The sequence below is a fragment of the Ranitomeya imitator genome, chromosome 6 (genome assembly GCF_032444005.1).
Source record: "Ranitomeya imitator isolate aRanImi1 chromosome 6, aRanImi1.pri, whole genome shotgun sequence".
Taxonomy (NCBI): Eukaryota; Metazoa; Chordata; class Amphibia; order Anura; family Dendrobatidae; genus Ranitomeya; species Ranitomeya imitator.
In genome coordinates, this window is record NC_091287.1 from 290,860,430 (window position 1) to 291,004,608 (window position 144,179).

At 44.2% G+C, this 144,179-nt stretch overlaps 2 protein-coding genes across 3 annotated transcripts; both read right to left on the reverse strand.

Moving 5' to 3' along the window:
• Nucleotides 1–4,421: 4,421 nt before the first annotated feature.
• KDSR (3-ketodihydrosphingosine reductase) lies at nt 4,422–59,439 on the reverse strand. 2 transcript variants are annotated; one of them, XM_069730649.1, is made up of 10 exons: nt 59,134–59,439; nt 57,978–58,067; nt 50,332–50,388; nt 48,865–48,930; nt 47,123–47,218; nt 34,742–34,933; nt 25,867–25,950; nt 23,629–23,712; nt 12,835–12,936; nt 4,422–4,802 (listed from the first exon to the last, which is right to left on the reverse strand). In XM_069730649.1, the coding sequence occupies exons 1-10, from the start codon at nt 59,239–59,241 to the stop codon at nt 4,683–4,685; spliced, it is 999 nt and encodes a 332-aa protein (XP_069586750.1). In that variant the 5' UTR covers nt 59,242–59,439; the 3' UTR covers nt 4,422–4,682. The 2 variants fall into 2 exon arrangements, with proteins under 2 accessions (XP_069586750.1, XP_069586751.1); XM_069730650.1 differs by lacking the exon at nt 34,742–34,933 and having other exon boundaries at nt 59,134–59,436.
• A 31,351-nt stretch (nt 59,440–90,790) lies between these two features.
• On the reverse strand, nt 90,791–121,041 carry VPS4B (vacuolar protein sorting 4 homolog B). The gene is made up of 11 exons (XM_069730651.1): nt 120,684–121,041; nt 109,868–109,979; nt 106,131–106,284; nt 103,555–103,619; nt 101,565–101,684; nt 100,139–100,295; nt 99,019–99,167; nt 98,844–98,925; nt 96,016–96,235; nt 94,502–94,642; nt 90,791–92,337 (listed from the first exon to the last, which is right to left on the reverse strand). Exons 1-11 carry the CDS (start codon nt 120,705–120,707, stop codon nt 92,236–92,238), a joined length of 1,326 nt encoding a protein of 441 aa, XP_069586752.1. The 5' UTR covers nt 120,708–121,041; the 3' UTR covers nt 90,791–92,235.
• Between the last annotated feature and the right edge of the window lie 23,138 nt (nt 121,042–144,179).

Sequence of the window (144,179 nt, forward strand, 5' to 3'; positions counted from 1 at the left end):
TCAACCCTACTGACAATATAAGGAGCACACACACAACAGCTATTAATGCAGTCAGATAACCCCAATAGATCACCCAAGATTAATGTCAAATAAGACTATATGCTAAGGCTTGGCTCACATATAACATATGTCTGGGTTTATGTTACCTATTGTGCCGTAATGGCTGTTTTTAAGCCCATAATAGGCTAGGGCTACACTCACTTGTTTTACACTGCGGTTTAGCAACACCTAGCAAGCTTTTGCAGAGAGACGTGTGTTGCAGCGAAGGTTGCTTTGTAGCCCTAGCCTAGCCTGTTACAAATGTGATCTTTTTTATGGCTGTGTATGTCGTCTATTTGGCTTTCCATAAGCAGGTGTGAAACTCATGTTAAAGTCCTGCCATCCCTGTCTATTTTGAGGCCTGATGAGGTGAGGTGTGATGCAAAGGTCAGGGACCAGTCTGATAGGATAAACCTTATCTCGGTGATGTGGCCTTCACGCTCTTTTGAACAAAAGTGTCAAAAAGTACCCCGTTATTTACATGTACTACTACTAGCCATTTACTTACTGCAGGGCATTTACTCATTGCTTTTACCCTAGGTTTTGGTTAAATTTGAAAAATGTATAGCATGTCTAGTATCTGCAGCAAATTACTTGCATCATTTGAAAATTATTCTGGTTAAAATCGCCTTACCTTCCATTGGACTGTAGTTTGCTGATAATACTTAGGCCACGCACTAATCAAAATAAGCAGCCAATTTTTCTCTTATGTGAGTAAAACAGCCCATCTGAGTCGAGCTTAATTTGGAATACCTAGCAAACCAATTCATCATAGCCACCAGTATAAATGTCGCAATGAGTAAAAATGGGGAAATTTTAATACAGATAGCAGAATCTCCAACAAAGCATGCGCTCTTAGCATTCCTTAACAACTTCAGATTTTAGACAGTATGAAATGTCCCTGAATAAAGTCAATATGCAAATATTGTGCAGAAGCAGAATTCATCAATATACTATAAATTCCAAGACAACTACAAAAAAAAACCCTTCATTTCAACCAAGCAATGTTCTCTTTTAGGTAATTACAAACTTTTTAAAAAGGCATTTGCGCTTTGTTATTGCACTTCACGAGACATATCAGTAAGGAAAACTGTCAAACACTAGTCATGTATTATGCAATACTATCAAAAATTTAAAATACTGATTGTAGTTGAAATTTCCTGAATTATCCAACATCTATGAATCGTTAAAAACAAATAACATTTAAAACGTACTCTATAGTCATCAATGTTGTCTGACAGTCCTGGGGTACCACTTTGGTATTTGGATGGTGCATAGAGGTAGAAAGCTATCTAAGGGTATGTTCAAACTGCATCTCGTTCTGTCATTTTTTTGAGGGGGCGCATGCTGAAAAAAACCCCAAAAAAACAAAAACAACAAATGGGATAAACGTTAACAAAAAGATTAAAAAAAAAAAAATAATGGTTATATTAATTTTTATATAGGAAAGCCATTTGCTGTTCATGAGTTTAGGCTTTCAAAACATCTTTTAAATGCTTCAGACTTTCAAAGACGTCCAGTGTTTAAAATAAAGCAACACGCACATTATTCTGGAATTTTACGTTACGACGTTCAATTGTTCCGTTACAGAAGTCAATGGTAAGGCTAAAAAGACACCGGGACGTTTTGTCAGGAATCTTTAAAAGTTATATTTTTTTCATTGATTAATGGATTTAAAAAAAAAAAAAAGCATTAAAAAAAAAGTCAGTAAGACGAGCAAAAAGAAAAGAAAAAAAAAAGCTGCAATTTCTGCATGGTCTTCAACTTGAAAAAAAAAAAATGGCATTTTTGACTACTGGAGGAAAAAAAAAAATTACCTGAAAAAAAAAAAAAGGTAGTGTAAACATACCCTAATAGATTAATACTATTGCATAATAATGAAATACGTGAAAGTCTGTAAGAGAGAAAGCCTTGTCTAAAACATTTCAACTACAGAAAATTGGACTAATTAGTCAACCCCTTCTCAATTGCTATAGGTTTCCCAGCCTAAAACCACTCCTGTCCGGTGCCAAAGCCATTCCAGCAATGTCAGCACCTGTGTTCTAGGGTGCGCAGGATATTATGACACGTGAGCCTTGCAACCAATCAGTAGCCGCTTCACTCACACCTTTTAGGCAAGGGATGTGGAACCTCAGGCCCCAGGGCCATTTACGGCCCTCAATGACCTTTTATCAGGCCCCCCAAGCAGATTCTCAGGGACAGCATTCTCGGGCAAGGAGCTGTATTTTGATTGCCGCAAGCTCATTAACCCCCGGAGCTTTTTTTTTTTTTTTTTTTTATTTCCCTCTCCCCTTCTTTCCAGAGCCATAACTTTTATTTTTCTGTCAATATGGCCATGTGAGGGCTTATTTATTGCGGGACGAGTTGGAATTTTTTGCATCTCCTGTAACAGAAAAAGGGAAAAAAATTCCAAGTCCGATGAAATTGCAAAAAGAGTGCAATCCCACACTGATTTTGTTTGGATTTTTTGCTAGGTTTCCTAAATGCTAAAACTGACCTGCCATTATGATTTTCAAGGTCATTATGAGGTCATAGACACCAAACATGTCTAGGTTCTCTTTTATTCAAGAGGTAAAAAAAAAAATCCAAACAATTGCTAAAAAAACCAAAACAAAAAATTGCGCAGCTTTCTGATACCCGTAGTGTCTCCATTTTTCGTGATCTCGGGTTGGTGCAGGCTAATCTTTTGCGTGCTGAGCTGATGTTTTTAATTATACCACTTTTGTGCAGAAACATTCTTTTGATTGCATTAAAATGCAATGACGGTCAATGTCGTGGTGACCAAATAAACGTAATTTTGGCGTTTTGATTCTTTCTTCTAGTTACGCCATTTAGCGAACAGGTAATCTTTTTTTATTGATCGGGCAACTCTGAAAGCGGCGATACCAAATATGTGTAGGTTTGAATTTTTTTAATGGTTTTATTTTGATTTAGGCGAAGGGGAGGGGGGGGTGATTTTAACTTTTATTTTTCTATATGTTTAAACACTTAATTTTGGCATGCTTCAATAGTCTCCTTAGGAGGTTAGAAGCATGCACTACTCGATAGCCTCTGCTACATAGAGGTGATGCACAGATCACCTCTAAGCAGCAGAATTACAGGCTTGCTATGAGCGCCGACCACAGGGTGGCGCTCATAGCAATCTGCCATCAACAACCATAGAGGTCTTGAGACCTCTGGTTGTAATGGAAATGCACCGTTGACCACCGATCATGTGACAGGGGGTCAGCGGTGCGCGTACTCGCTTGGCATTTAACTAGTTAATGGGCGTGGGCGGATCATGATTCCACTCGCGCCCATGTCAGCTGTTGAAAACAGCTGACATGTCGCGGCTTTGAGGTGGGCTCACCGCATCCAAAGTGGTGGATACTGTCAGCTGATGTACTATCCCATCAGCTGTCAGAAAGGGGTTAATTTCTTCTTGCTCTGTTAGCATACACACGCAGCGTTCACTACTGAACACTAAAGGGCATGCAATAAAAGATTACGTCCTGAAACCAGTGCCAGAGTCAGGATGTACTTTGTGGGCGGAGTTTATAAATATCCAAACGGCCCTTCGCTGAGAGGAAAAAAAAAAAAAAAAAAAAGATTCCCCACCCTTGTTTTAGGCAAAATGGACACCCGGAAGTAGTAAGCGCTGTGGCTGCTCTTTGACTTCCTGTCTAGGTTACTTACATTCGAAGAAGGTGAGAGTGCAGCAACCGCTGAATGGTTGCAGTACTCGTGCAGCATAACATCATGCGAACCTTGGGATATCAGGCTCCGACATCACTGGAACGGAGCCGGTACCTGAGGAGAATACAGGCCTTTTTTTAAACAAGTGAAATATAGCAATTTAGAAGGGGACGTCCTAAAAGTTAATGACCCCTTTAAGAACTTCAAATACACCAATTCTTCAATCATATAAAACTAAGAATTTATGTAGAGTCAATGTTAAATTTTTTTTTTAAATTAGACCATTTTCCACATGAAAGACCTTGCCCGCGACATACATAGATAACAGATTCTAGAAATATCTTTGTGAGGCACGAGAGGGTAGACAAGCCATAGCATCATTTACAGTTAGGTCCATATATACTTAAGGAGCTGAAACTCCTAAACCCTTCATCCCATTTTAATGTGGATATCCTCAAGTAAAAGCTGAAAGTCTGAACTTCAACTGCATCTGAATTGTTTTGTTTAAAATTCATTGTGGTAATTTCTATAACCAAAATTCGAAAAATGTTGTCTCTGTCCAAATATATATGGACCTAACTGTATATTTTTAACACCAGAAATGTGTCTGGTCTACAAGATGCCAATCTGGCTACTACAGAAAAGCTAGCCGTTTACAGGAAAAAAAAAAAATAGTGCATCAAATAGAGTGGAGGGATGCAAACATATTAAATAAGTAGCATAGTATGCACCATCTCCAGTTTATTCATTTTTCTTTTGAGACAAAAAAGTCATTCGAAGTGTAAAGGACTTTCAAGGCAGTTTGCATAGTATCATGCTGGTTGCCAGCAAACATTATCAATATGCACGTTCATGATCTTTGTACATATAAGTGTCACGCTGGAAAGTTGATGAAGTGAAAGGGTAGGATTTTCATCAGGTCATGTGCTCTTTAGCAGCAAGCATATGCAGTTCTTGGCATGTAATGGTCAGTCCGTTTTCTCTTCTTTCTTACAGCACTCCCTTTGCATCATGCAGCGGCGGACAATGCTGTCAAAACTTCCAAGGTAAAACAACGCAATTGTTCGAAAGAGTCCCATTGTGACAACCTGTAAGGATGAGGCAGTTTATTAGTAATTAGGTCTGGGCAAATTACAAGTTTACTTGCATTCAAACGCTCTTGTATATTATATTCAATATTGGCATGTGGTGTTCCACTGCCCATACAGGATCACACTAGTCTAGACCAATGAAAACATATCTGTGCTGGAGTCCAATAAAGGACTAACTACCTTCTGCTCCATACTTTCACAATGCAGTGATTGTCCGGTACAAGAACCGTGCCTGCTGCGTTGTAGAGAAGATATTGTGCTTCTCCAGCTGGTAGATTCTACAGATCATAGCCTCAACACCCAATGAGTATGACAGAGGGAGAGGACTCCACCTGTCAGCCCATCAGTACTTATGTGTTACCATGGTCTGGTATTCAATATCATCTATAAAAAAGGTCAAACAAACAATCAACACTTAACGAACAGCGCAGTATTTATATCGGACAGCTGCCACACTTAAGCCACGTCCTCTGAGAAAGCGACATCGACGCAAAACGCGTGTTGGGGAACGGTAGCTGAAGTTCAGGCAGGCCTGACCGATACAATGGGTAAATACTCCTCATACTTGTCACACTTTAAATATGTATATCGTTCAACTCAAATTCGCTGGCACTTCTCCATAGATAGTGGACTATTGCCGCATTATTGGACCTTTGTCCCACCATTACTTAACAGAGTACTAACTCAATTTAGGAGCACCAGTTGATATACATGTCTCATGAATTTCCAATATTAGATAAAATTTCTTAGGTGTGCGCATTTGTTATTATGTCCTGACCCATTCTACAGCTCCTTTTTTTCACCCAATGATCGTATCACATTGTACTCCTAAATCTTATATTATGTATTTTTGATTGTAACTTAATAAAAACGTTCATAGTTTTAGCATATTTTGACTAAGATTCTCCTTGCTTAGTATATTATGATGGGTTGCTAACTATATGGGTACACTAGTATTAGTAATACTAATCCTTTCTGTGTTTTTCCACAGCAACTAAATCCAGTCTTAATATGGACTACAAAGCCCGCAAACAGACGTGGACGACAATTAAAAGATTTTTTTTGTGATGATCCCACGGCATCACTGACTGAAGGTGGCAGAGATACTCAGCTTTTTAGAAAGCTAAAAGAAATGCTAAACAAACGCACAAGAACCTGGTGGAATCGAGCCTTTTTAAACAAATATTTAGAAAGGGGCTTAATAGCGACTTAGGATCCAGGTCTTCACCTCTTTCGAGATTGATGATCAACTCTTGAGAAAAATGGGAAGACATGGCAAACAATTGTTCCAGGGGATTCATGGAGCTATTGGCACAGATGAATCTATCAACACTAGATGAAAGACAAAGAAATAGAGGAAGTTCAAACTAAGCTAAAAAAAAGACCTATCCAGTAAAGCCAAAAAAATTCAGCATGACATAGGGGGATCAATAATCAATTTCCACTTACGAGGTGCGATCCAAAAGTAATGATAATCGGTTATTTCTATTGCACACAGAAATTAAAATAAAATATGTTTTCTTCTCTCTTAGGTACCCACTAGTCCAGGAAAAAAAAAATTACTTAAATAGACCACGATTCCCGGGAGCTACATTCATTTGAATATGAACTGCCGAGGAGTGAACATCAAAATGGAAAAAAACGAGCTCAGAGCTGTCATCAAATACCACTGCTTGAAAAAAATGACTACCAAAGACACACAGCGACTTGGTGGAAACATTGGGGGACTCTTCTCCTCCATATTCCACAGTTGCACGCTGGGCCAAGGAATTTAAGCTGGGAAGAACATCGACGGAAAATTAACATCGTGAAGGACGCCCATCCACGTCCCTCAATGGAGATAACGTGAAAAAAGTTGAAGAAGTTGTATTGGCAGATCGAAGAGTGACTATCAGGCATGTAGCTGAGGTCACAGGGATCTCAAATGGCAGTATTCAAAGAATCCTTGCAAAAGAATTGCATATGAGAAAGGTCTCCGCGCGTTGGGTGCCAAAAATGTTAACCGACGAACAAAAGAAGAAACGAGTTGACATTTCAATAGCAAATCTCGAAAAGTTCCAAGCAGACAAGGAAAATTTTTTGTCACGTTTTTTGACCATGGACGAGACCTGGATCCAACACTTTGATCCCGAAACTAAACAACAATCGATGACATGGAAACGAGCTGACGAACCGACGCCGAAGAAATTCAAAGTGTCAAGCTCAGCAGGGAAGGTTATGGCGTCTGTTTTTTGGGACGCTGAAGGAATTATTATGGTGGACTATTTGGGGAAGGGAGCCACTATTACGGGCTCCTACTACGCAGAACAAATAAGAAGATTGCGGGAGGCTATCAAGGAGAAAAGGTGCGGCAAACTGCGGGCTGGAGTGTTGTTTCACCAAGATAACGCGCCGGCTCACAAAGCTGCTGTTGCCATGGCTACCATTCAAGAAGCGGGCTTTGAACTGGTGGAACACCCCCCCTATTCACCAGATCTAGCCCCCCAGTGACTTTTCTCTTTCCTCGGCTCAAGGAACACCTCCGGGGCAAGAAATTTGACGACAATAGCGACGTGATAACCGCTGTTGGGGATTTTTTTTTGAGGGTCAAGATCAAGAATTTTTTTCGAAGGGAATTCTAAGTTTAGAAAAGAGATGGACTAAATGTATAGACTTGTTAGGAGACTATGTAGAAAAATAAATTTATTTTTTTGACTATATTCATTGTGTTTAGTATTGGTTATCATTACTTTTGGATCGCCCCTCGTATAGTTCTTACTTCAAAGGGCACCAGTCAGTCAACTTGTGCTGCCCAGACCACAGGCAGCCTGAATCAGGGACTGGCTGCACAAGTGCACCCAGGAATGATTTTCTCTGAAACGCTTGAGAGTTTACACTACACTAGTCCGGTGTCTGGCAGACTTCTCCAAGCGTAACTCTAGTTGATTGACTGGATTCTCATAAGTGTGTAAGAGACCTGTCAATCACCTGGAGCGATTATGGAAGAAGATGGCTGAGGAAAACTCCTGACAAACTCCACCTAGGACATCAAATTTAACCCCTTTGTGCCGCAGCCCATTTTCATTTTTGTGCTGGTTTTTGGCGCCCCTTCTTCCAAGAGCCATAACTTTATTTTCCAGTCAATATGGCTTTGTGAGGTATTGTTTTTTTGCGGGACAAGTTGTACTTTTGATCGACACCATTGGTTTTACCATATCATGCACTCAAAAACGGGAAAAAAAAATTCCAAATGCTAAAACTGACCTGCCATTATGATTCTCCAGGTCATTATGAGTTCATAGACACCAAACATGCCTAGATTCTTTTTTATTTAAGTGGTGAATTTTGTGTTTGTTAAAAAAAAAAAAAAAAAAATTGCATAATTTTCCGAGACCCGTAGAGACTGCATTTTTCATTATCTCTGGTTGTGAGGGCTTATTTTTTGCGTGCCAAGCTGATGATTTTTTGATCGCCCGTTATTGCATTTTAACCCCTTCATGACCCAGCCTATTTTGACCTTAAAGACCTTGCCGTTTTTTGCAATTCTGACCAGTGTCCCTTTATGAGGTAATAACTCAGGAACGCTTCAATGGATCCTAGCGGTTCTGAGATTGTTTTTTCGTGACAAATTGGGCTTCATGTTAGTGGTAAATTTAGGCCAATAAATTCTGTGTTTATTTGTGATAAAAACGGAAATTTGGCGAAAATTTTGCAATTTTCACATTTTGAATTTTTATTCTGTTAAACCAGAGAGTTATGTGACACAAAATAGTTAATAAATAACATTTCCCACACATCTACTTTACATCAGCACAATTTTGGAAACAACATTTTTTTTTGCTAGGAAGTTATAAGGGTTAAAATTTGACCAGCGATTTCTCATTTTTACAACGAAATTTACAAAACCATTTTTTTAGGGACCACCTCACATTTGAAGTCAGTTTGAGGGGTCTATATGGCTGAAAATACCCAAAAGTGACACCATTCTAAAAACTGCACCCCTCAAGGTGCACAAAACCACATTCAAGAAGTTTATTAACCCTTCAGGTGCTTCACAGCAGCAGAAGCAACATGGAAGGAAAAAAATGAACATTTAACTTTTTAGTCACAAAAATGATTTTTCAGCAACAATTTTTTTATTTTCCCAATGGTAAAAGGAGAAACTGAACAACGAAAGTTGTTGTCCAATTTGTCCTGAGTACGCCGATACCTCATATGTGGGGGTAAACCACTGTTTGGGCGCACGGCAAGGCTTGGAAGGGAAGGAGCGCCATTTGACTTTTTGAATACAAGATTGGCTGGAATCAATGGTGGCGCCATGTTGCGTTTGGAGACCCCCTGATGTGCCTAAACAGTGGAAACCCCTCAATTCTGATGCCAACACACCCCTAACCCTTATCCCAACTGTAGCCGTAACCCTAATCACAACCCTAACCCCAACACACCCCTAACCACAACCCTAACCCCAACACACCCCTAACCCTAACCCTAATTCCAACCCAACCCTAAGGCTATGTGCCAACGTTGCGGATTTGTGTGAGATATTTCCGCACCATTTTTGAAAAATCCGCGGGTAAAAGGCACTGCGTTTTACCTGCGGATGTACCGCAGATTGCCAGTGTTTTTTGTGCGGATTTCACCTGTGGATTCCTATTGAGGAACAGGTGTAAAACGCTGCGGAATCCGCACAAAGAATTGACATGCTGCGGAAAATACAACGCAGCGTTTCCGCATGGTATTTTCCGCACCATGGGCACAGCGTATTTGGTTTTCCATATGTTTACATGGTACTGTAAACCTGATGGAACACTGCTGCGGATCCGCAGCCAAACCCGCACCATGTGCACATAGCCTAATTCTAAAGGTATGTGCACACGCTGCGGAAAACGCTGCGCATCCGCAGCAGTTTCCCATGAGTTTACAGTTCAATGTAAACCTATGGGAAACAAAAATCGCTGTACACATGCTGCAGAAAAACTGCACGGAAACGCAGCGGTTTACATTCCGCAGCATGTCTCTTCTTTCTGCGGATTCCGCAGCGGTTTTACAACTGCTCCAATAGAAAATCGCAGTTGTAAAACCGCAGTGAAATGCGCAGAAAAACCGCGGTAAATCCACAGCGGTTTAGCACTGCGGATTTATCAAATCCTCTGCGGAAAAATCCGCAGAGGACCAGAATACGTGTGCACATCCCGAACACTAACCCTACCCCTATCCCCTACTACTTACCCGAACCTTAGTGGAAAAAAAAAAAAAAAATCTTTATTTTTTTTATTGTCCCTACCTATGGGGGTGACAAAGGGGGGGGGGGGGGGGCGCATTTACTATTTTTTTTATTTTGATCACTGAGATATAACCTATCAGTGATCAAAATTCACTCTGGAACGAATCTGCCAGTCGGCAGATTCGGCGGGCGCACTGCACATGCGCCCGCCATTTTGGAAGATGGCGGCGCCCAGGAAAGAAGACGGACAAACCCCGGGAGGCTCGGTAAGTATTGGGGGGGGGTCTAAGATCAGGGCACGGGGGGAGCGTCGGAGCAAGGGGGGGTGGATCGAAACACGGGGGGTGGATCGGAGCACGGGGGGGGGGGGGGGATCGGAGTGCGGGGGGTGTGATTGGAGCGGACAGGAGGACGGGGGAGCGGAGCACAGGACGGAGGGGGGCGGAGCACAGATCGGAGGGCTGGAGGGGGGGGGGGGTGTTGGGGGCGATCGGTGGGGTGGGGGCACAAGTGTTTCCAGCCATGGCCGATGATATTGCAGCATCGGCCATGGCTGGATTGTAATATTTCACCAGTTTTTTAGGTGAAATATTACAAATCGCTCTGATTGGTTGTTGAAAGTGAAACTGCCAATCAGAGCGGTCAGAACTACCACTCCCCCTGTCCCTGCAGATCGGGTGAGATGGGAGTTAAACCTTTCACCCGATCTGCAGGGACGCGATCATTCTGTGACACAGCATATGCGTCACAGGTCGGATTGGCACGACTTTCATGACGCATACGCTGTGTCACAGGTCAGGAAGGGGTTAATGAAATGTTGCGGCAACCAAAAAAAAAAAAAACCCGTAATTCTGGCGTTTTGACTTTTTTTTTCTTGTTATGCTGTTTGGCAATCGGTTAATTTTTTTTTTTTCCTTTGCTTTTTTTTTTTTTTTTTTAAAACTTTTGGCATGCTTCAATAGCCTCCAGGGGAGACTAGAAGCTGCCATAACCTGATCGCCTCTGCTACACACAGGCAATGATCACATCGCCTGTATGTAGCAGAATTGCCGACTTGCTATGAGTACCGACCATCAGGCGGTGCTCATAGCAATCCGGCATTGACAGCCATAGAGATCTGCAGAAGACCTCTGGTTGTCATGCCAACCCCTCGGTCACGTGATGGGGGTCACCGATGGATGGATTTCCGGCGCCATTTCAGGAACTGCATGTTAAATGCAGCTGTCAATGTTCCATGCACATGTCCGCTGTTCAAAACAGCGGACAAGTGCTGGGAAAGATGTGGGCTCGCCGCAAGAGCCCACATCAAAGGGGGAGACATGATGTGCACAGTACATGTATGGCGCATGTCGTGAAGGCGTTAAATATAGACTCCTCAGCAGTTCTAAAGCATATTATCAAATCTAAATCTGTAAAAAAAATATCAACAGCATAAAGAAACATTGTTGCCCCAGCACATTGGGGACAAAAGTGAGCCAAAAGTGAGCCAATTTAAAAGAAATGGGGAGTGGCTGTATGTATGCAGAATAAATGGGGAAGCCTGGAAAAAATATGGGACTCTCCATGAGTTTTATCCCTGAATGTGAGACAAAGATCTCAATTATTCCTGATTCGCAGGGTGTAGAGAACCCCACAAGTACTATGGAAATGGCTTGAGAACAGATGCAAAGTGCACTGAAGATAAGCAGATCTAAATGAAGGTTATGGTCTTGTGGGGCATTGCAATACCTCAGGAGAGAGGCAACAGGATTAATTTATAGAACATAAGGAGCCATGAAATCCTGAAGTGGGGTTGTTGGGCTATGTTTTGGAATTAACAGGTACAGCTTCAGAACAACTGGCTACTGTGAAAACACTTTCTCAAACCAGGAAAATAATTACGAAACATTGGTCACAGGAAGAGCCACCTAGATTAGTGAAAATAAATTCACTAAACATGAATATACAGCCTGAAAGGAAGATCTATATGAAGAGAGAAGCCTGTAGCAAGTTTGAAAATTAGTGGAAGACATGACTAAAATGTCCTGTCAGTGTTTCACAGAATCTGACAAGACCAAAAAGGCTGTAAAGGGGAAATTAATATATACCGGTGGATGGAGGGGAAAAAAAAAAATGTATAGAAAATGGCTGTGCTACTATAAGTGTGGTGTGAAGCAAGAAAAGAGTGTAAAGCTCAACCCACGGGTGTTGATCAGTTGCTATGACAGCCGGTAGTCTGTTGAAGTCCAGTTCAGAAAAGTTCGATCAAAATATAAAATGAATCCAATCAGCAGACATCGGAAAAAAATAAATAAAAAAAGGATGTTCGAAGATCAAAATTTCAAACCTATCAATGTCACTAATAAAAGTGTTGTCTAATCATGTAATAAGCCCTCAAACAGCTCCACCGGCTGAGAAATGAAAACGCTATGGGTTTTGAAAAAAGCCAAGTTTTTTTTTATTCACTACTAAAACTATTAAAACTCCCTTTCCCCACAAAAAAAAACCAACATTACACAAGTTTTGTTACTGCTGTAATCTTACTGATGAGGAGGATCATACTGCCAGGTAATGTTTACAACAAATGTACCCTGTGAAAAAAAAATGTAAAAAATAAAAAAAAAAAAAAATCAATAAAAAATTATGGCTCTTGGAAAAAGGGAAGGAAAAAAAAACAACCCAAACGCTGAAACTGTCCATGTTGGAAAGGGGGTTGAACAACTCAAAATGGGGGGGGGGGGGGGGTCGCTACTGATTGTTTTTCCACTATCAGTTATCAGTATAGCAATTTTATTTTATTATGCAGATTGCCTAGCTAACTAGAAAAACAACCACATGGTGTCTTACTTGCTGCAGGCCCTCTGTTATGGTGGTGACAGGTGACATGCCACATGTCAGCGATGACAGCATATAACCATCTGAACCAACAGAACTGTTGAAGTTACCTTGCTGCAGATAGATTCACAAAAAGGAAAAAAAAAAAAAAATGTTAGTCGTCAGTTCACACCTCAGGTACTTTATGTACATAAATTGAAAACAAACCAAAATAAAAATGCAGCTGTACAATTTCTTATGGTAGTTTGTGTAATTATTATTATTTATTGTTATAGCGCCATTTATTCCATGGCGCTTTACATGTGAGGAGGGGTATACATAATGAAAACAAGTTCAATAATCTTAAACAATACAAGTCATAACTGGTACAGGGGGAGTGAGGACCCTGCCCGCGAGGACTCAATCTACAAGGGATGGGTGAGAATACAGTAGGTGAGGATAGAGCTGGTCATGCAGCGGTTTGGTCGATCGGTGGTTACTGCAGGTTGTAGGCTTGTCGGAAGAGGTGGGTCTTCAGGTTCTTTTTGAAGGTTTCAATGGTAGGCGAGAGTCTGATGTGTTGTGGTAGAGGGTTCCAGAGTAGGGGTGATAAGCGAGAGAAATCTTGTATACGATTGTGGGAAGAGGAGATAAGAGGAGAGTAGAGAAGGAGATCTTGTGAGGATCGGAGGTTGCGTGTAGGTAAGTACCGGGAGACGAGGTCACAGATGTATGGAGGAGACAGGTTGTGGATGGCTTTGTACGTCATGGTTAGGGTTTTGTACTGGAGTCTTTGGGCAATGGGGAGCCATTGAAGGGATTGACAGAGGGGAGAGGCCGGGGAATAGCGGGTGGACAGGTGGATTAGTCGGGCAGCAGAGTTTAGAATAAATTGGAGGTGTGCGAGAGTGTTAGAGGGGAGGCCACAGAGCAGGAGGTTGCAGTAGTCAAGGCGAGAGATGAGGGCATGGACTAGGGTTTTTGCAGATTCTTGGTTGAGGAATGAACGGATTCGTGAAATATTTTTGAGTTGAAGTCGGCAGGAAGTGGAAAGGGCTTGGATATGTGGTTTGAAGGAGCGATCAGCGTCAAGGATTACAAAGGCAGCGAGCTTGTGGGACTGGGGAGAGTGGGCAGCCATTTACTGTAATGGATAGGTTCGTTGGGGGGGTGGGTGGGGGGGGGGGGGGAGGTCGCGTGAGATGGGGGAAAGATGATGAATTCTGTTTTGTCCATGTTAAGTTTGAGAAATCTAGCGGAGAAGAAGGATGAAATAGTGGACAGACATTGAGGGATTCTGGTTCGTAGGGGGGTGATATCTGGTCCAGAGATGTAGATCTGTGTGTCATCAGCATAGATACTGAAAGCCATGAGATTCTATGAGCTGTCCCAGGCCAAAGGTGTAAATGGAGAAGAGCAGGGGCCCAAGGACTGAACCTTGTGGAACTCCGACAGCTAGGGGGCGAGGTGAGGAGGTGGTGTGTGAGTGGGAGACGCTGAATGTTCGGTCTGTTAGGTATGAAGAGATCCAGGATAGGGCCAAGTCTGTGATGCCAAGGGATGAGAGGGTCTGTAATAATAGGGAATGGTCCACTGTGTCAAAGGCAGCCGACAGGTCGAGGAGGAGGAGGAGGACAGAGTAGCTTGCTCTTGGCGGTTAAGAGATCATTGGTGACCTTAGTTAGGTCACACCACAATCTGGTGTGACCGGAAGCCAGATTGTAAGCGGTCAAAGAGGGAGCAAGAAGAGAGATGGGAGGACAGTTCAAGGTAAACGTGTTGTTCCAGTAGTTTGGAGGCATAAGGGAGAAGTGATATAGGGCGATAGCTAGATACAGAGGATGGGTCAAGAGAGGGGTTTTGAGGACAGGTGTGATGGAGGCATGTTTAAAGCTTGAGGGGAAAACACCAGTTGTTAGTGATAGGTTGAAGAGATGGGTTAGGGTTGGGATGAAGACTGTGGTGAGGTTTGGGATGAGGTGGGATGGGAGCGGGTCAAGTGCACAGGTGGTGAGATGCGATATTGAGAGTAGAGTGGAGAGTTGATCTTCTGTAATGGTGGAGAAGTTGGTTTTGGAGGTGGAGGGCTGGGAATTTGGGAGGAAGGGCTCTGGGGGTTGTTGACCAAAACGGTCTCTGATACTATCAATCTTCTGCTTGAAAAATGAGGCAAAGTCTTCAGCGGAGATAAGTGGGGAGGGAGGAGGTGCTCAGGGACGGAGGAGAGAATTGAAGATGTTTAATAACTGTTTAGGGTTGTGAGAGAGGAATTGAGAGATGAGAAGTAGGTTTGTTTAGCTGTGGCAAGTGTGGTCTTGAAAGTAGTGAGGGACTGTTTGAATGCGATAAAGTGCTAGTTGGAGTGGGATCTTTTCCATCTGCGCTCAGCAGCCCTGGAAACTCGCCTCAGTTCTTTTGTCAGGCTGGTGTGCCAGGGCTGTCTGTTGATTTTGCGAGCTTTGGTATGTGTAAGAGGGGCAGCAGATTCCAAAGCTATTGTGGTGTTATATAGAGCGTCAGCGTCATCTGCATTGTGTATGGAACTTATGTATGTGAGAGGGAGGAGGGATTCAGAGAATGAGTGTAGGTCAAGGTGTTTAAGATTTCTGCGAGGGTGTGAAAGTTTGTGGGGTGGGGATTGTAGACATGGAGTGGAGAGAGATGAGAATGTGAGAAGGTTGTGGTCAGAGAGTGGAAGAGGTGAGTTAGAAAGGTTAGATAGGGAGCAGAGGCGGGTGAAGATGAGGTCCAGTGTGTGACCATCTTTGTGAGTGGCTACAGAAGACCATTGAGTGAGGCCGAAGGAGGAAGTGAGAGCTAGAAATTTAGTGGCAGTTGAGAGGGAAGTGTCAATGGGGATGTTGAAGTCGCCCATGATGATAGTGGGGATGTCCGCAGAAAGGAAATGAAGTAGCCAGTTGGTGAAGTGGTCAAAAAAGGTGGTGGCTGTCTCTGGGGGATGGTAAATGACAGTCAGTTGGAGGTTGGAGGGGGAGTAGATGCGCACAGAGTGCACCTCAAAGGAAGGGAGGGTAACAGAGGGTGGCAGTGGGATTGGGGTGAAGAAGCAGTTATCTGACAGGAGAAAACCAACTCATCCGCCATGCTTGCTGCTGGAGCAGGGTGTGTGAGAAAGGTGGAAGCCACCGTAAGAGTGCAGCAGGGGAGGCTGTGTCAGAAGGGGTGAGCCAGGTTTCGGTGATGGCGAGGAAGGCAAGTTTGGTAGTAACAAAAAGATCATGGATGTAGGAAAGGTTGTTGCAGACAGAGCGAGCGTTCCACAGAGCTCCTGTTAGTGGGACTGGGGAAGTGGGGGCCGGGGGAATAGGTATAAGGTTAGAGAGGTTACGGAAGGTTGTGATTGAGCGTGGATGGGAGGTAGAAATGACTGTGGGAATATGGTGAAGAGGACCAGGATTTGGAGAGATATCACCAGCAGTGAGAAGGAGCAGAGAAAGTGTTAGCAGGTGGGAGCAGGAGAGGGCATGAGGGGGCTGCCTGTGCTTTGAGACAGAGGATTGTATGTTAAAGAACTGTTCTGCGGAGGAGGTGAGATGGATGGGGATGATTGAAGAGGAGATGAACAGTTCTTTACTTGCTGTGGGGATTGGGGGAGGTAGCAGAAAGTGAAGGATTATAGGGGTGAAAGTGAAAACAAACAGAGACATTGTTTACGGTGACTGTGTCCAGTTACCTTCAGGTTCAATTCAGGTTTTAATTCTACTGTAATCCACACTTTTAGGACACACTTCTAGGAATCACAGCAGACTAAAGTCATTGCAGACTTTGGCTATATAATATATGGAAAACTAAGTGCGTTCAGGTGTGAAGCAGAGAGGAGTTGTCTCTGCTCATCTTGGTCAGAGAATTAAGAGTGGACCAGATGCATACAATCAAGCCTGAGTAAACAAGGTCAAATATCACAGGGTAAGCTGGGGTTAGCTGAAAGGCATACCATGAGAATGCTAGAAGCAGAGGGAAGTCTATGTGCAAAGCTGGGTGATGTACTATGTGCACTTCATAGACAGACAGCACCAGAGCTGGGTTGATGAACATACCTGTTGGAATCCTACAGTAAGGCAATAAGACTGAATTAGTCCCTGCAGCCTTCACTGCCAAGAGTATACTGAACACTATAATAAAAGCCTTGTGCCCCTTTACACTGTACGGCCACTAAGGTGTCCAGTGTTTGCAGCAGTCCTTCCCACATTGAGCCCTGTAGCTTATGAAGTGACAGGTCTGCTGTATGGTCTTGCCATGCTCTGAAGGCTACAGGCTTCTGCTATGGTCTAGTAGGTAACATCAGGTTGTCTGAAACTGCACTATAGGTAAGCAAAATTTAGCAGATTTAAAGTTACACGATAGCCAACAGCACCTGAATGTAAGAGCCCTTTCGAAGCAACATGTATCAGATTAAAAAAAAAAAAACTAAAATAAAAAAGATGAGACTAATAAAAGCACCATAAACAAAAAGGTATATTTCAACTGCAATCCACTTCTCCTGCGTAGCACTGTCAGACGTTTTGCAGGGTCTGAAACGACAGGCTGCCTTTAATTTGTAACACCACACACACAAATTGTGTTTTAGTGGGAAGTTTATTGGATGTGTTGAAATAAGGATCCAAGGGGTAACTTGCGTAGAGTGACATGTCAAACCTGACATGCAACGTTGGGGAGACTTAAGCCTTACACAATGCCCCTCGGGAATATGAAAATTCTCTCTTCAGAGAGGAATTTTAAGTGGCACTAGAGTTTATTTATTAAACATTGCTTATATAGCGCTATCATATTCTTCAGTGCTTTACAGACATAATAATAATTTTTATTTATATAGCGCCAACATATTCCGCAGCGCTTTACAGTTTAACAGCTTCACACACAACAGTCATAAGTAACAATGTTAACAATACAATAATTAAAGCAAAATAAGACGACCCTGCTCATGAGAGCTTACAATCTACAATGAGGTGGGGAGATACAAAGTCCAGGTGTGTATTTACAATGATGGTCCAGCCATCTTCAGGGAGTGGGGGGGATAGATGGAAGTAGTGAATGGGCTACACACAAACAAAATAACTGATTAGGGAACATGATAGGCCGCTCTGAACAAATGTATTTTGAGGAAGCGCCTAAAACTATGCAAATTGTGGATGGTCCTAATTTCTTGGGGTAGAGGATTCTAGAGGATTGGCGCAGCACTGGAGAAGTCTTGTAGTCGGGAGTGGGAGGTACAGATTAGTGCAGAGGTTAGTCGAAAGTCATTTGCAGAGCGAAGAGGTCGGTTAGGCAGATAGGCAGAAATGAGGGAGGAGATGTAAGCGGGTGCTGCACTGTGGAGAGCTTTGTGGGTGAGAACAAGTACATTGAATTGTATCCTGTAATGAATGGGCAGCCAGTGTAATGACTGGCGAACAGCGGACACGTTTGAGTAACGATTAGGTAGATAGACGACCCTGGCTGCTGCATTAAGGATAGACTGGAGAGGGGAAAGTCGAGTGAGGGGGAGGCCAATTAATAGAGCGTTGCAGTAGTCCAGGCGGGAGTGGATCAGGGCGACCGTGAGGGTTTTTGTTGTTTCTATGGTGAGAAAAGGGTGGATTCTAGAGATGTTCTTTAGGTGTAAGCAGCATGAGCGGGCAAGAGATTGTATACGGGATGTGAAGGAGAGATCGGAGTCAAACATAACACCCAGACAGCGCGCCTGCTGCCGGGGTGTTATTATGGTGCCACCCACGGAGAGGGAAACGTCAGGTTTAGGGAGGTTAGTAGATGGTGGGAGCAGAAGAAGTTCAGTTTTGGAGAGGTTGAGTTTCAGATAGAGAGCGGACATGATGTCAGAGACTGCGGACAGAGTCTGTGGTGTTCTGTAGTACAGCAGGAGTAAGGCCAGGGGATGACGTATATAGTTGTGTGTCGTCGGCATAAAGATGGTACTGAAAGCCAAATCTGCTAATGGTCTGTCCAATTGGGGCCATGTAGAGGGAGAAGAGAAGGGGGCCAAGGACTGAGCCCTGGGGTAACCGGACAGTGAGAGGAGATGAAGTGGAGCCAGAGAACAGAACACCGAAGGAGCGGTCAGAAAGATAGGAGGAGAACCAGGAGAGAGCAGTGTCCTTAATGCCAAGTGACTGGAGCCTAGAGAGTAAGAGGGTGGTCAACAGTGTCGAAAGCTGCAGAAAGATCGAGAAGAATGAGCAGAGTGGTCACCGTTACATTTTGCTGTCAGAAGGTCCTTGGTCACTTTGATGAGTGCAGTTTCTGTCGAGTGCAGGGGGCGGAAGCCGGACTGTGAAGGGTCTAGGAGGGAGTGAATGGAGAGGTAACGGGTAAGGCGGGAGTAGACTAGGCGCTCCAAGAGTTTAGAGATGAAGGGGAGATTTGAGACCGGTCTGTAGTTTGTGCAGGATGAGTCGAGGGTGGGTTTCTTTAGTAATGGAGTAATGATAGAGTGTTTGAAGGAGGAGAGGAAAATGCCAGAGGAGAGGGAGAGATTAAAGATTGTAGTTTGGCGAGTTGTGACGGCTGGAGAGAGAGACTGGATGAGATGAGAGGGAATGGGGTCGGTAGAGCATGTAGTCGGACGAGAAGAAGAGAGGAGCCTGGAGACTTCTTCCGTGTTGGGATCAAATGCAGAGAGTGAGCCAGGGGAGATGCAGGGAGGGATGGGAGTCACTGAACTTTGTGTCTGGGAGCGGATTTCCTGACGGATATTGTCTATTTTCTCTATAAAGTGGGAGGCCAGGTCATTAGCACAAATGCCTGTGATAGAGGCTTGAGCTTTTGGCCTGAGGAGGGAGTGAGAAGGTGTCAAAAAGTTTCTTGGGGTTGTTGGATAGGTCTGTTTGGCAATGTGAAGGGCAGAGTTATAGGTTTTTAACATAAATTTGAAATGTATGAAGTCTTCTGGTGTGCGAATTTTCCTCCATAAGCGTTCAGCACTCCTAGAGCATCGCTGGAGAAATCAGGTTTGTGATGTGAGCCAGGGCTGTTTTACTCTGTGTTTGGAGGTTGAGGGTGAGGGGAGCTACTTTGTCTAGGGTGCTTCTAAGAGTGTCATTGTAGTGATGTACCACCAGATCAGGACAGGAAAAAGAGGAGATTGGGGACAGTGATGAGTGTAAGGAGTCTGAAAGTGTATGAGGGTTAATGGCTTGTAGATTTCTGACTGAATGGTAGGTAGGAGGGTGCTGGGGCGAGCGAGGATTTGTGAGCATGAAGGAGAGAATGTTGTGGTCAGAGGGGAAGCGGTGAGTTATTTAGGTAGGAGATTGAACACAGCCGGACAAAGACCAGGTCAAGGGTGTTACCGTCCTTGTGTGTCTCAGAGGTTGAGAGCGGTGAGAGGCCAAGCGAAGTGGTTAGTGATAGAAGCTGGGATGCAGATGTAGAAGTGGGGTTGTTTATGGGGATGTTGAAGTCTCCTAGGATAAAGTTTGAGAGTTCTGAGGACATGAAGTGCGGCAGCCAGGCAGAGAAATGGTCCAGGAAGTGGGTGGGTGAGCCTGGGGGGCCAGTATATGACCGCTATTCTGAGGGAGAGGGGACAGAAGAGCCTGATGGTGTGGACCTCAAAAGAAGGGAATGAGAGTGATGGAGTTGGTGGGATGACCTGGAAGGTGCATTGTGGGGAGAGGAGTATGCCAACTCCACCACCAGGTCTGTTTGTGGGTCTCGAGGAATGGGAGAATTGAAGGCCACCATGGAAAATGGCAGCAGGGGAGACCGTGTCAAAATCCTGGATCCAGGTTTCAGTGAGGGCCAATAGATTTAGAGAGTTGTTCAGAAAGTAGTTGTGCAGGAAAGGAAGCTTGTTACATACAGACCGTGGATTCCAAAGGGCACAATTAAAAGGAGGAGATGAGGGAGTGAGTAATATTAAGGTTAGAATGGTTTTGATGTGAGGTAGGGTAGCAGTTGAGGTTGTGGGATGGTGGACCAGGGTTGGGGGAGATGTCTCCTGAAATCAGTAGGAGTAGGAAGATAAAAAGCAAGAATTTTTTGGAATTTTAAGAAGTTTTTTTGTGCAGTGTGTTTTGGCAAGATGGACTGAGGTTTTTCAGGAAAGATTATCATCGCTGTCCCCAATGGGGCTCACAATCTAGATTCCCTATCAGTATGTCTTTGGAGTGTGAGAGGAAACAGGACAACCAAAGAAATACTGATAGGGAGTTTAGATTGTGAGCCCCAACGGGGGCAGCGATGATAATGTGTGCAACTTGTAAAGCGCTGCAGCATATGTTAGCGCTATATAAAAATAAAGATTATTATTATTAACCCAGAGGAAACCCACACAAACACGGGGAGAACATACAAGTGCTTCTCAATAAATTAGAATATCAAAAAGTTAATTTCAGTTCTTCAATGAGACCTTATGGGGTTAAGGTCAGGCGAGTTTGCTGGCCAAACAAGTACAGTGATACGGTTGTTTTTAAACCAGGTATTGGTACTTTTGGCAGTGTGAACAGGTTCCAAGTCCTGCAGGAGAATGACATTTCCATCTCCAAAAAGCGTGTCGGTAGAGGGAAGCATGAAGTGCTCTAAAACTTCATGGTAGACAGCTGTGCTGACTTTGGTCTTAATAAAACACAGAGGACCTACACCAGCAGATGACATGGCTCCCAAAACCATCACTGATTGTGGAAACTTCACACTAGACCTCAAGCAGCGTGGATTGTGTGCCTCTCCACTCTTCCTCCAGACTCTGGGACCTTGGTTTTCAAATGAAATGCAAAATTTACTTTCATCTGAAAACACCTTGGACTACTGAGCAACAGTCCAGTTCTTTTTCTCCTTGGCCCAGGTAAGACGCTTCTGACATTATCTATTGGTCATGACTGGCTTGACACAAGGGATGCAACACTTGTAGCTCATGTCCTGGATATGTCTGTGGTGGTTCTTGAAGCAATGACTCCAGCAGCAGTCCACGGCTTGTGAATCTCCCCCAAATTTTTGAATGGTCTTTTCTTAATCCTTTCAAGGCTACGGTTATCCAGTTGCTTGTGCACCTTTGTCAACCACACTTTTTCCTTCCACTCAACTTTCTATTAACCCCTTCATGACCTTGGGATTTTCCACTTTTCCGTGTTTGTTTTTTGCTCCCCTCCTTTCCAGAGCCATAACTTTTTTATTTTCCCATCAATATGGCCATGTGAGGGCTTATTTTTTGTGGGATGAGTTTTACTTTTGAATGACATCATTGGTTTTACCATGTCATGTACTAGAAAACGGGAAAAAATTCCAAGTGCGGTGAAATTGCAAAAAAAGTGCAATCCCACACTTGTTGTTTGTTTGGCTATTTTGCTAGGTTCACTAAATGCTAAAACTGAGCAGCCATTATCATTCTTCAGGTCATTACGAGTTCATAGACACCAAACATGTCTAGGTTCTTAAGTGGTGAAAAAAAACTCCAATATTTGCAAAAAAAAAAAAAAAAAGGCGCCATTTTCCGATACCTGTAGCGTCTCCATTTTTCATGATCTGGGGTTGGGTGAGGGCTTATTTTTTGCGTGCCGAGTTGATGTTTTCAATGATACCATTTTGGTGCAGATACATTCTTTTGATCGCCTGTTCTTACATTTTAATGCAATGTCGTGGCGACCAAAAAACGTAATTCAGGCGTTTCTAATTTTTTTTCTCGCTACGCTGTTTAGCGATCAGGCTATTTTTTTTTATTGATAGTTCGGCGATTCTGAACGCACCAATACCAAGTATGTGTATATTTGTTTTTTTATTTTATTTTCAATGGGGCGATTTAAACTTTTATATATATTTTTTTTATTTTTTTTTTATTTTTCTTTACTGTTGCCATGCTGCAATAGCCTCCATGGGAGGCTAGAAGCTGGCATAGCCTGATCGACTCTGCTACATAGCAGCGATCATCAGATCGCTCCTATGTAGCTTAATTACAGGCTTGCTATGAGCGCCGACCACAGGGTGGAGCTCACAGCAAGCCGGCATCAACAACCATAAAGATCTCAAGGAGACCTCAGGTTGTCATGCCGACGCATCGCTGACCCCTGATCATGTGACGGGAGTCGGCGATGTGCTCATTTCCGGCCCGAAGCGGTAGTTAAATGCCGCTGTCAGCGTTCAGCTAGTTAATAGCGGTGGGTGGATCGCGATTCCACCAGTCGCTATTGCGGGCACATGTCAGCTGTTCAAAACAGCTGACATGTCCCGGCTTTGATGCTGACTCACTGCGGAAGCCCACATCAAAGCAGGGGATCTGACCTTAGACGTACTATCCCGTCCAAGGTCAGAAAGGGGTTAATATGCTTGAATACAGCACTCTGTTAACAGCCAGCTTCTTTAGCAATGAACTTTTGTGGCTTACCCTCCCTGTGGAGTGTGTCAATGATTGCCTTCTGGACATCTCTCAATTCAGAAGTCTTCCCCATGATTGTGGAGCCTACTGACAAAGACTTAGGGACCTTTTTAAACACTTAGGAAACCTTTGCAGGTGGTTTTATTAATTACTCTAAATTTACGGAGATAATGACTTTTGGGTTTTCATTGGCTGTAAGCCATAATCATCAACAAAGAAAAATAAACACTTGAAATACATCACTGTTCGTAATAACTATATAATATGAGTAACTTTTTGTATTGAAGAACTGAAAAATTAACTTTTTGATGATGTTCTAATTTAGTGAGAAGAACTTGTAAAAACTACTTGCAGATGTTTTCCTTGGTGGGACATGAACCCAGGACCCCAGTGCTGCAAGGCTACAGTGCTAACCACTGAGCCACCATGCTGAGTTCTAGTCCTCTTCCTCTCTGATATGAGGATAGTTTCTTTCTATGAGCACATATACAACACATACTTACTACAGCATCCTTAACGATTACTTTGGCAACTTGATCAGCTTGGCAAAGGCTTGAAGTCTCCGAAATCAGTTTAGTTTCCAAGGGCTAAAGGAAGGAAAAGACACCGTAAACTTAATAAAAAAAAAAAAAAACAAACAAAACAAACCACCCCAAATAAAAAAAAAAAAATATAATATAATATATATGGACCTAACTGTATATTATATTTGGACAGAGACAACATTTTTCTAATTTTGGTTATAGACATTACCACAATGAATTTTAAACAAAACAATTCAGATGCAGTTGAAGTTCAGACTTTCAGCTTTCATTTCAGGGTATCCACATTAAAATTGGATGAAGGGTTTAGGAGTTTCAGCTCCTTAACATGTGTCACCCTGTTTTTAAAGGGACCAAAAGTAATTGGACAATTGACTCTAAGGCTATTTCATGGACAGGTGTGGGCAATCCCTTCGTTATGTCCTTCTTAATTAAGCAGATAAAAGGCCTGGAGTTGATTTGAGGTGTGGTGCTTGCATTTGAAAGGTTTTGCTGTGCAGTAAACATGCGGTCAAAGGAGCTCTCCATGCAGGTGACACATGCCATCCTAAAGCTGCGAAAAACAGAAAAAGCCCATCCGAGAAATTGCTACAATATTAGGAGTGGCAAAATCTACAGTTTGGTCCATCCTGAGAAAGAAAGAAAGCACTGGTGAACTCATCAATGCAAAAAGACCTGGGCGCCCACGGAAGAGAACAGTGGTGGATGATCGCAGAATAATCTCTATGGTGAAGAGAAACCCCTTCACAACAGCCAACCAAGTGACCAACACTCTCCTGGAGGTCGGCGTATCAATATCCAAATCTACCATAATGAGAAGACTGCATGAAAGTAAATACAGAGGGTTCACTGCACGGTGCAAGCCACTCATAAGCATCAAGAATAAAAAGGCTAGACTGGACTTTCTTAAAAAAAATCTAAAAAAGCCAGCACAGTTCTGGAAGAACATTCTTTGGACAGATGAAACCAAGATCAACCTCTACCAGAATGATGGAAAGAGAAAAGTATGGCTAAGGCATGGTACAGCTCATCATCCAAAGCATACCTCATCATCTGTAAAACACGGCGGAGGCATGTGGTGGCTTGGGCATGCATGGCTGCCAGTGGCACTGGGTCACTAGTGTTTATTGATGATGTGACACAGGACAGAAGCAGCCAAATGAATTCTGAGGTATTCAGAGCCATACTATGTGCTCAGATCCAGCCAAGTGCAGCCAAACTGATTGGTTGTCGTTTCATACTACAGATGGGCAATGACCCAAAACAAAGCCAAAGCAACCCAGGGGTTTATTAAAGCAAAGAAGTGGAATATTCTTGAATGGCCAAGTTAGCCAACTAATCTCAACCCAATTGAGCATGCATTTCACTTGTTAAAGACTAAACTTCAGACAGAAAGGCCCACAAACAAACAGCAACTGAAAACCACGGCAGTGAAGGCCTGGCAGAGCATAAAAAAGGAGGAAACACAGCGTCTGGTGATGTCCATGAGTTCAAGACTTCAGGCAGTCATTGCCAGGAAAGGGTTTTCAACCAAGTACTAGAAATGAACATTTTATTTAAAATTATTTAATCTGTCCAATTACTTTTGGTCCCTTTAAAAACAGGGTGGCACATGTTAAGGAGCTGAAACTCCTAAACCCTTCATCCAATTTTAATGTGGATACCCTCAAATGAAAGCTGAAAATCTGAACTTCAACTGAATCTGAATTGTTTTGTTTAAAATTCATTGTGGTAAGGTCTATAACCAAAATTAGAAAAATGTTGTCTCTGTCCAAATATATATGGACCTAACTGTATATTATTATTTTTAGACTAAAGAAAAATAGTTTACATGAGACTATATGCAAATAGAGATTGCTAAAGGGCTCAGGACAGGTATGGTACATTTACTAAACCAGGATTGGTTTCAAACTTGTATGCAATTGGTGTTTTTTTTTTTTTTTTGGGGGGATACAAATATTTTTTCTTTTAGGATTCTCAAATAATAATTGCTGGTTTTATTTTCGGACGGTGAGTGCCTCCCTCCTTTCTTTTTTTTGGACCTGCCTGTTAGTGCCTAAGCACATTTTTTCTAAAGTTCCAGATATCCTCTTTAACTAGCTTACACTGCTATAGGCAGCGTAGACACTGAGCTTCTGCTTTATGGAACATTTAAACAAAACGTTTACTGCAATAAATGTACATACACGAACAGCTTACCTTAGATTTATTTTCTTCTGCAAACCCAGGCGTATCAGTATCCGGAGGATAAGCAACAGTCACATAAACATTATATGGTTTGACCTGGAAATAAATATTACAGTTATTTAACTCCTTAAGGACCAAGCTTGTTTGCATGAACAACCTCACCAGTTTTTTGTAAATCTGGCATGTGTAAATATTTCAGAGAATAACGCCAGAGATCTTTTGCACATGTAAGCAAATATATATATTTTTTTTAGGCTATGTGCACACGTTTAGGATTTCTCGCAGAAAATTCCTGAGAAAAACCGGACATTTTCAGCAAGAAATCCGCAAAAAAAAAAATTGCATGCGTTTTTGCCGCGTTTTTTTCCAGACACTTCCCAATGCATTTTGTAGTGGGAAATCCGCAAAAAACCCCGCAAAATTAATGAACATGCTGCGGTTTTTACCGCGATGGGTTTTTTCACGGAAAAAAACGCATCATGAGCACAAAACATGCAGAATTCATTCTAATTGATGGGATGCTTATTGTATGCATTTTTTTTGTGCGGTTTTATAGCGTTTTTATTGGGAAAAACCGCAAAAAAAAAAGCAACGTGTGCACACAGCCTTAAAGTAATTTTTTGGGTGTCAAAATAAACTTAACATGTTTTGGTATTGTGAAAAGCTTAAAAATTGTTTCTTCCTACTTTTATTTACTGAATGTTAGATTATATTTGTGTACACACTAAGCTGATTTTACGCATATCAATTTTTACATTATTTTACAAAGTTTCACATTTTAGGCATATCTCAAGACTTATGAATGTAACAGTTACTACAAAAGTTTAAAATTACTATTTTTATTCTCATGTTTTATGCTAAACTTACATAAGCTAAGCAGTAGTAGAATATTCAAAACTGCAGTTAAATGTCACTGTTAGGACAGATTTGAGGGATCAAAAAGTAAAATAAGGAAACGTACCCCAAGTTTAATTGCAGCATTTATTCTGTGTTCAGAAATACTCCCAATGTGGCCCTGATCTGTTTACTCGACACACGGCAGGGCCGTGAGTGAAGGGAGCAAAACTTGACTTTCAGGCCACAATGAAATGAATTCAAGGCCCTTCTAAACCCTTCAGATATTTATCCCGTGATATAAAGGAGAAGTTCAAGAGAACCTGCCAGCTAAATACAACCTCTAAATTTACATGCAGTGATAATGGTGATAAAACTACTGCAGGTAAATCGAGTTTTAAACATGACTGGCTGTCTTAACTGAAAGAAGACACAATGAAAATGACTGTATATTTTGCCTGCAGTTGCTCACTTCTAGTTATAGAGCAAAGGAAAAAAAAATGGAAAAACAAATAGCCCAATAAGGTTTATCAAAGTAGCAATGAGGGACATAAAATGCGATTTTTATGCTCACCTGGGGGAGTTGCGAGAGTCGCAACCCCAATGTAGAACTTAGAAAATGCTGCTGCAGATCCACAATGTGCAGAAACGTAGGAAGCTGGAAATAAGTGGGTAAAAATCTGCGCTCCAGTGGTCCAGAGATGAGGAGACCGGATTACTTGAAATGCATTTTCTTAGTCAACGTGTTTCAAAGCGAACACGTGTCTTCATCAAGAAGACGTGATTTGAAGAAAAAAAAAAAAAAAAGTGTTCACTTCGAAATGCATTGACTAATAGAAGTAGATGACATGCGGTTTATAAGTCAACGCGTTTCAAAGTGAACACATTTTTTTGATCAGGACAAGCTAAAAAGATCTTTGTCATTTGGCCCGATGAAGACGTGTGTTCTCTTCTAAACAAATTGACAAACTGCATTTCAACTATTCTGGTGTCCCGCTCACATGGACCACTGGCAGCGCCCATTTCTACCCACTTATTTCCAGCTTCTTGGGCTTCTAGTACCGAGGGGGTAGTGATTAGTGATGAGCAAATATACTCGTTACTCGAGCTTTCCCGAGCACGGTCGGGGGTTCTCCAAGTATTTTTTTAGTGCTCGGAGATTTAGTTTTCATCGCCGCAGCTGAATGATTTACATCTGTTAGCCAGCTTGATTACATGTGGGGATTCCCTAGCAACCAGGCAACCCCCACATGTACTTATGCTGGCTATCAGATGTAAATCATTCAGCTGCGGCAATAAAAACTAAATCTCCGAGCACTAAAAAAATACTCTGGAGGACCCCCGAGCATGCTCGAGAAATCACGAGTAACGAGTATATTCGCTCATCACTAGTCAAAAGCCATCAGTATAAATACCTAAGCAGAGCACCAAATGAAGACCCCCTACCCCACAGGCTGCCACTGAAGCATAAAAATCTAATTACCGTAACTCAAAATTGAAAATAAAGATTACACAACAATCACAAGATGGATTTCACCAGGTATCATTTTAATCAGTATAACGGCGCCAACCTGACACTGTCTGTAGGTTGCTGTGCACAATCCTGCTGACCGGATCACTTCAAAGAATTAAAATTTAAGAAGTGCCAAAACATAAGTACACAAAAGAATTCAATATTCTAGGTACGCATTGTATAATCAAAAGCATTCATACAGACCCAGCCCTGGCTTGTTGAGGCCCTGATGACCTGTATCTTTTTTTATGCTGTTATTTTACCATACATAAAATCTCTTTAGGCGCATTTAGCAGTTCGGGATGTTTGAGAGGGAAAATGTTAGCCTGGGATAATTCGTGTCCCCACCCGTGTCGCCACAAATTCTCTTTTTTCCCCCCATGTCCAGCTCCTGGTAGTCCAGGTACCATGCCTCTCTGTGTAGTATAAAAGTATTAGAATGCCATTTGGACCAAATCACTTGCCAGCTTTTTGCATCAGACTGCTATAACTGATGATGCCTCCCATTTTTTTATTATATGCAGCGCTGCTTGGATATGGTGGTGTTTGTTCCACCTCTTTTTTGTCCTCGTAATTAACCACCAATGTATTGTTTAAAAGAGCTCTACTCAATAGCCTTTACAAGGGGTTGTCCACTACTCAGACAACCCCCTCTTAATTGCTATATACCCCCCTTATAAAATATCAAAAGCCCATAATCACCTCCAGTGCAGATCCAGTGATGACGACATTGGCTTGGGACTCTCGTGACAATCAGCTGCCGCTTCACTCACTTCCTTCAGAAAAAAAGGACACTGAGAAAACGTGAGAGCTGCTGCTCTGACTTCCTACGAAAGTCAGTTACGTCCAAAGTAAGAGAGTGAAACGGCACTGATGGAGAGAGTACAGCTGTTATTTTAATGAGAAAAAGGAGTAGTCCGAGTAGTAGACAACCCCTTTAAGAATTTATGTAGCATCATCAGTTTTAAAAGTTTTCACTTTTTTGCTTTTCAAATTAAACCATTTTCCACATGAAAGAACTTTCCTGTGGCATACACAGATGATAACGTCTGCAAACATCTTTGTGATGCATGAGAGGGAGGACATATATATTTTGCACACCAGCAATTAGTGTGGTCTACAAGACAAAAAGCTTGGCTCCTGAATCAGAATAGGTAGCGGCTTACAAGAAAAAAGGATTTCCACTGTGCAAAGCACTTAAAGAGGGGTACACTTGAAAACTGACTTCACACACACACACACACACACACACACACACACACACACACACACACAATCCCTTTTCTACTAGTGGATAAATCAAGGTTCCATGATATGCCACCACCAATTTTAACCACTTACTGAGATGATGTATTGGTGCATCACATGCCGGCTCCTTGACTTTGATGTGGTCTTGCATGATAAGTCTACATCTTTCCCAGAAGATGATGCGCCTTTAAGGCTAGGTTCACATTGCGTCAATGGGTTAACGCTAGCGGACTCCGTTACATGGCAAAATTGTCACAATTAACGCCATGCAACGGATCCGTTAGCGCACCCATTGACGGCAATGTGCTAACGGATTTCTAGCGCATGCCATTTTCGGCACACGCTAGCGATGTCCCGTTAGTTTCGGACGGACCGCGTCCGAGGTCCGTCCCTCGCTAGCGCAGATCGGGTATCTGCGCTAGCAGGATCGCCAAACGCGATCCCTTTTGGGACATTGCGTTAGCGCAGTCCGTAGTGCTATGCGCTAAACGGACTGCCCTAACACAATGTGAACCTAGCCTAACAGCTACCAGTGGAGTGGAACTCTGCCTGTGACTGTTAACATGTTAAAGGATGTTTTCAATCTTTGACATTGGCACTTAACATGCTCCGGCATTGGGTCAGGAGAGTCATTCCTTGTGCACATCGGCACACATGACGTCATCGCGGGGTGCGAATGGGTTGTCCTGACAGCCATGGGCAGGGCCGGACTGGGAGTAAAATTCAGCCCTGGCATTTGAAGTTACACAGGCCCACTTGTCGCATGGTGACTGTATAATATCTTTGTACACTTGTAGGTTACAAGAAGTGAGGGGAATAACACGACTATATAACACATAATCACAGTTGTATCCAGCATTACAGCTCAGCCCCCATAGAATGTAATACAGCACAGCCCCCATAGAATGTAATGCAGCACAGCCCCCATAGAATGTATGCGTGGGGTGGGAGTGTGCCGACAGCGCGCGGGGGGGGGGGGGGTTGGGGGGGGGGGGCGGCACACTCGAGCGGCCCACTACCGCCACCGGCCCTTCTGGCTTTTGCCAGAACTGCCCGATGGCCAGTCCGGCCCTGGGTCTGCAAAAGACCCCCTCCCCGAGACAGTCATCATGATCTTCCTGTGAAAGGCAGTGTTCCAAAGTTCACAGAAGACTGTGTGCTGATGTATGTACTGTATATGTATAGCACAAAAGTGGTATCATTAAAAACGTCAGCTCGGCCCGCAAAAAATAAGCCCTCACCCAACATCATGAAAAATGGAGACGCTACGGGTATCGGAAAATGGCGCAATTTTTATTATTTTTTTTTAGCAAAGTTTGGATTTTTTTTTTCACCACTTAGATAAACAATAACCTAGACATGTTTGGTGTCTATGAGCTCGTACTGACCTGGAGAATCACAATGGCAGCTCAGTTTTAGCATTTAGTGAACCTAGCAAAAAATCCAAACAAAAAACAAGTGTGGGATTGCACTTTTTTTTGCAATTTCACCACACTTGGAATTTTTTTTTCCGTTTTCTAGTACAAGACATGGTAAAACCAATGGGGTCGTTCAAAAGTACAACTTGTCCGGCAAAAAATAAGCCCTCACATGGCCATATTGACGGATAAATAAAAAAAAAAGTTATGGCTCTGGGAAGGAGGGGAGCAAAAAACGAAAACGCAAAAGGGCTGTGTCTTGAAAGGGTTAAGCACGGGTGGGTTTGCATTGTGGAAGGTTAATTTGGACATCTTTATCCACATATCCCAAGATTTATGATTTATTTTAAACCTTCATGCCATACCTGCTTAGAACACACCTGGGCAAATGATGGTCCATAGGCCATGTCAAGCCAGCGGATCATGGCCGCTCTCCCACCTCTGCCCCAGTATCCTTTGCAAGCAGATACTGGTGAATGTAATTGTCTAACAACATGGCTTGTGAACACAGCCTTAGGCCAGTCTCACACGTCTAGATAATTCCGGTACCGGAAAAATCGGTACCGAAATTATCCGTGTCCGTGTGCCAGTGCGTTTCTGTGGCACATCAGTGTGGCACACGTGTGCCGCCCGTGTGCCCACTGGGTACCACAAGCACCGTGCCAGAGACAGCGCTAAAGTTTAGCACTGTCCCCTGCATCTGATGCTGAAGCCCCATTCATATCTTCCCTGCAGCAGCGTTTGCTGTAGAGAATATATGAATAATGGCCCCTTTCCATTTGTGAGGAAAACGGACGAGTGCAATCCGATAAAAAAAAATCGGATTGCACTCGGACCAATGTTAATCAATATGTGACACTCCATTTGCGATTTTTTTCCCAGCCGAAATCGGACTGAGAAAAATCTGTGTCGGCTGAGAAAAAAAATCGCAGCATGCTGCGTATTGCTGAGATTCTCGGACGAGACTCGCCAATGCAAGTCAATGGGTGCGAGAAAAAAAACGCACAGCACTCGCACCATGCGAGTGCTGTCCGATTTTTACGCACCCGTGTCCTTAGAAAAGCAGGCAATTCAGCGCAGAGTACAGTAAAATCACACTGACAGGTTAGATGAGAGTAGATATATACACATAGAATAGGTATATATATATATATATATATATATATATATATATATATATATATATATATATATATATATATATATATATGTCAGGGAGACACCTATATATATATATATATATATATATTTATATTTAATGCAGCGTGAGATAGCTTTAAAGCTGGTAATTCAATTACCGGCTTTTGCTTTCTCCTTCACAAACCCGACATGATATGAGACCTGGTTTACATACAGTAAACCATCTCATATCACCATTTTTTTTGCATATTCCACACTACTAATGTTAGTAGTGTGTATATGCAAAATTTGGGCGTTCTAGCTATTATATTTAAGGGTTAAATGGCGGAAAAAATTGGCGTGGGCTCCCGCACAATTTTCTCCGCCAGAGTAGTAAAGCCAGTGACTGAGGGCAGATATTAATAGCCTGGAGAGGGTCCATGGTTATTGGCCCCCCCCTGGCTAAAAATATCTGCCCCCAGCCACCCCAGAAAAGGCACATCTGGAATTATGACACCTATCCATTATTAATCCAATTGAATGAAATGGTTAAATAAAACACAAACACATTATTTAAAATTATTTTAATGAAATAAAAACAATGGTTGTTGGAGTATTTTATTCTACGCCCAATCCAATCACTGAAGACCCTCGTTCTGTGAAAGAAAAAACATAATAAACCAACAATATACTTACCCTCCGCAGATCTGTAACGTCCAACGATGTAAATCCTTCTGAAGGGGTTAAATCATTTTGCAGCAAGGAGGTTTGCTAATGCAGGCTGCTCCTCGCTGCAAAACCCCGGGGAATGAGTCTAAATATAGATCAATGAGCTATATTTAGCTTCATTTGCGGTGAGGCGCCCTCTGCTGGCTGTTTATAGATCGTGGGAACTTGCCTAGAAAGCCTGGGAGCTTTCTAGGAAATTTCCCACGATCTATGAACAGCCAGCAGAGGGCGCCTCACCGCAAATGAAGCTAAATATAGCTCATTGATCTATATTTAGACTCATTCCCAGGGGTTTTGCAGCGAGGAGCAGCCTGCATTAGCAAAGCTCCTGGCTGCAAAATGTTTTAACCCCTTCAGAAGGATTTACATCGTTGGACTTTACAGATCTGTGGAAGGTAAGTATATTGTTGGTTTATTTTTATTTTTTTGTCACAGAACGAGGGTCTTCACTGAGTGGATTTGGTGTTAAATAAAAAATTACAACAACCTTTGTTTTTATTTCATTAAAATAATTTTTAATAATGTGTGTGTGTGTATTTTTTTAACCCTTTCTTTCAATTGGATTAATAATGGATAGGTGTCATAATTGACGCCTCTCCATTATTAATTAGGCTTAATGTCACCTTACAATTGCAAGGTGGCATTAACCCTTCATTACCCCATATCCCACCGCTACACGGGAATGGGAAGAGAGTGGCCAAGTGCCAGAATAGGCGCATCTTCCAGATGTGCCTTTTCTGGGGTGGCTGGGGGCAGATATTTTTAGCCAGGGGGGGGCCCAATAACCATGGACCCTCTCCAGGCTATTAATATCTGCCCTCAGTCACTGGCTTTACTACTCTGGCGGAGAAAATTGTGCGGGAGCCCACGCCATTTTTTTCCGCCATTTAACCCTTAAATATAATAGCTAGAACGCCCAAATTTTGCATATACACACTACTAACATTAGTAGTGTGGAATATGCAAAAAAAATGGTGATATGAGATGGTTTACTGTATGTAAACCAGGTCTCATATGTCGGGTTTGTGAAGGAGAAAGCAAAAGCCGGTAATTGTATATATACCTATTCTATGTGTATATATCTACTCTAATCTAACCTGTCACTGTGATTTTACTGTACTCTGCGCTGAATTACCGGCTTTTCAAAGGAGACCCGTGCGTAAAAATCGGACAGCAATACGGATGTCATACGGATGTTGCGATAAAAAAAAAAAAAAAAAAAAAAAAAAAAAAAAAAAAAATCGCATGACACTCGCAGACGTTACATCAGTTTTTTCGGTCCGTAAATCGGACCGTTTTTTTCTCACACAAGTGGAAAGGGGCCCTAATTGTGTGTAAAATCAAGATCCAGGTCATCACCCCCCTCCCACCCCCTGTGTGCCCCCCCGCTGTGATTAAAATACTCACCCGGCTCCCTCGCTGGCTGGTGCTGCTTCCTGTCCTGGCCGCACCTTCTACTGTATGAGCGGTCACGTGGGGCCGCCGATTACAGTCATGAATATGCGGCTCCACCTCCCATAGGGGTGGAGCCGCATATTCATTACTGTAAATGAGGCACACAGGGGGTTGGAGGGGGCTGATGACCTGGATCTTGATTTTACACACAATTATTCATATCTTCTCTACAGCAAACGCTGCTGCAGGGAAGATATGAATCGCGGCTTCAGCACCAGTGGGGGGGGGGGGGGGGTACCGTGTGCGGTACGTGTTTTACACGGACCCATTGACTTTAAGGGGTCCGTCGTGCACTCCCATGAACACTGACATGTCTCTGTGTTTGGCACACGGAGACACTGTCTGCAAAAAAAAAAAATCAATGACATCTGCACAGATGCATTGATTTTAATGTGTCTACATGTCTCAGTGGCTCCGGTACGTGAGGAAACTGTCACCTCACGTACCGGAGCCACTGACGTGTGAAACCGACCTTATACAGCTGTCCAATCTCTGGTATTTGTTTTTGCCAGCTTCTGTCTAATATAATCACTACTGTAGTGGTCGAAGTGCTTAGCTGTATGTAACATACCTCCATTTGTAGTGCTTCTGCAAGGCCTCTGAGTGCAAACTTTGTTGGAGAGTAAGCAGTGTATCCAAATAGCCCCAGCTGTCCGGCTTGTGACGAAACAAATACAATTCTTCCCATTCGCCTCTCCTTCATAGTAGAGATCACTGCACGACTGGGGTACACACTGCCCAAATAATTCACTTCCATCAGCCTCTAAATTAAGATGGGAGAAGGATTTAAAAAAAAAAAAAAAAAAAAAAATCAAAAAAAAAAAATCACTGCAGTAAAAGGTTTTTCACGGTGTACAGTAAAGATATTTCACAATGCAAAATATAGAGATTTAATCTGATAACCAGCAAACACTGTACATGTATGGATCTTGATACTGGGCAAATATTTGGCAGGCCTCTGATCTAAAATAACCACTTCATCACATGGATGTCACAAAAACAGTGGGAAAAAAAAAAAAAAAGATAAGCAATAAAGATTTTTTATTTTTTTAAATCGCTATCCAATTTTTTTTTCCAATCATGTTGCTGCTTGGAACTTTTGTTTTATACGTTACAAATTGTGTTTTGTTTTCTGTTCTGACGTCATTGGGCTTTTAATATTTTGGAAGATGATGTATACATAAATCGCCACCGAAGACATCACAAATGATCGGCCTGAAACATATTAACATTACTGTGCGTGTCTAAGATGTCTGCCGGAAACCAAGTGGATGGGAGATGTGCATCACAGAGGTGGCTGTCCTCTGATGTAAACGTGGAGTAATGCTCTATTGGACATAGTACCAAGAGAGGTTAACACCTTAAGGACTGCCACTTTGTTGCTTAATGACCGGGCTTCATTTTTTTTTTTTCCTTCAAATCTGACCGTTGTCACTTTATGAGGCAATAACTCTGGAGCACTTCAAAAGGATCCCACTGATTCTGAGATTCTTTTTTGTGAACTTGTTCAATGTGGGTTGCGCTTATTTGTGAAAATATCGTAAATTTGTCAACAATTTCTCAAATTTCAAACTTTGAATTCTTATGCCCTTAAACCAGAGAGTTACGTCACACAAAATAGTTAATAAATAACATTTCCTACATGTGAACTTTACAGCACAAGTTTTGAAACTTAATTTTTTTTTGTTAGGAAGTTAGAAGGCTTAAAAGTTGAACAGCCATTTCACATTTTTCCAACAGAATCCACAAAACCTTTTTTTTTCTTCTTTAGGGACATCACCACTTAAAGTGACTTTACAGGTCCTATATGACAAAGTATCCAAAAGTGACACCATTCTAAAAACTGCACCCCCTCAAAATCCTCAATAGCATATTTAAAACGTTTATTAACCACTAGATGGTGGCCCGATTCTAATGCATCGGGTATTCTAGAATATGCATGTCCATGTAGTATATTGCCCAGCCACGTAGTACACAGCACAGAGCCACGTAGTATATTGCCCAGCCACGTAGTACACAGCACAGAGCCACATAGTATATTGCCCAGTCACGTAGTATACTGCACAGCGACGTAGTATACAGCACAGAGCCACGTAGTAAATTGCCCAGTCACGTACTATATTGCCCAGCCACGTAGTATACAGCACAGACACGTAGTTTATTGCCCAGCTACGTAGTATATAGCCCAGACACGTATGTAACAGGTTAAAAAATAAAAAAGAAAACATATACTCACCTTCCGAAGAGCCAGTTGTAGTTCCGGCGCTTGTGTGCGGTGCACCTGGCAGCTTCCGGTCCCAGGATTGGTATGAGCACAGGACCTGTGAGGACGTCGCGGTCACATGACCGTGACGTCATGGAAGGTTCTTCTCCCATAGCATCTTTGGAAGCGGAACCTGCCGCTTGCAGTGCCGAGGACAGGACAGATGGCAGAGGGTGAGTATAACTTTTTTTATTATTATTTTTAACATTAGATTTTAACATTAGATTAGAGCTGCATACGCAGCATCAATAGTAAAAAGTTGGTCACACAGGGTTAATAGCTGTGTAACCGGAGTGCGTTACACCGCGCTCCAGTAACGCTGGCATTAAACCTGTGTGAGGGCTGACTGGAGGGGAGTATGGAGCGGGCACTGACTGACTGCGGGGAGGAAAGAGCGGCCATATTGCCGCCGGACTGCGGGTGTCGCTGATTGGTCGTGGCAATGGTCGTGAGCGTTTTGCCATGACCAATCAGCGACTTGGATTCCATGACAGACAGGGCCGCGACCAATGAATATCTGACAGAAAGACGGAAGTGACCCTTAGACAATTATATAGTAGATTCAGGTGCTTCACAGGAATTAAAGGAATGAGGAAGGAAAAAAAAAAATGAACATTTTACTTTACTTTTACAAAAATGTTACTTTAACCTTATTTTTTTTTTTAAAAAAAGTTCACAAGGGTAACAGTAGAATTTGAACCTCAAAATTTGTTGTGCAATTTCTCCTTAGCATGCCAGTACCGCATGTCCAGGGGAAAACTTCTGTTTGGGGGCACAACAGGGCTCGGAAGGGAAGGAGAATTTTTTAACACACAAATGGCTAGAATTGAGACGTGTCACGTATGGAAAGCCCCTGATGTGCCTAAAAAGTGGAATCCCCCTCACAAGTGACCCCATTTTGGAAACTAAAATCCACTCAAGAAATGTATCTAGATGTGTGGTGGGCACCTTGAACCCCCAGGTGCTTCACATAAGTTTAGAATGTAGAAACGTGGGGGGAAAAAAAAACAAAAAAAAAACTCACCTTTTCCCCATAAAAATATTCTTTTAGACCCAAATTTTTAATTTTTATAAGGGCTAATAGGATAAAAATGGACTTCAGTTTGTTGTGCAATTTCTCCTAATTGTGCCAATACCCTCCCTACACGTAAAATCGAGAACTACTTTTCAGGCACAGTGTAAAGCTCAGAAGGGAATAAGTGCCATATTATAATGCAGATTTTACTGTTATGTTTGCGGGTGCTATGGACCCCGAAATTGGTTGTGAAATTTCTCCTGAGCATGCAGAAACCCCATATGTGGGGGAAAACCACTGATTGGGGACACAGCAGGGCTCAGAAGAGAAGGAATGCAATTTGACTCAGTGGCATGTGCGGACACGGTGTCCTCCGCTGGTCCTGTCCAGCGGTGGACACAGTGTCCGCACATGCCACTGAGGCACGTCGCACTTAACCCTATATGTTCACAGGTCTGACAACCCTTGCCCCACTTTTTCATGTCACGGAATGTTTAATGATCTAGTGATCTCCAACCAAGATTATTGGTCCACCTGATCTAATAAACTTACTTTGTCCTGTAACGGATGAAGGTCTGATGCAAGACCGAAACGTTTTACTTACTACTAGTGTGGAAAACATTAAATTATCTGATCACTTAAGTTGATTGCCGAGTCTCTTAATATATGTTAATGGTGTGGGAACCTACTTTGGCACCAACAAAAGCTGCGCACATGCCTATCTATTCAAACATGTGGACTAGGCACACTGGGGCTCAGAAGTAAGGGAGCATTTGGATTTGAGATCACAGAATTTGCTGAATTTCCTTTGGGGGCTGAGGAGCCATTTCACTTTTCCAGAGCCTTTGTGCTACAGTAACGTGGAAACCCCTTATATTTCCATTAATAGATGACAGACCTGAGTGGGGACTTGCTTTTTTTGTGGATAGAGTTGAAGCTTTTATTGGGAACATTTTACATAACATTTAAGATCACATATATCCTGCTGAGCACTCATTTCAGGAATTCCCTTTAAATCTTCGAGTGACGCAATTCAGATGAAATACCCGAGGGATCTATTCACTTATGAGGCAGCAGAGTTGCTCTGGACTCCATATGGCCTCTGTTCAGGGGTGAACTTTTTTTCCCCAGAGATGTACAAATCTGCGTCCGACAGCACTTTTATGAACTTCTAATAAAAATACGGACACCGCCAGATCACAGGTCAGACAACGTCCAGTGTCCATCTGCCTCATTATAGGGAATCTTCTGCCAGGGGTTCCGTCTGAATCACGCATTTCAGAGCATTACACGGAAACCCCAATGCAAGCACTCTGCGCAGGATAAATGTGGGCAGAGCCTTACTGTGATCTGTGGGAGGCAGAATGGAGAGAAAAAAAACAAAAAAAAAAAAAAGCCTCAACAGCAGCTGAAGAATTGGCTTTATTTTTTATGCAGTTTCTCGTGAAGTCTAAGTGATTACATGACTTTATTATTCAGGTTGGTGCAATTACAGCGATATCAGGTTTATATCTGATCTTTATGTTTGGCTGCTTGTCACACACTAAAGCTTTTTTGTTTAAAAAAAAAAAATAGGGATTTTTGTGTACTCACCGTAAAATCCTTTACTCCGAGCCACTCATTGGGGGAGACAGGACCGTGGGTGTATGCTGCTGCCGCCACTAGGAGGCTGACACTAAGTAAATACAAAAAGGGTTAGCTCCTCATCTGCAGTATACGCAATCCACTGGCTCCAGATAATACCAGCTTGTAGCAAAGCAGTAGGAGATTAACAAGATTTAACCGTAGCAACAACATGTCAGAGACTAAAACACTCATCATAGGCAATAAGCCAAAACAGGGGTGGGTGCTGTGTCCCCCAATGAGTGGCTCGGAGAAAAGGATTTTATGGTGAGCACACAAAAATCCCTATTTCTCCATCGCCACATTGGGGGGATAGGACCGTGGGACGTCCAAAAGCAGTCCCTGGGCAGGAAATAACCCAACAGTGTAAACTTATGGCACCTGCTGTCTACTGGTGCGCTACCTCTGCCTGCAGAACACGCCTACCCAGGCTTGCATCTGAAGATGCCCGAGTATGGACATTGTAATGCTTTGAGAAGGTGTGCAGGCTAGACCAGGCCGCAACTTTGCAAACTTGCTCTGCAGACGCATGATTCCGAATGGCCCAGGAAGTACCCACCGACCGAGTGGAGCGTGCCCTGAGGCCCGCAGGGATAGGCTTGCCTCTGACGCGGTAAGCCTCTTGAATAGTCGACCAAATCCATCAGGCGATTGTCGACTTAGAAGCGGCCAGTCCCTTCTGGTGTCCCGCCAGGAGCACGAACAGAGCACCCGTCTGTTGAAAAGGTGCCGTCCTAGACACGTACTTCCTGAGAGCTCTGACAAGATCCAGGGAGTGAAGAGCCTTCTCCACACGGTGCATTGGAGCAGGACAAAATGACAGAAGTATGATATCCTCGTAGAGGTGGAAGGAAGACACCACCTTTGGGAGGAAAGTAGGGGACGGTCTGAGGACCACTTTGTCCCGGTGGAACGTAAGGAACGGCGCCCGACAGGAAAGAGCAGCCAACTCAGACTCGTCTGATCGAGGTAATAGCGATGAGAAAGGCCACCTTCCATGAAAGGAGAGGTAGAGAGATGTCCTGCAACGGCTCTAAGGGAGATTCCTGCAGGTCACCTGGGACAAGATTAAGGTCCTAAGCCTCGAGAGGCGATTTGTAGGGAGGCAGCACGTGAGAGACTCCCTGAAAGAATGTTCTGACCAGAGGTTTGGAAGCAATTTTTCGTTGAAAAAGGACTGACAAGGCCAAGACCTACCCTTTAAGGGAACTCTGCGAAAGCCCCGAGTCCAGACCGGATTGGAGGAAATCCAGGATGGTAGGGATGTTAAACCATCAGAGGGCGACCTCTGCTTCTGCACCAATCAAAGAAGACTCTCCAGGTCTGATGGTAGATGCGCAATGACAACGCTTTCAGGAATTGATCAAGGTGGAAACTACCTCACGGGAAAAAGCTGCTTGACTCAGAACCCAGGATTCAACGGCCAAGCCGTCAAACACAGGGCCCCTGAGTTCTGGTGGTAGATCGGGCCCTGAGAAAGTAGATCTGGACGATCTGGTAGGCGCCAAGGAACGTCTGCGATGAGTTGGACCAGCTCTGCATACCACACCGGGCGAGGTCAATCCGGGGAGATGAGAATTACAGAAACAGGTAAGGAAGGTGAAACTGACTCCAAGGAAGGACTAGTGCGTCCGCCCTGATTTATCGGGTCACGAGACCGGGCCACAAACTGAAGTACCTTGGCATTGAACCAGGAAGCCATCAAGCCTACGTCCGGAGTACCCCAACAAAGGCAGATTTGTTGGAAAATGTCCTGATGGAGAGACCACTCTCCTGAGGCAAGACCTTGCCGGCTGAGGAAATCCACGGCCCAATTCTCCACTCCTGGAATGTGAATGGCCGATATGACAGAGTGGTTGTTTTCGGCCCAGCAAAGGATGTCCTCTACCTCACGCATTGCAGCTCTGCTGCGGGTGCCCCCCCTGATTTATGATTTATATAAGCCACAGCCATGGAATTGTCTAACTGGATACGGATGGGGCAGCCTGCTAAGAGATGATGGAACCGCTTTAGGGACAGCCAAATGGCACGTATCTCCAGGATCTTGTTTGGAAGGCGAGACTCGTGAGGAGTCCAGGTTCCCTGTGCATTGTGATGGCGAAAGACCGCTCCCCAGCCGAGGAGGCTGGCATCGGTAGTGACTACCAGCCAATGGACTGGAAGGAAGGACCTCCCTTGGAGAAGAGAGGTTCGGAGCATCCACCATTGGAGTGTCTGCTTGACCCGAGGAGAGAGAGGACACAGTCGGTCGAGGGAAAAAAATGGACTCCTGTCCCATGCGTCCAGCAGAGCGTGCTGGAGGGGACGGAGGTGTAGTTGCGTAAATGGAATCGCCTCCATTGCAGCCACCATCTTCCCGAGAATCCTCATGCCGAAACGGATGGAACAGGGGGACAGCTGGAGAAGCTTCCAGACCCCCTGTTGAAGAGCCAGGACCTTGTCCAGAGGAAGAAGCACCAACCTTAGGAAGGTGTCCAGAGTCATGCCCAGAAAGGAGATCCGTTGAGCCGGAACCGGAGATGACTTTTTTAAATTGATCAACCAGCCCAGCCGAGAAAGAGTATCTAATGAAATGCAGACGCACTCCTCGCAGGCTCGGAAAGATGGGCCTTTGACCAGTAAGTCGCCTAGATAGGGAATCACGACTACACCACGAGAATGCAGAATTGCCTTGACTGCCGCCATGACCTTTGTGAAAACTCTGGGGGCGGTGGCGAGACCGAAAGGCAAGTCCGTGAACTGAAAATGTTCCTGTCCGACGGCGAAGCGAAGAAACCTTTGGTGAGGTGGGAAGATTGGGATGTGGAGGTACGCATCCCGGATGTCAATGGATGCTAAGAATTCGCCTTGTTCCATCGAGGCAATGACGGAACGGAGGGATTCCATCCTGAAATGACGGACTTTGACAAATCTGTTCAAGAGCTTTAGGTCCAGGATGGGCCTGACTGTTCCATCCTTTTTGGTGACCATAAACAGATTTGAATACAAACAGCGGAACCTTTCGTCCTCTGGGACAGGGACAATCACTCCGTCTTGGCGGAGCGACACGATGGCCTGGGAAAAAGCCCGAGTGCGCATTCCCGCTTCGGGAGGGCGGGAAGTGAAAAAACGGGTTGGAGGGGGGGGGGGGGGGGGGGGGGGGGGAAGGAAAAATCAATTTTTTAACCAGAGGACACCAGATCCCTGACCCAATCGTCGTGAATGACTGCGAGCCAGGCAAGACGAAACAAAGAAGGCGTCCGCCTACTTTGCCGATGTCGTCCAGACGAGGTTGCGAGTCATTTAGAAGAAGATGGTTGGGGTCTGGATCCCCTGGACCTAGACTGTGTGGAGTGGCCCCTCCAGGAATAGTTGGACCTGTATGAAGCCTGAGGGCTTTTGTCTCTGCCGGCTCGGCGCCCCGAACCAGGGGATGTGGCCGAGGAATGTCATGCGTAAGTTCCACGAAAGGGCAGAAAACGAGCCTGCGGCTGTCGTCAGAACGGTTGTCTGAATCTCTGCTGGGGGAGGGAAGAACTTTTTCCCCCTGTAGCGTCTGAAATCAGCTTGTCCAGCTTTTCACTAAATAGATGGCCACTGAGATATGGCAGGGACGTGAGGGACTTTTTAGATGCGGAGTCCGCTCACCAGTTCCTCAAGCATAGCGCTCTCCTAATCGCCACAGCGCTTGAAGCCGTAAGTGCAGAGCAGTTCACCGCGTCCAGGGAAGCGTTTACTAAGTAATCGCCAGCCAAGGAAACTTTATTTTCTAGCTCCGCTATATCAGAAGGAAGATCACTGTTCTGTAAGGCCTTATGCAGAGAGTCTGCCCAACAAGTCACGGCTTTGGCTACCCAGGTAGCAGCGAAGGAGGGAAAGAGTGCCGAGCCTGAAGCCTCAAAAGCTGAACCTCCGTGCAGGGCTGATGTGAGGCACTTGTGCAGCTAATAAAGCAGAGCACTGTGTGCAGGAGTAGGAGGGCCTGTGTCAGTGTGCAGCGCACCTACCCAGGTCCTGCATCCTGATGCCGCGCTGTGTTCGGGAGAAGGTGCCGCTGGCGTCCTGAAGCTCCTCGTGTCCAAGATGGCCGTCAAGAATATGTGGAGAGAAGCGCTAAACCGGTGGGCAGGCCCTCGCGCGTGATGCGCACTGTAGGCATAGAGGCGGCCTAGCTAGGGCCGAAGCTGGGGACTAAATTAGCGGTGCCTGGCCGCAAGATGCGGCCGAGCCTGCGGTACCCCCCCCCCCTGCCAGACTCACCGCTTATGCTCCTCTTCAGGCGAGGTATGAGGGGAGGTGCAGTCAACCATGATCCGCCGCCCTCTTGATGAGGAGGTGGAGAGGGACTGGGGGCTCCATGCAGCACCACTGTTCTTCAGTGGTGGTGCAGATGGAGGGTGGCCGGACTGTGCCCATGGAAGGTGGCCTCTGTGTATCCTAAGGGTTCGCTCCCCTAGGAATTCACAGGGCTAGTTCTCGGCCGAACATCCCACTTCGTAGGAGAGGGTACCAGGAGTAAACTCGCCTGTTGATGTTTTGGGGGAGATCGGCCCCCTTAAAAGGGTCAGTCGCCCCATCATCCTCTTGCGCAAAGTCAAAAATAAAAAATAAGAACGTCTGGAGAAAAACAGACGCAGTGTGCCTCATACGGACACTAAGCGAGAACTGGTATTATCCGGAGCCAGTGGGTGGTGTATACTGCAGAGGAGGAGCTAACCCTTTTTGTATTTACTTAGAGTCAGCCTGCTAGTGGCAGGAGCATACAACCACGGTCCTGTGTCCCCCAATGTGGCGATGGAGAAACTAGTTTTTTGCATTGTCATATTTTGAGAGCTATAATTTTTCCATATTTCGGCCAACAGTCTGTGAGGGCTTTGAGGGGACGAGTTGACGCTTTTATTGGCACCATTTTTGAGCTCATAAAATTTTTTTGATCGCTTTCTGTTCCAATTTTTGGGAGGCAGAATAAACAAACCAACAATGCAGGATTTTTTCTTTCATACTATTCTGATTATGGTTAAATTAGTAAGGTAGCTTTTTTTCTTCGGGTCAGTATGATTACAGAGATACCTCTTTTTTTATGTTTTGGAGCTTTTACAGAAAATATTAAAGAAAAAAATACTTTTGCATCGCTTTATTATGAAAGCTATAACTTATTTTTCCTCTAATGGAGCTGTAGTTTTGCAGGACATGACTGCTTCATTGCTACCATTTTTATTTACATTAGTCTTTTTGATCGAGTTTTATTCCACTTTTTGTTCGGTGGTATGATGATCCAGCATCGTTTTTGCCTTTTTTATTATTTTTTGACGATGTTCACTAAAGGGGTTAACTAGTGGGACAGTTTTATAGGTTGGGTTGTACTGAACGCGGCAATACTAAATGTGTACTTTTATTGTTTTTTTTTACATATTTATGGGTACAATTTTGCGATTTTTAAAAAATATTTTTACAACCCTTTTTTTTTTACTTAGTCCTACTATGGGACTAATTTGAAAGCTGCTGACTGGCATTATCAATTCCTTGGATATCTTTTTGTAACCCTTTCCTGTTTTATACAGTTTAACTACATTTTCCCGTAGATCCCATTTGTGTCAACTTCTGTGCATGTTATCAAGCCAAAAATCACCAGGGTATGTGATTTAAAAAGAGAAAACAAAGTAGTTTGACAATACATGGCTTCCCCCAACCACTAACCATGAGTGGAGATAAAGTTTTGGTGTTCTCATTTATCATATTCTCCGAAAAAAAGGTCAAGAACGCAAAAAATCTGCAAGCATTTGAGCACAACTATACATACAGTGGGGCAAAAAAGTATTTAGTCAGTCAGCAATAGTGCAAGTTCCACCACTTAAAAAGATGAGAGGCGTCTGTAATTTACATCTTAGGAAGACCTCAACTATGGGAGACAAACTGAGAAAAAAAATCCAGAAAATCACAGTCTGTTTTTTTAACATTTTATTTGCATATTATGGTGGAAAATAAGTATTTGGTCAGAAACAAAATTTCATCTCAATACTTTGTAATATATCCTTTGTTGGCAATGACAGAGGTCAAACGTTTTCTGTAAGTCTTCACAAGGTTGCCACACACTGTTGTTGGTATGTTGGCCCATTCCTCCATGCAGATCTCCTCTAGAGCAGTGATGTTTTTGGCTTTTCGCTTGGCAACACGGACTTTCAACTCCCTCCAAAGGTTTTCTATAGGGTTGAGATCTGGAGACTGGCTAGGCCACTCCAGGACCTTGAAATGCTTCTTACGAAGCCACTCCTTCGTTGCCCTGGCGGTGTGCTTTGGATCATTGTCATGTTGAAAGACCCAGCCACGTTTCATCTTCAATGCCCTTGCTGATGTAAGGAGGTTTGTACTCAAAATCTCATGATCCATGGCCCCATTCATTCTTTCATGTACTCGGATCAGTCGTCCTGGCCCCTTTGCAGAGAAACAGCCCCAAAGCATGATGTTTCCACCACCATGCTTTACAGTAGGTATGGTGTTTGATGGATGCAACTCAGTATTCTTTTTCCTCCAAACACGACAAGTTGTGTTTCTACCAATCAGTTCCAGTTTGGTTTCATCAGACCATAGGACATTCTCCCAAAACTCCTCTGGATCATCCAAATGCTCTCTAGCAAACTTCAGACGGGCCCGGACATGTACTGGCTTAAGCAGTGGGACACGTCTGGCACTGCAGGATCTGAGTCCATGGTGGCGTAGTGTGTTACTTATGGTAGGCCTTGTTACATTGGTCCCAGCTCTCTGCAGTTCATTCACTAGGTCCCCCCGCGTGGTTCTGGGATTTTTGCTCACCGTTCTTATGATCATTCTGACCCCACGGGGTGGGATTTTGCGTGGAGCCCCAGATCGAGGGAGATTATCAGTGGTCTTGTATGTCTTCCATTTTCTAATTATTGCTCCCACTGTTGATTTCTTCACTCCAAGCTGGTTGGCTATTGCAGATTCAGTCTTCCCAGCCTGGTGCAGGGCTACAATTTTGTTTCTGGTGTCCTTTGACAGCTCTTTGGTCTTCACCATAGTGGAGTTTGGAGTCAGACTGTTTGAGGGTGTGCACAGGTGTCTTTTTATACTGATAACAAGTTTAAACAGGTGCCATTACTACAGGTAATGAGTGGAGGAAAGAGGAGACTCTTAAAGAAGAAGTTACAGGTCTGTGAGAGCCAGAAATCTTGATTGTTTGTTTCTGACCAAATACTTATTTTCCACCATAATATGCAAATAAAATGATAAAAAAAACAGACAATGTGATTTTCTGGATTTTTTTTTCTCAGTTTGTCTCCCATAGTTGAGGTCTACCTATGATGTAAATTACAGACGCCTCTCATCTTTTTAAGTGGTGGAACATGCACTATTGCTGACTGACTAAATACTTTTTTGCCCCACTGTATTATAAAATATATATTTTATTTTTATTACACACAGGTTTAGGTTTACATTTTTCTGGAGAAATTAATTTCTTGTATGCCACCAAGAGGGCGTTTCTCTGGTAAATTTCAACTTGCTAAAAGAGCTACTGAGTTCTATTCTTCAAACAGCATTCTTCTTTATGCTGGGTTCATGTGTCCGTCATAGACGATCTATGCTTGGATCACAATACCATTCAGACCTCTGAACGGAACTATGCCCATCAGGCAGTTAATTTAGACCAGGATACCCGCCAGCCCACCCAGGTATTGGAATCGAAGCACAGACATGACATGTAAGCCTGGCCTTTGCAGTACAATACTCGGGTGAAAAGCAGTACAATGTCCTTGTCTAAAGAACCTCCAAAACCTGGCAAAAGAAGATCTGCAGCACTCAAGACCTGATGCGAAAGTACCGTATTTATTTACCCAGGTACATGCATGGTCTGGGACTAATAAAAGGTGAAACAATGCATGTATCTTGGTGAACATGTAACAACTTTTTGATTCAGGTTTGGAGTGGGGTGGGACTTTTCTTTCTTCATTTACAGATTAAGATGCACTTTCATTTTTTTCTGGTCAATATTTATTTTTGTTGCACCATCACCAGTGTGAATCTACACAAAGAAAAAACAAAACAAAACAACTTACTGAAAAACGATCAATGTCTATCTCCTCAAATTTTCCAGCAATTGATGTGCCAGCGCAGTTCACCAACATATCCACTGGTCCAAGTTTTTCCTGAGCCTAAAATAAAAAATAGCTATAATATGTACAAATCTGTAAAATACATCCTCAGCGGTTTCGTTAGTTTTCTTTATAAATGCCAATGACATCCTCATTGTTATAAAGTACACAACTTCAACAATTCAAGCTAGATCTACATAGGTTATTGGTGACATCTAAATAATTGTCTAAGGGTCACTTCCGTCTCTGTCTGTCTGTCACGGATATTCATTGGTTGCGGACTCTGTCTGTCATGGAAGTCCAAGTCGCTGATTGGTCGCGGCAAAACAGCCACGACCAATCAGCGACGGGCACAGTCCGGAAGAAAATGGCCACTCCTTACTCCCTGCAGTCAGTGCCCGGCGCCCGCATACTTCCCTCCGGTCACCGCTCACACAGGGTTAATGCCGGCGGCAACGGACCGCGATATGCCGCGGGTAACTCACTCCGTTACCGCCGCTATTAACCCTGTGTGTCCCCAACTTTTTACTATTGATGCTGCCTATGCGGCATCAATAGTAAAAAAATGTAATGTTAAAAATAATAAAAAAACAAAAAACCTGCTATACTCACCCCTCCGTAGTCTGCCGCCATCTTCCGTTCCCGGCGATGCATTGCGAAATTACACGGAAGACTTAGCGGTCTTGCGAGACCGCTAAGTCATCTGGGTAATTTCGCAATGCATCCTGGGAACGGAAGATGGCAGCAGCCGTGCGCCTATCGCCGGAGCTTCGGTGGATCCCAGGGGTGAGTATAGAACTATTTTTTATTTTATTTTTTTAACAGGGATATGCTACGTGGCTGGGCAATATACTACGTGGACATGCATATTCTAGAATACCCGATGCATTAGAATCGGGCCACCATCTAGTATTTTATATGCAACCTGAAAACCCATCTTCAGGAAAGCATACAGCCTGCAATAACCATTCTGCCGCCTCACCAACCACCAGAGCTGCCGCCTCACCAATCACCCGAGCTGCAGCCTCACTACCACCAGCGCTGCAGCACGTCAACCTCCTGTCTCTTCCCTATTATCCCGAAGAATGTAAGTTAGCAAGGACAGGGTCTGCTCCCCTTCGTACCAGTCTGTCATTGTAAATTTGTTTACTGTTAAAAGGTATCTATAACCCTGTATGTAACCACTTTTCTCATGTACAGCACCATGGAATTAATGGTGCTAAATAATAATAATATGCAAACACTAAGTGCAGAACTGCTGCTGATACTAAGTGCAGCTACGAACTATACTCTTACCACCCACCATAAACTGCATATACTATACTTGGCAGCATTTCTCCATTGACCTTACTGAGGGACCACCACACAGTATGCATTAGTTTATTACAGGAATATTAAGTGACGTAGAAACAAAAAGGACAAACTCTTCCAAAGTGAATATATTAGGGTATGATAATGACACATTGTGTCTTCTCTGTAAAAAAAACAAAACGAAGCTCGCTGCGCTATTTTGTCTGCTAAAATTGTTGGCCCAATTATAGTCAGTGGGGACCATGAGGTGCCACTGACATCCTTCCTGCTAGTAAAACAGCACTTCCATTATAGAGATGTGAAAGGGCCTAAAGAGAGACATATACACTCGCATTCAATGAAAATGCCCAAATTATACATAGCAATCACAAAAGATATATGTAAAATTCTTTTACCTGTTTTATGACATTTTCTACTTGTCTGTAATCTTTGGACACATCAACTGATATACACAACACAACCTAAAAAAACAAAAAAAAACAAACAAAACTAGCTTAGCCACACGGTGAGACTCGGGAGGGACAGAGCGCCATTTGCCTCTTGGAGCGCAGATTTTCCTAGAATAGTTTTCTGACTCCATATACAGAGCCCCCTTAGTGCTGGAAGAGCAGAATCCTCACCCCCCTCAAGTAACCCCATTTTGGAAATTATACCCTTTTAGGAATTTTCCTACAGGTGTAGTGCCTGTTTTGACTCTATGGGTGTTTTCCACAAAAAAGCAGTAGTGGATGTTGCGGAGTGAAAATTGCTCATGCTTCCGGAGACAGGCACCTGTAAATTGGGTGGTCTCTCATCACTGCAGAAATGCCAGAGATGTGGGTGCTAAATGTGGTTTAGACACACTGGGTCTCAGAAGAGAGGGGGGCATTTGGGAGTGCAGAATTTGCTGAATTTCTTTTGGAGTGCGAGGAGCCATTTTGCTTTTCAAGAGACTTTATGCTACCAGTAAAATGGAAGCCCCCTATATTTCCGTTATTAGATGACGCAGGATAAATGTGCGCCAAGCCTTACTGCGATCTTTGTGAGGCAGAATGAAAAAAAAAAAAAAAAAAAAAATCAGCAGGTAAAAAATTGGATTTATTTTTTACGCCGTTCCTCACGTGGTATAAGCGATTAGGCACATTTATTCTTTGGGTCGGTGCGATTCCAGCGATACCACATTTATATTGGGTTTTTATGTTTGTCTGCTATCACACCCTACAAGACACTTTTTATTGCAAAAACTAGTTTTTGCATCCCCATATTTAAGACATCTTTAATTTTTCCATATTTCATCTGATAGTCATGCGAGGGCTTGTGTTTTGTGGAAGGAGTTGACGTTTATTATTGGTGCCATTTTCGGGCACATGACATTTTTCTATTCTGATTTCTGGGAGGTAGAATGAAAAAAAAAAAAAACAAACTCAGGAACTTTTTTTTTCTTCTTTTACACCGTTCAGAAAAGAAAATTGATCAGGCAGGTTTATTCTTCAGGTCAATACAATTACAGACATATCCCATTTTATTTATATATTTTTTTAGGTTTTGGCACTTTTACATACCGTATATAGTCGAGTATAAGCAGAGATTTTCAGCCCATTTTTTAGGCTGAAAGTGCCTCTCTCGGCTTATACTCGAGTCATTGTCCCAGGGGGGTCGGCGGGGGAGCGGCGGCTGTGACATACTCACCTGCTCCTGGCGTGGTCCCTGCATCTCCGATGGTCTCCGGGCGCTGACAGCTTCTTCCAGCGTTGAGCGGTCACATGGTACCGCTCATTACAGTAATGAATATGGACGTGACTCCACTCCCGGGAGCTGACACCCACACCCGATCGAGACACCAGCAATACACATAGTACTGCAATGTTCCGCACAAGTCTTACCTGTTTGTCATTTAAGGCATACTTTTCAATTTCCTTTTTGGCCTGAACTAGTTTGCTCTGAAATTAAGAAAAAGAAAATTCAGTTCAAATGTCAAGTCAACTACTCTTAGATGTCAGCCAAATACTCAGGAAAAAGAAAAAACTACAAAAGGAAGAGCTCAGCTTAGTTCAGTGCAGTTACTAGATAATACAGGTTGAAGTTCAGCCAACAACCCTTTCTTCTATTTCTGTCCACACTGAAAGTTTACTGTGAGATTACATTTCTAATAAGCAAGTGCATTTTATGCACAAAGTGATCTACATTGCTGGCACTGTTCACTTTCTGATTGGTAGACCAGCCTACACTGAAAATAACACTGATCTACTCCGTTATAGCCTTATATTTAGCTCTACATATTTACTGCAATGTGATCATCATGGATGTTCAGAAAGTTTCTCACGTTCTCCAACATGCTACTGGTCAGGGGAGGACATACCACTGGTGTAACTGCACTGGGGCCCGAAGGTGGAGGGGGGCCCCTGCAGGCAGGAGTGATTGGCCCGTAGCGGCACAGTATGCAGCCACTATGTAGCCACTGAGTCAAGATTACGGGCAGGAGTGAGGGGCCCCTCTCACTCCCTCCCGTAATCATGCGACTACCCAGAGCCGAGGAGAGAGTGGAGTGCAGAGTGCAGGAGTTCAAAAAGGGGGCGTGTCATGCAGGGAGAGATGCTGGCCAATGAACGCTTTCCCCACCAGACTGAGGAGAGTGCTCACTGGCTGCCGTCTGTCCTCCTGCATGGAGCGTCCAAATGGTGAGTACTCACCTGCAGTCAGGGGCCCGGGCCGTACAGCACACAACAGTGGAGGAAGAGCAGGACTTACTGTGGGTCCTCAGCTCCCTCCACTGTTCTATTCCCAGCAGGCTGCAGCATCTCCTCACAGAGAAGAGGTCGGGGGAGGAGCCCGGGACAGCATGGCAGCAGAAAGTGGCTGATATCAGTGCTCTCTGCTGTGTGTCCCCATCCCCCACAGTTGTTTCTGCAGCCCTCTCCGGCTGATCTCTACACTATGTGGCTGACCTCCTCCACGGCTCAACTGAACACCTGAGGTTATTAGTATGTGTGTTTGTTTGTATAAGTACCTACGTTTGTATGGATCATATAGAGAAAGTGTGCAAACGACCAAATTATGACGTATATAAAATGCAAAAGTTTATTGAATAATAAATAACAGGAAAAAATTCATACATAAAAATATATGTATAGACCAGCTGAAACTAATGCAGCAGTGCAAAAAGTAAACATGATATTTGGGATACGGGGTCATTCCATGTCAAGTGAACCAATGATTGTTACCTCTATAATTTTAATTCTTTTGAGATTTTGTTATTTGGTAATAGTGTGTCAAAGAATGCAATATGTGAAGAAAAAAAATTCTAGAATTTTATTTTTTTTTAAATTGATTTTCAAAGTTCAGAAAAAGTGCGAATTTTGGTGTTGCCTGCCTTTACATTTCTCCCCATAACTCAGGCTAGAAAAATGATAATAGAAACAAAATAAACACCATTCTACTCAGAACTGTACAGGCTTTCGCCAGATATGTCACAAGAGTATCTTTGATAATATTTTTCCCATGCGAATGCAAAATTTTAAAACGCATTCCCGAAAAAAGCGTTTAATTTCAAAAACTGCACATGTGCCTGCTATGCTCCTAGCCACATCTGTACCAAAATACAAGTTGGGATCGTGATGGGATCATATTTTAAAAAATAAAAATATTACAGTGTCAGTTCGAAAATCTCGCAATCAGATCTGTTCAGCCTGTGGTCTAAAAGTGTGGGGTCCATATTTACCAAATAATCCATGATTTTTAGATATTACTGTATTATTTTATTATGTTACAGAGTATTAAAAGCAGGAGGACAGAGGAGAAAGCTTTGTTAAGGCTGAGAATGACCAGGGGTAGACGGTGACTGCAGAGCAGATGACCGGCCAGCAGCTCGGGCCTCCACAGGCCATATTCACACCAAATCTTATCACTCAGGCAACTCCTCAAATGGAGGGAGAAAAATACTCTTAACATTCAGTTCATGTATTGTACAAACCAGGAATATGAAGAGGAGGAGAGTTTGTGAAAACATCGGTTACAGGAAGCAGAAAGGGGACTCAGCAATATCGGACTGTCATCTCATGTAGGGAAACAGAAATAAAAGCAAGGATTTTTTCATTCAGCAAAGACAGTGAAGTCCATGAGGTGGTAGAAGGCCGCACAAGATCGGCAGTGGATGACATAACTGGGTATGTGACCTGTGAATATGATCGGCGCTGGTGGCGGCTACTGGACTCTCCAAAGATTGTGAAAATGAAGAAGTAGAAAGGACTTTTCTGCAGCTTCTGGTCCAGCGCCGTCCTTTGTGTATCCAAGAAAACCAGACATTGTAAAAGTTACAAAAATCAGATATTAACTTGGGTGGAGCTGAACGCCATGGCAGGCTGCAAATACTGACACAAAAGGAAATGGCCATTGCTAGTAAGCGCTTATGGACAAGATGACATTTCACCCACTAGAAGGGACACGGATGATAACAGGCCAGTGTAAAAACCTACTATTAAGGCCGGCTTCACACTTGGCGTAAGCCAATACGGTCCGTATATTACGGCCGTAATACGCTCAAAAGTCCCCAAAAAAAGTGGTCCGTAGCTCCTCCGTAGGCAGGGTGTGTCAGCATATTTTGCGCATGGCATCCGTACTAAGTGTTTTTCTCGCAGGCTTGCCAAACCGCTGGATAAATATCCCAGGATCAGAGATCGGATTAAGATCAAGACATGGACTTGGGGGACAGGGGTTTATTGTATTATATCACATTTATCATTTATTAATTTGTATTTTAGGCTGTTGAAAATTAGCCTTTCTAGCAAATTAGTAATATTACAATATCGAGAGCATGCATGTATGTATTATATATTTCACTATATTATATACCCCAAAGGGCATTAGATTAACTAAGGGTGCACTTTTTCAGTCCATTTCGGAAATAGTGGGGACAGCGTCTGAGCTTGGTTTTTTTTAATTAGTTAATATTATAGAAATTTTACACAAGTTCTTGCATCGATGCTTTTCCCCATATATATATTCTCTACATATTTCACTGTGACATCTTTATTTATTATTCTGTATGTTCCCCTTGTCAGGATGTGCGCATGCTCAGATGAGGGACCAGCGGTGAGGGCGTCTAGCGGACTATTGGAGAACGGAGTTTCGGAGTCGGACTTGGACGACCCGATGCTCCTGATCCCCAGTCCGCGATACGACTCACCATTTTGGCTGGATCCGCCCATTGGTTCATGCGCCGCTTCTTCCTGTCATTTCCTTTGTCCGTACAGTGCCCGGCTCCTGAGCACTTCCGGTATTTCCGGCTTCCGTACAGGGGGTGGTGCCCAGTGAGCCGGAGCATCTGTACGGCAACTACATTAGAGATGGCTGTGCGATACTTCCGGTTTCCGTACAAGGGACGGAAGTTGTTAAGTTTTCGCCGCACAGCTATCTCCGGTCCATTACACACACTGCCGCACAGCTGTTGAAGGTTCCGTTTTGTTAATTGTCCAATGAACGGCAGAGTCACGTATATAAAAACCGGCTTGCCCCCTGCCCAGACACGCCTCCAGAAGAAGCCACGGCGAAACGCGCGTCGGGGCAGAGGGACGCCGAGGAGCACACACCAGGTCTAATTTTAGGTAACATACCTTTTCATTATACCGTTATATCTTGCCATAAGGGGTGGGAATTTTTGTACTAGCATATGTAACTCCCTATTAGGGGTGTTAATTATTTACTAACTATTGTATGAAGATTGTTTGGGAGTCCAATAGAGTTAGTACACACAGTTACTCACTAGTCTGGTCCCCTATGAGACATCTATTTATGTATTATAGCCTGGTTTTGTGGTGCTTAATTCAGGCAAATAGTCCCTCTCGTGTTGAGGAATTGTACCCTTCTATTTATGTAGTTTTTTACATGTGTTTTATTGTTGTTTATATACATTTAATAAATTAATATTTTATATAGTACCATTGTGGGGATCAGTTTTGTTATTCTTTGATCACACCCTTTGTGAGATATATATATATATATATATATATATATATATATATATATATATATATATATATATATATATATATATATATATATCTTATTAGACACATATGTATATATATTATTACTTCATACAGCGCTAGATAGCTAAAAACATCTGCCCCCAGCCACCCCAGAAAAGGCACATCTGGAAGATGCGCCTATTCTGGCACTTGGCCCCTCTCTTCCCATTCCCGTGTAGCGGTGGGATATGGGGTAATGAAGGGTTAATGTCACCTTGCTATTGTAAGGTGACATTAAGCCAAATTAATAATGGAGAGGCGTCAATTATGACACCTATCCATTATTAATCCAATACTAGTAAAGGGTTAAAAAAACACAAACGCATTATTAAAAATTATTTTAATGAAATAATAACAAAGGTTGTTGTAATATTTTATTCAACGCCCAATCCAGTCACTGAAGACCCTCGCTCTGTAACAAAAAAAAAAAAAAAACAACAACAATATCCTTACCTTCCGAAGATCTGTAATGTCCAACGATTTAAATCCATCTGAAGGGGTTAAAATATTTTGCAGCCACGAGCTTTGCTAATGCAATGTTGTTCGTGGCTGCAAAACCCCGGGGAATGAAGGTAAAGTAGGTCAATGACCTATATTTACCTTCATTTGCGGTAAGGCGCCCTCTGCTGGTTGTCCCTAGATCGTGGGAACTTTCCTAGAAAGCTCCCAGGCTCGAGTTCATAAGAGGGCGCCCTCTGCTGGTTGTCCTCATATGAACTCGAGCCTGGGAGCTTTCTAGGAAAGTTCCCACGATCTAGGGACAACCAGCAGAGGGCGCCTCACCGCAAATGAAGGTAAATATAGGTCATTGACCTACTTTACCTTCATTCTCAGGGGATTTGCAGCAAGGAGCATCGCTGCATTAGCAGAACTCCTTGCTGCAAAATATTTTAACCCCTTCAGATGGATTTACATCGTTGGACTTTACAGATCTGCGGAAGGTATGTATATTGTTGGTTTATTATTTTTTTTGTTACAGATCGAGGGTCGCAAAAGCCGGTAATTGAATTACCGGCTTTAAAGCGAGGAGAGAGGAGAGAGAGAGACCTATTCTATGTGTAGACATTTATTCTACCTATTCTATTGTAAGCTGTCAGTGTGATTTTACTGTACACCGCAATGAATTACCGGCTTTTATCTCTAACACCGCTGCGTATTTCTCGCAAGTCACACTGCTGGTCCGAGTGTAATCTGTATTTTTGGGGCTTCCATAGACTTTCATTGGCGATTTTTTTGCGCAATACAGTGACAAACGCAGCATGCTGCGATTTTCTACGGCCGTAGAAAGCCGTATAATACTGATCAGTAAAATACGGCAGATGGGAGCAGGGGCATAGAGAATAATTGTGCCGTTTGTTTTGCGAGTTTTACGGACGTATTTTCTGCGCTCTTACGTCCGTAAAACTCGCAAGTGTAACGGCGGCCTAACTGTTTGATTAGTTCATATTTTATAGAACAAGGATTTAACTACTGGACTATTCTTCTTAAACACTTATAAATTACATGTTTAGTGATGTAATAGAAAAAAAATTGTTACAAGTATAAATAGGTCGTAAAAATATTGGTTCTTTTAATCTTGTTTTTAACAATTAGGATGAGACTATTTGGAAAATCAAACTTGATATGATCACGTTTTTTCTTTTGGCTTGTTCAATGCATGATGATTAAGATGTATTTATTCTGGCACTTCGGTATTTGTTTTTTGTGTTTCTTTATTGTTGTATATAAATGTTAAATTCAATAAGTTGTAATTTGAAAAGAAAAACGGAAGAAACTCGCACAAACATAAAATCAGATGATTCAAGGCTTAAAAAAAAAAAAAAAAAATACAAATTTGATAGGTCCCAAGTTGAATCCCTGTACAAATATAAACAAGAACACAAGTAACACACATGCATGTTTTCGCAATTTTAAAACATACGCTTTTTTCACAATTGCGCATCAAAATTTTGAATTTGATTTCTCCAAAACAAAATATAAAGAAACAGTCTTGTGACATATCAAATGAAAGGCGGTACCGTTCTGAGAAAAATGATGCCTCTCCCAACTCTTTATCTTAATTCTAGCCGCCCGAGATATGATAAAAAAAAAATGTAATGCCATACCAGACCAAAATCCGCGCTTTCAAAATTTTGAAATCTGTAAAAAATTAACTGATGAAGAAAAAAAATTCAAAACTTTTAATTTGTAATTAACTAAAGTTGTACTTCATAAAAACAAAAAAAAAATCTAAAGACGTCAGGTAGAAAAAAAAATCATATTTGGATCACTTGATATGGAATGACCCGCAGATGTAAGAGTAATACCTATATACAATATATGTGTGTACGCGTGCGTGTATCTGTGTACAGATGTGTGTATGTAAAGTATATGTGGCTATCTGTGTATGTGTGTACACATATACACAGTATAGACAAAAAGTTTGGAAACACCTTCTCATTTAAAGATTTTTCTGTATTTTCATGACTATGAAAATTTTAAATTCACACTGAAGGCATCAAAAATATGTCTTATATCATATCCATCTCATAGATCTTCCTTACCTGACCTATCGCAATTAACGACATCACGTTTTCCCCAGTACCGAAAGTCCGCTGCCTCGGAGTAACCCTTGACTCTGCCCTGTCCTTCAAACCGCACATCCAAGCCCTTTCCCCAACCGTCAATCTACTAAAATGCTTGTGTATGCCCTCATCATCTCCCACCTTGACTACGGCAACATCTTTTCTGCGGCCTCCCTGCTAGCACCCTTGCACCTCTCCAGTCCATCCTTAACTCTGCTACCCGACTAATTCATCTCTCTCCTCGCTACTCCTCTGCTTCCCCCCCTCTGCAAATCTCTTCACTGGCTCCCATTCCCACAGCGTATCCAGTTAAAATACTAATACTGACCTATAAAGCCATCCATAACCTGTCTCCTCCATAGATCTCTGAACTAATCTCCCGATATATTCCCTCACGTAATCTCCGGTCCTCCAAAGACCTCCTTCTCTCCTCATTTATTCGCTCCTCAACCAACCGCCTCCAAAACTTCTCCCGAAAATCCTCCATCCTCTGGAATTCTGTGCCCAACACGTCCGACTATCAACCACATTCGGATCCTTCAGACGGAACCTGAAAATCCACCTCTTCAGGAAAGCCTACAGCCTGCACTGACACCGCTGCCTCCTCACCACTACCAGAGCTACCGCCTCACCAACACCAGAGCTCCTGCAACCCTCATCCTACTGTCTCCTTCCCCACAATCCGGTAGAATGTAAGCCCGCAAGGGCAGGGTCCTCTTCCCTCTGTATCAGTCTGTCATTGCTAGTTTATTGTAAGTGATATCTGTAATTTGTATGTAACGCCTTCTCATGTACAGCACCATGGAATCTATGGTGCTATATAAATAAATAATAATACTCAAGTTTTTACCTGGAGTTACATTTCTGCTATATTTCCAGCTGCTGTCTGAGTTCACAGTACAAAGTATAAATGTAAGTAAAAAACAATCAATAAAATCTTACCTCATCACGAGCAACCAAAGTAATAAAAGCGCCTTGCTTGAAACATTCAACTGCAATACATTTCCCAATACCACTCGAGCCACCAGTTACCTATTTTTAAGAGAAATCAAAGAAAAAAAATACAATTAACTAAACCAGAAACACGATTGTTATGTGCGTTGTTAAGACCCAAACTGCAAAGTCCTAGCTCCAACTTCGATCTGTTATTATGATTACGGATCATATGGCCCTTGGGTAGTTTTGTAATGGAAGTGACGACTATTAAAAAACAGATTTTCCCAATAGATATGCGATGCCGAAATCCAAGTGCTTGCCATCAAAATTTAATTCAGATGTCAGTGTAACAAGTTTGCGTACAGACAGTGACGCAGGTCCGGAACTTGACAGCCTCATATATTCCGAAGACTGTCAAGTTTGGGTCAGGAGAATCAGGACAGTCTATGCACGGACGTCTGAAGGAGGAAGAATGGATTTTCACTCACAGACATTTGTATGAATCCACAGCAACATATAAGTGCAGATGCGTGTATAATCACATGTGCAATCCCCTGATGCCCCTATAATACCTGTCTTGACCTTGCCATTCTCTGTATAGTGTGTGTCCCCCTGTCAAGTGGACATGATCACTACAGAGGTCACGCTATTGCTCCAGGCCACTATACAGACTGCAATGGGAGCGCAGCGGATTTATGAGGCGAGTAGATCTTCAATAAATGGGGCGTACGTCCTACTGACAAATCTGCAAAGCATCCATGCACCACCGGCCTGCTGCAGCTAAAAAGCCAACTTGCAGGTCAGTTTCCAGGGGATCTCGTCAGATTTATACAGCAAGATGTGCAATCGCCTTATTTCAGCTTTGACAAGGGCCATCATTGTAGTCCCATAGCATCTACCCAGTAAACATAAGCTATATGTGTGACTCCAGGCGCTGGAGGATGGGCAGGACGTGATGCCGCCACCACCACTGTGTGCTGCATATGGAGTATTAGATGGGGAAGGACAAGGGTTTCCACATTGAGCCCCAGGACCTATCCCCACAAACGTCTAATGTGTGGAAGCCATGATCAGACAACAACCCCCTTCTGATCAGCACTCTCTGTGCTCCAGGTATGTACAGAGGGACGTCACACACAGCGCCACCTCAGCCCGCACTCACCACAACATGGGCACCTGCCAGCTTCAGGGGCTTGGGACTGATGAGCGGAGACACCATGTACAGCAGCAGAACGAACGCCACTAAGAAGGCGGCGGCCAGCAGCAGCATGACCGACTGAGTGAGGGAGTCCAGCCTGAACAAAGGTGGTGAGCCTGGGGAGGCAGCAGCGAAGGGTGTCACTAGGCTCGTGCAGCGGGGGGACACATGGAGGGGAGACAGCACGCCTGACGGGGGACACTACACTGTGCAGCGTGCACCTCCAGCAGAGCCGTGTCCGTACTGACCCCGCCTCCCGCGCTTCTTCCTGTTTATATGACACTTTTCTGCCGTCAAGAGAGTTCTCTCTACTTAGCAGCTTGTGGGAGCTCTTATGTTGCCATCTAGTGGCAGAACTGAACATTACAATAGCTATTAGCTGTTGGAATGGAAATTAATACAAAAACCATAGCTCCCAACTGTGATGACAGGAAAAAAGGCCACTACTGCGGGGCGCAGCACGTTTGTTTCGCGCCCCCTCACAAAACAGTGCCCCTAATGAAACTCTTTAGTGTACCTGTTCACTACAATAGCACTTTAATGGCCCAACATACAGTTTGAGACCACCAGATGCACGTTCACACATTATGATGTCTCCACAGTGCCCCTCATACACAGTCTGATGTCTACACAATGCATTCACCCACACACAGTCTGATGTCCCCGCAGTGCCCCTCACACACAGACATAACTCCCAACCGTCCCGGATCCAGCGGGACAGTCCCGATTTTGAAACTCTGTCCCGCTGTCACGGCCGGGATCCTTCTTTCCCCGCATCGCCTCAGACTAAATGTACCGCCACTTTAAAACCCCAACCTGTGACGCCATGTATGCGTCATGAAAGTCGGTACCAATCGGACATGTGACGCCTATGTGGTGTCATGGCGGGATCGCGTTCCTGCGGGTCGGGTGACCTCTGCTCCCTCCCCCTGCCCCCCTGATCACCCCTCCTGTTGCTGCTGGCTCCATCTCCGCCTCCATCTCCATCTGATGCTGCATCTCCTCTGCCCCCGCGCCTGACAGCCCCCTCCTGCCCACGGTGATCACCCCTCTGCCCCACTGATCCCCCCTGCCCCACTGATCGCCCCCCCTGCCCCACTGATCGCCCCCCTGCCCCACTGATCGCCCCCCCCTGCCCCGCTGATCACCCTCCTGCCCTGTTGATCACCCCGTGCCCCGGTGATCGCCCCCTAGAGATGGGCTAAAGTGAGTTTGGCTAAAGTTAGGGTTAGGATTGGGGCTAAAATTAGGGTTAGGGTTGGGGCTAAAGTTAGAGTTGGGATTAGGGTTAGGGGTGTGTTAAGGTTAGGTTTGTGATTAGGGTTGGGATTAGGGTTAGAGGTGTGTTAGGGTTAGGTTTGTGGTTAGGGTTGTACGCAGCATCATGTGGGGTCATTATACAGTATGGAGCATCATGTGAGGCCATTATACAGTATGGAGCATCATGTGAGGCCATTATACAGTATGGAGCATCATGTGTGGCCATTATACTGTATTGAGCACTGTGTGGCCATTATACAGTATAGAGCATCATGTGGGGCCATTATACAGTATGGAGCATCATGTGTGGCCGTTATACAGTATGGAGCACTGTGTGGCCATTATACAGTATGGAGCATCATGTGAGGCCATTATACAGTATCTAGCACTGTGTGGGGCCATTATACAGTTTTGAGCATCATATGGGGCCATTATACAGTATGGAGCATCATGTGAGGCCATTATACAGTACGGAGCACTATGTGGGGCCATTATACAGTATGGAGCACTATGTGTGGCCATTATACAGTTTGGAGCACTATGTGGGGCCATTACACAGTATGAAACACTATGTGTGGCCATTATACAGTATGGAGCATCATGCGAGGCCATTATACAGCATGGAGCATCATGTGTGGCCATTATACAGTATTGAGCATCATGTGAGGCCATTATACAGTATGGCGCATCATGTGTTGCCATTATACAGTATGGAGCACTGTGTGGCCATATTTTTTGTTTATAATTATTGTTTATGAAACAGTGTGATCAACAGTGCTAAATAGGTGTGGTTGGGGAGTGGATATGGGTGTGACTAGTTGTGAAATGGGTGTGGTTAGGGTCGTGGCCTAAAATTTGACGTGGCACGCTGAGCGCGCCGCAACCTTTGTCCCTCTTTGCCTTCTTCAAAAGTTGGGAGGTATGCCGCAGTGCCCCTCTCACACAGTCTGATGACCCAGGGTGCCCCTCACACATAGTCTGATGACCCACAGTGGCCCTCACACACAGTTTTATGCCCCCACAGTGCCCGTCACACAGTCTGATTTTCCCAGTGCCCCTCACACACAGTCTGATTTCCCCACAGTGCCCCGCACACACAGTCTGATGCTGCCACAGTGCCCCTCACACACAGTCTGTTGTCTCTCATAAACAATCTGATGTCTACACAATGCATTCACTCACACAGTCTGATGCCCCCATAATGACCCACACACTGTCTGATGCTGCCACAGGTGCCTCTCACACACAGTCTGTCTCCACAGCACTCCCACCCCTCCATAGATTGATGCCCCCACTTTGTAAACCACAATGATGAGTGGCGCTCCACCGATGGAGGCAAGCCATGCGGCCACTATGAGAACCATGAGATGGGGGTAGTGCCAGCACCGGCACCGGCACGGGCCTCCCACCTGTCATCGCATGTTCAACTGTATCGGTATCCCGAATGCCGATACAGTTGAAACAAATGATGAGAGAGGGAGCATCAACTGGGCGCTTCAGAACTCTCGCTTCAGAGACAGGAGCAGGGGGGAACGAGGAGGAGTGGTGAGCATTGTTATATTTTTTAAAATCAGAAAGTACATTGTGGTGGCCATAATACTGTATGTAGGACTATGGGGTGTATTACACAATTTGGCAGACTTTGGTGGGTGCATTATACTGTATGGAGGATTATGGGGAGTGTAGTATACTATATGGACCATGCAGAACTATGGGGAGTGCATTATACTGTACGAATGACTATGAAGTGCATTATACTGTATGAGGACTATGGGATGCATTATACTATATGGATGACTGAGGTGCATTATACTGTATGGAGAATTCTGGGTAGTGAATTATACTATATGGAGGACTATGGGGTACATTATACTGTATGGAAGACTATGGAGAGTGCATTATGCTACATGGAGAACTATGGGCAGTGTATTATACTGTGGTGCAGTGTGCTATTTGAAGGACTATGGGGCACATTATATTATATGGAGGGCTACATGGGAACTAATATAATATTTGAAGGGCTATGTGGGGGACATTATAATATTTTGAGGGCTGTGTGGGAGCCTTTATACTTTATGGAGAGCTATGTGGGGGTTATTATACTGTATGCAAGCAATTATACAGTGTGAAAGTTTTTGTGGGGTCCATCATACTGTATTGAGTGCTGTGTGAGGGCCATTATTCTGTTTGGAGGGCTAATGGGGGCCATTATACAGCATGGTGAGGTGTGTGGCCATTATACTGTATGTAGGCCCATTATTCTGCATGGAGGGCTGTGTGTGTGGGTCACTGTTGGGGGATCATATTGTGTTGGGGTCACCATATTTTGCCGGGGGGAGTTGAGGTGAAGTACAGTAGGGTCAGCATACTGTGCATGTGGAGGGTACTATGGAGGTATTTACTCTGGAGCTATCATATCTAAAGAAAAATATAGGGGTATGTGTCCACGGGCCGGATTACATCCGGATTACATCCGGATTACCTGCGGATTGAATGCTGCGTACAACCGGCGTGCATCCGGCGGCCCTGATTTAACAGACACGCATTGCGACTTTTTAGAATGCAGCATGTCTGTTTACCTTGCAGCGATTCTCCGTCGCCACAAGGTAAATAACAGGGTCCTATGTATTGGGGTTTGGAGATTCCGGATGTGTGCAATGATCACATCCGGAATCACCGCGCGTATAGAAGGGGGCAATGCTTTGGGCGGAGCGGATTGAACGAAATTTATTGGTTATTTGAAATTTTTGTGGAAATTTAAAAACTGATAAGTGGGACGTGCAATATTATTCAGCCCCTTTACTTTCAGTGCAGCAAACTCACTCCAGAAGTTCATTGTGGATCTCTGAATGATCCAATGTTGTTCTAAATGCCTAATGATGATAATTCTAATCCACCTGTGTGTAATCCAGCCTCTGTATACATGCACCTGCTCTGTGATAGTCTCAGGGTTTTGTTTGAAGCACAGAAAGCATCATGAAGACCAATGAACACAACAGGCAGGTCCGTGATACGGTTGTGGAGAAGTTTAAAGCTGGATTTGGATACACAATGATTTCCAAAATGTTAAACATCCCAAGGAGCACTGTGCAAGCGATCATACTGAAATGGATCCAGCGGACACACTGGAGGCGGAGCCAAGAGTGGACACGCTGGAGGCGGAGCCAAGAGCGGAGTCGCTGGAGGCGGAGCCAAGAGCCAGAAGCGCAGGAGGTAACGCCAAGAGCTAAAGACGTAGAACCGCAAGGAGCGGAGCCAGGTAGAACCGCAAGGAGCGGAGCCGCAGAGCGAGAGCAGGACAGAGCCGCAGAGCAAAGCCACAGAGTGCAGAGCAAGGTCAGAGTGCAGTGCAGAGCTGAGAGCAAAGCCACAGAGTGTAAAGCAAGGTCAGAGTGCAGAATAAAGTTACAGAGAGCAGAGCTGAGAGAAAAGCTGAGAGACACAGAATCACAGGTTGTGGTAGAACTGAGCAGAGAGAAGCAGAACCACAGACAGTGGTGAACAGAGCAGAAAGATAAGGCAGAGGTACACACAGCAGAGTGGGAAATGACTAATGACAAAGGAGGAGCAGGAACGGACATAGACCAGAGTTCAGACAGGAACGGACACGGATACACAAACAGAACACAGATGAAGGCCTGCAGTATTGCAGCCCTCTGAGACAGGAAACAGACACGACCTGGCAGCTCAGTAGCAAATGCTAACTGAAGGGAATAGTTTGCTCAGGCATCCTCCAATGGGTTAGGATGCCTTAAGTATCAGAGGCCACAAGGCAATTGGCCAGAAGCACCTTAGGGAGGTGCACACAGTCTCAATAAGAATCTGGAGTGGCTGGCGCCGCCCCCCTATGCACACAGCCAGGAAGTGTACACAGAGCAAGCCGCCATGAAGCACATGGCATGGAACCAGCAGCAGACAGACCTCACAGCATGGCACTGGGTGAGTGAGTTGGTGTAACAGGCAGGTGGGGAATGGAAGGCCATGCAGTGATGCCAGCAGGGTTGTTACAGTACCCCCTCCTTTACGCCCCCTCTTCTTCAAACCCGCCAAAATGATCCATAGAAGAAGAAAGAAACCACTCACAGTCCAAGTCATAACATCTTCAAAGTAGGATAAAGCAAACGGGTCACCAGGAATCTCAGAAGACAAAGTCTCTTTGTGCTCAACAGGGTTAGTTTCATCAGAAATTTCAGATAGCAAAGTCTCTTTGAACCCAATGGGATTAGCCTCCTCAATGGACTGGACCATTTCCTATGGGTAGACAAGAAGCAGGGACTTAGATGCTACTGACTTCATATCTTCACCAGCCGGCCACATGGAAGCTGAAGGAACACTCACAGGATACATCTTCTTCCCGATATCCAGAGACAAACTTTCAGGTAGCAGAGATGTCTTGATATCTTCACCAGCCGGCCATATGGAAGCCGAAGGAACACTCGCAGGACACATCTTCTGCCCGATATCCAGAGACAAACTTTCAGGTAACAGAGATGTTCTAGAGTACTGAACATAGGAAAAATCATTGGAACAGAGAGTGGAGAACAACAACTCCACCGGATCAGATAAAAAATGAGAGGAAAAAACTTCTATTTTGGATTCTTCACCAACCGGCCATATAGACGATGAAGGCACCCACATAGGAACCATTTTCTGCCTATTATCCAGAAAAAAATGTCCAAGAGGCGGAGGTATTACCACGAACAAGTTACAGGTATAGTCATTAGAGTTGTGAGGAGAGATAGTCACCGCTTCCCCATCTTGGGTGACGTCAACACACCTTGACTCGACGACTAACAGGTTACTGGTATAGTCACAAGAGACGTGTGGAGAAATAGTCACCGCTTCCTCATCTTGGGTGACGTCAACACACCTTGACTCGACGACTAGCAGACCATCTGAAGAAGAAGACAACACAGTTGACTGTCCTTTACGCATGGGAACCAGACACCTCTCATGACTGGGTAAATTCAAACGAAGCATTTTGCAGGAACTCTTGACCAGGGCGGGTGGTAAAGTCCTAGGCTCAGATTGACCCATGGGCATAACAGACAGCATACGGTAGACAAACTTCTTTGAGTATAAGACTCCAACCTGGAGCTGTAGTTGTCCTTGAAGGACTAGACTGCTCTTGAGTAGGGCTTGACCAACTTCTGACAATGCCCATACCGGGTTCTGGAGCTGTATGACAGAGACCACACTCCGACTCCGAATGGCAGGCAACTTTACCGCACTAAAGCTCCCAGAAAACAGAGACACAGTCTTAGATTTTGATGGAGAGGTAGTACTCTCACCTAGGGCAGCCTCTCCTGCTGGCCCAGGGTTTTGGAGTTTAACATCCACAGAGCAGAGACTGTCTGGATGTTCCTTGCAACTGCAGCAATTGGCCAGAAGCACCTTAGGGAGGTGCACACAGTCTCAATAAGAATCTGGAGTGGCTGGCGCTGCCCCCCTATGCACACAGCCAGGAAGTGTACACAGAGCAAGCCGCCATGAAGCACATGGCATGGAACCGGCAGCAGACAGACCTCACAGCATAGCACTGGGTGAGTGAGTTGATGTAACAGGCAGGTGGGGAATGGAAGGCCATGCAGTGATGCCAGCAGGGTTGTTACACATACCACTGCAAATCTACCAAGACCCGGCTGTCCCTCTAAACTTTCATCTCAAACAAGGAGAAGACTGATCAGAGATGCAGCCAAGAGGCCTATGATCACTCTGGATGAACTGCAGAGATCTACAGCGGAGGTGGGACAGTCTGTCCATAGGACAACAATCAGTCATACACTGCACAAATCTGGCCTTTATGGAAGAGTGGCAAGAAGAAAGCCATTTCTCAAAGGTATCCATAAAAAGTGTTGTTTAAAGTTTGCAACAAGCCACCTAGGAGACACATCAAACATGTGGAAGAAGGTGCTCTGGTCAGATGAAACCAAAATCAAACTTTTTGGCAACAATGCCAAGCGATATGTTTGGCATAAAGGCAACACAGCTCATCACCCTGAACACACCATCCCCACTGTCAAACATGGTGGTGGCAGTATCATGGCTTGGGCCTGCTTTCCTTCAGTAGGGACAGGGAAGGTGGTTAAAATTGATGGGGAGATGGATGGAGCCAAATACAGGACCATTCTTGAAGAAAACCTGTTGGAGTCTGCAAAAGACCTGAGACTGGGATGGAGATTTGTCTTCCAATGAGACAATGATCCCAAACATAAATCAAAATCTACAATGGAATGGTTCACAAATAAATGTATCCAGGCGTTAGAATGGCCAAGGCAAAGTCCAGACCTCAATCCAATCGAGAATCTGTGGAAAGAGCTGAAAACTGCTGTTTACAAACGATTTCCATCAAACCTCACTGAGCTCGAGCTGTTTGCCAAGGAAGAATGGGCAAGAATTTCAGTCTCTTGATGTACAAAACTGATAGATACATACCCCAAGCTACTTGCAGCTGTAATCGCAGAAAAAGGTGGCACAACAAAGTATTATGTTAAAGGGGCTGAATAATATTGCACGCCCCACTTTTCAGTTTTTGAATTTCCACGAAAATGTAAAATAACCAATAAATTTCGTTTAACCTCAAAATTGTGTTCCACTTCTTGTTGATTCTTCACCAAAAATTTACATTTGCTATCTTTATGTTTGAAGCATGATATGTGGGAAAAGGTTGAAACGTTCCAGGGGGCCAAATGCTTTCACAAGGCACTATATCTATCTATATATATATATATATATATATATATATATATATATATATATATATATATATATATATATATATATATATATAAAACACAGTGGTGGCCAAAAGTATTGACACCCCTGCAATTCTGTCAGATAATACTCAGTTTCTTCCTGAAAATAATTGCAAACACAAATTCTTTGTTATTATTATCTTCATTTAATTGGTCTTAAATGAAAAAACACAAAAAGAATTGTCCTAAAGCCAAATTGGATATAATTCCACACCAAACATAAAAAAGGGGGTGGACAAAAGTAATGGCATTGTTCGAAAAATCATGTGATGCTTCTCTAATTTGTGTAATTAACAGCACCTGTAACTTACCTGTGGCACCTAACAGGTGTTGGCAATAACTAAATCACACTTGCAGCCAGTTGACATGGATTAAAGTTGACTCAACCTCTGTCCTCTGTCCTTGTGTGTACCACATTGAGCATGGAGAAAAGAAAGAAGACCAAAGAACTGTCTGAGGACTTGAGAAACCAAATTGTGAGGAAGCATGAGCAATCTCAAGGCTACAAATCCATCTCCAAAGACATGAATGTTCCTGTGTATACCCTGCGCAGTGTCATCAAGAAGTTTAAAGCCCATGGCACTGTGGCTAACCTCCCTAGATGTGGACGGAAAAGAAAAATTGAAAAGAGATTTCAACGCAAGATTGTGCGGATGTTGGATAAAGAACCTCGACTAACATCCAAACAAGTTCAAGCTGCCCTGCAGTCCGAGGGTACAACAGTGTCAACCCGTACTATCCGTCGGCGTCTGAATGAAAAGGGACTGCATGGTAGGAGACCCAGGAAGACCCCTCTTCTTACCCCGAGACATAAAAAAGCCAGGCTGGAGTTTGCCAAAACTAACCTGAAAAAGCCTAAAACATTTTGGAAGAATGTTCTCTGGTCAGATGAGACAAAAGTAGAGCTTTGTGGGCAAAGGCATCAACATAGAGTTTACAGGAGAAAAAAAGAGGCTTTCAAAGAAAAGAACACGGTCCCTACAGTCAAACATGGCGGAGGTTCTCTGATGTTTTGGGGTTGCTTTGCTGCTTCTGGCACTGGACTGCTTCACCGTGTGCATGGCATTCTGAAGTCTGAAGACTACCAACAAATTTTGCAGCATAATGTAGGGCCCAGTGTGAGAAAGCTGGGTCTCCCTCAGAGGTCATGGGTCTTCCAGCAGGACAATGACCCAAAACACACTTCGAAAAGCACTAGAAAATGGTTTGAGAGAAAGCACTGGAGACTTCTAAGGTGGCCAGCAATGAGTCCAGACCTGAATCCCATAGAACACCTGTGGAGAGATCTAAAAATGGCAGTTTGGAGAAGGCACCCTTCAAATATCAGGGACCTGGAGCAGTTTGCCAAAGAAGAATGGTATAAAATTCCAGCAGAGCATTGTAAGAAACTCATTGATGGTTACCGGAAGCGGTTGGTCGCAGTTATTTTGGCTAAAGGTTGTGCAATCAAGTATTAGGCTGAGGGTGCCAATACTTTTGTCTGGACCATTTTTGGAGATTTGTGTGAAATGATCAATGTTTTGCTTTTTGCTTCATTCTCTTTTGTGTTTTTTCATTTTAGACAAATTAAATGAAGATAATAATACCAAAGAATTTGTGATTGCAATCATTTTCAGGAAGAAACTGAGTATTATCTGACAGAATTGCAGGGGTGTCAATACTTTTGGCCACAACTGTATATATATATATATATATATATATATATTTTACATAATTTGTTTCCCAACGAATCAAAGATCTCTAGGGAAACATCAAAATGCTTATAGTGGCAAACACTCTGCGATCATGTGATCACCAGGATCTATAGAAGAATCAGAGGTGCTTCTGTATACTACATAGCTCTAATTGAGAGCTATAAAGTCAGTGAAATATAAGATAGAAGCGGTAATAAATCGTTTCTGTCCAGGATCCTCAGTTCTGTTTGACAGCTGGAGACCCAACCTGCTCCTGCTGGATTGCAAGAGCCTACTCCCATCCATGGGGTATGTTTAAAATAATGTGGTGATGAAGCCCAAGATCAAGCGCCATAACTTTACGACATTGATGTTAAAACATACCGGTAATCACAAGTGTCTTTTCAGAATAAGGTATCCTTTCTGACCATTTTCTAACTTATATCCTGCCATTTTCCCTTATGCATGCTCTAATGTATTCAAGTTGTTGGGTTGTGACTAACTGCTATAATGTCTCCCATTGAGGGACTCTTGGTCTCCTGTATCTATTTAGCACATGTACAGAATCAGCAGTATGCGGTATTGAACAGTCCATCTTCTCTTGTACAGGATGGATTTTCACATCAAAGGGTGGGTGCTGTGTCCCTTAATAAAAGCTAACAGAAATGGCTTGAGTGACTGCCACTTGCAGAAGCTTTTTGTCAGAATCACATCCAATGATGTGGAGGTGAGTCTTGTAAAGTTTTGGAGAGGTGTGGACTGAAGACTGGGTAACATCCATACTGACTTCGGCCATACACCATCAGGCATCTGCTCTGAAAGTGTCACAGAGTTACCGCGACAGAGCAGTGTCAGAAGTCCACGGCGTCTGATGGCTTCTGCTTCATCGCTGAGAAGAAGCACTTCTCCTGTGTATTGAAGGTGCTTTGTTTTTCTTTCAGCAGGACAGGGGTTAATAGGCCATGTGCAGATTCCTGCTTTCAGCTGTGCTCGGTTAGCCACTCATCTCTCCTATAAAAGCTAGGCCTTCTGGTCAGATCCTTGTCTGAGATAGCACTTGCTTGAGAGACCTGGTGTAGTGAGGAGCTGGAGTTTGGAGAGCTGGAGGAATTTATTGTGGGACAGTTGTTTGGTTTGTACGCTTGGAAAATTCCTCATCCCTTACCTGCTTTATTTACATTCCCCGTCCTTCACACCCTGGTGAATACCTCTGTTATTTGTGAGAGCATATTTTGTGTGAGTGGAGTTTTCTTTTTACCCCGGTCTTTGTTCCCCTGTTAGTCGGGTTGGTGTACTGTTGTACACAGTAGCGCCTCTCTTCCCCGGGTGGGGGAGGGGGACAGACGCAGGGCGGCAGTCAGGAGACAGGGCGAGGGCGAAGGCCCCGGCATCCTCGCCATCTGAGGTATCCCGGGGAACAGGGCGAGTTAGGGCGCCCCTTAGAGCTAGGGCCAGGAAAGGTGCCCCTGGTCCCAGTTTACTCGCCAGTCCAATCGTGACATTATCTCAGACCCGTAAGCATTTTCCGATCCGCTATGGATCCTATTACAGCGCTGACAGGGCAGTTGCAGCAGCTCAGTCTGGAGGTGGCGGATTTACGCACAGTGGTTTCACAGCACTCTGTAACGTCTGGTGTGGGGATTTCACTTTCCAAACCAACCATTGTGGAGCCCAAGGTCGCGCTGCCAGACAGGTTCTCCGGAGGACGGGACAAGTTTGTTGTCTTCCGGGAGGCCTGCAAACTTTATTTCCGGCTACGTCCGGTATCCTCTGGTACGGAGGAGCAAAGGGTGTGGATTGTTATCTCGCTCCTACAGGGGGACCCGCAAGCATGGGCATTCTCTCTTCCATCTGACTCACAGTCACTTCAGTCAGTAGAGGGCTTCTTCCAGGCTTTGGGCTTAGTGTATGATGACCCAGATCGTGTCTCCTTGGCTGAGTCAAGTAAATAAGGCAGCAAACTGCAGCGCTAAAACATGCAAACATGAAACACGAAAATTGAACTGCATTACTGCACTAGAAATATGAAAAATGAGAGCGTTTAGCGCATAAAAATGGCCAATTTTATGTGTACCTGGTAGCCACATTATGGCATCTCTCTTATACCAGGTCCTAAACTTGCCTTTCCTCGCTGAGAATATACGTCTCCATCTGAATGGGTACATGTGAAACCTCTTCTTAGACTAAAATTCTCTCTCTCTGTGGAGGGGTATTGAACCTGCTGTAATTAAAACACGTGGCTAGGAGGCGGGAGTGCTCAATCAGAAGGCTAAAGAATACATTTCAAAAACCTGACCATCACATCCAAACATAGACTAAGTGTGAACAGGTGCTGAACCTAAAGTTGCCAACTAAAGTTGCCTGGTATAAGAGAGATGCCTTAATGTGGCTACCAGGTACACATAAAATTGGCCATTTTTATGCACTAAACGCTCTCATTTTTCATATTTCTAGTGCAGTAATGCAGTTCAATCTTCGTGTTTCATGTTTGCATGTTTTAGCGCTGCAGTGTGCTGCCTTATTTACTTAACTATATACGAGTTGGCAACTTTAGGTTCAGCACCTGTTTACACTTAGTCTATGTTTGGATGTGACGGTCAGGTTTTTGAAATGTATTCCTTGGCTGAGTCGTCTCGGCGCCAACTTCAGCAAGGAGACCGTCAGGCGGAGGAATACTGCTCCGAGTTCCGCCGGTGGGCCACTGACACTAGCTGGAATGACCTGGCCCTCCGTAGTCAGTTCTGCGAGGGTCTCTCCGTAAGAGTAAAGGATGCTTTAGCTCTCTATGAGACTCCGGATTCCCTTGAGGCGGCCATGTCTCTGGCGATCCGGGTTGATCGCCGTCTTTGCCAGAGGCATAGGGAGACACCTCTGGGGACAGGAGGTCCGAGTTTGAGTGTGACCAGTACTGATTCTACTGTGGAACCCATGCAAGTGGGTGCAACGTCCCAACCTAGCAAACTTGCTTTGATTTAACGTAAGGGGGGAGTGTGTTTTTGTTGTGGCAAGAAAGGTCTGTTATGCTAGGCAATTCAGTAACACAATGTACATAGCGATCAGAGCACATACAGTGATCTGACAATAACCCAAAATAATAGAACGAGCTCTGAGACGTGGAAACTCTGTAGACCGCAATTCCTGATCCTCTCCAAACACAACTAGAGGCAGCTGTGGATTGCGCCTAAGGCTCCCTATGCAACTCGGCACAGCCTGAGAAACTAACTAGCCTGAAGATAGAAAAATAAGCCTACCTTGCCTCAGAGAAATACCCCAAAGGAAAAGGCAGCCCCCCACATATAATGACTGTGAGTAAGATGAAAAGACAAACGTAGGGATGAAATAGATTCAGCAAAGTGAGGCCCGATATTCTAGACAGAACGAGGATAGGAAAGATAACTTTGCAGTCTACACAAAACCCTAAAGAAAACCACGCAAAGGGGGCAAAAAGACCCTCCGTACCGAACTAACGGCACGGAGGTACACCCTTTGCGTCCCAGAGCTTCCAGCAAAACAAATAGACAAGCTGGACAGAAAAAATAGCAACAAATAGCAAAGAAGCACTTAGCTATGCAGAGCAGCAGGCCACAGGAATGATCCAGAGAAACACAAGTCCAACACTGGAACATTGACAGGAAGCATGGATCAAAGCATCAGGTGGAGTAAAGTAGAGAAGCAGCTAACGACCTCACCAGATCACCTGAGGGAGGAAACTCAGAAGCTGCAGTACCACTTTCCTCCACAAACGGAAGCTCCCAGAGAGAATCAGCCGAAGTGCCACTTGTGACCACAGGAGTGAACTCTGCCACAGAATTCACAACAAAGGTCATTTTGTGAGCACATGTCCTACCCGTCACTTGTTTAAACAACCGCCGGAAAACTAGAGAGCCCGGGTTGCGGGGAGGTAGGCAACCCGGGTGTACTCATAACCTCTGTGGGAAAGACTCGTTTTTTCCTCCCAGCTATGTTATATGTGGATGAAAATAAGGTTGACGTGTCCGCCTTCTTGGACAGTGGGGCGGGGTTTAATTTGGTCGACGCAGGATTCGTCTGGGACCAAGGCCTTGTCTCACAAACCCTGTCCAGACCTATACCCATAATAGCAATTGATTCTGGTCCTCTAAGACAGGGGCACTTCACACAGGTAGTCCATGACTTACGGCTACATGTAGGGGCCATACACTCTGAGGTGTTAAAATTTTATGTGCTTGAGGGCCTACCCTCACCTGTGGTACTGGGACTTCCTTGGCTCGCTCTGCACAATCCAGTAATTGATTGGCAGACACAGGAAGTGGTTAAGTGGAGTACATACTGTCAAGGACACTGTTTGGGTACCCGGTTGGCAAGGGTGGATACCCAGTCTGTGCCCCATTACCTGTCAGACTTCATGGATGTGTTTTCTGAGCAGGGAAGCCAAGAGCTTCCCCCACATCGTCCTTATGATTGTGCCATCAATCTGGTTCCTGGTGCCAAGCTGCCTAAGAGCAGGCTCTATAACGTATCAGGTCCAGAAAGGCGGGCCATGAAGGACTATATTACAGAAAGTCTGGCTAAGGGCCATATCCGACCTTCCTCTTCACCCCTTGCTGCAGGGTTCTTTTTCGTAAAGAAGAAGGATGGTGGGTTACGTCCTTGCCCGGATTTCCGGGAACTTAATGCTATCACGGTCTGTGATCCGTATCCGCTACCTCTTATACCTGACCTTTTTAATCAAATTGTTGGGGCAAAATGGTTCTCTAAAATGGACCTCAGGGGGGGCGTACAATCTCATCCGCGTTAAGGAGGGTGATGAGTGGAAGACTGCGTTCAATACGCCAGAAGGACACTACGAGAATCTAGTGATGCCTTTTGGGTTGACAAATGCGCCCGCCGTCTTCCAGCACTTCATTAATGACATCTTTAGTCACCTTGTAGGCAGGTTTGTTGTTATCTACCTGGATGACATTCTTGTGTACTCACCTGACCTTGAGTCACACCAGCAACATGTCAGACAAGTCCTACAGATACTTCGTGACAATAAATTGTATGTCAAACCTGAAAAGTGCATGTTCTCGGTGGAGGAGATCCCATTCCTTGGATATGTAATATCTGCCACCGGTTTTCGCATGGATCCGGCGAAAGTCCGGGCGGTATTGGAATGGGATCGTCCTGAGGATTTGAAGGCCTTACAAAGGTTTTTGGGTTTTGCCAATTACTACCGTATATTCATAAAGAACTTTTCGGTAGTAGCTAAACCGCTCACAGATATGACTAAAAAAGGGACGGACTTCTCCAAGTGGTCCAGTCCTGCCAGGGAGGCATTTGACACTTTGAAGGGGTGTTTTGCTTCTGCACCGATTCTTATACAGCCTGATGTTACTCAGCCATTCATTGTGGAGGTGGATGCATCCGAGGTGGGAGTGGGGGCTGTATTATCGCAAGGTGCATCTCCTGGTAAATGGCAACCATGCGCTTACTTTTCTAAAAAACTGTCGCCAGCTGAGAGAAACTATGATATTGGTAATAGGGAACTCTTAGCTATCAAATGGGCATTTGAGGAGTGGCGTCATTTCTTGGAGGGAGCGGTTCACCCTGTGATGATCACTGACCATAAGAATCTGGTTTACTTGGAGTCAGCAAAACGTCTTACACCTCATCAGGCCAGATGGGCTTTGTTCTTTACCAGATTTAACTTTTTTGTCACTTTTAGGCCGGGAAGTAAAAATGTTAAGGCAGATGCTTTGTCCCGTTGCTTTCCTGGGGGAGGCGATAAGTGCAAACCGGTACCTATACTACAAAAAGGGGTAGTAATGGCGTCCATATGCTCCAATCTTGAAAGAGAGGTTGCAGACGCTCAGGGGGACGCCCCTGCTACCTGTCCTCTTGGTAAACTGTTTGTACCAGTCAATCTCCATCTTGGAATCCTCAGTGAACATCATGATACTGTGCTGGCTGGACATCCAGGGATTAAGGCTACCGCGGATCTACTTACTCGGCGTTTTTGGTGGCCAGGTGCTCATAAGGATGTCCAGGAGTATGTCGCCACCTGCAATGTCTGTGCGCGTTCTAAGACTTCACATACTCGTCCATCAGGGGCTCTCCTACCTTTGGAGATTCATAGCAGATCTTGGACTCATTTGTCGGTTGATTTTATTACGGATCTACCTGTGTCTGCAGGGAACACTGTAATCCTGGTGGTAGTGGACAGGTTCAGTAAAATGTCTCATTTTATTGCTTTGCCAGCTTTGCCTAATGCCAAAACTTTGGCGCAAATATTCGTCAGGGAAATAATAAGACTGCTTGGGATTCCTACGGATATTGTTTCTGATCGGGGGTGCAGTTTATCTCCAAATTTTGGAGGGCGTTTTGCACCCGTCTGGGGATCCATTTGTCTTTTTCTTCGGCGTTTCACCCACAGTCTAACGGGCACACTGAACGGGATAATCAGAATTTAGAGACATATCTTAGATGTTTTGTATCTGAGAATCAGGAGGACTGGGTGACCTACTTACCGTTGGCTGAATTTGCTGTTAATAATCGCTGTCAGGAATCAACTGGTAAGTCCCCATTTTTGGGGGCATATGGGTTTCATCTGCAGTTTAGTTCGTTCAATGGTGATCGCCCTTGTGGTTTACCGGAGGAGGAACGTTTCTCTTCTATTTCTACGATTTGGCAGAGGGTGATTGATAATTTGCCAAAGATGGGCTCCAAGTATAAGAGAGTGGCTGATCGGAGACGATTGGTGGGTCTGGACCTGAGTGTTGGTGACTTGGTGTGGCTGTCATCAAGGAACATTAAGCTAAAGGTTCCATCTTGGAAATTGGGTCCCAGGTTTATTGGTCCCTATAAGATCCTTGCCGTAGTCAATCCGGTAGCATTCCGCCTTGCTCTGCCGCCTACTTTTAAAATCCACAATGTGTTTCACCGTTCTCTTCTCAAAAAGTACGTGGCATCTACAGGATCCTCACCTTTGCCACCTTCTCCTGTCATTGTCGATGGTAATCTGGAGTTCCAGATAGCCAAGGTCTTAGATTCTCGTCTGGTTCGTCGGTCACTTCAATACATGGTACATTGGAAGGGGTAGGGTCCTGAGGAGAGGATGTGGGTTCCAGCTTCCGACGTTCATGCGACCAGACTGGTTAGGGCCTTTCATGCGGCCCACCCAGATAAACCAGGTCCTGAGGTTCCAGAGGTCCCTCATAGAAGGGGGGTTACTGTCACGGAGTTACCGCGACAGAGCAGTGTCAGAAGTCCACGGCGTCTGATGGCTTCTGCTTCATCGCTGAAAAGAAGCACTTCTCCTGTGTATTGAAGGTGCTTTGTTTTTCTTTCAGCAGGACAGCGGTTAATAGGCCATGTGCAGATTCCTGCTTTCAGCTGTGCTCGGTTAGCCACTCATCTCTCCTATAAAAGCTAGGCCTTCTGGTCAGATCCTTGTCTGAGATAGCACTTGCTTGAGAGACCTGGTGTAGTGAGGAGCTGCAGTTTGGAGAGCTGGAGGAATTTATTGTGCGACAGTTGTTTGGTTTGTACGCTTGGAAAATTCCTCATCCCTTACCTGCTTTATTTACATTCCCCGTCCTTCACACCCTGGTGAATACCTCTGTTATTTGTGAGAGCATATTTTGTGTGAGTGGAGTTTTCTTTTTACCCGTCTTTGTTCCCCTGTTAGTTGGGTTGGTGTACTGTTGTACACAGTAACGCCTCTATTCCCCAGGTGGGGGAGAGGACAGACGCAGGGCGGCAGTCAGGAGACAGGGCGAGGGCGGAGGCCCCGACATCCTCGCCATCTGAGGTATACCGGGGAACAGGGCGAGTTAGGGCGCCCCCTAGAGCTAGGGCCAGGAAAGGTGCCCCTGGTCCCAGTTTACTCGCCAGTCCAATCGTGACAGAAAGAGCAACGAGCAGATATCTTGAACGTGTTTGCACTGGCTTTTGCTTGAAAAGAATCCAGAATGGGAGATTAAAGCAATAGTAGCCTTGAAGGCGGTGTGCCGACACAGCATTTATTCTTAATTATTCCATATGTATTTTCCAGTTGGTCAAGAGACATAAGCCATTCTTCATATGAACCTGAACGTTGACTCTTGAATTGATGTTTGTTGTATTGTTGAAGGACTGCTGTTTACCTACAAGTGCTTGTCACTAAATTAGAATATCATCGAAAAGTTAATTTATTTCAGTTTTTCAATACAAAAAAATACATATATGCTAGCCACCTTAGGGAGAGACCCAAGTTGGGCTAAATGTAGCGGGACGAAAGAGACCGAAAAGCCCTCTACTTAAAGGAAATACATAAAGCATCCACTATCAATACAAAAAAGTGATACTCGTATATTATATAGTCATTACAAACAGAGTGATCTATTTCAAGTGTTTATTTCTGTTAATATTGATGATTATGGCTTACAGCCAATGAAAGCCCAAAACTAATTGTCTCAGTAAATTAGAATACTTCATAACATCAACTTGAAAAATAATCCAAAGTGTTGGCCTACTGAAATATATGTTCAGTAAATGCACTTAATACTTGTTCAGGGCTCCTTTTGCATTAATTACTGCATCAATGCAGCGTGACATGAAGGCGATCAGCTTGTAGCACTGCTGAGGTGTTGTGGAAGCCCAGGTTGCTTAGATAGCAGCCTTCAGCGTGTCTGCATGGTTGGGACAGGTGTCTTACATCTTCATCTTGACAATACCCCATTGATTCTCTATGGGGTTAAGATTAGTTGAGTTTGCTGGCCAATCAAGTACAGTGATGCTGTTGTTTTTAAACCAGGTACTGGTACTTTTGGCATTGTGGACAGGTGCCAAGCCCTGGTGGAGAATGAAATTGCTATCTCCAAAAAGCTTGTCAGCAGAGGGAAGCATGAAGTGCTCTAAAACTTCCTGGTAGACAGCTGTGCTGACTTTGGTCTTGATAAAAACACAGTGGACCTACACCAACAGATGACATGGCAATGCAAACCATCACTGATTGTGGAAACATCACACTAAACCTCAAGCAGCTTGGGTTGTGTGCCTCTCCACTCTTCCTCCAGACTCTGGGACCTCGATTTCCAACTGAAATGCAAAATTTACTTTCATCTGAAAACAACACCTTGGACCACTGAGCAACAGTCCAGTTCTTTTTCCCCTTGGCCCAGGTAAGACGCTTCTCTAGCGTTGTCTATTGGTCATGAATGGCTTGACACAAGGAATGCGACATTTGTAGCCCATGTTCTGGATACGCCTGTGTGTGGTAGCTCTTCAAGCAATTACTCCAGTAGCAAACCACTCCTTGTGTATCTTCCCCAATTTTTTAATGGCCTTTTCTTAACAATCCTTTCAAGGCTGCGGATATCCTGGTTGCTTGTGCACCTTTTTTCTATCACACTTTTTCCTTCCACTCAACTTTCCATATGCTTGGATACAGCACTGTGAACAGCCATCTTCTTTAGCAATGACCTTTTAACCTTACCCTCCTTGTGGTGTGTGTCAATAACTGCCTTCTGGACATCTGTCAAGTCAGCAGTCTTCTCTATGATTGTTGAGCCTACTGAAACAGACTAAGGGCCTTTTTTAAAGGCTCAGGAAGCCTTTGCAGGTGTTTTTTAATTATTCTAATTTACTGAGATAATTAGTTTTGGATTTTCATTGGCTGAAAGCCATAATCATCAACATTAACAGAAATAAACACTTGGAATAGATCACTCTGTTTGTAATGACTCTATATAGTATATGAGCTTCACGTTTTGCATTGAAGAACTGAAATAAACGTTTTGATAATATTCTACTTTAGTGAGACGCACTTGTATATCAGCTCCTAGATTATTGTGCGGCTATCCTTGGAGGACAAGGACGCAGGGTCATTAGACAATCAATGTTTGTTAATATGTTGATTACCTATTGTATAAGTCCATGTAACTTGTTGACCTTCAAATATTGATGGACAAACTATGCAGATTGACTGAATACCCAAACAATGAGAATTGACTTCATCCCCACCTTCCCCTGACCTGTGGATGATGGCCTGAAGGACAGATGTGGGTATGAAAAGAGACCTCTGTCCTCTTGCAGAGAGACTTTGCAGAACAGCAGCCAGGCATCATTGCTCCAACCAGAGGAATACAGATTTGATCCACTGCCCATCACTGAGCCCATGGAGACGTTTGGAGCTCTCAGGTTGGAACAATCAGGTCACCTGGCCACGTGCCTCAATGGACTGTCAGCTTCCTAAGCTTGTCGTTACCTCCTCTCTGTTGGTGCCCGTCAAAACTGGGGTGCTACTCGTGGGGGTAGTTGGCCCTTGAAGCCCAGAAGTCGCAGCTGCTCTAATACCGGCGAGCCAGTGGAAGGGCAAGACTCTGTAATTTTCACCATCTTATGTATTTTCTGGGACTGTTCTATATGTTATTGTCTGTTTTTGGTTCAATATATTGCCACTCTGTTTCCTCATTGTGGTGGACATAAGGAAACCTTGTCTATGTGAATGATAAAAAATGGAGAGACACAAAAGAGAACCGCCAGCTCGGAGACTCCTCTGATGGATGATATTGGAACCAAAAAAGCCACCTTCAAGGAGAGCATAAGATACAATGGCGTCACCTTTGGGGCGCCACAAATTTTGGCCAAAAACTATTCTAGCAAAATCTGTGCTCCAAAAGACAAACAGTGCTCCTTCCTTCTCAGCCCTGAAGTGTGGCCTAACAGTAATTTCTGATGACATATGGAGCATCACCATGTTCATGAGAAACTGCGCAATAAATTATGTGGTCCAGTTTCACCTATTAACCCTTGACAAGTTTTCAGCAATTACAAAAATTACATTTTTACCACCAAAATGTAATATATCCATTTCTAAATCTTATAAAATTCTGTGAGGTATCTATGGGTTCAAAATACTCAGTGAACCCCTAAATGAATTCCTTAGGCAGTATCGTTTCCAATATGGGGTCACTTCTGGGGGGTGGATGTGGAGTAAAAAGTGTTACGGTTCCACCCCTCAGCGTGTCTGGGATGCAGTTCCTGACAGCTCGGCCGTCCAATCTGATATAGGGGTATACTTAAGCGGTCAGTACTTTGATCGACAGCTTGGCCATGCAATTTGGTACAGGGGCGTGCTGAGCTGTCAGTATGTTAACAGCTCGACTATCCAATCTGATAGTCATTATTTCAGTTAATGACCATGCTTCTTAACGGAGCTGTTTCTCCCAGAACACTGCTAGATGTATATTCAACCTGTGAGGTTTGTGCTTTCCTGTGCCTTAAGTTCGGTATGCTTGATCTGTTGCCTGACCTTGGACTTCGTTTTGACTATCCGACTGTTTAACCCCTTCAGCTCTGATCCGTTATCCTCTCTGTACTCTGACTCAGAACGTTACCTGACTACACTTTTGTCTCTTCCTTCTGTTTATGATGTACTCTCCTGGCTTCTGACCTTGGACTCCTTGACCACTCTGACTCGCGGCTTGGCTGTGAGTAGTGACTACTGCTACAAAAGGGTTCCGCTGTTCTAGCACCCTACCTATGGGCTCAGCTAATTGAACCCCCACAATCTATTCAAATTAAATCTGTGTTCTAAAAGCCAAGTAGCGCTCCTTCCCATTTGATCCATGCCATATGCTCAAACAGTAGTGTACAATCACATATGCGGTATTGCCACATTCAGGAGAAGTTGCTTAACAAATTGTGGGGTCCAATTTCTCCCATTACCCCTCATGCAAATGATAAATTTGGTGATAAACAGTATTTTAGTAAAAAAAAACAAAAAAACTTTTTTTTTTTGTTTTCACATCGAATATAATTCCGTGAATCACCTGTATGTTAAAAATGCTCAGTACATCCTTGGATTACTTCCTTGAGTGGTCTAGTTTCCAAAAATGGTGTCACTTGTGGGGCAGTTTCTGCTGTTTTCGCATGTCAGGATTTCCAAAGGCGACATGGCATTCACAATCTATTCCAAATAGAAACCTTTCCTTTCCTAGTCCTGCCATGTGACCAAACAGAAGTTTTTGACTGCATATGGGGTATCTTTGCGTTCAGAAGAAATTGCATGACAAATTATTGGGTCCTTTTTCTCCTATTATTGGGTCATACCAATTGTTTCCTTTTTTCTCCTATTCTACATTGAGAAAATTACAAATTTGGAGCTAAAACATTTTCAATATGACAAACTAATGTTATTAAATTCTGTGTAGTAGCTGTGGGTTCCAAATGCTCACTATAGCCCTGGTTAAAATCCTTGAGGGGTGTAGTTTCCAAAATGGGGTATCTTGTGTGGGGCTTCCACTGTTTAGGCACATCAGGGGCTCTCCAAATGCAACATGATGTCCGCAGACCATTCCATCAAAGTCTGTGTTCCAATACTTCACTCCTTCCTTTACAAGCCCTGCCATGTGCCCTTACAGTTTTTCTCCACATATGGAGTGTACTCAGGCGAAATTGCACAACAAATTTTGGGGTCCATTTTTTCCTATTACTCTTGTGAAAATAAAAAAAAATTGTGGCTAAAAGTACATTTTTGTGGGGAAAAAAATGGGGATTAGTCCTTCTGATAATTGTGTTTTCAGGAGTTCATCCTGACAGCACCATGGATGTCGTCCTTCTTATCCTTTCAGGGACAGGAAACATACAAGAGGTTAAAAAGCCCCTCACTCTCACCCTTCAGTGTATTTTCCAAGTACCACAACAGGATGGAAGCAACAATATTTGATTTAATCTTCGTTAAGTAACGAGTATTGGAAAATTCCTAAGAGAGGGAAACTAACTATGCGGTCAGGATGGACTCCTTGAAACACAATTACCAGTAGGACTAATCCCTGTTTTTCAGGACATTGCTCCTGACAGCACCATGGAGAATACTAGAGTATGGTATTAGGATGGGACAACTGCCTGGAGAACCTGGCTACCAAAAGCAGGCTGCTGCGCTGACAACACAACTAATTTATAGGGTCTGCAAAATGTATTCAGGCTAGATGAAGTTTGGGCCCTGCAAATCTCATCTACCGGGACCCCTGCTCTCTCTGCCCAGGAAGTGGAGACTGCTCTAGTTGAGTGAGCTTTTAAGATCCCCGGAGTGTTTTTTCCTTCTGATGAATAGGCTAAGCCCATTATGCATCTAATCCATCTTGCTCTAGTAGACTTGGATTCTTTCTTTCCCCTATTGAATACACAAACTGGCATCCTATCTCCAGTCCCGGGTAGCCTCTAGGTAGCGCATGACTACCTGTCTGACTTCTAAAGAATGGAAAAACTGTTCCTTCTGATTCCTGGGGTGCTGACACAATGAGGGCAGGATAACCTCCTGATTCATATTTGGGTTAGATACCACCTTGGGAAGAAAGGCAGGATCAAACCTGAGAACTATTCAGTAATCTCAAACCTGCAGGTATGGATCCTGATGGACAAGGCTTCGAACTCCCAAAATCTCTTAAAGGAGGTGATGGCCACTAAGAAAGCAGTCTTAGGGTATGTGCACACGTCGCGGATTCTCTGCGGATCCCCAGCTGTTTTTGCAGTGCAGAAACGCTGCAGATCCACAATTGATTTACAGTACAATGTAAATCAATGAGAAAAAAAAAATGCTGTGCACACTTTGCGGAAAATCCGCTGCAGAAATGCTGCGGTTTAAAAGAAGTAGCAGGTCACTTCTTTTTTTGCGAATCTGCAGCGTTTTTTTACCCATTCCATTATAGAAAACCGCAGGGGTACAAAACGCAGCAAATCCGCAGAAAAAACGCACAAAAACGCTGCAGAACCGCACAAAAATCGCGACAAATCCGCAGGTGCATTTTCTGCCAGGAGAGGTAGAATCCGCACCAGAAATTCCTAAGGCTAATCCACAACGTGTGCACATAGCCTCAAGGCAGAAATTTGAACCCTTAAGGTACCGTCACACATAACGATATCGTTAACGATATCGTTGCTTTTTGTGACGTAGCAACGATATCGTTAACAAAATCGTTATGCGTGACAGCGACCAATGATCAGGCCCCTGCTGGGAGAAAGTCCAGGACTTTATTTAGTCATTGGATCACCCGCTGACATCGCTGAATCGGCGTGTGTGACGCCGATTCAGCGATGTCTTCACTGGTAACCAGGGTAAACATCGGGTTACTAAGCGCAGGGCCGCGCTTAGTAACTCGATGTTTACCCTGGTTACCATTGTAAAAAAAAACAAAAAAAACACTACATACTTACATTCCTGTCACATTCCCCCGGCGTCAGCTTCCCTGCGTCCCCCAGTGTCAGCGCCGGCCGGCCGTAAAGCAAAGCACAGCGGTGACGTCACCGCTCTGCTTTCCGGCCAGCGCGCTTACACAGTGCAGGGAAGCTGAGGCCGGGGGACGCGACAGGAATGTAAGTATGTAGTGTTTTTTTTTTTTTTTACTTTTAGGATGGTAACCAGGGTAAACATCGGGTTACTAAGCGCGGCCCTGCGCTTAGTAACCCGATGTTTACCCTGGTTACCCGGGGACTTCGGGATCGTTGGTCGCTGGAGAGCTGTCTGTGTGACAGCTCTCCAGCGACCAAACAGCGACGCTGCAGCAATCGGCATCGTTGTCTAGATCGCTGCAGCGTTGCTTAATGTGACAGTACCTTTAGACTATGTTCACACGATGCGGATTTGCTGCGGATCCGCAGAGGATTTTTCTGCGCAGAAACGCTGCAGATCCGCACTGTGATGTACAGTATAATGTTATTCAATTGAATAAAAAAAAAAAAAGCTGTGCGGAAAAATCAGTGCGGAATTGCTGCGGATTTCAAAGAAGTGCATGTCACTTCTTTTGTGCGGATCTGCAGCATTTCTGCACCCCTCCATGATAAAAATCCGCAGTGGCAAAAACCACAGAAAATCCGCAGAAAATCCGCACAGAATCCATGGCTGCGGATTCTGCCAGGAGGTGCGGATTTTGTGCAGAAAATTCTGCACCCCTTTTCCTACGTGTGCACATAGCCTTAAGGGTATGTGCACACGTTGCAGATTTGCCTGCGGATATTTCTGCACTAAATCCGCAGCTCTTGGCAGAAAACGCAGATGCGTTTTTTTTGCGCGGTTTTGATGCCTTTTTGTATGCGTTTTTGAAAGCTAAATAAAGATATATTATTGAACAAAAAAAAAAAAAAAGATTTGTGATGTCATGTCTTGTCCAACCCACACTCCATTACACACATAGATAGATACAGATAGATAGCTGGAATGAGATAGATGTAGATAGATATATGGATAGTTAGGCTACTTTCACACATCAGGTTTTTGCCGTCAGGCATAATCTGGCGAGTTTTGAAAAAAAAAACCGGATCCATTTTTTTTCCCGCCAGATCAGTTTTTTTTCTCATAGAGTTGTATTAGCGCTGGATTGCGCCTGATGGCCACACGTTTCATCCATTTTTTGCCAGATTCGTCAAAAGAAATTATTTCCGGCGGACGGAGAAAACGTACAGAGGAAAGTTTTTTCTGTCCGGCGAAAAAACACGCTGCGACGGATCCGGCGAAAAACGTTTGAAACTGAGATGTGAAATGATGAATCCGGCCTCCGAATCCGGTTTTTCATGCATTTTTCCTTTGAAATCATGCACATTTTCTGTTCTCTCTCTTGCTCTCTCTAAAAAAACAAACAAAAAAACGGATCAGTTGCATCAGTTTTTCACTATTTCCAATGGATCCGTTTTCAGAAATTCGCTCGATCCTGCCTGACGGAAACAAACTGATGTGTAAAAGCAGCCTAACTATCCATATATCTATCTACATCTATCCATCAGGCAGCATCCGGCGAATTTTTGAAAAAAACGGATCCGTTGCAAATAGTGAAAAACTGATGCAACTGATCCGTTTCTTTTTTTAGAGAGAGAGTGCACGGAAAATGTACATGATTTCAATGGAAAAATGCATGAAAAACTGGATTCGGAGGCCGGATTCATAATTTCACATCTCAGTTTCATAGGTTTTTCGCCGGACCGAAAAAAAAGTTTTTCTGTACGTTTTCTCCGTCCGCTGGAAGCAGCTTTTCTGATGGGTCCGGCAAAAAACGAAATGAATGAAACGTGTGGCTATCAGGCGCTAATATAACTGAAAAAAAAAACGGATTCGAATATGCACATATTCATCACTGTAATGAGCGGTACCACGTGACCGCTCACACAGGACCTGCTGCCGGCGCTGAGAGCATACATAGCAGGAGCTGGGTGAGTATTTCTCGACAAGCAGGCCGGCGCACAGGGGATGGGAGGCGGGAGGTGACCCACAAACTTTATTTTTAAGAAAAAAAACAACAAAAAACAAACCTTGATTTTTCATGCCTTCTCTCCAGCGAACGCTGCTGGGGAGAAGGAATGAATGCCAGCTTCAGCACCACACGCAGGGGGGACAGCGCTTACGGGAGTGCTGTCTCTCCTGCGGGTGGTACGTGCATACGGAGGAGAGTGCACACTGTTCTCCATGTGCATGTGTGTGGGACGTATTGCGGTACGTGCTGCCGGAGAAAAGCGGACATGTCTCCGTGTTTTGCACACGGACACACGGTCCGTGAAAACACGGAGACATGTGCATAGACCCATTCATTTGAATGGGTGTACGTGTGTCAGTGTCTCCGGTACGTGAGAAAACTGTCAGTACATGTACCGGAGACACTGACGTGTGAAAGAGGTCTTAGAGGGGAGCAGGATAGGCTCCTCCAAAGCCAGCCTGTTCAACAGAGGAAACCAGTTCCTCTTCAGCCAGAAGGGAACTGCCAAAGCTACCGTACTTTCGCTTGGTCCTCCTGAATCTTCCTCATAACCCTTGAGATCAAGGGTAGCGGCAGAAACGCGTGAGAGATCTTTGCTCCAATCCTGGGATAGTGTGTCAATCCCTTTGGGATTATTTATAGGTCTTAAGCAGTAGAAACTCCTGACCTTTGAACTCTTCTTGGTTGTGAAGAGGTCTATTTGAGGAAGCCCCCAATGCTGACACAGCATCCAGAACACTTCTCCATTCAGTTCCTACTCCATAGCCAAATCTTTTGTCTGCTTAAGTAATCAGCTAACTGGTTCCGAGACCCTTCTAAGTGGACTGCTGAAAAAGAACAGTCATCTCTGCCCAAAGAAAGAGGGGGCGGAGGCTAGACCCTGTAGTATATGATGTCTTGGCCCCACGTGGTGGTGTAGAAAGGTTACTGTTACATTGTCCAACAGAATTTTGACATGCCTGTATGACTAGAGATTGGCTCCACTGCAGAAATTCCCATACAGCACAAAGCTTTCCATAGTTTGGCCACCAGAAATTTAGTCCAGAACTTCAGATTCCCTGTACAAACTTCCCTTCCAGGAAGGTCCCCCATCTTCACTGACTTATGTCGATGGTAATTATCACGCATGGAGAGGAAATCCATGAGATACCTACTTAGAGGTTTTGAGGAATGGTCCACTAGCTCAGAGACCTCCTCACCACTAGAGACAGGTACATTTATTTAAGGTTACCTGTAGTGATGAGCGAGTGTACTCGTTGCTCGTGTGACCTCTGAGTATTTATGACTGCTCGGAGATTTAGTTTTCATCGCGGCAGCTGAATGATTTACAGCTACTAGCCAGGCGGAGTACATGTCGGGGTTGCTAGAGAATCTCCACATGTAATCAAGCAGGCTAGTAGCTGTAAATCATTCAGCTGCCGCAATGAAAACAAAATCTCCGAGCAGTCATAAATACTCGGAGGTCATCCGCTCATCACTAGTTAGCTGCCGTCTGTTCCATGTGGATAGAATGGTCTTTTGAAGGTCCCTTGAATAGAATGGACTGTCGAACAAAGGGGATACAGGCTGTCATTAACCCCAGAATTCTGACTGCCCCCCTAATTGAACAATTCCTTGAGAATAGGCGAAACCTGTCTTTTGCGGATCTTCTCTTTTCTGACGGTAAAAATGAAACCCTTAGATGAGAGTCCAAGAGAACTACCAGGACCAATTTCTACCAATTTATAATCCAACCCAGTTTCTGTAGTGTAGAGATCAAGACCTCCAGATGGTCTAGAAGCTCCCCTCTTGAGCTGGCTACTAATAGGATGTTGTCTAAGTATGGGACTATGATGATACCTCTCTTCTTTAGGAAAGCCACAATTTCCACCAGCTTTGTGAATACCCGAGGGGCTAAGACTAGAAGGAAGGGGAGACACTAAATTGGAAGTGGTGAATCCGTCCCCAGTATTTTGTCTGTCAGGGGAATGGTTGAGTTTATTCACTCCATTCTGAACTTTTTGGGTCTTACCCATCGGTTTAGAGGTCTTAAAGTTATTGTACGGGACTCGCCTGAGGGCTTTTTGATGGAGAATAGGCTTCAATAGTGACCCCAGAATCTTTATACACCAGGAACTGAGGCTATTACTCTGGTTTTTAATAAGTCCTGTATGTCTGATCACATAGGGGAAAGAACGGCTGGGAATCAGTTACTTTGTCCAGTTTCCACCCGAAAGGTTCGTACTATCATGTACCCGGATTAAATTTCTTTTAGAACCCACTGATCCAGGGATAAATCCTGCCAGAACCCAATGAACCAACGGAGAACCCCTCTACTCTTACGGCATCATTGCGTCCCCATATCTGATCCTGAGCCAAAAAGGGAGCCTCTACCCCTACCTCCTTTGGGGTAGCTTCACCTGCCCAACTTTCCTTTTCCTTTATAATCCTGCCTTTGGGAGAGGATGGACCTATGAAAGGGCTGAAATCTCCTGGCCCGATCTTCCGGGAACCCTTTCGTGCTGTTTGATGCTTTCTTTAATATTTTATCTAGTACAGGCAGGTCAACCCTAGGAGCCTTATTCCTCAAATGACCCTCTAAGTCGTCAATCCACAGATGCATGGATTTGGCGACTGAAGTCGCAGCTATGTTCGCTCTCATTATAGCTGCTGCTTCCTTGGCGCTTTTCAGTAGGCCATCGGCCTTCTTGTCCATAGTCTCCCTGAGACTTGAAGAGTCCTCAAATGGGATTTAAGTCTTTTTAGCAACCTTTGCTACTGGGAAATCTATTTTCGGGATCTCCTCTCAGGGTTTTATGTCCACCAGCTCAAAGGGTAGATGGGTCCTAAAGTCTCAGAGTATAACTAGCCTGTTTTCCACATGCTCCCATAATCATGGGACAGATGTGATTATTCATCGGGAAAACTATTCTCCTAAGACTTTAAGCCCCGAAACATCTCATCCTGAATAGAATGTTTCTGAGACTCCTCCACCTGCATGGTGTTCCTGAACGCTTGCAGGAATTCATCTGTATTATCAGAGTAGTATTTTTTTTAATCTCGTGTGTGTGTTTGTGTGTTGGGGAAAGGGAAGGTCGGGGGGGGGGGGGGGTCTGAAGCCATCTCTCCCACTTCATCCTGAGCCGACGCGAGAGACTGTACATCCTCTCCTGAACATAACTCCATTTCCCATCTTAGGCTTTTAGCACGGGGACCAAGTTGAGATGTATGTGGTGGAACGAGATGAGAGCTAGAAGCCTGTACTTCCTCTCTAATCGTAGATCTCATGTCAGTGAGAAAAGAGGACTGCTCGCCCTTGCCGATCTTGGAATTGCAGCCTACACACAACTGTTTCCCACATGCTCCATGTAATTTAACACTGCAGATGGCACATTGTCTAGGTTTCCTTAAATCTTTCCTACCTTCCTTTTTATGTTCAGATGTTTCATAGGCTCCCATCCCAAAATACACAATATGGGGACACTAAGTGTAACAAACTCCCATAGTAGCAATTCTTACTCCCAATACTCACATGCACCAGGGTCTGCTCTGATGTGGCATCTGAATGGCCTGCATCCTCCATTCCATGCACAGCTTCCAACTTACCAAGCCCTCATAGACGGAATTAGCTTATATTACCTTGCCTTCATGCAGATTTCCCTTTGCACAAAGAGTCGTGGCTTTAACAGGAAGTGCGCACCTGGATGACGTCAGCAGAAATGCACCTCTGGACACGGTTCACATACACCGGATTTCTCGGCGTTCTGGTGGCAGGCTCTGGAGCAGAGAGCCCCCCACAGGAGGGAAGCTGCTCGTGAACCAGGAGCACTGCTAGTTTGGTTAAAGTGGGGGAATCGCCCTTCAGTTGGTGCCGGCCGCAGACCGCTTGACAGGGGGAAGGAGAAGCTGAGCCCCAGGTGTCCACTTCTGAAGGTAATGAGTCTTCATCTCGTGCATAACCTCACAGGGACAGGAAAAACATTGAAGCGTGAGGGTGGGTAGAACTTTTTAACCTCGCGTTTCCTGTCCCTGAAAGGATAAGAAGGACGACCTCCATGGTGCAGTCAGGAAAGACGTCCTGGAAATGTGATTTTTTTTTTGTTCATGGCTCTACATTATAAAACTTCAGTGAAGAACTTGGGGGTTTCAAGGTGCTCACCACACATCTCGATAAATTCCTTGAGGGGTCCAATTTCCAAAATGGGGTCATGTTTGGTGGTGTTTCCACTATTTAGGCACATCAGAGGCTCTCCAAATGCAACATGGCATTCCGCTCATTTCCAGGCATTCTGCTAGTTTCCAGGCATTTTTGTGTTCCAAAAGTCAAATGATGCTACTTCCCTTCCTGGCCCTGCTATACATCCAAACAGGAGTTTTTCCCCACATTGGGTATCTGCCTATTCATGAGAAATTACACAACACGTTTTGGGGTCTGTTTTCTCCTGTTAACATTGTGAAAATAAATAATTTGGGGCTAAACTAAAATTTGTGAAAAAAGTAAAATGTTAATTTTTCCCTTCCACATTGCCTTATTTCCTGTGAAGCACCTGAAGGGTTAATTAACTTCTTGATCATGGTTTTGAGTACTTTGGAGGTGTGTAGTTTTTAGAATGGTGTCACTTTTGGGTATTTTCTGCCATATAGGCCCCCCAAATTCACTTCAAATGCGTAAAATGAGAAATTTCTGATCAACTTATAACCCTTTTAACTTCCTAACAAACAAAAAATGTGTTTAAAAAAAATGATGCAGATGTAAAGCAGACATATGGTAAATGTAATTTATAATCTATTTTGTGTAACATAACTAGTTTAAGAGCATAAGAATTACCGAATATACCGGTACTCGTGTATAAGCTGAGATTTTCAGTACATTTTTGTGCTGAACACGCCCCCTCTCGGCTTATACACGAGTCACTGTCCAGAAAGCCAGCAGGGGAGGGAAGTGGTGGAGCAGCAGCAGGAGCCAACTGCTGTGACATAATACTCACCCTCCTTGCGCTGTCGCTGAACGTCCCTGCATCTCCGTTGTCCTGATGCTGCAGCGCTTCTTGTACTTAGCGGTCACGAGGTACCGCTCATTAAGGTAATGAATATACCAGCGTCTCCACTCCCATAGGCGTGGAGCGCATATTCATTACCTTAATGAGCGGTACCACGTTACCGCTCAGCACAGGAAGAGCTGCCGCATCAGGACGATGGAGATGCAGGGACGTGGAGGGTGAGTATTACGGGGGGGGGGGGGGGAAGGGGGTTTGAGCGGCGGGTGAAGGAGCAGAGCCATGCATGCAAGGATGGGACGGGGGAGCCGAGCCATGCATGAAAGGATGGGGAGAGCCGAGCCATGCATACAAGATGGGGCAGGGAGAGCCGAGCCATGCATACAACAGGGGGAGCCACGCATAGCAGGGATTTAGGGGACAATACATACCCGGCTTATATTCAAGTCATTAAGCTTACCCAGTTTTCCGTTGCAAAATTAGGTGCCTAGGCTTATACAGTAAAAGTTTGAAAATTGCTAAATTTTCGCAAGTTTCCGATATTTTTACAAATAAACAAGTTAAATGGAACAAATGTTACCATCATTATGAAGTACAATGTGTGACCAAAAAACAAAATCTCAGAATCAGTGGGATCCGTTGAAGCGTTCCATCACTACATAAAGTGACACTGGTCAGATTTCAAAAATTTTGCCTGGTCATTGAGGTCAAAATTGGCTAGATCACCAACGGGGTTAACATTTCTGTATACAAATGAAAAATAAATACACATGTCCAGAAAAGAATAGAATAGATTTTTATTGAGTGTACAAGAAGACTCAGCAGCCATATGATTCCATGTATAAACAGCACATAAAAGAATGGACACAAAAAAAATAAAAAAATAAAAATATCCCACTGCCATAAGTGCCACAAAAGAAAAACAAAAAAACAAAACAAAACAAAAAAAAAAAACAGTATACATCCATTTGTTAACATGCTTGTTAATAGTATTGCAACAGGAGACTGATGAAATAAGACAAAGCCAAGGAACAAATGCTTTGTAATTTTTTTTTTTTTACTGCTTACTTACAAGGCACAGTGTCATTTAATATTTCAAACCTGCCAAATACAGTCATGTTGCGGAATTCATAAATTTACTGTGTTCATAATTATTCGCTTTATGTTGAGGATTTAAGCAAGGCATCTACAGTATAGAAAATATGAATCCCTTTCACCCAACAAAATCCCATCAAGTACCACTATAGGAATTGCAATTAAAAATTTAGTCCAGAGCCATTCATTTCCAAATTAAGAAATGAGCGGCACTGATGACATCATGTCTACAGATATCTACATGTTTGTATGCACATGTACCATTCTGATGAGTAGGACAGGTGCATGATACCACACGATAGATACCTGAATTACTCTTTAGTTTAACGGGGAATGTTCTTTCGAAATTTTATATGGAGGTGGGGATGACTATTGTAAAATACCTTTTCCAATTAGACAGTGAAACCACAGTAATTATTATGGCATGTGATTGACTGTAGTATATACTTGGAAATGTAAAAAAAAAATACACACACACAAACTGTATAACAAGCTAAGCAGCTACTTTTCCAAGACTATAAGGAGTAACTTTCACAAAGTATATACATTCATATATTATTGTATTTTCAAAAAAATACAAAATTCTAAGGAGATTTGGGAAAAATAAGAAGTATTTTTTAAATTTGATAAATCTTAGAAAAAAATCCAGATTCTACAGAATACTTAAATATTGCAGTTACGGTATTTGTTAACAAATGGTACTTAAATAATGGAATGAGTGCACAAAATCAAACTTGTCTGCTTATCAACACAAAAAAAAAACAACAAAATTAGTAAGTTGAGTAAAATTTAAACTTTTAAAAAGTGCCAATTGTCTCCACCAGCTGAACGGACAGGATCCTTTTACAGTATAATGCGTTCCAAATATACAAAAGCTGGGCTTGCTATAGAAAGCCTTAAGGTATTGTCTGAAGACTACATACAGAAGTCCTAATGTTTGGCTTATTGTCTGCCATACATGGTGTATAAGAGGATTCAGAAGAATACAGAAGATCAGTTCATAGAGTATCACTTGGGAGAACAGTTTCTGGCAAATCATTTTGTAGTGCCATAACAAATAGGAATATCTATTATAGGAAAAGCTATTGAAGGCAACCTTGCATTTCTTTTGTTTTCAGTCTGCTTAACCTTCCTGTCCGAAGTCTTCTGTGAATTTCTTTAATTTCTCCAAATCCTGATCATTTACAGTAGGTTTCGTGTTAGCTTGTGACCTAAGCATGTCAGGCTGAAAATAAAAGAGGTGTATATATTCAGAAAGAGTTCCCTTACCCCACCTTCCCCCCCAAGGCTGGATTTAGAGATCGGCAAATGTGAAATAGAGTTGTCTTTTGAACAACTGCAATTAAACAAACTATATTAATATAAGATGCATATTAAAATTTGATAAATGGACTAAAGAAATCCTGGCAATCATAACTATTAGATGGCAGACCAGAAGGAAGACGTTCAGATTCTTGAGACTACACGCAGATTTGGGTGACATTTGCTCTAAAGTGTTATTACTAAAGAGAACAGCATATACATTAGGTAGCTGCTGATGACAGATAAAGGTGTAGTTTGAAACTAATGTTATTAATCCTGAATGGCTGAAAAAAAAAAAAAACTTGCAAAAAATGCATAAAAACGCGCAAAAAAACGCATGCGGATTTCTTGCAGAAATGTCCGTTTTTTGTCAGGAAATTTCTGCAAGAAATCCTGAACGCGTGCACATACCATAAAGGAGATATTGAGGCAAACATGGACCGCAAAGACCAGCCCCATACTCCAAAACAGACTGGGGGGTTGGGCTGGTCTCTGCCATTCCAGCTCTTTCCCAATGCTCTTGGGCATTTCATCACTTATCGTAAGAGCCGGCGAGGGAGCACACCATCACTGAGCATCGAAAAAGCAGTGTCGCACATGGAACTATTGAGCATACGAATTGACAAACAAATGCATGCTCAATAGAGAAGACTAGCACAGCCCCTGAAAACGCTTTGTTTCAAGGTGGGGAAAGCATCTGCGGCAGTAAACGTAGTTCCCTTCTCCTGATGACATCTCGTTCAAGTATACCAACAAGCACTGTGGATTGTTAAATGAAATGCCATCAAATCGGAAGTTAAAAAATAAAAATAAAGCAGTTAAAGTAGTGAGGGAATGGTAGTGAGTTTTTAAATTAAAGTAGATTAGAAAATAAATTACGGTATTACATTAAGACATTTAGGATCAAAACGAACATTAGTTTTGGACTACCCCTTCAACTCCTTGGATATGCACAGCATAAATGAATAGCAGAACTGCAACATCACTATATGAAGGGGGGCTCAGCAGCTCCATAAAGTGTGATGTATTAGCTTTATAATTTTGACGGCACCAAGGAGAACACGCTGCAATCACAACAGTCAACTGTGACAATGGTTAAAAGTTGTGAATGTGTGCGGGGAGAAGGAAGAAAATGGAGAGTATTTTCCTATGTCAATCATTCCCCTCTCCATGGCGTGATCTCTGGATGCTGATGGGTTATTATGGCAGCCTGGGACTAGCAGAGAAATATGAAGATTAAAAAAAATAATAATAATAAAAAAAAAAAAAGTGGAAAATTACCCTGCTTTCCCTCCCACAGCAAAATTAAAAAACATGAGAAAAAAAAATTCTGGACATCAAATAGCAACAAGAAAAACAACAACATGCCCCTCAAACAACTTTATAAGCTAAAAGTTATGTCCCTCAGAATATGGTGACCGTAGCTAATTTTTCGTTGGTAGTAAAACAAAAATAAAAAACCCCCAAAAACATTACTATAGATATTGGACTAACAACTTTGTTCCACGTTTAGTAAGGTTTTCAGGTTATTTTTACCATGCAGTGAATATGGTAAAAACAAATCCCCCAAGAATGCTGACATTTTTTCCAATTTGACCCCACTTGGAATCTTGATCCCATTATCAGCATGTTGTAAATAAAAACGAGTAGTGTTATTCAAAACTGCAACGTATCCTGCAAAAAAATAAGCCTTGACATGGGTAGATCAATCAAAAAATTAGAAGGGGGAATAAATAACTTTTGCACAAAAAATAAAATTTTATTGAGTGTCCAAAAACTAGTCACTACAGACATTTTGTCAGAGATGGTCAGTTGGTTGCCTGGTCTCAAAAAAAACAAACAAAACTGATCAGCAAACTTTCTTCTGCTACTGGCTCTATATTTGCACTAGAAGTCAGTTGACGAAAAACAGAGTGCAGTACAGATGTTCTTGAACTTGTCTAACCTCTGGTTTGTTGTGAATCATTCCTCCTTGAAAAAAAAGATATTACCGAGTGTCGTTCACACAATATGAGCTGGTCTGCCTTCAAACTGGTGGTACACTTGTATGTAACTTACCATATGGACAGGTGCTAAATAGAACTTACCATGCTTACAACTGACTCCAATAACTTATTTCCAGGAACGTCCACCCATGTCATTTCTATCGCGTTAGGATCCCCGGGAGAACATGGAGTAAGTAAATCATTGCAAATAACATTAGGATCGAGTGGGGATTTACCTTGAACCTGTTAATGTTGAAAATAAATAAAAATGAAATCCTACACAAACAAATGCGCACAAAACATACCTGCAGCAATACACAGAACATGTTTCTTTATTGGACATTAGATCTTACTTTGACATATATGGCTTAGAGCTTTCTTCTATTAATAAAGGATTCATGGAACAAACTCTGGCCCGCGGGCCAAATTGGCATCACACTCAACTATATCGGCATCTCAGAGGCCAACAGAGTTAAAAGCAATAATAGATGAAGGAGCGTCAGCTGATGCTCCCTCTCCATCTGATGTCTAATAATATCAGCGGGGCGATGACATCATTACAATGTGCCTGATATACCGAGATGTGCAAAAGATCTGAGACTCCATGAAGAGACTGGAGCAGTGAGGGAAGTGCCAGAAGGGAGTATTTTTTTTTTGTTTTTAATGTGTGGGCTATTATACTGTATGGAGCACTGTGGGCCCATTATACTACACGGAGCACTTTTTTTTTTAGCCTTTTTACTGTATGGAGAGCTGTCTGGGGATTACAGTTGGAGAATAATACTGTAATGAGGTAGCCATTCTTTGTTGGTGGTATTGAGGGAGGGGGTACAGTAGGGTCATCATACTGTGCATGTGGAGAGGAACTGTGCAGGAATTCACTGATGGTATGACACCTTGGGGGAACTTATATTTGCATCATACTTTAACGTTTTATTCAAGGTTTTTTATCCTTTGATATTACATATTTAAGTTAGGATATCGGGCCATACAATTTTTACTGCTCTTACATAACATTTTATTCCAACATTTTATTTTAAGGTCTGTTAATTAAAATGTACTTTATTTCTGGGATAAGTTTTTTTTCCATATGAAGAAGTTAATCGTTTTGACGGGGAAAACTTCCTCAATTGTAGACATTTTTTCAATAAATATCAAGATTGGCCTGCGACTTTGTCCAAGCTTTTAATTTTGTCCCTCTGTGTATTTGAGTTTGACAATCCCTGCTCTAAGCTTATGAGGCCAGTAAAAGGCCATTGTAAGGCCTGGACAACACAAAACAGCAGCAAATACATATTGATGTTAAGTGTCAAATAATTAGCTAGCATAGCCGATGGCTGGAATATAGAGCTGAGCAGACATTAAATACTGTAAACCTGGTGATGTAGGACAGAGAAGGATTAATAGGGCAGTGAAAAGATTAATGTGGCATGTCCGGTGCAAAGTTGGTTAAAATTGACAGCACACAACGCTATCTACAATCATGAGAAGGGGAAAACTTAGGGAATCGGCACAGAAGCAGACTTCCCTGAAGCAGACGGCTGAAGTTAAAAGCAAGAGGTGGTTATGAATAATAATAGTAATAATAATTAATTATAAAATGAACAGAAGCATACCTTTTTAAAGTGGGTAGCGGACTGAACTTTTCTGACTGGTTGCATTAAGGCATCCCGTACAATGATGCTAATGTCTGCACCAGAATACCCATTTGTTCTTTTTCCAAGATCTCTGAAGTCTGCATCCGTAAGACTGTGTGGAGTTGTTCCAAGATGGAGTTTAAACATATCAGTCCGGGCATGTGCTTCCGGTAAAGGGATATAAATTCGCTTTTCAAATCTGGAGAATGAGAAAGATCATTTAGCAAATTGCACAAACACAATCATTGCATCATCACAGTATGAGCACATAAAATCCTTCTGCCTGCCTTACAATGTGCCCAGTTATTGTACAGTTATCACACTTGATTCTTATGTGTTTGTTCAGGTTTAATTTAACTATTGAAGGATTGAGCCAATTTTTGCTTTAAGGGGTAATTCAATCTCAGAAATTCGTGGCTTAGAAAGAAATATCTGTCTATGAACAAAAAAAAAAAAAAAGAGCCAGGCAGGCTGAAGCAGGCAGGTGAATGAAAAAGTGAATGGAAATTACACAAACAGAATACCCCGTTTGGCTATTTTAGTTTAAGCAGTGACTGGAGGTAGCAATGGCCTTTTAACTCCCGTTACGACAATAACCGCCCCCCGAAGTTTGCAAAAAAAAAAAAAAATGAAAAAAATTTGGGGGGGTGATTATGTCACCATTTTCGGTGACCCATAACGTTCTCATTTTTCGGCCGATGGAACTCAATGACTGCTTATTTCCTGTGGGTCAGACAACGCTTGTATTTATTCCATTTTGAGATAGATATAACGTATTTATCACTTGTTGCATCATTTTTTGTGGTATTGCAATGGCCAAAAAAGTTAATTTTGGCATTCTTCATTTTTTTCTGTTTACGGTGTTTACCGATGGGGTGAATTATTATTTTTTTTATTTTGATAGATTGGACTTTTCTGAATGCAGCGATTCCAAATGTGTAGTTTTAAAAATATATATTTTTATTGAGGGAAAAGTGGTGAGATTTGAACTTATGTTTTATTTTCATCTTTATTTACAGTGTTTACCACTGAAATTAATAGAGCATATAATTATTGATCAGGACAAGATATGTGTGAGGCTATAAAAGCATATTTTGTAAGTGTGAGGCTATATAAGTGTGGCACCCCAGGAGTCCGGGTACCACAGCGGTATTGCCTGCCTCTCGTTGAGGGCGATTCCATGCCTGGAAGCGAGGAGGATCCCTTTAACAGGCATCACGTACATTCAGCATTTTCTGACTCCAGGCCAGAAGGGGGAGCTCTAGACCCGGTTTCTGGGGAGCTTCCCTAGATATATTTTGGCTGGGGGAGGAGTCTGTCACAGAGGAGTCTGTCACAGAGGAGTCTGTCACAGAGGAGTCTGTCACAGAGGAGTCTGTCACAGAGGAGTCTGTCACAGAGGAGTCTGTCACAGAGGAGTCTGTCACAGAGGAGTCTGTCACAGAGGAGTCTGTCACAGAGGAGTCTGTCACAGAGGAGTCTGTCACAGAGGAGTCTGTCACAGAGGAGTCTGTCACAGAGGAGTCTGTCACAGAGGAGTCTGTCACAGAGGAGTCTGTCACAGAGGAGTCTGTCACAGAGGAGTCTGTCACAGAGGAGTCTGTCACAGAGGAGTCTGTCACAGAGGAGTCTGTCACAGAGGAGTCTGTCACAGAGGAGTCTGTCACAGAGGAGTCTGTCACAGAGGAGTCTGTCACAGAGGAGTCTGTCACAGAGGAGTCTGTCACAGAGGAGTCTGTCACAGTGAGGGGAGAAGGAGCAAAGGAGACGTAAGGAGCAAAGGAGATGTGAGGAGCAGGAGGGGAGCTGTGACTGAGCTCCCTCCACCCTGAAGCGCAGGAACCGGACACTTGGGAGTCCAAGGCTGTGTGGCACTGTATGCCCTACAGCAGAAACCGGAGGGCAGGAGGTTTCAAGTCGCCTGTCCACCACTACACCCGAAGGCACATCAGGATATAGAGCCTGGAGTCGCCGCAAGTAGGGACACCTGTAAAAAGGCTTGCGTTGCCTGCCATGCGGTTACTGTTCTACATATAGGACACAGAGAAAGGACCTTGTGTGAAGCCTCAGACAGCAAGGGACGCACACTACAGCACAGTAAGGAAGGCTTCCAACCCCACCTGGAAAAGGGGATTCTAAAATCGCTTCCAGGCTGCCTGGATCCCAAGATAACCTGTAACCTGTGTCTTGGACCGTGAATGCATCAGTAAAAGGTAAAGAGACTGCAACCTTGTGTCCTACAATTCTTTCCGGTACTACACCATTTGTCATCTTTATCCATTACACCGGGAGTCCTGGGGACTAAGCTTCACTTGTGGGAAGCCATACCATCCCTGCTTCTGCTGACCGAATACCACAGGCGGTGTCATGAACAGTCATTATTTTCTTACACACCATCCCCTTTAAAGGCCTTCCCTTTAACTTGGACGTCCAAGGCAATGGACCGGGTCCCTGCCACCATGACCACCCCCCTTTAAGGACCACCGGACCCAACCCGAGTACCCCATGGTCCTAGCGGGCGTTCCATAAGCATATTTTATAAGTGTGAGGCTATATAATCATATTTTATAAGTTTTGTAACTGATAAAATAAAATCAATTTTTCAAACAGTTAGTGAAATTTTACTATTAATCATTTTGCTTAACCGTATTCACTGTGAACCTTCTTGGTTGCACCCCAAAAATAACTGCAATTGTCAGTCTTCCTTCCTTCATTTTGCCCTATGGATTAGTAGTTTACACGTCATATCCAGTATCACGTGGACATTAGTTCAAAATCACGGTTTAAAAAAAAAAAAGATAGCATACCGTCTCCTAATTGCAGAATCCAACACCCAGGGTATATTTGTGGCTCCAAGTACTAAAATACCTTCATTGTCAACACCAACACCTAAAAAAATTTAAAAAAATTGAGTAATGAAAATTAGCCACTGTTTCTTCAATTCCTACTGAAAAACGGTAAATCTTGATGAACATCTCTTGCCTTGCATCTGGACCAAGAATTCAGTTTTAATCCTCCGGGCGGCCTCACTTTCATTCTCACTTCTGGAGCCACAAAGTGAATCAATTTCATCAATGAAGATGATTGAAGGCTTGTGTTCCCTGGCGAGCTGAAATAAATTCTTCACTAACCTGAAAAACACATCAGGCTCAATAAATCAGCAATGTAAAGCATAAATCCTTACAACAAATCCTTTTTAACATGGGACTCTAAATTATAAGGATATATCTGTCCACACAGATTTTTTTCTTTAAAAAATAAAATAAAAATGAGTGCGATTCTCCCTGATCACTCAAAAAAGTTGTCAGAAGTGTGTAACGCGTAACATCACTGTGTGCACACAAGAGCTGCAGTGTGTTCGTGCAATTATTGCATATAAAAAAGGGTTAAAGGGTCAGCAGGTTTTACCACGTAATCAGAGATCAGCATAACGTAGAGACAGAGACCCTGATTCCAGCGATGTGTCAGTTAGTAGACTGTGTTGTTGTGTCTATAAAAATCAGTGTTTTATCAGCAAGAGATTATCATTACAGGACTAGGTGTCTTGTGCCTCCTAGTCAAGTGCTGTGTAACTCCATACCCACCTCATTGATTAGTAGCTTTGTGTACACAGAAAAGCTGCCAATTAAAGGGCTCAGCCTTCTGATATTGCTAGATCTACAGCAGTGAAAACTGATTGTATCAAAATGACAAGTAGCCCAGTAAGTGACATCACTGGGATCAGTGTCTCAGACTCTACATCGTGCTGCTCAAATTACATAGCAAAAACCTAGCGACAGATTCCCTTTAAGAAGTGCGGGTTTTCCACATCAAGGAAAAACACAATGTGTAGTTGCATCAAATCCATTGCAAAATGTAAAAGCTGATATTCTAGCTTATGCCATGGATTTTCAATCTAAACTGCCACAAGTGGTTAACCCATTGTTCAATACACATATTGCTACCCACTGACATGTCAATTATTGAATTCCCCATTTACAGCAATAGCAGGCATTTTTGGCCCCTTTTTATCCAGAAATACAGATGGAATATATGATGAAATCCTCATGAAAAAAATGTTAATACCTATTTGGAGTAGATAGAGATGATTAGTTTTACTCACTTTTCACTTTCTCCCAGCCATTTGGAAACCAGATCTGAGGAAGATATTGAAAAGAATGTGGAGTTGTTTGCCTCTGTAGCCACAGCCTTAGCCAAGTAAGACTTCCCTGTTCCTGGTGGTCCAAAAAGAAGTATTCCTCGCCAGGGAGTTCTCTTGCCTGGACAAGATACAAGAACAATTTATCTAGTGAATAATTTATCCGCATATTCATTACTGTGGTGAGCGTAAACAGTGACCACTCAGTACAGGAAGAAGCTGCGGCGCCGGGGAGCCATGGATTGCACAGCGCTAGGAGCAGGTGAGTATAATGGGGAGGGGGGAGCGCTGCGCGATATTCACCTGCTCCCAGCTCCGTCTTCAGCGTCTTCTGTAGTGACGCTCAGGTCAGAGGGTGTGGTGATGTGGTTAGTGCGCGCCATCTGCCTGAACGTTAGTGCAAAAGACGGTGAAGAAGATGGAGCGGCGCCGGAACAAGTCAGGTGAATATTGAAAGTGTCGGGGGCCTGAGCGACGGAGAGGTGAGTATGTGATTTTTCTTTTCTTATTGCAGCAACAGCAAATGGGGCAAGTGTCTGTATGAAGCATCTTGTGGGGCCATAACGTTTGTGCAGCACTATATGGGGCCATAACGTTTGTGCAGCACTATACGGGGCAAGTGTCTGTATGGAGCATCTTATGGGGCCATAATCAAGGTTTGTGCAGCATTATATTAGGCAAATGTGTCTATGGAGCATCTTACTTATTAACCTTTATGCAGGATTATATGGCGCATATTTTAATATGAAGCATCTTATGGGGCCATCGTTAACTTTATGGAGCATTATATGGGGCTCCTGATTCAATATGGATATTCAAAAACACTTAACCTACTGATGTCTCAATTAATTTTACTTTTATTGGTATCTATTTTTACTTTTGACAATTACCGGTAGCTGCTGCATTTCCCACCCTAGGCTTATACTCGAGTCATTAAGTTTTCCCAGTTTTTTGTGGCAAAACTAGGGGGGGGGGGCTTATACTCGGGTCGGCTTATACTGGAGTATATACGGTAAGTGCAAAAAAAAATGCAATGGGTTTCCCATGGGTGAAAAAATAAATGACAAATACGCTGAAATAAAAATTACATGCTGCAGTTTGCAAAAAAGCAGCAGTTTTTCAAATCAGAAGGAAAAAAAAAAAAAAAAAAAAAACCAAACAAACTGTGTATAAGATTTCCATACTTTGCTGGTACTGTAAAATGTAGCTTAAAACTTGCATTAAAAAAAAAAAGAAACACACAGCAAAAACGCAACGTGTGCACATACCCTAACACTACCTAACAAAGCATCATGTATGGAACTAGTGGAGCTCATGTGTGAACCAGCTTAAGAGGAATTTCAACTAAAATGTCATGAAAATGAACTAGTGTTGGTATCAATCTGTTTACCTGTAAACAAATGAGGAAATTTGATTGGTAAAATTACAGCTTCTTTCAGTGCCTCTTTGGCACCTTCCAGTCCAGCAACATCATTCCACTTCACGTTTGGTTTTTCCATGACAATAGCGCCTGCACATAAATGGACACCCGCATTATAACAATTGTAAAATAAACCGGCAAAGGTCAAGGAAAGCAATAAATATACAAATTTTTATGTTCATAAAATAAAAAATAAAAATGTCAGGAGCACAAACAATACGAATCATGGGAGCACAAATAATTCAGTTTTAGTCAGGTGTTGTTCAAGGGCACCCGTTTCATAAACTTGATCAATTTGCTGATTTAAAATGGAAAGATATTTTTGAATAGTATAGAAATCAACCGAGCTTTAACCACCAAATTAAAAATTTACTTTTAATATGCGGTCCATGTGCAATCCGACAAAACCATGGATCACACTCAGACCAATGCTATTCTATGGGGCCGTGCACATCTCATTTTTTCCTCTGACCAAGGAAACAAAATGCATCATACCCAAGTTGGATTCAATCGGATTGCAAGTCAATATGTCGATAGAAAAAAATTAGACTACACTTGGATGGCATCCGAGTGCAGTCTGATTTTCAAAGACTGACAATGGAGAAGATTGAGAATTTTTTTTACCCATCTTCACCTCATAGAATCATAGAATGTCAGAGTTGGAAGGATCCTCCAGGGTCATCATGTCCAAGTCAGGATTCACTAAACCATCTTAGACATATCTGTCCAGCCTCTGTTTGAAGACTTCCATTGGAGGAGAACTCACCACTTCTCGTCTCGTGGCAGCCTTTTCCACTCAATCACCCTCACTGTCAAAAACTTTTTGCTAATATCTAATCTGTATCTTCTCCCTTTCAGTTTCATTCCATTGCTTCTTGTGTTTCCATGTGCAAAAGAGAATAAGGTTGATCCCTCTACACCGTGACATCCCTTCAGATATTTGTAGACAGCTATTAAGGGTCTTCAACCTGCTTTTTTTGCAAGCTAAACATTCCCAGATCCTTTAACCGTTCCTCGTAGGATATACTTTGCAGTCCGCTCACCATCCTGGTAGCTCTTCTCTGAACTTGCACCAGTTTTTCAATGTCTTATTTAAAATGTGATGCCAAAAACTGGACACAGTATTCCAGATGAGGCCTAACCAAGGAGGAGTAAGGTGGGATAATTACTTTTTCGTGTTCTAGACTCTATGCTTTTCCTAATACATCTTAGAACTGTATTTGCCTTTTTAGCTGCTGAATCACACTGTTGACTCATGTGCTGTCTGTGATATATTAGTATACCAAAGTGTTTTTCACAGTGTTGCTTAGTTCTATTCCTCCCATTCTACAGATGTAACTTTCGTTTTTTTTCCCCAGATGTAGAATCTTGCATTTCTCCGTTAAATACCATTCTATTAGTCGCTTCCCATTGCTCTAGCATATCTAGATCCTTCTGAATCCTCTCTCTTCTCTAGTGTATAGCTACCCATCCTAGCTTTGCATCTTCTGCAAATTTCATTAGTTTACCTTCAGTTCCCTTATCTAGATCATTTATAAAAATGTTGAACACCACTGGGGCCATTTGAGAAAAATCAAATCACACTCTAATCAGTGTGATTAGTATAATTTATTTATTTTACTCCCTTATATAGAGCCATTAATTCCACAGCACTTAAAGATATTATTGGCACGATCGCCATCAGGGCTCAATATCTAGATTCACAGTCAGTATGTTTTTTGAGTGTCGGAGGAAACTGGAGAACCCGGAGGAAACCCATGCAAACATGGGGAGAACATACCAACTCCTTGCAGATGAGGTCCATGGTGGGATTTGAACACAGAATCCCAGAAATGCACAGCTGTAGTGCTAACAACTGAGCTACTGTGCTGCCCTATAATCAGACAGATTCTCCCAGATAAGATAAAATACAGTGCTCTAACACTAGCCTAATTCTGACAATGAAAGAGCCCATACTTACCTTGAAGTTGGCTCTGCATTTTCTTTTTTTCTGGGTCCTCTGAATCTCCATCATCACTTTCATTTCTAAATAAGTGAGACATGTGTAAAGTGATTAAACTGTAAATACTTTATATTTCAGACTAGAAGATTCATTTAAAAAAAAAAAAAATTAACTCATGTTAAAAAATGTGTGCATTTTACAGTCCGTAGACCGCTTCCTGTGATGGAGAAAATTGCTGACACAGCATCCTTCCAGATCACAGAGAGAACTGCCCTCTCTTCTCCTGTCTAACAAGGAGTTATGTAACCGATTCAGTACAAGAGGAAGCTACCGGGAACTGAATGGAGGCTGCAAAGGCTGAGCAACTGAAGGAACTTCCACAGGAGCAATTCTTAAGGTACCGTCACACTCAGCAACTTTCCAACGATCACGACCAGCGATGCGACCTGGCCGTGATCGTTGGAAAGTCCTTGTGTGGTCGCTGGAGAGCTGTCACACAGACAGCTCTCCAGCGACCAACGATGCCGAAGTCCCCGGGTAACCAGGGTAAACATCGGGTTACTAAGAGCAGGGCCGCGCTTAGTAACCCGATGTTTACCCTGGTTACCATTGTAAATGTAAAAAAAAAACAAAACACATACTTACATTCCGGTGCCTGTCACGTCCCCGGCGTCCGCTTCCCTGCACTCCTCCTACATCCTGTGTAAGCGCCGGCCGTAAAGCAGAGCGGTGACGTCACCGCTGTGCTCTGCTTTGCGGCCGGCCGGCGCTGACACAGGATGCAGGAGGAGTGCAGGGAAGCGGACGCCGGGGACGTGACAGGCACCGGAATGTAAGTATGTGTTTTTGTTTTTTTTTTTACATTTACAATGGTAACCAGGGTAAACATCAGGTTACTAAGCGCGGCCCTGCGCTTAGTAACCCAATATTTACCCTGGTTACCAGTGAACACATCGCTGGATCGGCGTCACACAAGCCGATCCAGCGATGTCAGCGGGTGATCCAGCGACGAAATAAAGTTCCGGGCTTCTAGCTCTGACCAGCGATGTCACAGCAGGATCCAGATCGCTGCTGCGTGTCAAACACAACAATATCGCTATCCAGGACGCTGCAACGTCACGGATCGCTATCGTTATCTTGTTGTTCAGTGTGAAGGTACCCTTACAGCAAAACTGCAAAATGTGGTAATTAGTGTGCACATTTTTATGCAGAAGAGCGGTATGTGCTTATAATCAGTCTTTATTTATTATGTATAAAATATAATTGGCCAGGGGTAGGGGATCTTATTATTGACTGCTATAGCTGAAAGTGAGGCAGTAGTTGCTGAAGTGAACTTATTATTAGCCAGCGCTGAATATTATGATTATATACAGTGAGCTGGCTACAGTGTTACACTCTGAAAAGAGACAATAACAATGGATTTTTTACCTCCCTATTCTATTCTAGTACATTAAAATGAGTGATAATGCCCCATCCACTTTACAGCAACAGGGAAGTTTTCATCATAAACCTGGGGTGCGTCTTATGGTAAGGTGCATCTCATAGTCCAAAAAAATATGGTAGTTGTATTCAAGGATCAATAAAACATACTATGACACTGGCAACATAATCGGACCTAAGATGCCAATAAATGTTATTGTAATGTATTATGTGGTCCTTTTTTTTTTTTTTTTTTTTTTAAGATTCATGCAAATGTTTTAGTAATGCTGCAGTTTTCAGAAGTACTTTTCAATGCAGCAAGACACAGCACACTCATTGCTTGTGTACTAAACTATATACAGCATAAGGTTGCCACAACACCTGACACAAGCTGCCGACATTGGATGGGTCACTGAACCCATCTTTCCCAACATCTGTGCTCCAAATGATAACCTCCTGTCCATCCTGTATGGGAGCTACTTTCTCCGCTCTTCTTGATGAAAACACATGAGCCACATAGACCAGAAGGTTGGGCGAGAGATGCTGTCAGTTAAACAAGCATTTCAATGACGGATGTCATATGTATGGCTAGCAATTTAATGTAGCACTAACGGAATGGAACCAGAGGAATACAATACAGCATATCAGACCAACCTTACAAGAAATGTAGTCATGGGAAAAAAAAAAAAAAAACACACGGCACATGGGTCATGCCACCTTACCACTAGTTCTTCATATCTATTATAAGGACGACACCAATAATGCACCACTGACTTAGGGTGCCAAGATCTACTCGCAAATAAACATTCTGATATCAGACCCTGCCAATTATACAGAAATGTATTGGGCTGCAAAAGACACTGCTCAGTTCCTCCTGTATAAACCACTGATATACTGTACAAAGTGCTCCTGCTCGTTAAAGAGTTGTTCTCCAGAAACTGCAGTATTCAATACAGTTCTGTGTCATTGTTGCTACAAATATAAATACATGCTCCGGACTATTTATGGATACAGAGGAACTTCACATCAATTAACAGTGGATAAAAAGATCAGAAATGGTGGAATTCAAAACTACAACTCCTCTCAAAACACAATCACAACCAATGGCGACATCTGTGTCCTAACTTCATATAAACTGTAGACATCTTGAGAAAAGATTTCAAACAAACACAAACCCTTTCTCTTCAGCTCGAGGAGCTCCTTCCTTTACTGGTTTCGGGGGCGCCTTTTCACTTTTCTTCAGGTAGGCTTTCAGCTGTTCTGCTCGGTCAAGATATTCTATGCACTTTGACCTGATGCTCTGTTTTGCTTTTTCACCTTGTGATTCATCTACAAAACAATTTTTATTAGTCACACATAAAAACAAAAATATTCCTCTATGCAAGGTAAAACAATGTATTGGAATCAAATTTGCAATAAAGCTGTCATTCTGCAGGACAAAGAAAACTGTAATTACGTTAGGTCTAGGCAATGTACAAAAAAACGTATACACGCAGAATGGAAGGATATAGTTTTTTTTTTTTTTATAATAGGAAGCAATGTACATGGATGTTATATACAGAAGCTTGGGAAGTCTCCCTAACATCCAAAGTAGTTATCTTTGTGTGGAAACTTCCTGAAGAAGAAGCCTTTGAGCTTCGAAACGCGTTGAATAAACCACCCGAACACCCTAACAGTATATCTGGATCTATTATTTGTCGCAGCAGCGCAGATGTAATCCACATTTCATTTATTATAACGGTTCTGAGAGGTCGCAACGCCGACCTGTGGATCTGCAGCAGCTGACAACTACACGCTTGTACTGTGTACTACCAGGTGAGCAGTTCTCTCACAATTGATTAAGAACAATCCTGGGGATAAGACCCTATTTGCGCTTTTTTTGTCTCCTATCTTTCAAAAGTAGTTAAGAACAGATCAACCATATTTTATTTGGTACCCATTCCAGTAGAATATAACATTTTACTCCAAGTAATGGCACTGCCAGCTTCACCTGCCTGTACCATAATATATAAATACGGCTGATTGATATCTTTAAGAGAAAGAGGAAAGGCGATAACTAACAGGAGGGCCCCTCTGTTATCCAAATGGGATAATGCCTTTAGCCTTCACGTTGCAACCTGGACTGGGAAACTGCAAGCTGGACTGGTTGCTAATAGAGACACCTGTTAATCCGCTGGCTCCATTGAATTTTTTTTTTTAATAATTAGGCCCACGGTACTTTAGGTTTTAGTATATATATATATATATATATATATATATATATATATATATATATATATATATATATATATATATATATATATATATATATATATATATATATACACACACACACACATATATACATACTAGATTGGTATTCTAGAATATGCATGTCCCCGTAGTATATGGACAATGATGATTCCAGAATTCGCGGCAGACTGTGTCCGTCGCTGATTGATCGAGGCAACCTTTATGACATCATCGTCGTCATGGCAACCATTATGACATCATCGTCGCTGTGCCCGTCGCTGATTGGTCGAGGCAACCTTTATGACATCATCGTCGCCATGCTGTGCCCGTCGCTGATTGGTCGAGCCCTGGCGGCCTCGACAAATCAGAGACGCGGGATTTCCAGGACAGACAGACAGAAAAACCCTTAGACAATTATATATATAGAAGATACGAGTGGCACGGTGGCGCAGTGGTTAGCACAGTAGCCTTGCAGCGCTGGAGTCCTGGGTTCAAACCCCGCCAAGGACAACATCTGCAAAGAGTTTGTATGTTCTCTCCGTGTTTGCGTGGGTTTCCTCCGGGCACTCCGGTTTCCTCCCACATTCCAAAGACATACTGATAGGGAATTTAGATTGTGAGCCCCATCGGGGACAGTGATGATAATGTGTGCAAAAATGTAAAGCGCTGCGGAATATAAAAATAAAGCTATATAAAAATAAAGATTATTATTATTATTTTTATTATTATTATTATTTTATAGATAGATACACACATACTGTAAGTCATGTCTGATGGCTTTTAATTTTATTGTTCATGTTTATTACTACTATAAGCTCAATTTTTTTTTTTTTTTTTTTTTTTTTTTTTTAGAGGGGTGCATTTTAGGCTATGGGTACACCATATTTTGCTATAAAGCTGAGGTATGCACTGGCTGCCTATAAAGTTTGATCTTTGCCACTAACTACTATAGTTAAATATTAATTAGAAAACAGAAATCAACCATAACAGCACTTGTTTGGATTCTGCTTTTTGACCAAATAGAAAATGTATCGTCCATCCAGAATTACTGTATGCTTTTTCCCCCTCAATAGAAGTCAATATTAAAACGATCCAATTCATAGCAGTATATGCTTTTTTTCAATTAGCTGTGGAAAACACATACTTTGTTTTTTTGTGTTTATGGTTTGAAATTAAAAGCACAATAGGCCTACGGCTACCTTAGCAATGTTTGTTTTTGCTACTTTTTTAATGCAAATTAAGCTATGTTTTCCAGTACCAGCAAAAGTCATGAGATTTCAGAAATCTCATGGAAACAGTTTTATTTTGTTTGTTTTATGCTGACTGAATTGGAAAACTGCTGCATTTTTGCATTATCGCAGTGTTTCTTCACCTATAGAAAGATGAGTAAGTGCAAAAAACACAGGTATGAGGGGTATATAATAATAAAATAATTATATATATATATATATATATATATATATATTTTTTTTTTTACATACCGTATATACTCGAGTATAAGCCGACCCGAGTATAAGCCAACCCCCCTAATTCTGCCACAAAAAAACTTGGAAAACTTATTGACTCGAGTATAAGCCTAGGGTGGAAAATGTAGCAGCTACCGGTGAATTTCAAAAATAAAAAATAGATGCTCCATACCGTTCATTATTGCCCCATAAGATGCTCCATATAAAGCTGTGCCCCATATAATTCTCCATATCGTTCATTATGGCCCCATAGATGCTCCTTAGAAAGCTGTGCCCCATACATATTGCTCTGCACCGTTGATTATGGCCCCATAGATGCTCCACATAAAGCTGCCCCATATAGAATGCTCTGCACCGTTCATTATGGCCCCATAGATGCTCCACATAAAGTTGTGCCCCATATATATTGCTCTGCACCGTTGATTATGGCCCCATAGATGCTCCTTATAAAGCTGTGCCCCATACATATTGCTCTGCACCGTTCATTATGGCCCCATAGATGCTCCTTATAAAGCTGTGCCATATGGAATGCTCTGCACCGTTGATTATTGCCCCATAGAAACCTGTGCCATATAGAATACTGCTGCTGCTGCAATAAAAAAAAAAAAATCACATACTCACCTCTCTTCGCTCAGGACGTCGGCGCTTTCAATATTTACCTGCTCCTCGTGCAGCTCCGTCTCCAGCACTGACGCTCAGCAGAGGGCGCGCACTGACAACGTCACAGCGCCCTCTGACCTGAGCGTCACAGCTAGAGGACGCTGGAGACGGAGCCGCAGGTAAATATCGCGCAGCGCTCCCGTATACTTACCTGCTCCGGCGCGGTCCCTGCTTCTCCCGACGCTGCATCTTCTTCCTGTATTGAGCTGTCACAGTTACCGCTCATTTTCAGTCATGAATATGCGGCTCCACCCCTATGGTGGTGCCATGTGACCGCTCAATACAGGAAGAAGATGCATAGCTGGAAGAAGCAGGGACCGCGCCGGAGCAGGTAAGTATAACTAGACAGCCCCTGCTCCCCCTCCCCTGCCGACCCCCGGGTATGACTCGAGCATAAGCCGAGAGGGGGACTTTCAGCCCCCCAAAAATGGGCTGAAAATCTCAGCTTATACGAATATATATATACTACTTAAATAGTAGCACTTTGCTATGCCAAAATAATAGAGAACAGAAGAGAGTACAAAACATATATTACAACTCTTCCATACACTTACATTTTACCACATGAAGAAAATACTGCACGGCAGCTTGATATAATCGAAGAGCTTCCTCATAGTTTCCCGCTTTGTCTTCCTGAGATGCTTTGCTTGCCAGATCAATAGCTTTCTGTTGTAAAAAGAGATAATGAAAGAAACTGTAAAATGATGAACCAATAGTATCATTCTATAGCATCTCTATAGTTCATCTTCTGCTCCAATTTCTGCCTAGGAGGCAATGTCTCCATGTGGTGAGGGTCTAGCTGGCATAAGGAGACTTAGATGCCATGTAATGCTGCATGCAACTAGTCTCTTCAGAGAGGAAGAGGACTTCATCTCTAGTGTAACCTATTGGAGGTAGCAACCATAAAAATATAAAAATCGATTTCGAGCCTTTCACAAACCTTGCCACATGATTTAGTGTCTAGATTTACTTTTATCCTATTTGCAGACTTATGTCTCGGGGTTTTTGCCTCTCCTAAATGCAAAGCAAAAGGTTTGATATGGCTGGATTTAAGGGGGTAACATCTCCTTGTGAAGAGTGCCAAGCCAGCGTGAGGAGACTTAGGCTACGTTCACATTAGCGTTTTGCGTGTTTGCGTCGGGCGACGCAGCGGCAACGCATGCGTCATGCGCCCCTATCTTTAACATGGGGGACGCATGGACATGCGTTGTACTGCGTTGTGCGACGCATGCGTTTTTTTGCCGCAAGCGTCGGGCGCAGAAAACGCAACAAGTTGCATTTTTCTTGCGTCCAAATTTCAGCAAAAAACGACGCATGCGTCGCAAAACGCAGCGTTTTTGCATGCGTTTTGGTGCGTCTATTTGCCTTGTGTGTTGCGTCGCCGACGCAGCGGCGCACAACGCAAATGTGAACGTAGCCTTACAGGCCATGCAATGTTCCTCTGGGAAATTTGATATACAAATTAGCTAAATAAGACTGAAATAGTTGAAATTGACTATTAGGATTGCTCAAATTAATAACGCCACAAAAACACTCAACATTACTGAAGAGAGATCTGATTTTCAGGACTTTCCTAACCACGTCTTGCTGCACATTTCATCAAAGGGACTATAGAAGGACCCAACAGCACTTGGGGTCCTTTGTACTTCCTAACTTCTGCAGAGAAATTCCTATATACATGGACTTCATATCACACAGCTAAGGTGATTATATGAATGCAAGTCGCATCAGAGGTACGTTTAATGCAGCATAGGAATGGTGTCAGCCATCAAATGCTTCATTTGCCATTACCTGCTACAATTGTCCATCAATTACAATATACAATGGTTAGTTCCATGTCATTGTAACCTGAAACCAGATATATAATGAACATTTACCATGAAGATAACAGGCCTGAATGCACTGGTTTGATTATTATTACGCTTCTCTGCAGTGGACTGCACATCCTATACTGGCCGATTCTTATTCTGGAATGACTTGCTCCTTCGACAACACATGAAGGTGGCTTCACTTTTTTTTTTTCTTGTACATTGTGTCTACCGTACAACACTGGTAAAGAACCATCAACTCAGAAAATTATTTACAGCTTCCAGCAGCTATTTCTTACTTTATATGGAAGGACTGGGTTTATCAATACTAGGCACTTGCTCATTTCTGTTTAAAGGAAATCTGTCACCTAATTTTGGGCCTCTAAACTGTGGCCACCACCATTAGGGGCTTATCTACAGCATTCTGTAATACTGTAGATAAGCCCCCCGTTGTAACCTGAAAGATAAGAAAAACAGGTTAGATTCAGTTCACCCAGGGACGGTCCCGATGCGGTCGGGTCCAATGGGCGTCGCGGTCCGGGGCCTCCCATCTTCTTACGATGACGTCCTCTTTTCTTCCTGTTGCGGCTCCGGCGCAGGCGTACTATATCTGCCATGTTGAGGGCAGAGCAAAGTACTGCAGTGCGCAGGCGCTGGGAAAGGTCAGAGAGGCCCAGCGCCTGCGCACTGCAGTACTTTGCTCTGCCCTCAACATGGCAGATATAGTACGCCTGCACTGAAGCCGCAACAGGAAGAAAAGAAGAGGACATCATTGCATGAAGATGGGAGGCGCTGGACCCGGACCGCACCGTGACCACCCTGGGTGAGTATAATCTAACTTGTTTTTCTCATCTTTCAGGTTACATCGGGGGCTTATCTACAGCTTTATAGAATGCTGTAGATAAGCCCCTGATGGTGGTGGCCACAGTTTATAGGTCCAAAATTAGATGACAGATTCCCTTTAATGGTCATTAGTTTAAATTTACCAAAAACAACAACGTTGTAAGTAGAGGAATTTCTGCATCTCTGACAGTCACAGCGCTAAGACCTATGTCTCTAGGTAAAGTGCTGTAAAAACATGTGAATGCCTGTTGTACAAGTCACTGTTTATGAAACACCTGTAGTCACGAGGAAAGCATCAGTAATGATGCAAGAAATGAATGACCTAACAGAAGAATCAATACACATACCTCAACCACAGAAACTTTACTGGAATATCTCAGTGTATCCAGGTGCAGGCAGTCCCTGGGCTACAAAATAGATGTGCTCTATAGCTTAATTCCCAAATACTCACCTGTAGCATCCCCGCTGACAGCAGTCCAGTCTTCTTTCCACCATGGCGTGCTCCATCTTGGCCTCTTCATTATAGACCAGGACTTCCAGTCGCATCCAGGCCTTGGTGATTACAGCATTTCATAAGGTTGCAATATCGATGTTGCGATCTTACGAAGCAGAGTGACCTGGACATGGCCACAAGTCTTGTAGATGCGTTGCACGACAGTAGAAAGAAGAGGGACCGGACGGAAAGCATCAGGTTTTTTTCTTAACCTATACCCATCTTTTCTGCTGCCTCGCTGGTCGCCATCTCGTTTTTCGATTTCCATCGTCAGGCGAGTCATATCTCATGCCTTTTTCACTATAGGTCAGGACTTCAGGTAGCGTCCAAACCAGAGCTCACTGCACGTCATAAGGTCGAGATGACAACACAACCTTACAATCATCAGTGAGTACCGACCTGAAAGTGCCTAGAAGTCTCGGCTTGTAGTGAAGAGTCTGGAAACGCAGTGAGTGACAGCGGGAAAAAAAAAAAGGTCTGGAAGACGGACGGAGATTTTTTTTTGTACACCCAACGTTTGTAACTAGGGGTCATATGCAAGTTAGGCTGAGTTCACACTTGCGTTTCCGTGCGGTGGTCGCATACCTCAAATTGCCGCATGCAGACACATGCGCATACAACGCATGTCCCTGCGTACCCAATGTTAAAGATAGGTACGCAGGGAAACAAAGGCGGCAGTAGGCGGAGCTTCACGGAGGGAGAAGGAGGAAGTACGCTGCCATCCGCAGCGCACAGGAACGCAAGTGTGAAACCAGCCTTAGATGTTTGTAAGTTGGGGACTGCCTGTAATTCAGAGCAGACCAAACAGCATTTCTGCTGGTGCCTTTTCTTTGTGTCTATAGTCTACATAGATCTTAGGAGTCACTCCATGGTAGCTTACGTTATAACACAATATAGTAACTTACGTTACAAAGATGATGGTAACTTACCGTACAATAAGTTTAATCCAATGGATGGTAACATATTGTACGCAAGTTACCATCAGCTTAGTAACGGAAGTTACTATACTGTGCGGTAACGCAAGTTATCTATATTTCTCATAATAAAAACTGTTGCTTTTAACTTGAGAGGTTAAAATATATTTTATAAAGTTGCTGGGACTATGGTGTTTTAATACAATAAAAATAGTGCTTCACCCCTATTTACCAGAACAGAAACTATGGCAGACTCATGAAAGACAATTGCCTTTCCTTTTTTTGTAGTGTAAGTTACCAAGTAATAACGCTGTATTTTGTATTTAACTTTATTGTTGAAAAATCCAGCTGTTAAAATCTATTGAGAATAGTTTAATGTACACTATACATTCACTCCTTTTTGTGCCTGCATTCAAAGAACAGTCTCTAGCCAGTTTTTGGCTTGTGAATGTACGTAAGTTACCATGGAATGACCCTTCGCATACATTTTTTTTTTGTCAAGCCAGTCCCATTGCATCAAAAGAATCAATGACAAGAACAATTCTGATAAACTGGGTGGACGTATTGCAGAATTGTAAATGCACAGTAGTACACATTGAAGCGCAGACAAACAGTCATTGTCCCATGAAATGGCCTATCCTTTCTCTCACTGCAACATTTTTAAAGAAATGAAATAAAAGAATGTTTTATACGAATGGTGAGTGCCACTTTTTTTTCTTTTTCTGGACATCAGTTTTACCTTTTTTCATCTACACAGCAGGTATACAAGCTGCCTACTATTTAAATGCACTAGTTTAGGTGTGGGAACCTCTGGCGTGTGATGGCCTATTTCTGGGGACCGCAGCGTTTCTTGCATTGCAAGCATGCAGCGATGAACGATGCAGAAGTGCAATGAAGGGTTACGTCCTGGTAAGGGTCAAGACGCACCTTGTGGGTGGAGTTAGTGTGCGATGCGCTTTCATCCCACAGATGACATTACAGAAGACTGGGCTGCCGCTACTGCGTACGAACCAACCCCAGAGTCCCCCACGTGAGGTATATAGAGCAGTCTCTGTCTCCTACGTGATGTATACAGCAGACCTCCCACAGCTATATTTCTATAAGTATAACATGAGTAGTGACAAATTTACCACTGTGATGAGACATGAAGTGTAAAACACATCTGTGTTCGGTACAACTTACTGCTGGCAGTTCTTTACAAAACTTATCACAAAGTCAACTTCGCTCCAGACTGACACAAATCTGGAAAAGCAGTTTCGAGTAGCAACATCATCCATATCGCCTAACATCATGCCTCACCAAAGAAAAGCAGTTACAGCAAACAAATCAGGGGCGAGTTAATTAAATGTTTGACTAAATGTAGCAGGATTTTCTTCAAGTTGATAACTTTGCATGGCCCCTGAATGATGGTATAAATATCCAAATAGCCCTTGGCAGGGAAAAAAAAAAAAATGTTTCCCACCTCTGCACTGGTCTATAAGTCAAACCAGACTAGCATATGCTAAAAGAATATTTTTCATTTTTACCATGGACTTGGACCACTGATGAGGCCCAGGTGTCACCATTCTCTGGTTATGAAGCCTGGAAGGTTAAATGCATGTGTTCATTATTCCAGAACGGATACCTCTACTTAAAACAAGATTTGTCACCTGCAGTGTTGGCTACCAGAATTCCGCATCTGCCAAGTGTTGATGTTTGTCAACATTATGTCTACAATTCCCAGTCAACATGAAGCTACTATGACATGTGTAATCGTGAAACTCAGCGCCCCACTTCCTAGTTGTAGTAGCTATACACATTACAAATATTTTGTTGACCAAATCAGCACCCTGCAAGCTTTGTTGTTTTTTTTTGTATAGTAGTAAAGACCTAGTTCCTTGGTCTGCACATGCGCAATAAAATGATACAATAATATGTGTATATACACATACAGAAACCTATATGTCAATAATGCCAGAGTGCCTTACTTATGTTTCAGAAGTTTATTTTTAATTTAGTGTCCCTCTCAGGACGATTTAATAGTTCCTGACGTGATATTATAATGTATGTATGTATGTATGTATGTATGTATGTATTTACAATACAGACCAAAAGTTTGGACACACCTCATTTAAAGATTTTTCTGTATTTTCATGACTATGAAAATTGTACATTCACACTGAAGGCATCAAAACTATGAACTAATACATGTGGAATTATATACATAACAAAAAAGTGTGAAACAACTGAAAATATGTCTTATATTCTAGGTTCTTCAAAGCAGCCACCTTTTGCTTTGATGACTGCTTTGCACACTCTTGGCATTCTCTTGATGAGCTTCAAGAGGTAGTCACCAGGAATGGTCTTCCAACAATCTTGAAGGAGTTCCCAGAGATGCTTAGCACTTGTTGGCCCTTTTGCCTTCACTCTGCGGTCCAGCTCACCTCAAACCATCTCGATTGGGTTCAGGTCTGGCGACTGTGGAGGCCAGGTCATCTGGCGTAGCACCCCATCACTCTCCTGGGAATGGTTTTCACTTCACAGGTGTGCCCTGTCAGGTTTAATAAGTGGGATTTCTTGCCTTATAAATGGGGTTGGGACCATCAGTTGTGTTGTGCAGAAGTCTGGTGGATACACAGCTGATAGTCTTACTGGACAGACTGTTAGAATTTGCATTATGGCAAGAAAAAAAAGCAGCTAAATAAAGAAAAACGAGTGGCCATCATTACTTTAAGAAATGAAGGTCAGTCAGTCCGAAAAATTGGGCAAACTTTGAAAGTGTCCCCAAGTGCAGTGGCAAAAACCATCAAGCGCTACAAAGAAACTGGCTCACATGAGGACCGCCCCAGGAAAGGAAGACCAAGAGTCACCTCTGCTTCTGAGGATAAGTTTACCGAGTCACCAGCCTCAGAAATCGCAGGTTAACAGCAGGTCAGATTAAAGACCAGGTCAATGCCACACTGCTAAGGACAGGCAACAAGCAGAAGAGACTTGTTTGTGCTAAAGAACACAAGGAATGGACATTAGACCAGTGGAAATCTGTGCTTTGGTCTGATCTGATGAGTCCAAATTTGAGATCTTTGCTTCCAACAACCGTGTATGTGCGACGCAGAAAAGGTGAACGGATGGACTCTACATGCCTGGTTCCCACCGTGAAGCATGGAGGAGGAGGTGTGATTGTGTAGCGGTGCTTTGCTGGTGACACTGTTGGGGATTTATTCAAAATTGAAGGCATACTGAACCAGCATGGCTACCACAGCATCTTGCAGCGGCATTCTATTCCATCAGGTTTGCGTTTAGTTGGACCATTTATTTTTCAACAGGACAATGACCCCAAACACACCTCCATGCTGTGTAAGGTCTATTTGACCAAGAAGGAGAGTGATGGGGTGCTACGCCAGACCTGAACCCAATCGAGATGGTTTGTGGTGAGCTGGACCGCAGAGTGAAGGCAAAAGAGCCAACAAGTGCTAAGCATCTCTGGGAACTCCTTCAAGATTGTTGGAAAACCATTCCCGGTGACTACCTCTTGACGCTCATCAAAAGAATGCCAAGAGTGTGCAAAGCAGTCAAAGCAAAAGGTGGCTACTTTGAAGAACCTAGAATATAATACATAATTTCAGTTGTTTCACACTTTTTTGTTAAGTATATAATTCCACATGTGTTAATTCATAGCTTTGATGCCAAAAGTGTGAATCTACAATTTTCATAGTCATGAAAATACAGAAAAATCTTTAAATGAGGCGTGTCCAAACTTTTGTTCTGTACTGTATGTATATCTAACATGTCAGGTGTGGGTGAATAAAACACACTCAAGAACGGAGACTGCTCCATTACAAGTAGGTTACAGCAGTGTTATACTGCCAACACCTGACTAATAGCCGTATTTGGTACTAGCTCTAATCAGTTCTGTTTAACCACTTAAATACCAATCAATCTCTAACAGCAACATTTAATTGTTGCGACCTAGGTGGCCATTTCAGTGCCCCTCAACCCCATGAAACTGTTGTGAGCTGCCAATGGGTCATCATGGTAGCCGTACACATGCTGCGAGGATTCGCCAGTTTCTGAGTCGTGACTGGCGGGTGAAGTTGAGCAAATTTGGTCACAGAATCTTAATGTATTGATGATTGGTTCTGAACATAATCGGTAATTTCTACTCCCATTGACTCTAATGACGTTCAGTTGTGTTCAACGAATACTGCAAAACAATATTCGATGCCGATCGTATTCGGAACCAAATCCGAACAAATTTGCTCAACTCTACTGGCGGGTACATATGCATTATACATACTACTGGCCAAAGACAGGCTAGTGGGCACGGCCTCGCTCAATACACATGTACGGAGCAAGGCCACATCCATTAGACTGCTTCTTCATAACTCATATACATCTCCACTATTCAAGGCTCAAAAACGGTGAATCCTTGCAGCGCAGGGTATTCACAAGTTCTGTTGATTGAGTCGCAAATCTATGCAGTATATAGCAAAAATTATGGTCCACTATGCAGCCCAGTCGCAGGCTAGGATTAAGCAGAGCACCATCATGGCAGGTAAAACCGCTGGCTGCCATATCAACCAATTGGTCACTAGCAATCATAGCAAAGATGGGTACTGCAGCATTTAGGAAGGGTAACAGCAGCAGGTGGAACTCGTCTGTACACGCTGCTGCTAGAGGCAGATGATGGCTGAAAAACAGTCAACTGCCAGAAATTGGGCAAGCTCAGCTGCAGAGCCCACATCGTACACCTTCTCCCAACTAGAGCGGTATTGTTTTTTGTTCCTACACATCTGTTCCTGAGATATGGCCCCTCTTAACCTCTATATAAAGGCCCCAATTCAGTTTTCAGCAGAATTCTTGCTTAAAGCTGAACAGTTGGAAAAAAACAGTTGCAACTCAGTTGCACTAAAACGTTGTGACTTTTGGTGTTTTTACACTTGTTCTGGGCAGCTTTATGAGAAATGTTCATATTTTCGAGAGGGGATGAGCGCTGACGCATACAGCCAACAAATTAATCAAAATATACACCATAAATATGGCACAAATTATTATTTTTTTTCTTTTGCAGTGGGACACCATAGCTGAAAGATGCATCAAATTAAGAGGAGCAGGAGTTCAAATGAATATGGCACATTTTTCTGTAGTGCATCATCCATCAAAACTGGAATGCAAAACGACAGGCTTCATGAATCCAGGGCCATTCACACTTGGGCAAAATCATTAGTAAAACACACTGAGTCAGGAAGATGCCATACCTGAGGAACGGAGAGGTGAAGAGCAAAAAATACAAACATCGCCAAACTGCGGAAAACACCAGGAAAAAAAAAAAATGATTTATAGCAAGTGACAAGTCGTTTTTAAATGAGTATCTCAACTGTATAACCCCAGAAGTTGACTTTGTTCACATCAGCAGAAATCCAGTTTTGTTTCACCATGCTAGCAGACACCAGGAGCCCCCGACAGATCTAAATCAATTATCTGGATCTCTTGGCCGCCTACTATTTTACCAGAAAAAAAGTAACAAAAAAGCCCCGCAGTGCGCAGAGTGTCCAACACAAATGTTAACACGGCGTAATTTTTCTAGCAGTCAACTAATCATCCCTGTGAATTGGCTGCTGAAACACTCGGCTGTTTTCCCCCAAAAAACACCCACTGTACAGCGATATGTAACAGGTGTGCCCTATAAATGTGACAAAGGAATAATAAAAATAAAAAAAAGACTTAAGTTGTTTGGCTCACTCACAAGGGCAATATTTTCGCACAACAGTTATTGAACACTTAACTCCATCCTCTGCCCTCTGGTCCTCCCAAGATCTTCTTCCACACTCATACGTTCCTCAAGCAATTGCCTCAAGGACTTTTTCCATACATCTCATCGTCTGGAATTCTGTGCTGCAACATATCCAATTATCCACCACATTTGGAACTTTGAGATGGCACTTGAAAACGCATCTCTTCAAGAAAGCTTACAGCGTGCAATGACCCCGCTCACCATCCCCGAAGCTGCCGCATTATCCTGTAGAACGTAAGCCTACAATGGCAGGGCCCCTCTCCTCTGTCCCACTCTATCATTATTTGTTCACTGTCATTTATATTTTGTACTAGATGGTGGCCCGATTCTAACGCATCGGGTATTCTAGAATATGCATGGCCACGTAGTATACTGCACAGAGCCACGTAGTATACAGCACAGAGCCACGTAGTATACAGCACAGAGCCACGTAGTATACAGCACAGAGCCACGTGTGTAACAGGCTAAAAAAATAAACATATACTCACCTTCTGAGGGCCCCTTGTAGTCCTGGCGCCTGTGTGCAGTGCATGCGGCAGCTTCCAGTCCCAGGGTTGGTATGAGCGCAGGACCTGTGATGACGTCGCAGTCACATGACCGTGACCTCATGGCAGGTCCTTCTCGCATACCATCCTTGCCACCAGAACCTGCCGCTTGCACTGCCGAGGACAGGACGACACGTCGGAGGGTGAGAATAACTTTTTTTTAAATTATTCTTATTTGTAACATTAGATCTTTCTACTATTAATGCTGCATACGCATCATCAAAAGTAAAACGTTGGTCACACAGGGTTAATAGCTGCGTAACCGGAGTGTGTTACACCGCGCTCCTGTAACGCTGGCATTAATCCTGTGTGAGGGCTGACTGGAGGGGAGTATGGAGCGGGCACTGACTGCGGGGAGTATGGAGCGGCCATACTGCCGCCGGATTGTGGCCGTCGCTGATCGGTCGTGGGCGTTTTGCCACGACCAATCAGTGACTCGGATTCCATGACAGACAGAGGCCGCGACCAATGAATATCTGTGACAGAAAGACAGACAGAAAAACAGACAGACGGAAGTGACCCTTAGACAATTATATAGTAGATGTATCCCCTTCCTCACGTTCAGCACCATGGAAACAACGGGGCCCTAAACAGCAGTCTGGATCCTTTGGTTTTGCTCCTCCAATACATCCCTATTCGCACAATGTTTATCATAACATCACCCCCTTCTGAAGTGGTTGGCACAACCCTGCCCGCTGCACACATCAATGGTTTAGCGTGTTGCAGGGTTTTCATTGCGTTCATTGAGGTTATCACAATGGCTGACAGATTGGGCCATGTACATGCCAATTCCAGTCATTTGGATACCGCCAGTGGGGTCAGGCCCCATCATTACCTCCCTGTGCCAGGCCAGCCGCAGATCACCATTGTATACTACAGGCCAGAAATGTGAACAGAGCCTGTCACGTCTCCCCACACCTCACCCATTACCTGTGACAGCCCCTCCAGGAGCCGGACATGTGACGGCTCGCTCGCCCCTCGCCAGTAAGAGGATTACCTGTAAAGTACCGTTGGCAGCCATGTCCCCTCAGCCCCTCGCCGGGTGGCCCGTGAATATCAGTGTACTATGCCAACTTGGCCTGCACCGCATCCGCTAAGAAGAAGGCACTGCAGCGGGACCTACTTCCGGGTGTGTATAAACACCCTCGGGTTTTCTTCCACTTCCGTGTGGAGCGAGCTACATCTGCCCTACGTCACTGCTGAATCAGCCAATCACCTGACTCAGGGAGTTCCAGCACATGACACGATGACGACAGCTATGAGGTTAGGAAGCCGCACCCGCGGAGGGGAACGCCCCTCGAGAGTTCGAGCGATAGGTTGATCGACAAAGCTCCTGTACCTTTACTTCCGGCTCTGAGGACAGCACGTGACGTTGCTGTGCTGTCCTGCATAATAGCCGCCATAGCCACGCCTGGTAGTCAATAAATAGCCAGTGGCATACACAGAGCATGCGCTGCTTAGCCCAGCGTCCTATATGCATGGCGGTGAGAGACGGCGCGCCTGCATATTTATTTTCTCGGGTGTATTCAGTGCGTGTGTAACCTGCAGCATGCTGCCATTGTCAGAAAGACTGCGGAGCCTGCCAATTCAAGCCTATGGGTGCGAGAAAAAAAAGCCGACAATTCATGTGCCGCACACAGTAATACCACACTCACAGGTTAGAATAGAATCGATATATACACATAAAATTAGCTATATTATTATTTATTATAGCGCCATTTATTCCATGGCGCTTTACATGTGAGGAGGGGTATACATAGTATAAACAAGTACAATAATCTTGAACAATACAAGTCATAACTGGTACAGGAGGAGTGAGGACCCTGCCCGCGAAGGCTCAAAATCTACAAGGGATGGGTGAGGATACAGTAGGTGAGGATAGAGCTGGCCGTGCAGCGGTTTGGTCGATCGGTGGTTACTGCAGGTTGTAGGCTTGTCGGAAGAGGTGGGTCTTCAGGTTCTTTTTGAATGTTTCGATGGTAGGCGAGAGTCTGATGTGTTGTGGTAGAGGGTTCCAGAGTACGGGTGATGCGCGAGAGAAATCTTGTATACGATTGTGAGAAGAGGAGATAGGAGAGTAGAGAAGGAGATCTTGAGAGGATCGGAGGTTGCGTGTAGGTAAGTACCGGGAGACGAGGTCACAGATGTATGGAGGAGACAGGTTGTGGATGGCTTTGTATTTGGTTAGGGTTTTGTACTGAAGTCTTTGGGTAATGGGGAGCCAGTGAAGGGATTGACAGAGGGGAGAGGCCTCGGAGAATAGCGGGAGGACAGGTGAATTAGTCGGGCAGCTGAGTTTAACATAGATTGGAGGGGTGCGAGAGTGTTAGAGGGGAAGCCACAGAGCAGGAGGTTACAGTAGTCGAGGAGGGAGATGAGGGCATGGACTAGGGTTTTTGCAGATTCTTGGTTTAGAAATGTTCGGATCCATGAAATATTTTTGAGTTGAAGGCGGCAGGAAGTGGAAAGGGCTTGGATACGTGGTTTGAAGGAGAGATCAGTGTCAAGGATTACCCCGAGGCAGCGAGTTTGTGGGACTAGGGAGAGTGGGCAGCTGTTTACTGTAATGGATAGGTTCGTTTGGGGGGGTCGCGTGAGATGAGAGAAAGACAATGAATTGTGTTTTGTCCATGTTAAGTTTTACAAATCTAGCGGAGAAGAAGGATGAAATGGCGGATAGACATTGAGGGATTCTGGTTAGTAGGGTGGTGATATCTGGTCCAGAGATGTAGATCTGTTTGTCATCAGCATAGAGATGATACTGAAAACCGTGAGATTCTATGAGCTGTCCCAGGCCAAAAGTGTAAATGGAGAAGAGCAGGGGCCCAAGGACTGAACCTTGCTGGACTCCGACAGATAGGGGGCGAGGTGAGGATGTGGTGTGTGAATGGGAGACGCCGAATGTTCGGTCAATTAGGTATGATGAGATCCAGGATAGGGCCAAGTCTGTGATGCCAAGGGATGAGAGGGTCTGTAGTAATAGGGAATGGTCCACTGTGTCAAAGCCAGAGGACAGGTCCAGGAGGAGGAGGATAGAGTAGTGTCGCTTGCCCTTGGCGGTTAATAGGTCATTGGTGACCTTAGGGCAGTTTCAGTGGAGTGGTGTGACCGGAAGCCTGATTGTAAGCGGTCGAAAAGGGAGCAGGAAGATGGGATGATAGTTCAAGATGGAAGTGTTCCAGTAGTTTTGAGGCATAGGGGAGAAGTGATATAGGGCGGTAGCTAGATACAGAGGATGGGTCAAGAGAGGGCTTTTTGAGGATAGGTGTGATTGAGGCATGTTTAAAGCTTGAGGGGAAAACACCAGTTGTTAGTGATAGGTTGAAGAGATGGGTTAGGGTTGGGATGAAGACTGTGGTGAGGTTTGGGATGAGGTGGGATGGGAGCGGGTCAAGTGCACAGGTGTTGAGATGTGATCTTGAGAGTAGAGTGGAGAGTTGATCTTCTGTAATGGTGGAGAAGTTGGTTTTCGAGGTGGAGGGCTGGGTAGTTGGGAGGAAGGGCTCTGGGGGTTGTCGACTAAAACTGTCTCTGATGTTCTCAATCTTCTGCTTGAAAAATGAGGCAAAGTCTTCACCTGAGATGAGTGGGGAGGGAGGAGGTGCTGGGGGACGGAGGAGAGAGTTGAAGGTGTTGAATAACTGTTTAGGCTATATAGATGTCAGTGACACACATGTATATATATACAGTACAGACCAAAAGTTTGGACACACCTTCTCATTTAAAGATTTTTCTGTATTTTCATGACTGAAAATTGTATATTCACACTGAAGGCATCAAAACTATGAATTAACACATGTGGAATTATATACTTAACAAAAAAGTGTGAAACAACTGAAATTATGTCTTATATTCTAGGTTCTTCAAAGTAGCCACCTTTTGCTTTGATGACTGCTTTGCACACTCTTGGCATTCTCTTGATGAGCTTCAAGAGGTAGTCACCGAGAATGGTCTTCCAACAATATTGAAGGAGTTCCCAGAGATGCTTAGCACTTGTTGGCCCTTTTGCCTTCACTCTGTGGTCCAGTTCACCCCAAACCATCTCGATTGGGTTCAGGTCTGGTGACAGTGGAGGCCAGGTCATTTGGCGTAGCACCCTATCACTCTCCCTCTTGGTCAAATAGCCCTTATACAGCCTGGAGGTGTGTTTAGGGTCACTGTCCTGTTGAAAAATAAATGATGGTCCAACTAAACGACTTTTTGAAACCTTAAACTCCCTCCTGAAACCTAAAGTACAGGCTCCCATCTCCAATCTCAGTGGTGAGGATCTGGCCACTTATTTCCTAGAAAAAATCAACCACATCCATCAGGATATCTCAGCCCAATCTCATCAGTGCCTGGATCCCCTTCCCTGCCGCACCTCAAGCTCATTAGACATCTTTGAGCCTGTTTCAGAAGAAGAAGTTTCCAAGCTCCTCACTTCTGCTCGGCCTACAACCTGCAATAGTGACCCCATTCCTTCACCTCTCCTGCTGTCTCTCTCACCAGTGGTCAACACTCACCTGACTAAAATATTTAACCTCTATCTTTCTTCAGGTATCTTTCCCTCCTCATTTAAACATGCCATCATTACCCCTTTACTTAAAAAGCCATCCCTGGACCAGAACTGCACGGCTAACTACAGACCTGTCTCTAACCTTTCCTTCATCTCTAAACTCCTGGAACGCTTGGTCCACTCCTGTCTAATCCGCTATCTCTCGGATAACTCTCTTCTTGACCCCTTACAATCTGGTTTCCGCTCTTTACACTCCACTGAAACTTCCCACTAAAGTCTCTAATGATCTAATAACAGCTAAATCCAAAGGTCATTGCTCTCTGCTGATTCTCCTGGATCTATTTGCCGCATTTTTTTTTACTGTGGATCACCAGCTCCTTCTCACTATGCTCCGCTCCATAGGCCTCAAGGACACAGCCCTCTCCTGGTTCTCCTCCTACCTCTCTGACTGCTCCTTCACTGTATCTTTTGCTGGCTCCTCTTCCTCTCTTCGTCCCCTTACTATCGTGGTTCCGCAGGGCTCAGTCCTGAGCCCCCTACTTTTCTCTCTATACACTGCCCCTATTGGACAAACAATCAGCAGATTTGGATTCCAGTACCATCTCTATGCTGACAACACCCAATTATACACTTCTTCCCCTGACATCACCCCCACTCTAATTCAAAATACCAAGGATTGTCTGTCTGCTGTCTCTAACATCATGTCCTCCCTCTATCTGAAACTAAATCTCTCCAAAACTGAACTACTTGTGTTTCTCCCTTCTACTAACCTCACTCTACCCAACATCGAAGTTACCCTGGAGGGTTCAACCATAACTCCCAAGCAGCATGCCCGCTGCCTTGGGGTCATATTCGACACCGAACTTTCCTTTAGGGCAGCGGTTCTCAACCTGGGGGTCGCGACCCCGAGGGGGGTCGAACGACCAAAACACAGGAGTCGCCACCAGAGAGTCCTGTCCAGCCTCACTAGCCCTGTCCAGCCTCACTAGCGCTATTGCACACGGATCTACCGCTCGATCCGTTCCCCGCTCGTCTGCTCCTGTCTGACCAGCAGTTCTTGCTCTGCGCTCGTCTTCCTTCCCTGTCGCCTGGCAGCTGCCCCGGAAGTTGTCGCCGGGGCCGGTTCAGCTCCGGTAAAGTCGCCGCCGGACACCGCGGGCCCCGTAGCGGGCGGCAGGAAGACTCCACGGCTCAGCGTTGGTAGAGTAGCAGGGCGTGAATGAAGCTCCTGGAGGAGAAGCCCAGGAAGGTGAGCGGAGCACCCGGCAGCCACGACATTAGTCTCTGTTTTGATGAACCCATTAGCTGTGTGTGACCGCTGAGCCGGCCCTCGGCGTGCGATCTGGGGGCGGTGGTGGTCGGCAGCTGTGTTGTTGTGTCTGGCAGTCCTGGATGGTGCGGAGCCATGATGTCTGCCCTTATACCGGGGGCTCCTAGCAGGCAGCAACCTGTGGCCCTGAGCCCCTGTCCTCACATGACTCCGCGACACGGTCGCCCCCTCTACACATGGTCCAGGGTGGTACTGAAGGGGGTGAGGGTGCTGCTGGCCCTCCTGGAGCATTGGGGTCAGTTGTGTGCTGTCCGGTGTCTGATGAGACGTTCTGCACTGTCCGGCCCAAGCTGCCATTGCTCATACGTCCTATCAGGGGATATGGATGTTATAGGGGCGGCAGCGGTCAGGTTGGACCCCTCTCTAGCTGGTCACTTTTGCACCTTTGCTCCGTGCTAGCAGATGATCCCCGTGGGGGTAGAGACGTCTGTGGACACTTATTAGATGGGGGTCGTCTCCATGTTGTACGTGCCATGCCGACAATGCCGCTCACATGCTGCACCCAAGGGTCCCGACCGTCCCCCGCTGGCTCAGGCTCAGGCAGACCGCACTCATCTATGCAAAAATCTGCCCAAGACTCATCAGTGTTCTTCATCAGAGTTTGGGCTTTGTTCCCGCACGTTTTCTTGGATTAAAAAAATGGAGGTTTTTCATCCGAGCGCTGTTGGATCTTTTTTTTTTCACGGACCCATAGATTTGTATTGGAGAGTTTGATTTGAGAGTGGGAACATGTCGGTGACTCCGTGACCTGACCCGAGTATAAGCTGTGCCATATACAATGCTCTGCACCGTTGCCCCAGATAGATACTCCACATAAAGCTGTGCCATATATACAGTGCTCTGCACCGTTGCCCCATAGCTCTGCCATATAGTGCTCTGCACTGTTGCCCCATAGCTGTGCCATACAGTGCTCTGCACTGTTGCCCCATAGCTCTGCCATATAGTGCTCTGCACCATTGCCCCACAGCTGTGCCATATAGTGCTCTGCACCGTTGCCTCATAGCTCTGCCATATAGCGCTCTGCACCATTGCCCCATAGAATGCTCCACATAAATCTGTGCTGCTGCAATAAAAAAATAAAAAAACACATACTCACCTCTCTTGCTTGCAGCTCCTCGGCGCCATCTTCCCGGCGTCTCTCTGCACTGACTGATCAGGCAGAGGGCGGCGCGCACACTATATGCGTCATCGCGCCCTCTGACCTGCACAGTCAGCGCGGAGAGACGCCGGGAAGATGGAGCGGCGCCCGGCGTGTGGAACGAGGGAAGGTAAATATGACATACTTACCTGCTCCCGCCGTCCCGCTCCTTCCCCCGGACAGCTGATCTTCGGTGCCGCAGCCTCCTCGAGTATATACGGTAATTGTTTTTGTGATTATTTATTATGTTTGATTTGTAGCAATGAGAATACAATACATAATGCATATCAGATATTTACATTCCGAATCATAACTAATAAAATTACAGTTTTAAAGTAGCCACCAAAATTATTTTTTGGGTTGGGGGTCACCGCAACATGAGGAACTGTATTGCGGGGTCACGGCATTAGAAAGGTTGAGAACCACTGCTTTAGGGTATGTGCACACGTCTGGATTTTTAGCATTTTTTTTGCGGAATTTCGCCATAAAAACGCTATAAATCCGCTAAAAAAACGCTAACATTATGCATCCTATCGTTTAGAATGCATTCCGCATTTTTTGTGCAGATGTTAGCGTTTTTTTCTGCAAAAAAAACGCATACCGCAAAAAATCCGGACATGCTCTATCTTTTTGCGGATTTCCTATCAAAAAGGACATTCCGGAAAATTTAAAAAAAAAACGCAAAAAATCAGCGCAAAAAACGCGCAAATTTCGCAAGAAATCCGCTTGAAAAAAGCACGCGGATTTCTGGCAGAATTCTCAGGATTATGTCAGGAAAAAATCCTGACGTGTGCACATACCCTTACTCCCTATATCCGATCACTCACTCGCTCCTGTCACCTGCATCTTAAAAACATCTCCAGAATCCGACCTTTTCTCACCTTTGAAACTGCTAAGACTCTTACTGTCGCTCTTATTCATTCTCGTCTGGACTACTGCAACTCTCTTCTGATCGGTCTCCCTCTTGGTGCATGTCGTAGCATGGTGCATGTCGCATGTTGTCGCATGGTGCATGTCGCATGTCGTCGCATGGTGCATGTCGTCGCATGTGACATGATTAAGGGAGCTTAGTCTCCAGAAACGCGTTGAGATTCTTACCCATATGGTTCGTGCTGAAGTCTGTATCCTCTATGCTTAAAGTTTGTTAATAAAGAAAACTCTTTTTTACGGATTCAGTGAAGCTGGACATTCTCTTCTTGTTTTGGACTTTATACGCCTGTACACAGCAGGTCTGTGCTCCTGAAGTTTGGTTTATGCATCACGGGTGAGCTGGCTTATATTTCTTCTTTCCATATTTACAGACAGCCCAGCGGCTAAATTCTCGTCAGGCCAGATGGTCCTTGTTCTTCTCCCGGTTCCACTTCACCCTCCATTATCTGGCTGGGGAGAAGAACATTCGTGCTGATGCCCTCTCTCGCTCCGTTGTGTCATCTGAGGAGGAGGAAGGGGAGCCTCGGCTTATTGTCCCTTCTGAGAGCCTGAGAACTGTAGCTCCGGTTTTGCTAGAGTCTGTGCCTCCGGGCAAGACTTTTGTACCCATTAATGTGCGACCGGAGGTTCTCTGTTGGGCTCATTCGTCCAGGTGGTCACTTTGGGACAAAGAGGACATCTGAGCTGCTGGCAAGGACGTACTGGTGGCCACATATGGTCCGTGATGTCGGAGATTATATTCGGGCGTGTGTCTCCTGCGCCAAAAATAAGTCTCCTCGACAACGGCCAGCTGGGTTACCCTTGCTGGTGGCAGACAGGCCCTGGGAGATGGTTGGGATGGACTTTGTGGTGGGTTTGCCCAAGTCTCGTGGCTGTACCATCATTTGGGTTATCACTGATCATTTTTCTAAAATGGTGCATTTGGTGCCGCGTCCACGGCTACCTTCTGCACGGGCCTTGGCAGCGTTGTTCATAAAACACATCTTACGCCTACACTGTATACCGGACAAAATTGTCAGTGACCAGGGTCCCCAGTTTGCGTCTCGGTTCTGGAGAGAGCTTTGTCATCTTCTCAGCATTGAGTTAAATCTCTCTTCCGCATATCATCCCGAGACGAATGAGTTGGTAGAGAGGGCCAACCAGACCTTGGTCACATATCTGTGACATTTTGTCTCAGCCAGGCAGGATGACTGGGCATCCTTGCTATCGTGGGCGAAGTTTGCGTTTAACAACGCCGTAGCCGACTCCACTGGACAAACCCCATTCCTCCTTAACTATGGTCAGCATCCGCGGGTACCTGTGCCTATGCCCGTGTCTATCGCCAACTCCAGGGTGGCAAACTGAGCTGTGGAGGCACGGGATATTTGGGACCGCACTCAGGATGCCATTCGGGCCTCCAAGGAGAGAATGAGGTTCTCCACTGATGCACATCTGTGCCCCGCTCCGACCTTTGCTCCTGGCGACTTGGTGTGGCTCTCCACCCGTAACATCAGGCTGCGAGTTGAGTCCACTAAATCCGCTACTTGGGCCCTTTCAAGGTCCTCGAACAGGTTAACCCTGTGGTCTACCGTTTAGCCCTTCCGCCACGCCTGGGTATCACCGACACCTTTCATGTGTCCCTCTTGAAACCCGTATGCATGTCCCGGTTTTCCGAGTCATCTTCCGGGACATCGGGTTCGTCTACGGACGATTACGAGGTGAATGCTATTTTGGGGTGCAAGGTGGTACGTGGCAAAAAATTATATTTGGTGGACTGGAAGGGTTATGGTCCTGAGGACAGGTCCTGGGAGCCTGCTGAGCACATTCAGGCTCCGCAGCTCATTGCTGCCTTCGAGCGTAGTGAGGTCCAAGGAGGGGGGCCCAAGGAGGAGGAGTAATGTTAGGGTTCGAGTTCCCACCTCTGCACAGGGGGAATCTCGGGCCATCTCCGCTGCAGTCTCCCATTGTCACGAGACAAAAATAGGAAGACAGGAGATTAGGAATCTGGGCCCCTGAACTGCCCCCTCAGGCTAGGGGAAGCCCTGTCTTTCCTTAACTTGGGGGTACCCTTGAAGGTAGGGAGGCCCAAGTCACCGACCTGTCCCTGTCTCCTGTTAAACCCTGAACTAAACCCCCACCCCAGGAGGTGAACAGTGTAAACAGCCCCACAAAGCAAATAAACAGGAATAAACAATATGAGAGTGAAGGGAACACGATACCAAAAGGTGAATGCACAACCTACAAAGTAACAAAACTCAGAACTTAGCTTGTGCATGCCGCTGCAGACTCCACAATACAGATAGTCCAGCAACTGAGCTCCTAACACCAGATAGGCTGACACTAGGGAGCTGCTACTGCGAGGTTGGTCTCCTAAAAAAACCTGTATAACCAACAGTCAGCTGATGCACCAGGTGACCTTATAAAGGATGGTGGGAGTGGTTACAAACATCAGCTGACCCAGCAGCAATGCAATAACACCAGGGGCCACCAGGGGGAGGGGGAAAACTGCATTAACCCCCAATAACCAGAAAGGAAAAAAGGTTTAAATCAGAGGGAAACCAGATCTGCCACAGATCCAAACATGGATTGTGACAGTACCCCCCTTTCAATGAGTTGCCTCTGGACACTCAACATCAGACTTCACCAGACCTACCTACGGTGAGTACGCCTCGATCCACCAGAGTTCACCTCGTCAGGCACCTGACTCAGGTTTATGGCAAATGCGACCTGATGAAAATGCCAGCAACGTAGGCTCCGGAGGAGCCACAAATCTCCAGAGCGCCGACCTGGGGAATGAGTTATGTACATGCATAACTGGGGGTAACTCCAACTGAAAAGTCCCAGGGCTGAGAATGGCCGACACCCGATATGGCCCAATCACCCTGGAACTCCAGGTCCCAGTTGCACACTTCCACCTGATGTTTTTGGTGGACACCCATACGTACTCATTCACACACAGGTCCGGACCTGAACGTTTATTTCCAAGCAAACGTTTGCCACAGGACGGAGAATTCTTTGAGAAATTGACAACAGAGGCGTCCCCCTGTGTCACTACACTCACACCCCCACAATGCTCCGAGGGAACCACCACCCTCATCTGACCCCTCCTCCTAAGAGGTCTCTGACCCACCGGGTTAACCTGTAGTGAGGGTAAAGTCTTGCCCCTAGTCCCTGGCAGGACCTCTGCTGCCCCCACTGAAGGGGTAGGTTTTAGAAGAACGGCAGAGATCGTAGCTCCCGGGCAGCAGTCCTTACACGACTGACCCCAGCTGACTACTTTTTGGACCGCCAGTCTATGACCGGGTTATGTCTTTTCAACCAAGGGAGTCCTAAAACCATGGGAGTTGGTATGCCCTCCAAGACGTAGCATGATAACGACTCTTCATGGCAAGCCCCTATACGCAATTGTATATTGTCTACGACTTGTGTAATGCTCCCCTGGCTGAGCGGAGCAGAGTCAATGGCCTGGACGCTTAAGGGTTTCGCTAGCGTCCTACTCATCAGGCCATGGGTCTGGACAAAATGAGCATCCACCAAATTGACTCCTGCTCCACTGTCCACAAGCACCGCAATATTCTCATGTACCCCACCAATAACCACCTCAGCAGGTAAGGTACACTGAGACGAAAAAATGGAGGAAATATACACACCCTGGTCGCCTCCCTCCACACGACCAGGGAGACGCGGCTCTTTGGATGGTGCAAGTACTTTGGCACGCGCTGGGCAGACATTGAGAAAATGACCGGTCTGCCCACAGTAGAAACATGCCCCCACTCCACGGCAAACCACAGGCAACCCAGTTTGGGAACCAACTCCTCCTACCAGCATGGGTTCGTCCGCCTGACCAGGTGTGTCCTCCTCCCTAGCAAGGACTATAGGGGGCACATTTGGAATATGCCTCTCCCTCAAGCGTCTATCCACCTGGATGGCAAGGGACATAGCGGCCTCCAACGACCTGGGGGCTGCGTACCGCATCAGGGTATCTTGCAACCTAGGGGACAGACCCTGCACAAAATGGCTCCTAAGGGCAGGGTCATTCCACTGTTTGTCAGTGGCCCACCTCCTGAACTCTGAACAGTACTCTTCAGCGGGCCGACCCCCCTGCTTGATCTTACGGAGTCGGGATTCCGCCAGGGAAACGCCATCTGGATCACCATACACCAGAGCCGTAAAAAACTCGTCCACCGACCGTAGAGATGGTGAAGGCCGAGGATTGGGGATCACCCTTAAGAAGGGAAACGATGATTCCCACCCGTTGTTCCTCACTCCCTGATTAATGAGGGCGGAGCCTGAAGTACAACTTGCAGGCTTCCTTAAAAACCAAAAATTTATCTCTCCCTCCAGAGAACCTGTCTGGGAGAGATATCTTGGGTTCTGGTTGAGCCTGTACCTGAGCCGAGGCCCAAAACCCCAACAATTGCTGCAACTGCTGCACCACCTCACTACGCAGCACCCTACACTCATCGGTGAGAGTCTGTAGCAATTGGGCAAAGGCCTGCATCTGGGCCATGGCTCACCAGAAAAAAACAGAATGGTTGGTTATAATGTCACGAGACAAAAATAGGAAGACCGGAGATTAGGAATCTGGGCCCCTGAACTGCCCCTCAGGCTAGGGGAAGCCCTGTCTTTCCTTAACTTGGGGGTACCCTTGAAGATAGGGAGGCCCAAGTCACCGACCTGTCCCTGTCTCCTGTTAAACCCTGAACTAAACCCCCAACCCCCACCCCAGGAGGTGAACAGTGTAAACAGCCCCACAAAGCAAACAAACAGAAATAAACAATATGAGAGTGAAGGGAACACGATACCAAAAGGTGAATGCACAACCTACAAAGTAGCAAAACTCAGAACTTCGCTTGTGCACGCCGCTGCAGACTCCACAACACAGATAGTTCAGCAACTGAGCTCCTAACACCAGACTAGACTGACACCAGGGAGCTGTTACTGCGAGGTTGGTCTCCTAAAAGGACCTGTATAACAAGCAGTCAGCTGATGCACCAGGTGACCTTATAAAGGATGGTGGGAGTGGTCACAAACAGCTGACCCAGCAGCAATGCAATAACACCAGTGGCCACCAGGGGGAGGGGGAAAACTGCATTAACCCCCAATGACCAGAAAGGAAAAAAAGGTGTAAATCAGAGGGAAACAAGATCTGCCACAGATCCAAACATGGATCATGACACCCATTCTTCTCCTGCCACAGTGGAGCCTGCTCAGCGTAGATGTCGGTCCCAGCGTCTCGCTCACTCTGACTCTGTGCAAAGGGTTACTGCTGCTTTTCCAGCTTCTGCCATTGAAGGCAGTGCTGGGCAGCGGCGAGCAGACGCTTTTGGGACTAAGTCCTGCTTTTTCCCTTCTGAGCATGCCCAGGGTAAGATCTCTCATTGGAGATCGAGGGTCACATGCTTAGATACTGCAGCAAAACCCATTGGTTCTCCAGGAAGGTCCTGAAGTTCTTCAGGCTCTGTGGCAGCCTCTCATTGGTCCTTCTAGGAAGGTCCTGTACTTGCTGCAGCTATAAAAGGTTCTCATGGCCGCACGGCCATGCGCTAGTATCAAATCTAAGTTATGTGCTTTGCGCCAGTGTGGTTACGTTTGTATGTGTTCAGGGACCCGGCTGAAATAAGCCCCTAGAATACCGGCTCTTCTGGTGAGGAGATTGTATGTTTGCGTAACCACCAACTGCTATCTGCTCGGCAGTCGCTGTGTACTCCTGTGAGGTTTCTTTAGGTGACTCTGTGAAGTAACAGAGTTCACTTCTACCGCCATATAGGGCCGCCATTTGCCAGCAGCAGGTTCTCTGTCATGATCCCAATGGCAGTGGATCACAAAAAGGACAAGCACAGATACAAACAAGCTCTAGGGCGATGGAACCTGAGCTGACCGCGACCCTGAACCTAACACACAAATAAAAGTAGCCGGGGAACGTGCCTACGATGATCCTAGACGTCTCGCTCCAGCCGAAGATCTAACTTCCCCTATCAGAAGAAACACAGACCTCTCTTGCCTCCAGAGAAATACCCCACAGCAAATAGCAGCCCCCCACATATAATGACGGTGAAATAAGAGGAAAGCACATACGTAGTATGAAAACAGTTTCAGCAAAATGAGGCCCGCTAAAGCTAGATAGCAGAGGATACAAAAGTGAACTGCGCGGTCAGCGAAAAAACCTTCAAAAAACCATCCTGAAATTACTTGAACTCATGTGCCAACTCATGGTACATGAAAAGCAATTTCAGCCCACTAGAGCAACCAGCAGCAGAGAATCACATATCTGCAGGCTGGACTAAAAACCAAATTAAGCAAAACACAAAACAGGAAAATCCAAACTTAGCTTGTCCAGAAGGTTCTAGGAGCAGGGAGCAGAGGTAACAAGACACACTGGATACATTGATAACCGGCGAGGAAATGCCAGCAAAGCCAGGTTAAATAGGAAACTCCCATATGCTGATGGAACAGGTGGAACCCAGAAACCCAGGAAAGACAAGTCACCCAGTACCATCAGTAACCACCAGAGGGAGCCCAAAAACAGAACTCACAACAGTACCCCCCCCCCTTGAGGAGGGGTCACCGAACCCTCACGAGAACCACCAGGGCGACCAGGATGAGCCCTATGAAAAGCGCGAACCAAATCATCAGCATGAACATCCGAGGCAACCACCCAAGAATTATCCTCCTGACCATAACCCTTCCACTTGACCAAATACTGGAGTTTCCGTCTGGAAACACGAGAATCCAAGATCTTCTCCACAACATACTCCAATTCTCCCTCCACCAGCACTGGAGCAGGAGGCTCAAGAGAAGGAACAACAGGTACCTCATACTTCCGCAACAACGACCGATGAAACACATTATGAATAGCAAACGATGCCGGGAGATCCAAACGAAACGACACAGGGTTAAGAATTTCCAAGATCCTATAGGGACCGATGAACCGAGGCTTGAACTTAGGAGAAGAGACCTTCATAGGAACAAAACGAGAAAACAACCACACCAAGTCACCAACAAGAAGTCGAGGACCCACGCGGCGACGGCGATTAGCAAACTGCTGAGCCTTCTCCTGGGACAACTTCAAATTGTCCACCACATGACTCCAAATCCGATGCAACCTATCCACCACCATGTCCACTCCAGGACAATCAGAAGGTTCCACCTGACCAGAGGAAAAACGAGGATGAAACCCCGAATTACAAAAGAAAGGAGAAACCAAGGTAGCAGAACTAGCCCGATTATTAAGTGCAAACTCGGCCAGCGGCAAAAAGGTAACCCAGTCATCCTGATCAGCAGAAACAAAACACCTTAAATAAGTTTCCAAGGTCTGATTAGTTCGTTCAGTCTGGCCATTCGTCTGAGGATGGAATGCAGACGAAAAGGACAAATCAATGCCCATCTTAGCACAGAAAGTCCGCCAAAATCTAGACACAAACTGGGATCCCCTGTCAGAAACGATGTTGTCAGGAATCCCATGCAAACGAACCACATTCTGAAAAAACAGAGGGACCAACTCAGAGGAGGAAGGCAACTTAGGCAAGGGTACCAGATGAACCATTTTAGAAAAGCGATCACACACAACCCAGATGACGGACATTTTTTGAGAGACAGGGAGATCCGAAATAAAGTCCATGGAAATGTGCGTCCAAGGCCTCTTCGGGATAGGCAAAGGTGACAACAATCCACTGGCCCGAGAACAGCAAGGCTTAGCCCGAGCACAAACCTCACAAGACTGCACAAAAGAACGCACATCCCTCGACAAGGAAGGCCACCAAAAAGACCTGGCCACCAAGTCTCTAGTACCAAATATTCCAGGATGACCTGCCAACGCAGAAGAATGGACCTCGGAGATGACTCTACTGGTCCAATTATCCGGAACAAACAGTCTCTCAGGCGGACAACGATCAGGTTTAGCCACCTGAAACTCCTGCAAAGCACGTCGCAAGTCTGGGGAGACAGCAGACAAAATCACCCCATCCCTAAGGATACCAGAGGGCTCAGAATTTCCAAGGGAGTCAGGCACAAAACTCCTAGAAAGAGCATCCGCCTTCACATTCTTTGAACCTGGCAGGTATGAAACCACAAAATTGAAACGAGAGAAAAACAGTGACCAACGAGCCTGTCTAGGATTCAGACGCCTGGCAGACTCAAGGTAAATCAAATTTTTGTGATCAGTCAAGACCACCACACGATGTCTAGCACCCTCTAGCCAATGACGCCACTCCTCAAATGCCCACTTCATGGCCAAAAGTTCCCGATTACCAACATCATAATTCCGCTCAGCCGGCGAAAACTTTCTAGAAAAAAACGCGCATGGCTTCATCACTGAGCCATCGGAGCTTCTCTGTGACAAAACCGCCCCCGCTCCAATCTCGGAAGCATCAACCTCAACCTGAAAAGGGAGCGAAACATCTGGCTGACGCAACACAGGAGCAGAAGAAAACCGGCGCTTAAGTTCCTGAAAGGCCTCCACAGCCGCAGGAGACCAATTAGCAACATCAGCACCCTTCTTAGTCAAATCCGTCAAAGGCTTAACAACACTAGAAAAATTAGTTATAAAACGACGATAGAAATTAGCAAAGCCCAAGAACTTCTGTAGACTCTTAAGAGATGTAGGCTGCGTCCAGTCACAAATAGCCTGAACCTTGACGGGATCCATCTCAATAGTAGAAGGGGAAAAAATATACCCCAAGAAAGAAATCTTCTGGACTCCAAAGAGACACTTTGAGCCTTTTACAAACAAGGAATTGGCCCGCAGGACCTGAAACACCTTCCTGACCTGCTGAACATGAGACTCCCAGTCATCAGAAAAAACCAAAATATCATCCAAATACACAATCATAAATTTATCCAGATATTCACGGAAAATATCGTGCATAAAGGACTGGAAGACTGAAGGAGCATTAGAAAGTCCAAAAGGCATTACCAAATACTCAAAATGGCCCTCAGGCGTATTAAATGCGGTTTTCCACTCATCACCTTGCTTTATTCGTATAAGATTATACGCACCCCGAAGATCAATCTTAGTGAACCATTTAGCCCCCTTAATGCGAGCAAACAAATCAGTCAACAATGGCAAAGGATACTGATATTTTACGGTAATCTTATTCAAAAGACGATAATCTATACAAGGCCTCAAGGAACCATCTTTCTTGGCCACGAAAAAAAAACCTGCTCCCAAAGGGGACAAAGATGGACGGATATGTCCCTTTTCCAAGGACTCCTTAACATAATCCCGCATAGCAGTATGCTCTGGCACTGACAGATTGAACAAACGACCTTTAGGAAATTTACTGCCCGGAATTAAATTTATAGCACAATCGCAATCCCTGTGAGGAGGAAGCGAACTGAGCTTAGGCTCCTCAAAAACATCCCGATAGTCAGACAAAAACACAGGAATCTCAGAAGGAGTAGATGAAGCGATAGAAATCGGAGGTGCATCATCATGAACCCCCTGACAACCCCAGCTTAACACAGACACTGATTTCAGTCAAGGACTGGATTATGAGTTTGTAACCATGGCAGACCAAGTACTAGAACATCATGCAAATTATACAGTACCAGGAAGCGAATCACCTCCTGATGAACGGGAGTCATACGCATGGTCACTTGTGTCCAGTACTGAGGTTTATTCATAGCCAAAGGTGTAGAGTCAATTCCCTTCAAAGGAATAGGGACTTCCAGAGGCTCCAGACTAAACCCACAGCGATTGGCAAATGACCAATCCATAAGACTCAGGGCAGCGCCTGAATCCACATAGGCATCGACGGAAATGGATGATAATGAACAAATCAGAGTCACAGACAGAATGAACTTAGACTGTAAAGTACTAATGGCAACAGACTTATCAACCTTTTTTGTGCGTTTAGAGCATGCTGATATAACATGAGCTGAATCACCACAATAAAAGCACAACCCTTTTTTCCGCCTATACTTTTGCCGTTCACTTCTGGACTGAATTCTATCACATTGCATTATCTCAGGTGACGGTTCAGACGACACCGCCAAATGATGCACAGGTTTGCGCTCCTGTAAACGCCGATCAATCTGAACAGCCATAGTCATAGACTCATTCAGACCAGCAGGCGCAGGGAACCCCACCATAACATCTTTAATGGCCTCAGAAAGGCCATCTCTAAACTTTGCAGCCAGAGCGCACTCATTCCACTGAGTAAGTACCGACCACTTCCGAAATTTTTGACAATAAATTTCTGCTTCATCTTGCCCCTGAGAGAGGGCCAACAAAGCTTTTTCAGCCTGAATCTCTTGGTTAGGTTCCTCATAGAGCAAACCCAATGCCAGAAAAAACGCATCTGCATTAAGCAACGCAGGGTCCCCTGGTGCCAATGCAAATGCCCAATCCTGAGGGTCACCCCGCAGGAAAGATATAATTATCTTGACTTGCTGAGCAGGGTCTCCAGAGGAGCGAGATTTCAAAGAAAGAAACAACTTGCAATTGTTCCTAAAATTCAGAAAACGAGATCTATCTCCAGAAAAAAACTCTGGGACAGGAATTCTAGGTTCAGACATAGGAGCATGTACAACAAAATCCTGTATATTTTGAACCTTAGTGGCAAGATTATTCAGGCTGGAAGCCAAACTCTGGACGTCCATGATAAACAGCTGAGATCAGAGCCATACAAAGATTAAGAGGAGGAGGAAGTAGCCAGGCTGCAATAAGGCTAGGCAGCAAACTCTGAGGGGAAAAAAAAAAAAAAAAAAAAAAAAAACTTCCTCAGACTACTTATCCTCCTACTTCAGCCAATACAATTAACACTTTGTGGGCCGGTTATACTGTCATGATCCCAATGGCAGGGGATCACAAAAAGGACAAGCACAGATACAAACAAGCTCTAGGGCGATGGAACCTGAGCTGACCGCGACCCTGAACCTAACACACAAATAAAAGTAGCCGGGGAACGTGCCTACGATGATCCTAGACGTCTCGCTCCAGCCGAAGATCTAACTTCCCCTATCAGAAGAAACACAGACCTCTCTTGCCTCCAGAGAAATACCCCACAGCAAATAGCAGCCCCCCACATATAATGACGGTGAAATAAGAGGAAAGCACATACGTAGTATGAAAACAGTTTCAGCAAAATGAGGCCCGCTAAAGCTAGATAGCAGAGGATACAAAAGTGAACTGCGCGGTCAGCGAAAAACCCTTCAAAAAACCATCCTGAAATTACTTGAACTCATGTGCCAACTCATGGTACATGAAAAGCAATTTCAGCCCACTAGAGCAACCAGCAGCAGAGAATCACATATCTGCAGGCTGGACTAAAAACCAAATTAAGCAAAACACAAAACAGGAAAATCCAAACTTAGCTTGTCCAGAAGGTTCTAGGAGCAGGGAGCAGAGGTAACAAGACACACTGGATACATTGATAACCGGCGAGGAAATGCCAGCAAAGCCAGGTTAAATAGGAAACTCCCATATGCTGATGGAACAGGTGGAACCCAGAAACCCAGGAAAGACAAGTCACCCAGTACCATCAGTAACCACCAGAGGGAGCCCAAAAACAGAACTCACAACAGTACCCCCCCCCCTTGAGGAGGGGTCACCGAACCCTCACGAGAACCACCAGGGCGACCAGGATGAGCCCTATGAAAAGCGCGAACCAAATCATCAGCATGAACATCTGAGGCAACCACCCAAGAATTATCCTCCTGACCATAACCCTTCCACTTGACCAAATACTGGAGTTTTCGTCTGGAAACACGAGAATCCAAGATCTTCTCCACAACATACTCCAATTCTCCCTCCACCAGCACTGGAGCAGGAGGCTCAAGAGAAGGAACAACAGGTACCTCATACTTCCGCAACAACGACCGATGAAACACATTATGAATAGCAAACGATGCCGGGAGATCCAAACGAAACGACACAGGGTTAAGAATTTCCAAGATCCTATAGGGACCGATGAACCGAGGCTTGAACTTAGGAGAAGAGACCTTCATAGGAACAAAACGAGAAGACAACCACACCAAGTCACCAACAAGAAGTCGAGGACCCACGCGGCGACGGCGATTAGCAAACTGCTGAGCCTTCTCCTGGGACAACTTCAAATTGTCCACCACATGACTCCAAATCCGATGCAACCTATCCACCACCATGTCCACTCCAGGACAATCAGAAGGTTCCACCTGACCAGAGGAAAAACGAGGATGAAACCCCGAATTACAAAAGAAAGGAGAAACCAAGGTAGCAGAACTAGCCCGATTATTAAGCGCAAACTCGGCCAGCGGCAAAAAGGTAACCCAGTCATCCTGATCAGCAGAAACAAAACACCTTAAATAAGTTTCCAAGGTCTGATTAGTTCGTTCAGTCTGGCCATTCGTCTGAGGATGGAATGCAGACGAAAAGGACAAATCAATGCCCATCTTAGCACAGAAAGTCCGCCAAAATCTAGACACAAACTGGGATCCCCTGTCAGAAACGATGTTCTCAGGAATCCCATGCAAACGAACCACATTCTGAAAAAACAGAGGGACCAACTCAGAGGAGGAAGGCAACTTAGGCAAGGGTACCAGATGAACCATTTTAGAAAAGCGATCACACACAACCCAGATGACGGACATTTTTTGAGAGACAGGGAGATCCGAAATAAAGTCCATGGAAATGTGCGTCCAAGGCCTCTTCGGGATAGGCAAAGGTGACAACAATCCACTGGCCCGAGAACAGCAAGGCTTAGCCCGAGCACAAACCTCACAAGACTGCACAAAAGAACGCACATCCCTCGACAAGGAAGGCCACCAAAAAGACCTGGCCACCAAGTCTCTAGTACCAAATAATCCAGGATGACCTGCCAACGCAGAAGAATGGACCTCGGAGATGACTCTACTGGTCCAATTATCCGGAACAAACAGTCTCTCAGGCGGACAACGATCAGGTTTAGCCACCTGAAACTCCTGCAAAGCACGTCGCAAGTCTGGGGAGACAGCAGACAAAATCACCCCATCCCTAAGGATACCAGAGGGCTCAGAATTTCCAAGGGAGTCAGGCACAAAACTCCTAGAAAGAGCATCCGCCTTCACATTCTTTGAACCTGGCAGGTATGAAACCACAAAATTGAAACGAGAGAAAAACAGTGACCAACGAGCCTGTCTAGGATTCAGACGCCTGGCAGACTCAAGGTAAATCAAATTTTTGTGATCAGTCAAGACCACCACACGATGTCTAGCACCCTCTAGCCAATGACGCCACTCCTCAAATGCCCACTTCATGGCCAAAAGTTCCCGATTACCAACATCATAATTCCGCTCAGCCGGCGAAAACTTTCTAGAAAAAAACGCGCATGGCTTCATCACTGAGCCATCGGAGCTTCTCTGTGACAAAACCGCCCCCGCTCCAATCTCGGAAGCATCAACCTCAACCTGAAAAGGGAGCGAAACATCTGGCTGACGCAACACAGGAGCAGAAGAAAACCGGCGCTTAAGTTCCTGAAAGGCCTCCACAGCCGCAGGAGACCAATTAGCAACATCAGCACCCTTCTTAGTCAAATCCGTCAAAGGCTTAACAACACTAGAAAAATTAGTTATAAAACGACGATAGAAATTAGCAAAGCCCAAGAACTTCTGTAGACTCTTAAGAGATGTAGGCTGCGTCCAGTCACAAATAGCCTGAACCTTGACGGGATCCATCTCAATAGTAGAAGGGGAAAAAATATACCCCAAGAAAGAAATCTTCTGGACTCCAAAGAGACACTTTGAGCCTTTTACAAACAAGGAATTGGCCCGCAGGACCTGAAACACCTTCCTGACCTGCTGAACATGAGACTCCCAGTCATCAGAAAAAACCAAAATATCATCCAAATACACAATCATAAATTTATCCAGATATTCACGGAAAATATCGTGCATAAAGGACTGGAAGACTGAAGGAGCATTAGAAAGTCCAAAAGGCATTACCAAATACTCAAAATGGCCCTCAGGCGTATTAAATGCGGTTTTCCACTCATCACCTTGCTTTATTCGTATAAGATTATACGCACCCCGAAGATCAATCTTAGTGAACCATTTAGCCCCCTTAATGCGAGCAAACAAATCAGTCAACAATGGCAAAGGATACTGATATTTTACGGTAATCTTATTCAAAAGACGATAATCTATACAAGGCCTCAAGGAACCATCTTTCTTGGCCACGAAAAAAAAACCTGCTCCCAAAGGGGACAAAGATGGACGGATATGTCCCTTTTCCAAGGACTCCTTAACATAATCCCGCATAGCAGTATGCTCTGGCACTGACAGATTGAACAAACGACCTTTAGGAAATTTACTGCCCGGAATTAAATTTATAGCACAATCGCAATCCCTGTGAGGAGGAAGCGAACTGAGCTTAGGCTCCTCAAAAACATCCCGATAGTCAGACAAAAACACAGGAATCTCAGAAGGAGTAGATGAAGCGATAGAAATCGGAGGTGCATCATCATGAACCCCCTGACAACCCCAGCTTAACACAGACACTGATTTCAGTCAAGGACTGGATTATGAGTTTGTAACCATGGCAGACCAAGTACTAGAACATCATGCAAATTATACAGTACCAGGAAGCGAATCACCTCCTGATGAACGGGAGTCATACGCATGGTCACTTGTGTCCAGTACTGAGGTTTATTCATAGCCAAAGGTGTAGAGTCAATTCCCTTCAAAGGAATAGGGACTTCCAGAGGCTCCAGACTAAACCCACAGCGATTGGCAAATGACCAATCCATAAGACTCAGGGCAGCGCCTGAATCCACATAGGCATCGACGGAAATGGATGATAATGAACAAATCAGAGTCACAGACAGAATGAACTTAGACTGTAAAGTACTAATGGCAACAGACTTATCAACCTTTTTTGTGCGTTTAGAGCATGCTGATATAACATGAGCTGAATCACCACAATAAAAGCACAACCCTTTTTTCCGCCTATACTTTTGCCGTTCACTTCTGGACTGAATTCTATCACATTGCATTATCTCAGGTGACGGTTCAGACGACACCGCCAAATGATGCACAGGTTTGCGCTCCCGTAAACGCCGATCAATCTGAACAGCCATAGTCATAGACTCATTCAGACCAGCAGGCGCAGGGAACCCCACCATAACATCTTTAATGGCCTCAGAAAGGCCATCTCTAAACTTTGCAGCCAGAGCGCACTCATTCCACTGAGTAAGTACCGACCACTTCCGAAATTTTTGACAATAAATTTCTGCTTCATCTTGCCCCTGAGAGAGGGCCAACAAAGCTTTTTCAGCCTGAATCTCTTGGTTAGGTTCCTCATAGAGCAAACCCAATGCCAGAAAAAACGCATCTGCATTAAGCAACGCAGGGTCCCCTGGTGCCAATGCAAATGCCCAATCCTGAGGGTCACCCCGCAGGAAAGATATAATTATCTTGACTTGCTGAGCAGGGTCTCCAGAGGAGCGAGATTTCAAAGAAAGAAACAACTTGCAATTGTTCCTAAAATTCAGAAAACGAGATCTATCTCCAGAAAAAAACTCTGGGACAGGAATTCTAGGTTCAGACATAGGAGCATGTACAACAAAATCCTGTATATTTTGAACCTTAGTGGCAAGATTATTCAGGCTGGAAGCCAAACTCTGGACGTCCATGATAAACAGCTGAGATCAGAGCCATACAAAGATTAAGAGGAGGAGGAAGTAGCCAGGCTGCAATAAGGCTAGGCAGCAAACTCTGAGGGGAAAAAAAAAAAAAAAAAAAAAAAAACTTCCTCAGACTACTTATCCTCCTACTTCAGCCAATACAATTAACACTTTGTGGGCCGGTTATACTGTCATGATCCCAATGGCAGGGGATCACAAAAAGGACAAGCACAGATACAAACAAGCTCTAGGGCGATGGAACCTGAGCTGACCGCGACCCTGAACCTAACACACAAATAAAAGTAGCCGGGGAACGTGCCTACGATGATCCTAGACGTCTCGCTCCAGCCGAAGATCTAACTTCCCCTATCAGAAGAAACACAGACCTCTCTTGCCTCCAGAGAAATACCCCACAGCAAATAGCAGCCCCCCACATATAATGACGGTGAAATAAGAGGAAAGCACATACGTAGTATGAAAACAGTTTCAGCAAAATGAGGCCCGCTAAAGCTAGATAGCAGAGGATACAAAAGTGAACTGCGCGGTCAGCGAAAAAACCTTCAAAAAACCATCCTGAAATTACTTGAACTCATGTGCCAACTCATGGTACATGAAAAGCAATTTCAGCCCACTAGAGCAACCAGCAGCAGAGAATCACATATCTGCAGGCTGGACTAAAAACCAAATTAAGCAAAACACAAAACAGGAAAATCCAAACTTAGCTTGTCCAGAAGGTTCTAGGAGCAGGGAGCAGAGGTAACAAGACACACTGGATACATTGATAACCGGCGAGGAAATGCCAGCAAAGCCAGGTTAAATAGGAAACTCCCATATGCTGATGGAACAGGTGGAACCCAGAAACCCAGGAAAGACAAGTCACCCAGTACCATCAGTAACCACCAGAGGGAGCCCAAAAACAGAACTCACAACAGTTCTCTCCTGCACGGTGGACCCCGGGCTGCGAACACACCCAATAACATCTCTCTATTTACTCGATGCGTTCCGCCAGCCCTAACACAGTAATTAATCGGCCGTGTACTGTA

Coding starts and splice junctions, on each gene's coding strand:
- KDSR (XM_069730649.1), bottom strand. CDS start 59,241: ATGCTGCTGCTGGCCGCCGCCTTCTTAGTGGCGTTCGTTCTGCTGCTG. Junction 48,931..50,331: donor ATGCCTTAAATGACAAACAG/GTAAGACTTGTG, acceptor TTGTTTTTTTAG/GTTGTGTTGTGTATATCAGT. Junction 4,803..12,834: donor TAACAGAGGGCCTGCAGCAA/GTAAGACACCAT, acceptor TCATCCTTACAG/GTTGTCACAATGGGACTCTT.
- VPS4B (XM_069730651.1), bottom strand. CDS start 120,707: ATGGCTGCCAACGGTACTTTACAG. Junction 106,285..109,867: donor TTTTCTTCATGTGGTAAAAT/GTAAGTGTATGG, acceptor ATTGTTTTGTAG/ATGAATCACAAGGTGAAAAA. Junction 99,168..100,138: donor TGGCTGGGAGAAAGTGAAAA/GTGAGTAAAACT, acceptor TGTGTTTTTCAG/GTTAGTGAAGAATTTATTTC.